The sequence below is a fragment of the Archocentrus centrarchus genome, chromosome 13 (assembly GCF_007364275.1).
Source record: "Archocentrus centrarchus isolate MPI-CPG fArcCen1 chromosome 13, fArcCen1, whole genome shotgun sequence".
Taxonomy (NCBI): Eukaryota; Metazoa; Chordata; class Actinopteri; order Cichliformes; family Cichlidae; genus Archocentrus; species Archocentrus centrarchus.
Window position 1 is genome coordinate 13451867 of NC_044358.1, and position 119149 is coordinate 13571015.

At 44.5% G+C, this 119149-nt stretch overlaps 3 protein-coding genes across 11 annotated transcripts; 2 read left to right on the forward strand and 1 right to left on the reverse strand.

Moving 5' to 3' along the window:
• Positions 1 to 41348: 41348 nt before the first annotated feature.
• On the reverse strand, positions 41349 to 103981 carry ppp1r14ab (protein phosphatase 1, regulatory (inhibitor) subunit 14Ab). Of its 4 annotated transcripts, none has more exons than XM_030743438.1 (5): positions 103869 to 103981; positions 103230 to 103712; positions 77065 to 77145; positions 48424 to 48456; positions 41349 to 42044 (listed from the first exon to the last, which is right to left on the reverse strand). In XM_030743438.1, the coding sequence occupies exons 2-5, from the start codon at positions 103434 to 103436 to the stop codon at positions 41907 to 41909; spliced, it is 459 nt and encodes a 152-aa protein (XP_030599298.1). In that variant the 5' UTR covers positions 103437 to 103712; positions 103869 to 103981; the 3' UTR covers positions 41349 to 41906. The 4 variants fall into 4 exon arrangements, with proteins under 4 accessions (XP_030599298.1, XP_030599300.1, XP_030599301.1 ...); XM_030743440.1 differs by having other exon boundaries at positions 77030 to 77145; XM_030743441.1 differs by lacking the exon at positions 77065 to 77145.
• Positions 90183 to 98166, forward strand: LOC115789875 (sterile alpha motif domain-containing protein 3-like). Of its 6 annotated transcripts, none has more exons than XM_030743431.1 (6): positions 90186 to 90373; positions 91666 to 91767; positions 94462 to 95509; positions 95725 to 95877; positions 96604 to 96705; positions 97126 to 98166. In XM_030743431.1, exons 3-6 carry the CDS (start codon positions 94472 to 94474, stop codon positions 97432 to 97434), a joined length of 1602 nt encoding a protein of 533 aa, XP_030599291.1. In that variant the 5' UTR covers positions 90186 to 90373; positions 91666 to 91767; positions 94462 to 94471; the 3' UTR covers positions 97435 to 98166. The 6 variants fall into 6 exon arrangements, with proteins under 6 accessions (XP_030599297.1, XP_030599291.1, XP_030599293.1 ...); XM_030743433.1 differs by having other exon boundaries at positions 96839 to 98162; XM_030743434.1 differs by having other exon boundaries at positions 96834 to 98161.
• A 3566-nt stretch (positions 103982 to 107547) lies between the features above and the next one.
• Positions 107548 to 117743, forward strand: spint2 (serine peptidase inhibitor, Kunitz type, 2). The gene is made up of 10 exons (XM_030745158.1): positions 107548 to 108080; positions 112152 to 112322; positions 113905 to 114024; positions 114429 to 114452; positions 114546 to 114707; positions 114853 to 114912; positions 115064 to 115228; positions 115308 to 115352; positions 115813 to 115921; positions 116034 to 117743. Exons 1-10 carry the CDS (start codon positions 107654 to 107656, stop codon positions 116125 to 116127), a joined length of 1377 nt encoding a protein of 458 aa, XP_030601018.1. The 5' UTR covers positions 107548 to 107653; the 3' UTR covers positions 116128 to 117743.
• Positions 117744 to 119149: the final 1406 nt, after the last annotated feature.

Below are 119149 nucleotides of genomic sequence, written 5' to 3' on the forward strand. Positions count from 1 at the left end.
AGACAGAAACTCTGAGTAGGGACCAGGTGGACGATAGATAATAACAAATAAAACAGCTTTTTGATTTTCCCAATTAGGATGGACAAGACTAAGAGTCAGGCTTTCAAAAGAATGAAAACTTTGTCTGGGTCTTTGATTAATTAATAAGCTGGAATTGAAGATTGCAGCTAATCCTCCTCCTCGACCTGTGCTTCGAGCATTCTGACAGTTACTGTGACTCGGGGGTGTTGATTCATTTAAACTAACATATTCATCCTGCTGTAACCAGGTTTCTGTAAGGCAGAATAAATCAATACGTTGATCAATTATTAAATCATTTACTAATAGGGACTTGGAAGAGAGAGACCTAATGTTTAACAATCCACATTTAATTGTTTTATTTTTTGGTGCAGTTGATGAAGCTGTATTATTTATTGTTTTTGAATTTTTATGCTTAAATAGCTTTTTGCTGATTTTAGCTTTGGTGTTTGGTGGTCTGGGAGCAGGCACCGACTCTATGGGGATGGGGTTTTGGGGGGATGGCAGGAGGAGAGAAGCTGCAGAGAGGCGTGTAAGACTGCAACTCTGCTTCCTGGTCTCAACCCTGGGTAGTCAGTTTTTAGGAGGGTTAATAAATTTGGCCAGATTTCTAGAAATGAGAGCTGCTCCATCCAAAGTGGGATGGATGCCGTCTCTCCTAACAAGACCAGGTTTTCCCCAGAAACTTTGCCAGTTATCTATGAAGCCCACGTCATTTTTTGGACACCACTCAGACAGCCAGCGATTCAAGGAGAACATGCGGCTAAACATGTCGCTCCTGGTCTGATTGGGGAGGGGCCCAGAGAAAACTACAGAGTCCGACATCGTTTTTGCAAAGTTACACACCGAGTCAATATTAATTTTAGTGACCTCCGATTGGCGTAACCGGGTGTCATTACTGCCGACGTGAATAACGATCTTACCAAATCTACGATTAGCCTTAGCCAGCAGTTTCAAATTTCCATGAATGTCGCCTGCTCTGGCCCCTGGAAGACATTTGACTATGGTCGCCGGTGTCTCTAGCTTCACGTTTCTCAAAACAGAGTCACCAATAACCAGAGTTTGTTCCTCGGCGGGTGTGTCGCCGAGTGGAGAAAAACGGTTAGAGACGTGAACAGGTTGGTGGTGTACCCGGGGCTTCTGCTTAGGACTACGCTTCCTCCTCACCGTCATCCAGCTGGCCTGTTTTCCCTGCTGCTCGGGATCTGCTGGGGGGGAGCTAACGGCGGCTAAGCTACCATGGTCCACACCCGCTACAGGGGCCTGGCTAGATGTAGGATTTTCCAGGGTGCGGAGCCGAGTCTCCAGTTCAGAAAGCCTGGCCTCCAGAGCTACAAACAGACTACATTTATTACAAGTACCGTTACTGCTAAAGGAGGCCGAGGAGTAACTAAACATGTGACACCCAGAGCAGGAAAGTGCAGGAGAGACAGGAGAAGAAGCCATGCTGGTAGTGAGTCGGCTAAGGGCTAAGCTACTAGCTGAGCTAAGCTAGCGAATTTCTAAAAACAAATAAAGTGAGTAATGTGAATACAGGTGATTCAGCAAAGAGTATGCTATTTAAAGTAGGTGAAGATTACACTAAAATATGTTATTATTCAGATAAATCGAGTTATACAGATATAACAGCTAACAGACAGCAAAACACTGTGCTCCGAAACAGGAACAGGAACAGGAAGTGATACAATACCGCAGTGAGAGCCAACAAAGTTATTTGTATTCGGTGCTGAACAGATTTAAAGCTAATCAACAGGAAGTTTGAATGTCTCGATGCAAGCTCAATCGTCCAGGTAAATAAATTCCAGAAAGTGTTTTCATTGGGAGAAATGTTTCATCATTCATCCAAGTTACGTCTTTTGGCCATGGAAGTGATTGGAACACCTGAATTCAATGATGCAGATGGTGAGTGAATACTTCTGGCAGTATAGTTTGTGTGTGAAAAGGGAACCATCCAGTTTTCCCGAAGATTATACGAGCATACTAGTAAATCTGCGTGATAACAGAAACCAGCAACATTGATTAACAAAGGGCCATAGCCTTAGTTTCATGACCTTTAATATGAAAATTGTTGTCAAAACTGATCAATGGCTATGAGTGCTATTTATAGTTGGGGAATGGCTGCAATCACAGCATCGTAAGATGCTGAAACATGTACCCTTAGCCTCCCTTTGGTTCAGAGATGGTCGTTCGCTTTTCAAACACAAACTATACTGCCAAAAGTATTCACTCACCATCTGCATCATTGAATTCAGGTATTCAGTCACTTTCACAGCCACAGGTGTATAATCCAAGCACCTAGGCATGCAGACTGCTTCTACAAACATTAGTCATATTTATCCTGGCCCCTCCCCTCCTCCCACTCAGTTTAACATCACATTATGCACACATAGGTTCTCGGGGGAGGGGGGCTCGTGCTGCAGTGAGTAGGGCCATCACCTCGGCTCTGCTCGCTGTGCTGCGTGATGTCCCACTCCTCCTTTTTTAATTGCATTATACAGCTCACAACACATCATAGTACATATAGGGCCTTGGGGGGCAGGTGTGTCACACAGTGGTCAGTGGGTGGCACTGCTGAGGTGGCCCCACTTGTCTGTTCACTGCTGCCTGCACCTCAATTTTATTTACATTTTAGACATTGAGGGCCTTGGGGGGACAGTGTGGATGGGCGCTGTTATTCAGTGCTCATATTACATCTGTCCCTCCAATATTAAAAGCACTGTAGTTTTCACACAGCCATACACATTCTTCTCAGTAGATTAGATTAGATTAGATTAGATTCAACTTTATTGTCATTACACATGTACAATACAAGGCAACGAAATGTAGTTTAGCATCTAACCAGTAGTGCAATAAGCAGTAGTTAAACAGTAATAGAATATAATGAATATGCTTGTGAGTATATTAATGTGAATATATTAGAGGTATTATAGACATACAGTTAAAATATAAAGGTGCTATACATATGTATGAAAGAATTTATCAATTTAAATCTCAATATGAGATGGATGTTTTTATGTCCGCATTTCAATACAAAATGTGCTACATGAGTAAAACTATGAGAATATGCAATATACAATTATACAGTGATGTACCATGTAACAAGTGATGTAAATAAATGTGGTACAGTCAATGTCCAGGATGTAAGTGAATGTTAATGGTGGACAGAGTTCAGTAAGGAGACAGCTCTGGGGAAAAAGCTGTTCTTCAGTCTGGTCGTCCTGGTCCGTAGGCTTCTAAAGCGCCTGCCAGAGGGCAGAGTGACAAAAAGTCTATGAGCAGGGTGATAGGGGTCTTTAAGAATACTGCGAGCACGCCGCAGACAACGCTTCGTCTGGATGTCCTCAACTGATGGAAGTGAAGTCCCTGTGATCTTCTGGGCCGTTTTCACTACTCGCTGTAGAGTCTTGCGGTCTGCGACAGTGCAGTTTCCATACCAGACTGTAATACAGCTGGTCAGGATACTTTCTATTGCACAGCGATAAAAGTTCACAAGGATGGTCGAAGACAAGTGTTGTCTCCTTAGTGTCCTCAAGAAAAAGAGGCGCTGGTGAGCCTTCTTGACCAGGCTAGAAGTGTTTGTGGTCCAGGAGAGGTCATCTGTTATGTGTATTCCCAGGAACTTGAAACTGGCGACACGTTCAACAGCCATCCCCATGATGTAGATGGGGTCATGTTTGTCACTTTTTATCTTCCTGAAATCTACAATAAGTTCCTTTGTCTTACTGGTATTAAGGAGCAGGTTATTGTTAGCACACCACATGGCCAGATGCTCCACTTCCTCCCTGTAGGATGTCTCATCGTTGTTGCTGATGAGGCCGATCACTGTGATGTCATCAGCAAACTTGATCATGGAGTTAGATTCATGAACAGTTTTGCAGTCGTGAGTGAAGAGGGAGTAGAGAAATGGACTCAATACACAGCCCTGTGGTACACCTGTGTTAAGTGAGATGATGGTAGAATGGGTGTGGCCTGACCTAACATGCTGAGGCCTGTTGGTCAGAAAGTCCTTAATCCAAAGGCAGAGGGAGGGGTTAATGTCCAGATCTCCAAGTTTTGTGACTAACTTGGCAGGGATTATGGTATTAAATGCTGAGCTGAAATCAACAAACAGCATTCGTGCATATGTATTATTGTTGTCCAAGTGTGAGAGCGCGGAATGTAGCGCAATGGAGACTGCATCCTCGGTACTCCTATTGCTTCGGTAAGCAAACTGATGAGAGTCCAGTGTGGATGGGAGGCAGTCCTTCAGTCGTACCAGGACGAGTCGCTCAAAGCACTTCATGATGATGGGTGTGAGTGCTATGGGACGATAATCATTTAGACACATTGGGTTGGAATGTTTCGGCACTGGTATGATCGTTGTGGATTTGAAGCATGTTGGTACAGCTGACTGGGTGAGGGACAGGTTGAAGATGTCTGTAAAAACTTCAGTGAGCTGCTCCGCACATGCTCTCAGTACACGCCCAGGAATGCCATCAGGGCCAGCAGCCTTGCGTGTGTTGATCCGGTTCAGTGCAGCATAGACGTCTGTAGAGGTGAGTGTGAAGGGCTGGACATCTGCAGAAGGTCTGATGTTGATAGCTGCCTCCCTGTTGTCTTTGTCAAAGCGAGCATAGAAGTCATTTAGCTTGTTCAGGAAGGAGACGTCTGCAGTAACCAGAGTGGAATTGCTGGGCTTATACTCACAGATGGCCTGAATGCCCTGCCACATGCGTCGGGGGTCAGAGTTGGAAAAATGATCTTCCACTTTAAGCTTATAACAGAGCTTGGCCTTTTTGATGCCCCTCCTTAGTTTTGCCCTGGATATACTATAGGCCTGTGCATCACCTGATTTAAAGGCGATGTCACGATCCTTCAGCAGAAGACGTACTTCCTTGTTCATCCACGGTTTCTGGTTTGGGTATGTGATGATCTGTTTCTGTGAAGTGACACTGTCAATGTTGGTCCTGATATAGTCCAGCACAGTGGAGGTGTATGTATTAATATCTATATGAGAGCCACAAGTAGCCTGCGAAGCAAACATACTCCAGTCAGTGTGATGAAACCTGTCCTGAAGTACAGAGTCTGTCTCCGTTGGCCAGACCTTGATAGTTGTTACTGTTGGCTTCACCCGTTTGATTAACGGAGAGTACTTTGGAATGAGAAACAAAGAAAGATGATCTGACTTTCCCAGGTGGGGGAGGGGGGTCACAGTGTAGGCTCCAGAAATATTTGTATAAACATGATCCAAGGTTTTGTTTCCTCTTGTATTGCAGGAAACATGCTGGTAAAATACCAGAGGTGGGAAGTAACGAAGTACAAATACTTCGTTACTGTACTTAAGTAGATTTTTCAGGTATCTGTACTTTACTTAAGTATTTATTTTTCTGACTACTTTTTACTTTTACTCCCTACATTTTTACACAAGTATCTGTACTTTCTACTTCTTACATTTTCAAACAGACTCGTTACTTTTTAACGTCAGAGAGAAGTTTGCATTTCCGGTCAGTGCGCCTTCAAACATCAAACGATCTGAGCCTAAACGGAGGAATAATAACATATAAGAGACAATCGTACTGCGTATCCTCCATCACCGGGGCTTATCTCGTACGAAGGGATTAAATACGCAAACCCATATAATTAATGTATCATTTATAGCGCTATAATCGGGCCGGACCAAGTCCGTAAGTTGCGCTGCGGCACATAAACAGCTTAGCTAGCGCTACTGAAGAGGAGCGAGCATGAAGGGAGTAACGTGTGGCAGGTAAATGCAACGTTTCTAAATGCTCAACAAATATCAGCAAACACACAAAGTGTGTGCAGTTTGTCACACAGTGTGTCTGCTAGCTAAAAGAAGAGCTGCTGCATTTCAGGGAGAGCAAAGAGAGAGAAGTTCACTCAGAGATGGAGAAAGAGGACAGGAGAGGAAAAAGAGAGGTTAGATTTAAAGGTAAGGACTGGAAAATAAACTGAAGTATGCTGACTTTGTGTAATTCAAATATTGTATGAAAATACTGCAGTTTAGTGTTTAATAAATAGGTTAGTTTGTTGTACTGTATTTACAGTAAAGCTCTGTGTTGGTGCACAGAGGCTGTGTTCATGGTCAGAGTTACAGGTTACATCAGTGCAGCAGAGATGAGTTTGAATCAAAGCTGCTGATGCTGAGATTCATTCACTGAATCCAACATTTCTGCAGCCTGTATGCTGTCAGTGTAGAGGATGGAGATCAGCTCAGTTAGCTGTGAAATACTGGGTTACATCTTTGTGAGTTCACTTCATCCACACAGAGCAGTAAACCTCAGAGCAGCAGCAGCAGGTCAGCTGATCACAGCCTGCACACCAACATCATTTACTGCAGCTACAATAGAAAGCTGTGATTCTTCTCCCCATGCAGAGCCACTACAGCTGATCTTAGGGTTCCTCCACCTTCTGAATCCCACTGTAACCCCTGAGTATCCTCATGTTGGTGTTTAGGTGGAGGCACAGTCACCCTCTACTATGGAGGACACAGAGAACAGAGCTGTGTTTAAATTCACTTTCACAGTTTGTGTCCTACAGAACAGATTCAAGCTGAGAGCATTCATTAGGATTAAAATTTAGATTGGAATAACGTTTGTGTTCTCATGTAATATTATTTTATGTTATTACAATAATATATAATGAGGTTCGGTTTGTTTTACACAAAAATAGCAGGTAGAAACATCCTCCAAAGAACTACTTTTACTTTCTTACTTTGAGTACATTTCAGAGCCTGTACTTTTTTACTTTTACTTAAGTAGAGAAGTTGAACAAGTACTTCGACTTTTACTAAAGTATTTTTTAACATAAGTACTTGTACTTCTACTTAAGTACAGAATGTCAGTACTTTTGCCACCTCTGCTCAGTACATACACTCACACCACCCCCCCAACACGCTGAGTGGGAGGAGGAGGCGGGCGGGCCTTCTCACACCCCAGTTCCATGCACCCCGCCTGGGATGGGGACTGGCTCATTGTTCGGGGCTGGGTTGGCTGCTTCCCTGGGTTGCCGCTGGCTTGGTGCTGGTACCCGCTCTCCCACATTAGGTGTTCATGTATGTTACATGTGCGTATGCATGAGTGTGTGACTGGTGCATGCGAATGTGCGTGCGTGTGTATGTGCGTGTGTGTACATGAGGGAACGACTGGTACGTGTGTGTGTGTGTATGTGCGTGTGAGTGTGAGTGTGTATGCATGAGTGTGTGACTGGTGCATGCGAATGTGCGTGCGTGTGTATGTGCGTGTGTGTACATGAGGGAATGACTGGTACGTGTGTGTGTGTGTGTACGTGCGTGCTTGTGAGAGTGTGTGTGTGTGGACAGCTGGGCCTGGGTTGGTGGCTTGCCAAGCCTTGGCACCTGTGGGACACGGAGGGTGGGAGTTACCCCTCCCTACCGCTCCACGCTGCTCCCCACTGGTCGTCACTGCCGCCCCTGGGGTGTGGGTGCCCGTGGGTCCCGGGATGTGTGGCCGGATGTCTCGGCATGGTTTTTGGCCTGCTCCCTTGGCGGCCGTGACCTGGGGGTGGCTTGGGCCTCTTTGGCGCGTGGGGGGGCTCTGCCGGGTGTCGGGCTGCTCTCGGGCGCTTGGGGCCTCGGGGGCCGCATGCCTGGCTCGTGCTGGGGGTGCCGGCCTGCCGGGGGGGGGTGGGCTGCCCGTCGTCTCTGGCTCTCTGGACTCTAGCCCCTGGATTGTGGGGGTTCCGTCTGTAGCCTCCCTCCTTCCTCTTCTGGGGAGTGTGCGCGGTTGCCATCGGGACGTGTGGCCCCAAGTCTTCTGAGCTCCTGTGCTGTGGATGGCCTGGGTCCCCTGGGTCCTTCCCTATCTGCCTCTGGATCGCGGGGGGCATGGTTGCAGTTTCTCGCCCTCATTATCGAATACATTGCATGACAAAGGCGCATACACACACATTACTACAAACAATAAACTTGTGTGTGTGTGTGTGTGTGTGTGTGTGTGTGTATATGTAGGTGCATATGGGTGTGTGTATGGATGTGTGTGTGTGTGTGTGTGTGTGTGTGTGTGTGAGTATATCAACCCCTTTTATTTTTTTATTTTTTTTCTATCTCCTTTCTTCCTTTTCTCTCCCGCCCCCCCCCCCCCTTTTCTCCCCCCCACCTCTTGTTCTTGCCCCTTCCTTGTTGCCTGTCAGACTTGGCATGAATAACTAAATAAAAAGATAAATAAATAAAAATAAAATTGCAAACATTAACAAGAAGAGCCTATAGGAAACATATAGAGCTGTTCTTGTCAAAGCAAATATGTTTGGTACATCAGTGCATTCGGATCATCATTCCGATTGTGAAAGATGCCAGACATGACAGGCTATAAAAAAAAAAAAAAAAAAAAAAAATTAGTGAAAGAATGGGTTGCTCTCAGGAGCTCAGTGAATTCCAGTGTGGTACCGTGATAGGATGATACCTGTGCAACAAGTCCAGTCACTACTAAATATTCAACAGTCAGCTGTTAGTGGGATTATAACAAAGTGGAAGCGATTGGGAAAGACAGCAACTCAGACATGAAGTGGTAGGCCATATAAAATCACAGAGTGAGGTCAGTGGATGCTGAGGGCCATAGTGCACAGAGGTCACCAACTTTCTGCAGAGTCAGTCATTATAAACGTCCAAACTTCATGTGGCCTTCAGATCAGCTCAAGAACAGTAAGTAGAGCGCTTCATGGAATGGGTTTCCATGGCAGCTGCATCCAAGCCTTCCATCACCAAGCTCAATGCAAAGCGTTGGATGCAGTGGTGTAAAACATGCCGCCACTGGACTCTAGAGCAGTGGAGACGTGTTCTCTGGAGGGATGAATCACACTTCTCCATCTGCCAATCTGATGGATGAGTCTGGGTTCGGTGGTTGCCAGGGGAATGGTACCTGTCTGACTGCATTGTGCCAAGTGTAAAGTTTGGTGGAGGGGGGGTTATGGTGTGGGGATGTTTTTCAGGGTTTGGGCTCGGCCCCTTAGTTCCAGTGAAAGGAATTCTTAATGCTTCAGCATACCAAGACATTTGGGACAGTTTCATGCTCCCAACTTTGTGGGAACAGTTTGGGGATGGCCCCTTCCTGCTCCAACATAGTTTCATGCTCCCAACATTGTGGGAACAGTTTGGGGATGGCCCCTTCCTGCTCCAACATGACTGCACACCAGTGCACAAAGCAGCTCCATAAAGACATGGATGAGCCAGTTTGGTGTGAAAGAACTTGACTGGCCTGCACAGAGTCCTGACCTTAGCCTGATAGAACACCTTTGGGATGAATTAGAGCGGAGACTGTGAGCCAGGCCTTCTCTCCAACATCAGTGTCTGACCTCACAGATGTGCTTCTGGAAGAATGGTCAAATATTCCCTTTTTTTCTCTCTCTCTCTTCAGCTCTCAGTGGAGACGTCACACTTTTCTTCTCTCCCCAACCCTTCCTTTCTGCCCTGCTTTGCTGCTTTGCTGCTTTAGAGCCTCTCTTCACACAACTTCCGAACTGGAATTTATAATTATGGATCTGGTCAGCTGGTCTCTCAACACCGTTGTTTTGGTCAAATTTTCACCATGAGGAGATTGGGGGAAGGAGAACCCTATTCCCTCTTATTAATTGACATTCCCACTGGCTACGTTATGGATTCCTGTGTGGTGTGGAAGATGACGTGCCTAGCCGTATTGTCAATGGAGGGCACACACATTTGGCTTATTGACACTGGGATTTCTCCAAATTGTTGATGATGATGATGATACTTTATTGATCCCACAATGGGGAAATTACAGTTAACAGAACACCCATCCAAGAAGACAAACAAACAAACATGGGGAGATAGGTGAACTGTGGCCATGCTGCCCCCCTTCTGGAGGCGCTGCCATTAAAAAGACAGAAACAATAGTGAAAACATATCTGGATGAGTGAGGAAAAAAATCATCTCATACTTTGGATACATATGCACATACACAGTATAAGGTTACAAAAACCTCTGTGATAGAGCAGAAATATATAGCATGGGAGCACTAGGGTGGGGAGGGATGAAAATGGGAACCAGTGGAGGCGAAGAGGGGGGCTGGGTTACTGTGGGGCTGACTCAAACTCCCTCCTCAGCTAACAGTTCTAATAAGATGTAGAGTTCATCGGCAGCTAGGTCAGGGACATCAGTCCAACACAGGTCAGAAGAAGACAGGACAGCGGGGGTGTAGAGCATCTGTTTACAAAACATCCCGGAGACAATTTGATAAGCGGCAGTCCAAGGCCGCCAGGGAGCCAAATTTCTGATTAAATGACTTGTTTTGGGTACAGACTGTACTGATTAATTTGTTGACAGCCTTTAGTCTTACTGGCACCTCTCTATGGTGAAAAAAATCCAATTCATCCAAATCTTCTTGGTTCATTCCTTCGCTGTGCAGAAACAGATACATGCATCTCCAAGATCTTACCCCTCAGAATCAGCTTCAGATATACTGAGTCTGAGTTGAGTCTGTACCTTCCTGCATTCCCGTCATAAGCAGTCTTACCAAGGCCAGACAGCTGCCTAGACTTCCTGAATTGCAACGACAGTTCTGGCTTGTTGTTGCAATTCAGGAAATCTTTTGGTGTCCTGTCTCTCATGTTACAGTGGCTTGCAAAAGTATTTATACCCCTTGAACTTTTCCATATTTTGTCACATTGCAACCACAAACATAAATATATTTCACTGGAATTTAATGTGAAAGACCAACACAAAGTGGTATACAACTGTGAAGTGGAAAGAAAATTATACATGATTCAAAACATTTTTTACAAATAAAAAACTGAAAAGTGCGGTGTGCAAAAGTATTCAGCCCCCCTGAGTCAATACTTTGTGGAACCACCTTTTGCTGCAATTACAGCTGCTGTCTTTTAGGGTATGTCTCCACCAGGGTTATAATAGTTTTGGATTTTACATTATAGTTTAGTTTTAGTTAGTTTTTACTTTTTTTTCTCAGTTAAGTTAGTTTTAATTAGTTTTCAGAGTGATTCCTCAGTGACAACAATACTTATGAGGTCTTGAGACGTGATCCCACAAGCAACTACAAGAAAAAAGTTGTTTGCTGCCTGCAACAACTTGAAAAGGAAAAAGCCATTGACCGCCCCACTTACTACCGCCTGTACCCTGGAGAAGCCACTCCATGCATTTATGGACTCCCAAAGATCCACAAAGAAGGAGTCCCACTTCGACCCATTATCAGCAGTATAAACTCGGTCACCTACAACATTTCCAAACACCTCGCCACCATCTTATCACCGCTTGTTGGCATCACACCCCACCACATTGAAAACTCTACAGATTTTACTAACAAGGTCCAGAATCTTGTACTGGATCCAGATGAAACCATGGTGTCCTTTGATGTGGTTTCACTTTTCACTTGCATACCTACAACTGAGGCAGTGGAGACCGTCAGAAGACGACTACAGGAAGACGATTCCTTACTGAACAGAACCAGCTTCACCCCAGATCAGATTTGTGCACTTTTAGATCTCTGCCTTACCACAACATATTTTAAATACAATGATGGATTCTACAGACAGAAGCATGGATGTGCCATGGGCTCCCCAGTGTCTCCCATTGTAGCCAACCTTTACATGGAGGAAGTGGAAAGTAAAGCTCTTGGTTCTTTCAAAGGGAAGGCACCTAGCCACTGGTACAGATATGTAGATGACACCTGGGTCAAAATCAAAACCCAAGAAGTAGAAGCCTTCACTCGTCACATTAACTCAGTGGATAAATACATACGTTTTACCAGGGAGGACACCAGAGATAACAAGTTACCATTCCTGGACTGTGCGGTGCTTATCGAGGAAGATGGAAGCCTCAACATTCAAGTTTACCGGAAGCCCACACACACAGACCAGTATCTCCTCTTTGACTCCCACCACCCTCTGGAACACAAACTTGGGGTGATCAGGACCCTACAACACCGTGCGGAAAGTGTTCCCTCTAAGGCAGAAGGGAAGCATAAGGAACACACACACATTAAGAAAGCCCTCAAAACATGCGGTTACCCCAACTGGGCCTTCATCAAATCAGCTAAGATGCACAGGAATGAAGGCCAAACACAAACTACAGAGAATAGGAAGGACAAGAGGAACAACATTGTCATCCCATATGTGTCGGGCTTGTCAGAGAAACTCAGAAGAATTTTCTCCAAGCATGACATCTCAGTATACTTCAAACCAAGTCACACCCTAAGACAAAAACTGGTTCATCCCAAGGACAAACCCGCCAAACACAAGATCAGCGATGTAGTGTATGCTGTTCAGTGCAGTGAAGAGTGCTCGGACCTCTACATTGGTGAAACCAAACAGCCTCTTCACAAACGAATGGCACAACATAGAAGAGCCACCTCGACAGGACAAGATTCAGCAGTACATCTGCATCTGAAGGAAAAAGGGCACTCTTTTGAGGATGCCAATGTCCACATTTTGGACATGGAAAACAGATGGTTTGAAAGAGGAGTGAAAGAAGCCATCTATGTCCACTGTGAACAACCATCATTGAACAGAGGAGGTGGATTACGTCACCAACTTTCCCCCGCTTACAGTGCTGTCCTGAGCTCCCTTCCCAGATGTCTCAACCCCCATTCACACCTTTGTTCCAGTGACCTCAATAGGCCACAGGAAACAATGGAGCGGAGTCCTAAATTGGTTTCAACTGAAACCACTGATTAAATATGACCCACGCCCCCTTCACACCTGGGCACATGTGTTCAAGCACATGATCAATAGAGGGTCATAACCACCTCCAGGGGACTACGCCCACAGGGGTTTAAATACCTGGGTCTCTCCACCATTTGGTTGAGAACTGAAGAAGCCTTTCGGATGAGAGGTGAAACGTCTTCAAGAAACAAAAAGAAGTCCAGTCGCCTTTTTCAAGCTCCAGAGACTACTATGACCTGGATAACTGAGAATCTACACAGACATAGTTTTCAGAGTGGTTTTTCTCATTTTTATTAGTTTTTATTTTTGGTTTCATGCGTAGTTTTAGTTAGTTTCAGTTAGTTTCAGTATTAGTTTTAGTATTTTCATACCTACTGAAGAAGCTCTGAGGGACTGCTTTAGCTCCACTGTGTGGGAAGAGCTTTGTGCCCCTCATGGGGAGGACATCGACAGCATCACGGACAGTTTTAATTAGTTATCGTTTTTCCTTTCAGTTAACGACAATGTTTTTTCAATTTCAGTTTTCGTTACTTCGTTCGTTCTCGTTAACTATAGTAACCCTGGTCTCCACCAGCTTTGCACATCTAGTGACTGAAATTTTTGCCCATTCTTCTTTGCAAAACAACTCAAGCTCAGTCAGATTAGATGGAGAGTGTTTGTGAACAGCAGTTTTCAGATCTTGCCACAAATTCTCGATTGGGTTTAGGTCTGGACTTTGACTGGGCCTTTCTAACACATGAATATGTTTTGTTTTAAACCATTCCATTGTAGCCCTGGCTTTATGTTTAGGGTCGTTGTCCTGCTGGAAGCTCCACCCCAGTCTCAAGTCTTTTGCAGACTCCAATAGGTTTTCCTCCAAGGTTGCCCTGTATTTGGCTCCATCATCTTCCTATCAACTCTGACCAACTTCCCTGTCCCTGCTGAAGAGAAGCAGCCCCAGAGCATGATGCTGCCACCACATTTGACAGTGGGGATGGTGTGTTCAGAGTGATGTGCAGTGTTAATTCTCCACCACACATAGCGTTTTGCATTTTGGCAAAAAGTTCAATTTTGGTCTCATCTGACCAAAGCACGTTGTTCCACATGTTTGCTGTGTCCCCAACATGGCTTCTGGCAAACTGCAAACGGGACTTTTTATGGTTTTCTTTTAACAATAGCTTTCTTTCAGTGCACGACTAATAGTTGTCCTGTGGACAGATTCCCCCACCTGAGCTGTGGATCTCTGCATTTCGTCCAGAGTCACCATGGGCCTCTTGGCTGCATCTCTGATCAGTGCTCTCTGTAGCAGTCCCTCAGACCCAAGAAAACACGGAGAGCTTTGACGGGTGCAGTGGATTCACATTTACTTCATTCAAAACCAAAATACTGCTGGAGTGCACCAAATACACTAAAAACTAAAAGAAAACATAAAATACATTTGCTTAGGTGCCTTTGATTGACTCAGAACATGAATACATTACATGAAGTGCCAACTTTGTGAACTAATACAGCTCGCTCCGCTGTCCAAGGGCTGCAAGGTGATCATGTTAAAGTTTGTGCTGTGCTGCTACGAGTCCTCCTTGACCTGCTTTCTGACAAATGTGCGCTACCAATTCCGATTCACAAAGATGAAGGGCATCTTCCTCTTCCTCTCATCTGCGGGATATTCCTGCCCAGAGTACAGGAAATGCGCCAAAAATCTCCTTTTTGGTTTTAATGAAGGCACAGCTCATTACCAACTAGGCTGCAGCACCCTCTATTGTACATAACTGGTAACAACATAGGTTCAACTTATAAAAACAGAAAGGACATTTACACTGTCCTTGTTTGGCCTGTAAGTTTAGGTGGACGGCCTTGTCTTGGTAGGTTTACATTTTCGCCATACTCTTTCCATTTCCGGATAATGGATTGAACAGCGGGGCAGCACGATGGCGCAGTGGTTAGCACTGCTGCCTCACAGATAGAATACCATCTGGAAGGCCTGGGTTTGATTCCACCTTGGTCCCTCTCTCTGTGTGGAGTTTGCATGTTCTCCCCGTGCTTGTGTGGGTTTCCTCCGGGTACTCCGGTTTCCTCCCACATTCCAAAGACATGCACTTACTGGGGTTAGGTTCATTGGCTACTCTAAATTGCCCATAGGTGTGAAAGTGAGTGTGAAAGGTTGTTCGTCTTTCTGTGTTGGCCCTGTGACAGGCTGGCGACCTGTTCAGGGTGTACCCTGCCTCTCGCCCTATGACAGCTGGGATAGGCTCCAGCCCCCCCGCGACCCTGAACAGGATTAGCAGAAGCAAATGGATGGATTGAACAGTGCTCCTTGAGATGTTCAAAGCTTGGGAAATCTTTCTATAGCCTAAGCCTGCTTTAAACTTCTTTACAACCTTATTCCTGACCTGTTTGGTGTGTTCTTTGGACTTCATGATGCTGTTTACTCCCCAATATTCTCTTAACCAACCTCTGAGGCCATCATGGAGCAGCTGTATTTGTACTGAGATTAGATTACACACAGGTGGACTCTTTTTAGTCATTAGCAGCCATCAGGCAACTTCTTTTTGTTTTTTTTCAGGCAACTTCTGAATGCAATTGGTTGCACTCAGAGAAAAGGGGGCTGAATACTTTTGCACACCGCACTTTTCAGTTTTTTATTTGTAAAAAATGTTTTGAATCATGTATAATTTTCTTTCCACTTCACAATTGTATACCACTTTGTGTTGGTCTTTCACATTAAATTCCAGTGAAATATATTTATGTTTGTGGTTGTAATGTGGCAAAATATGGAAAAGTTCAAGGGGTATAAATACTTTTGCAAGCCACTGTATATTCATTCATGTGTGTGTGCCTCCCTGTTTTAAGTCTGCATTTCTTTTTCCACATTCAACTACTTCCTGTTTTACTTTGGTGGGGTTTTGTCCTTGTACTTTGTAGCTAGTTTGACTTCCTTTGTCTCATTAGTCCTGATTTGTTCCCACTTTGTTTCCCACTTTGTTCCCACCTGTTTCCGCTTCCCTCATAACCATGTGTATTTATTGTCTGCCATTCCCTTTTGTAACCCAGGTTACAAATATTGCAATAATGCAATAGAAAAATTGTCACACTAAATGACATTAAATATTAAGTTTTCATTATATAATTCATGTTGCCAATAACATGTAAAAGAAGGCTGAAACATTAACATTAAGTTCACCAAAAAAAAGTGAATTGTGGGAATGCCCCTTTAACGTGCCCTTCCCCCCTTTTCCCCTGAATGTAAATAGTGTTGGAAAAAAACAATCAGCAATGCCAGAGAGGTGATGTAGCTGTGTGCATCAAGAACATTTTCTCTGGAAACACGGAGGTTTTCTGATCCAAAGGGAAACCAGCAACTGTTGAGACTCTGGGAACAATAACCAGAGAGGTTTTGGCCAGGTTTTTTTGTGTGTGCTTCTGTTGTCAGGAAGAACTTTCTGGGTGTCAGACGAGGCCTGGATTTCTCTCTCCCTCTTCTTCACGTGGTGGCTGCAGACGACCCGCACACACACACAGGATATTACATGGTGAGCCTGACCCATGAGACTCGAGCTTAAAGACACTACAGCAACCGGATCAACAGAATACGGTTTGATATTGGTATAGAGAGACAATTTTGTGTGCTCCTGTTTGCTGCTTTATGGCAGCAGGATTCTGGATTTTTCCCTTCTCTGAATTGAATCAAACTATTGAACTGAACTGAATCAAACTGAATCGAACTATTTAACTGAACTGAATCAAACTGAATCTGAGTTATTATATTGAACATTGTTATATTTCATGCTGTTATTGTTGTGTTAAAGTGGATTTTCTTTATATTCAATAAGGATTCTAAGTGTGACCTATTTGACAGTAGTTGTGAATGTTTTTGTTTTATTAAAAGTGCTGGTTTTCCATTTAAGGGTTTCTGGTTCTGGTCTCTTCACTGTGCTTTGCTCCACAGCTCCTGCGAACCTAGAACTGGTCCAGTAGCTCATACATCTGTCTTATAGTGACACAAGTGCTACATATAAAGTGGCGAGCCAGCCAGGAGTGGTTCAGCGAGTACAGTGCTTAGAGATCAGAGATCTTCAAAGTAAAACATAGAAGTCCTGCAGCAACGCAATGTGAAAATTCCCAATACAGTGATAGTCAGTGGGTTGTCTGGTACAGAAGCAGACGAAGAACTGTTTGATTTCCTCAAGCAGTATGGTTCAGTACAAAGAATAATACCAGTAGACACCCCAGGTACAGATCGAGGTAAGCAGGTCATCGTGGAATATGTATATGGCACAGCTGTTCAGTCATTATCATCTTTGTTGCCACACAAGGCGTTATCTAAGACTTAGACAGACACCTTGTATCTTATTGAAGCCTTACTTGCTGTATACACACCAGTAGTCAGCAGAGGTGGGAAGTAACGAAGTACAAATACTTCGTTACTGTACTTAAGTAGATTTTTCAGGTATCTGTACTTTACTTAAGTATTTATTTTTCTGACTACTTTTTACTTTTACTCCCTACATTTTTACACAAGTATCGGTACTTTCTACTTCTTACATTTTCAAAACAGACTCGTTACTTTTTAACACGTCAGGGAGAAGTTTGCATTTCCGGTCAGTTCGCAGTCAAACATCAAACGATCTGAGCCTAAACGGAGGAATAATAACACATTAGAGACAATCGTACTGCGTATCCTCCATCATCGGGGCTTATCTCGTACAAAGGGATTAAATACGCAAACCCATATAATTAATGTATCATTTATAGTGCTATAATCGGGCCGGACCGAGTCCGTAAGTTGCGCTGCGGGACATAAACAGCTTAGCTAGCGCTACTGAAGAGGAGCGAGCACGAAGGGAGTAACGTGTGGCAGATAAATGCAACGTTTCTAAATGCTCAATAAATATCAGCAAACACACAAAGTGTGTGCAGTTTGTCACACAGTGTGTCTGCTAGCTAAAAGAAGAGCTGCTGTATTTCAGGGAGAGCAAAGAGAGAGAAGTTCACTCAGAGATGGAGAAAGAGGACAGGAGAGGAAGAAGAGAGGCTAGATTTAAAGGTAAGGACTGGAAAATAAACTGAAGTATGCTGACTTTGTGTAATTCAAAGATTCTATGAAAATACTGCAGTTTAGGTTAGCTTGTTGTACTGTATTTACAGTAAAGCTCTGTGTTGGACTGGAGCGCAGTGTTTGTGTTCATGGTCAGAGTTACAGGTTACATCAGTGCAGCAGAGATGAGTTTGAATCAAAGCTGCTGATGCTGAGATTCATTCACTGAATCCAACATGTATTCAGCCTGTATGCTGTCAGTGTAGGGGATGGAGATCAGCTCAGATAGCTGTGAAATACTGGGTTACATCTTTGTGAGTTCAGTTCATCCTCACAGAGCAGTAAACCTCAGAGCAGCAGCAGCAGGTCAGCTGATCACAGCCTGCACACAACATCATTTACTGCAGCTACAATAGAAAGTTGTGATTCTTCTCTCCATGCAGAGCCACTACAGCTGATCTTAGGGTTCCTCCACCTTCTGAATCCCACTGTAACCCCTGAGTATCCTCATGTTGGTGTTTAGGTGGAGGCACAGTCACCCTCTACTATGGAGGACACAGAGAATAGAGCTGTGTTTAAATTCCCTTTCACAGTTTGTGTCCTACATAACAGATTCAAGCTGAGTGCATTCATTAGGATTAAAATTTAGATTGGAATAACGTTTGTATTCTCATGTAATATTATTTTATATTATTACAATAATATATAATGAGGTTCGGTTAGTTTTACACAAAAATAGCAGGTAGAAACATCCTCCAAAGAACTACTTTTACTTTCTTACTTTGAGTACATTTCAGAGCCTGTACTTTTTTACTTTTACTTAAGTAGAGAAGTTGAACCAGTACTTCGACTTTTACTAAAGTATTTTTTAACATAAGTACTTGTACTTCTACTTAAGTACAGAATGTCAGTACTTTTGCCACCTCTGGTAGTCAGTAAGACAGCGACACAGACTTACCTTGCAGAGCTAAGAGACATAGCCAGACAGACTGGCAACAATTTTGCCGCTGTTTTAAGAAAAGAACTCACTTCCATCAGTAAAGCTGTTGACTCTGACAACACAGACACCCAAGCAGAGCACATGGAACCAGACCTACCCGAGACTCCAGACTCACATGTTCCAGTGGCTGCTGTGCAAGTAAGTTCTCAACCTTGTAGTGCTCCAGAACAGCAGATTCAGCCACCGGGGTGGAGTTGGTCCTCACCACCAGTGCCTAGTGAGAAAAGGACACCTGTTCTAGGCTTTACTGATGTCAGTCCACCTGAACTACAGAAAGTAATAGTGGAGCATATAGTGCGGACAGAAGATGCTGCTACACAGATGATACACAACTCCCCAAGACTCAGGCCTTTTTCTGGGGGTTCCCCTCATCCCAGCAATGAAGTAGATTACGAGACTTGGCGGTCTAATGTTGAACTTCTTTTAGAAGATACCAGGGGGCAACAGACCTTCAGAAGTCACAGAGACTTCTGGAAAGTCTGTTGCCCCCTGCTATTGACATAGTGAAACACCTGACATTTGAATCACCTCCCAGTGTCTATTTAGAAATCCTCGACTGTGCCTATGGTACAGTTGAGAATGGTGATGACCTCTTTGCAAAGTACCTCAATACCATGCAAAACCATGGTGAGGAGCCCTCAACCTAGCTCCAGCGATTACAGGTGATGCTGAATACCACCTTCAGGAGGGGAGGTGTAGGTGCAGGAGACCTTGACAGACAACTTCTCAAGCAATATATAAGAGGATGTTGGGACAGTCATTTAATATCTGAACTACAGATGGAGCAAAAGGAGCAAAATCCACCCACCTTTGCAGAACTACTTCTGCTGCTTCGCACTGCAGAAGATAAGCGTGCTTCCAAAGCATCCCGCATGAAACAGCACTTCAATGTTCCAAGGCTAAGAGTGCTTTCACACTCTCAGGGCATTGCTCCATGTAGCCTGGAAACATACCCTCCATCACCATCAGTAGACCACTCTACACCTGAAATCCAGCAAATAAAGAAGCAGATTGCTGATCTGCAGTCTCAGCTCACACGGTTCACCCAGAAAAGCAGTGAAAGAGCTGAAAAGACACAACCTCTCAAGCTAAAAGCTCCCAACTCAACAACAGTCAAACCCCACTTGACAGCTCAGGGTTCCATAAGATCCAAGCTCCTGACCAAGTCACAAACAGCTCAAGAAACCGACCTAAAACCTGGTATTGCTTTAGGTGTGGTGAAGATCAAACCACAATGTGAAAGTGAACCAAACCCCTCTTTAGTGGCTTTAAAAAGGAGGCAACTGAAGGAAAGACAGCTAGCATGGGACGTAAGGAAAGGGACCACAAAATGTGACACTTTAAACTAGAAGCAGTTTCCATTGAGGGACAAATGGAGACTAAAGCACAAGTAAAATGTCGCAAAAAAGGACAATACTCATCTATTGTGCACTCTAAGAGCAACAGACATTTGGTAACTTTGCCAAAGGGATTAGTTGGCACAAAATGTACTGTTAGGTTCGGACCACCGTTAAATAAAGAAAGACACAGAAACCCGTAGTTGATCTTTTAACCTGCAGGGAGAGTCTCAGTCAGCCAACACGCGTGTGTGTGTATGTCTGAGGGAGAGTCTGAACCTTCTTCCTGCTTGGCTCTTTTATTTTAGCATCATGTGAGTTTACACAAAGCTCAGGTAACAACATCACTCACTTCACATGATGAAATCACCTTCACATGATGAAATCACATATGTTTACACAAAGCTCATGTAACAACATCACTCACGTCACATGATGTAATCATGTATGTGTATGTGGGTGTGTGTGTGTGTGTGTGTGTGTGTGTGTGTGTGTGTGTGTGTGTGTGTGTGTGTGTGTGTGTGTGTCCTCAGGAAACAGGCATTACCTGCTTTCCATGTGCATGTTTATGATAAACACATTGTGATACATAGAAAAACAGTTAAGCGTTTATCTATTCTAACATTTCCTCCCTGTTTATCATGAACATAGCACATACTACCCTGAATGAGGTTGAGGCGAAAAACCTGTCGTGCGGCTGTCTATCCTTCTTTTGACCCAAAGTCACTCTCTATTCTTCCAAGACAGGAAAATTCCTCAACGGCCCCGCCGCTCACGGCAGCCACTGCTAGTCAGTCTCACTCGGGGAAACACCTACTTACATTTGCAAAAATTAAACATAGTTTGAAAACCAGTTTACATCCACCCCCACCACTTGGTCTCCCATTTTCAATGGGGGTTTCATATTTGGTCTTCTGTTTCACCCTCCTGTCCACCCTGCACAAGGGTACACTGATAGAAACTGCTGCATGCTCCTTGCGGGGCGGCCAGCAAGTCCAAAACCACTCTGTTCTGCATTACCATTGCACGCAAGGCGCTCAACTCTTGTGTTGCAGTCACGATGGTCATCAGTGCGCCCAGGGTGCAGATCCAATTCCACGTGGTCATTGCATGTGAACGAGCCATCCCTATTTAGTGGGGGATTCAGATGTTTTCTTCACGGGTTTGAGACGAAGGTGGCCTAGGGCTCACCCCCCCCTTTGCACACCCGACTTCCATCCCCTACTCAGCGTTGGTTGGCTCAATCCTTTTGCAATGGCTGAGGTGTATCCACGTGGATCTATCTGCTATTTTGACTGCAGTTGGTGTAGTCAGTAGTACTTTGTAGGGTCCGTCCCACCGGGGTTGGTTCCAGCACTTCTTCTTGATCACTCTGACCAGGACCTAGTCTCCCACAGCCACCGGATGTTCCTGTTGAGAAGCAGAAAAGCCTTCCTGGCCGTTTATTTGTGGCAACAACCTTTTTGCTTTGGAACAACTTTCTCATCCAATCACTCAAGTCTGTCTCTTCCTCTGCTTGTTGTTCTTCTGTGCACACCAGGAGTCTAAAAGGTTGGCCGAACAATGCCTCATAGGGGGTTATCCCTGTGTCGTTGGGGGTCACATGCATGTATGTTTTTACTAAGTCTATGTATTCTACCCAGGGCCTTCCCGTTTCTGCCATACATTTCCTTAGTCTGTTTTTACTTATAGGTCTTACTCACCATCCCCCCCCTGTTGATACATGTGTTAAACCATGTGTCAATATGGCTGCTGTTTTGAATAGTGACCTAGGAAGTACAGGTTTTCCTTTTATGTGGTACTTTAAGTGGAAGTGAGTGGAAAAGCACCAGTTCTCTGGAGGCCTCAACAGCGAGTGCTGCTGCACATACTGCTTGCACTTAGGCATTTGGAGTAATAAGCAATTGGCCTCAATTTATCTCCAAAAGACTGTAACAGAGCTGAGGTCATAAACCCATCCTTGCAATCTACAGTCTGGACAAAATCTTTTTTTGTAAATTTAAAGAGGCAGCACTAGGTCTGTTACCAGTGCTTCTTTTACTTTTTTGAAAGCTTCTCCAGCCTCTCTTGTCCATTGTATGACATCTGTCATTGCCATGGGGTTGTTGTATGTGTGCTAGGCTGCGTGTGTGTGTTAGGCGCTATACGTCAGTAATGAGTGTGAGTTGTGTGTGTGTGTTTGTAGGTGATATCTCACTTCCCTTCTCTGCTGATCAGGCAACTCGCCCTCATCTGACTTGTCTGGAGTCCTCCTCTCCGATCAGTGTGACACAGTCAGGTTAGTCCATGTTCCCGTCACCATTCATGGGCATTCATTTCGCCAATGACCCGTCAGGCCGCAGTTGTCATCTGTCATCTCGGACAGCACATCCGAGAGAAGTCACCCCGCTCTTTCCTTGCCCTCGTCCACGTCCTCTCCCATGGGCAACACTTTGCCCAGTGGCGACTGCTGAATACAGAGTCAATGTTGCTTTCCTCTATCAGCATCTTGTCTTCTTTTCTTCTTCTTCTGAGTAACCATCTCCTGCACATGTTGCACATGACACTCACTTCAGCGTGACGACTGTCACACTTCAGGTCTCTGCTCTGAGCAGCCGATCTCGTCCGTCCCCACACGGGGGAGAGCAGCGTTGAGGGTTCTTCTGGGGTGGAGCTGTCTGCTTGTCTGCAGGTTGTAGTGCGGCAGCGGCTCACTAAAAAGGTGTAGGTGGTGGGTCCCGTATTTGGCCACGATGATTCTGGTGCGGATGATGTGTGATTGGAGGGCAGGAGTCCAGATCTGGGTCAGAGATTTTCAGCTCTTATAAATTTGCCTGCAAAAAGGGCATAGAAAGATGAGGTATCACAAGTAACAACAAATGGAGGTGGCCCCAAAACCGCCACTCTATTAATTAGGGCATCAGCTGTTCTGCTGCTCTAAAGTCCGCTAAGATCTCGCTCTCCGCCAAGTTCTTTCACTATTAATTTTCTACTCCTGAGTTCCCCTCTCCATTTTTTCCTAGTGAGACGTCTCTCACAGGTTCTTTTTTTAAATCAAACTTTTTCCCATCCATCCATCCATCCATCCATCCAACCATTCGCTTCCGCACATCCTGTTAAGGGTCGCGGGGGGGGCTGGAGTCTATCCCAGCTGTCATAGGGCGAGAGGCAGGGTACACCCTGAACAGGTCGCCAGCCTGTTGCAGGGCCAACACGGAGTGACAGACAACCTTTCACACTCACGCACTCAGTCACACCTATGGGCAATTTAGATTAGCCAATTAACCTAACCCCAGTAAGTGCATGTCTTTGGAATGTGGGAGGAAACCGGAGTACCCGGAGGAAACCCACGCAAGCACGGGGAGAACATGCAAACTCCACACAGAGAGAGGGAGAGGCCTGGGCCAAGGTGGAATTGAACCCAGGCCTTCCAGATGGTATTCTAACTGTGAGGCAGCAGTGCTAACCACTGCACCACCGTGCTGCCCAAACTTTTTCCCATTTTAAATTATTTGGAATCTTTCTCACTCAATATGTGTTATGGCCGTGCCTCTAAGGCAGGGTCCTTGAATCCAGGCAGCTGTCCAGCAAAGGGTGAAAATTCGAGTTCCTCCGTAATTTGCAAATGCAGGAGGACTGAAGCATTTTTTTCCTTCAGCTTGGCCAGAGACTCGTCACTTCTTTGTGGAAGAACTCACTGGATCCTACCAACAATCACCAAAATTGTCATGGAAATTTATCAAATGAGAGAGACAAGATTCCTGTCGCCCCATCCTTCCTGCTGTTTAACTCCCCCTCCTCCTCAACCTGTGAACCACCAACTGCCCCCTGTAGCTGCGGGGGAGGTGGTTGAGCTGGAAAAGGTGGTTGAGGTGGGGGTTGCTTGGTTCTGCACTTTCAGGAATGCCGCTGTGGGCTTTAAACACTGCTTCCAGGCGACCTTGGTACTCGTACACATCTTCGCCCTCTTTTTGTCTGCATTGGTTAATTTTGTCATAATTTAGGGGTGGCACTAGGGTCTGTTTTGTTCTCCAAATTACCCCTTCCATCCCTTGCTGTAAGATTTCTGAATTATGCCTTAAAATGTTGCCGCCCTCATCTCTTCCTGTGAAGGTGTCCCTTACTCTTCCCCACTCATGTTTGAAATGGTTGCGGAACACACCAAACATTTCATCCCCATTCAGGTTAAACGAGGTTTGTAATCCCCTTACATCTGTCGCCCATTGTTCTATGTCAATTTTGTGTGGGGTTAAGCCTCTAACGGCCTCTTGCATTTCAGTTTCAGTCCAGTTTCAGTTGTCTCTGGAGCTTGAAAAAGGCGACTGGACTTCTTTTTGTTTCTTGAAGACGTTTCACCTCTCATCCGAAAGGCTTCTTCAGTTCTCAACCAAATGGTGGAGAGACCCAGGTATTTAAACCCCTGTGGGCGTAGTCCCCTGGAGGTGGTTATGACCCTCTATTGATCATGTGCGTGAACACATGTGCCCAGGTGTGAAGAGGGCATGGGTCATATTTAATCAGTGGTTTCAGTTGAAACCAATTTAGGACTCCGCTCCATTGTTTCCTGTGGCCTATTGAGGTCACTGGAACAAAGGTGTGAATGGGGGTTGAGACGTCTGGGAAGGGAGCTCAGGACAGCACTGTAAGCGGGGGAAAGTTGGTGACGTAATCCACCTCCTCTGTTCAATGATGGTTGTTCACAGTGGACATAGATGGCTTCTTTCACTCCTCTTTCAAACCATCTGTTTTCCCTGTCCAAAATGTGAACATTGGCATCCTCAAAAGAGTGCCCTTTTTCCTTCAGATGCAGATGTACTGCTGAATCTTGTCCTGTCGAGGTGGCTCTTCTATGTTGTGCCATTCGTTTGTGAAGTGGCTGTTTGGTTTCACCAATGTAGAGGTCCGAGCACTCTTCACTGCACTGAACAGCATACACTACATCGCTGATCTTGTGTTTGGCGGGTTTGTCCTTGGGATGAACCAGTTTTTGTCTTAGGGTGTGACTTGGTTTGAAGTATACTGAGATGTCATGCTTGGAGAAAATTCTTCTGAGTTTCTCTGACAAGCCCGACACATATGGGATGACAATGTTGTTCCTCTTGTCCTTCCTATTCTCTGTAGTTTGTGTTTGGCCTTCATTCCTGTGCATCTTAGCTGATTTGATGAAGGCCCAGTTGGGGTAACCGCATGTTTTGAGGGCTTTCTTAATGTGTGTGTGTTCCTTATGCTTCCCTTCTGCCTTAGAGGGAACACTTTCCGCACGGTGTTGTAGGGTCCTGATCACCCCAAGTTTGTGTTCCAGAGGGTGGTGGGAGTCAAAGAGGAGATACTGGTCTGTGTGTGTGGGCTTCCGGTAAACTTCAATGTTGAGGCTTCCATCTTCCTCGATAAGCACCGCACAGTCCAGGAATGGTAACTTGTTATCTCTGGTGTCCTCCCTGGTAAAACGTATGTATTTATCCACTGAGTTGATGTGACGAGTGAAGGCTTCTACTTCATGGGTTTTGATTTTGACCCAGGTGTCATCTACATATCTGTACCAGTGGCTAGGTGCCATCCCTTTGAAAGAACCAAGAGCTTTACTTTCCACTTCCTCCATGTAAAGGTTGGCTACAATGGGAGACACTGGGGAGCCCATGGCACATCCATGCTTCTGTCTGTAGAATCCATCATTGTATTTAAAATATGTTGTGGTAAGGCAGAGATCTAAAAGTGCACAAATCTGATCTGGGGTGAGGCTGGTTCTGTTCAGTAAGGAATCGTCTTCCTGTAGTCGTCTTCTGACGGTCTCCACTGCCTCAGTTGTGGGTATGCAAGTGAAAAGTGAAACCACATCAAAGGACACCATGGTTTCATCTGGATCCAGTACAAGATTCTGGACCTTGTTAGTAAAATCTGTAGAGTTTTCAATGTGGTGGGGTGTGATGCCAACAAGCGGTGATAAGATGGTGGCGAGGTGTTTGGAAATGTTGTAGGTGACCGAGTTTATACTGCTGATGATGGGTCGAAGTGGGACTCCTTCTTTGTGGATCTTTGGGAGTCCATAAATGCATGGAGTGGCTTCTCCAGGGTACAGGCGGTAGTAAGTGGGGCGGTCAATGGCTTTTTCCTTTTCAAGTTGTTGCAGGCAGCAAACAACTTTTTTCTTGTAGTTGCTTGTGGGATCACGTCTCAAGACCTCATAAGTATTGTTGTCACTGAGGAGTGTAGTAATTTTGTTGTGGTAATCCGATGAATTCAGCACAACCGTGCACCTCCCCTTGTCGGCTGGCAGTATGGTGATGTTTTGATCCTTGCTTAGGGCTGTGATGGCCTTCTTCTCCTGAATGGTGAGGTTGGATGGAGGAAGTCTTGCACTGGAGAGAGTGGCTGAAACTTTCATCCTGATCTGTTCTGCTACAGGATGAGAAAGTTTGTTATTTCTTATAGCGGTTTCTGTTGCTGTGATGAGGTCTACTATAGGAAGCTGTTGTGGGGCTATGGCAAAGTTGAGTCCTTTGGCTAGCACATTTTCTTCTGGTTTGGTGAGGACCCTGTCTGATAGGTTCTTCACCCACTTTCCTTGGTTTCCATTGCTTATTGTGTCGTCCTGTTTGTTAACAGATGAATGGTATGCCTTGGTTTGCAGAGTTTGAAATTTACGTAGTTGTCTTTCCTTGCCTTTGATGTGTTGTGCGAGCTGGGCTTTGTCCACAAATGTAGAAACTTCTTCTGCGATGGTGTGAGGTAAGAGTGATGAGAGTTTCTGCTGAGTCTGGTGGATTTTGTTCTGGAGTGCATCTATGGTGAAATGGACCTGTCTTATCCTTTCACTCAAAAGGTGGTTCTGTGCTCTCCATAGAATTTGGTCAGCTCTATGTCCTTTTACTGTGGACCCAAGGTGCAAACTCTTGGGAACCAGTCTGGACTGTCTGCATCTCAAGTTGAAACGAAGGTGGTTCCTGTAGTCCGCTAGCTTTCTTGAGTCCCTTTCATACTCCCGCACCAATTGAAGGGTGTTCCTCCCAAAGTGCAAGGCAATATGTCTGTGTAGATTCTCAGTCATCCAGGTCATAGTAGTCTCTGGAGCTTGAAAAAGGCGACTGGACTTCTTTTTGTTTCTTGAAGACGTTTCACCTCTCATCCGAAAGGCTTCTTCAGTTCTCAACCAAATGGTGGAGAGACCCAGGTATTTAAACCCCTGTGGGCGTAGTCCCCTGGAGGTGGTTATGACCCTCTATTGATCATGTGCGTGAACACATGTGCCCAGGTGTGAAGAGGGCATGGGTCATATTTAATCAGTGGTTTCAGTTGAAACCAATTTCAGTTTCAGTTGTTTTACGCCGTTAGCTCCTCCCCCCTCTAAACATGGCGCGGTTTGTTTTACGCCGTTAGCTCCTCCCCCCTCTAAACATGGCGCAGCTTCGGGTGCCTCAGGGTCAGGCCCTCTACGGTCTTGCTGGGATCTACATACAATGTGAGTTTCCTCATCTGCCTTTATTACAGCTGCATGCACGTGTGTGGGTGGTTTTGCTGCTGTGGCTTTTGCCTTCCACTGTTCCTGTCTGCGTTTAGCTTGTAACAGCCACAACTTAGCACACTGCAGTTCCAACTGCACCTTTTTGCAAAATGCTGTTTTTTGTTGCAGCTGTTACTAAGTTTTCACATTCTGTCACTACCAACTTTCCCGTAAACCCATATTTTTTCTTCCATGTCTTTATATATTGAGTTGACCCTTGTTTATGCCATTCCATAAATTTTACATCGCCCTCTAATATGGCGGCCTCGCATTTCGAGAGGACTTACCCATTGTTCCCTATGTACAATCAGCCTTTGCTTTGTCTCGTACAGACCACGTGTCTTTATTGAGACCTAAACCCAAATCCGCCCTTCACTGTGTACTCCACAGACCATGAAGTTGAAAACCGTTAGATTTTCTTCATGCTGCTGCTTCCACTTCAATGGCAGCTTTCACGCTCTCAGTCACTCACTTTCACACACACATACGCGTATTTATGGCGCCTATTTTAAATCTTTGTTTACGGTGAGAACAGCAAAATTCCAAATTAAGGCCAAATTAAAATTTCTCCGTTGGGCGGGAGTTACCAATTTACTTTCTCCTTTCGGCGAGAACACCTACGGTACCGTTTTATACTTTATTTGCTTTTCCCTGAAAAGCTAACTTTCCCTGAAAGTTACTTCGGCCGGTGCCCCTCGTGAACCCTGTTCTGAGGGCGCTTTTCCCTGAAAAGCGAACTTTCCCTGAAAATTACAACGGCCGGTTACCTCACGAACCCGGTTCGGAGGACGTATACTACAGTTTTCCCTGAAAAGCCAACTTTCCCTTAAAGTTATAATGGCAATCGGACCCCGTCCGACTCAGTAGTGTACGATTTGTTTGTGCTTTTCCCTGAAAAGCTCCGGCCGGTTACCTCACGAACCCGGTTCGGAGGACGTAGACTACAGTTTTCCCTGAAAAGCCAACTTTCCCTTAAAGTTATAATGGCAATCGGACCCGGTCCGACTCAGTAGTCCACGTTTTGTCCTACCTGGTTTCTGTCGTCTTCACTTGGTGGATCGGGTCTCGAGGAAAGCGTTCCCAGCGACCGCGGAGAAACTTGTAAAGCCGGGCCTGGTATCGAAGTTTACGATCCAGGTATTCTATTCAGCACCCCTAAGGCAGCTGGCTGTCCGGACAGGCTGCCGGCGTCCCTCCGTAGTCGTTGGAAAAACCTCCTCACTGCCCGCCCGGCTCTGGAAGGACCAAAAAATGTTAGGTTCGGACCACCGTTAAATAAAGAAAGACACAGAAACCCGTAGTTGATCTTTTAACCTGCAGGGAGAGTCTCAGTCAGCCAACACGCATGTGTGTGTATGTCTGAGGGAGAGTCTGAACCTTCTTCCTGCTTGGCTCTTTTATTTTAGCATCATGTGAGTTTACACAAAGCTCAGGTAACAACATCACTCACGTCACATGATGTAATCATGTATGTGTATGTGGGTGTGTGTGTGTGTGTGTGTGTGTGTGTGTGTGTGTGTGTCCTCAGGAAACAGGCGTTACCTGCTTTCCATGTGCATGTTTATGATAAACACATTGTGATACATAGAAAAACAGTTAAGCGTTTATCTATTCTAACATGTACAGTATGGGCGATCATAGGAGATCAAGAATCTAGCTGTTTATTGGACACAGGTTCTCAAGTCACAACTGTTCCTAAATCGTTCTACCAGGAGAACTTGTCCAAAGTACCAATTCATCCCTTAAATGACTTGCTAGAAGTAGAGGGAGCAAATGGTCAGAATGTGCCTTACTTTGGGTACGTTGAAACAATGCAATTCAATTCAATTCAATTTTATTTATATAGCACCAAATCACAACAAACAGTCGCTTCAAGGCGCTTTGTATTGCGGGTAAAGACCCTACAATAATACAGAGAAAACCCAACAGTCAAAACAACCCCCTATGAGCAAGCACTTGGTGGCAGTGGGAAGTAAAAACTCCCTTTTAACAGGAAGAAACCTCTAGCAGAACCAGGCTCAGGGAGGGGCAGTCATCTGCCACGACTGGTTGGGCTGAAGGGAGAGAAAAGACATGCTGTGGAAGAGAGCCAGAGATTAATAACAATTAATGATTAAATGCAGAGTGGAGTATAAACAAAGTAAATAACGTGAATGAAAAGAAACAGTGCATTATGGGAACCCCCCCCCCCAGCAGCCTAGGCCTATAGCAGCATAACTAAGGGGTGGTTCAGGGTCACCTGATCCAGCCCTAACTATAAACTTGATCAAAAAGGAAAGTTTTAAGCCTAATCTTAAAAATAGAGAGGGTGTCCGTCTCCCAAATCCAAGCTGGAAGCTGGTTCCACAGAAGAGGGGCCTGAAAGCTGAAGGCTCTGCCTCCCATTCTACTCTTAAATATCCTAGGAACCACAAGTAAGCCAGCAGTCTGAGAGCAAAGTGCTCTATTTGGGTGATATGGGACTATGAGGTCTTTGAGATAAGATGGGGCCTGATTATTCAAGACCTTGTAGGTGAGGAGAAGCATTTCAAATTCTATTCTAGATTTAACAGGGAACCAATGAAGAGAAGCCAATATGAGAGAAATCTGCTCTCTGTTTCTAGTCCCTGTCAGTACTCTAGCTGCAGCATTTTGGATCAGCTGAAGGCTTTTCAGGGAGCTTTTAGGACAGCCTGATAATAATAAATTACAATAGTCCATCCTAGAAGTAATAAATGCATGAATTAGCTTTTCAGCATCACTCTGAGAAAGGATGTTTCTAATTTTAGAAATATTGCGCAAATGCAAAAAAGTGGTCCTACATATTTATTTAATATGTACATTGAAGGACATATCCTGGTCAAAAATGACTCCAAGATTTCTCACAGTGTTACTGGAGGTCAAAGTAATGCCATCCAGAGTAAGTATCTGGTTTGACACCATGTTTCTAAGATTTGTGGGGCAGAGCACAAGAATTTCAGTTTGATCTGAATTTAGAAGCAGGAAATTAGAGGTCATCCAGGCCTTAATGTCTTTAAGACATTCCTGCAGTTTAACTAATTGGTGTGCGTCATCTGGCTTCATTGATAGGTAAAGCTGAGTATCATCTGCATAACAATGATAATTGATGCAGTGCTTTCTAATAATACTGCCTAAGGGAAGCATGTATAATGTAAATAGAATTGGTTCTAGCACAACAATCAGGTTTCCTAAGCGCTTATTGGGTGCAGACATTGACATGCCAACCCTAGCCCTGATCGTACCTGATGTACGTCCCGGTTTTTCATCACCATTGATTGGCACCAATGCCTTAAATGTCGTTTATGAACAGTACACAGACATTGCATCCCAAACCCATCATTTACTTCCCTATGGCTACAAAGTGGTTTTGAAGTCCTTGGAAGCCAGTAAAAAGCATCAGGCTGACTGTTGGCTGGCAGAAGCGAAACTGCATAGCACAGACCCTCAAACCACTGAGGCTGGTCAGACAACAGTTCTGGAGGGGTTCTGGAAGTTGCAGAATCCGAAATGTTGGGAAATGGGTGATGGCTGAATCTCCAAGGTCAACCTCCCTACCCTGCAGCTTACTAGTCACTGACGGGCTAGCAACCGTACCATCCAAGCTGCCATGCTGCCTATCAGTGGTCCTCAAAAATGAGCCAGACCATGCTATTACTCTTTCACCAAAGACTGTGATAGCAGAAATACATGTTATTCAGAGTGTTCGGTCTATTGACCAAGACAAAGTCCTTTCTGCCAAGCCTCACCACAAATCAAAGTTGAACTTTGACTTTGGAAACTCTCCCATACCCAGTGAGTGGAAGGAGAGAATAACTGACAAATTGAATTCCATGCCGGAGGTGTTTTCACACCACGATCTTGACTTTGGCTGCACAGATAAAATAAAACATCACATAAATCTTTGTGATGAGACACCTTTTAAACACAGAGCAAGGCCAATACACCCTCAAGATATAGAGGCTGTACGTAACCACCTACAGCAACTTCTTGATGCAGAGGTCATCAGAGAATCTGAATCACCCTTCTCTTCTCCAATTGTGGTGGTCAAGAAAAAGAATGGTGATGTCAGAGTCTGGATAGACTACCGAAAGCTGAACCTCCAAACGGTAAAGGACTCTTATGCCCTGCCTAACTTGGAGGAATCTTTTTCAGCACTGACTGGGTCCAAATGGTTCTCTGTTTTGGACCTCAAATCTGGTTTTTACCAGATAGAAATGGAAGAATTAGACAAGCGCAAAACTGCATTTGTCTGTCCCCTAGGATTCTTTGAATTTAACAGGATGCCTCAAGGGATCACAAATGCTGAAAAGCCCTTTCCAGAGGCTCATTGAGTGTTGCATGGGGGAGCTGAACTTGAAACAAGCATTGGTTTTTCTGAATGATCTCACTGTCTTCTCCTCAACATTAGAGGAGCATGAAGAAAGACTACTCCTTCAGTCACCCAACTGAAGGAGTATGGCCTGAAACTGTCTCCAGAAAAATGCAAGTTTTTCCAGAGCTCAGTAAACTATTTAATAATAATAATAATAATAATAATAATAATAATAATAATAATAATAATAATACATTTTATTTATAGGCGCCTTTCAGGGCACTCAAGGTCGCCTTACAGGTAAAAAACAATCAAAAATGAAAAATAAAAACAACAAAAGAGAAGGCACAATTACAATTACACAATAAACAAAAATTGAAGAAAAGCAAAACAATAATTAAGACCAGGATAAAATCCAAGAACCCACCGAGTCATAGGCCGAAAGCTTGTTTGAACAGATGGTTTTTTAGACGAGATTTAAAAAGAGATAAGCTGTTTATGACCTTTAATGGTTGCGGTAGAGCATTCCAGAGATGGGGTGCTATATGACAAAAGGCTCTAGACCCCATAGTTGCTAAACGGACAGAAGGTATAGTGAGGAGCAGTGACAAATAAGAACGAAGTGGGCGTGAGGGAGTATAGTAATGGATTAGAGCAGCAATGTAGGGGGGAGCAAGGTTATGAAGAGATTTGAAGGTGAGAAGAAGAATCTTGTATTTGATACGGTAGTCTATTGGAAGCCAATGTAGGTCCTGAAGGATGGGAGTAATGTGTTGAGTAGAGGAGGTTTGGGTAATGATACGTGCAGCAGAGTTTTGAACCATCTGGAGTTTACGGAGATGTTTGAGTGGTAAACCAGCGAGAAGTGAATTGCATTAATCCAGTCGAGAAGTGACAAGGGCGTGGACAAGAGTTGCAGTACTAGTAGATGTAAGAGAAGGACGGAGACGATTAATGTTACGTAAGTGAAAATAAGCAGACCGAGTGAGGTTTTTGACATGAGCCTCAAAAGAAAGAGTGCTATCGAGGATGACACCCAGACTCTTAACTTGGGAGGAGATGGGGACAGTGAAATTATCAATGGTGAGTGTGAAGTGATTGGATTTTGCAAGGGTGGATTTGGCACCAATCAGCAGGATTTCTGTTTTATCATTATTCAGTTTGAGAAGATTGTCAGAAAACCACGATTTTATTTCAGAAAGACAGTCAGAAAGGGAAGGCGGGGGTAGAAGAGCATTTGGTTTAGAAGAGACATAGAGCTGGGTGTCATCGGCATAACAATGGAAATGGATGCCATGTTTCCTAAAAATATGTCCTAAGGGTAATAAGTAAATAACAAAGAGAAGAGGACCAAGGACAGAGCCCTGAGGAACACCGGAGGAGACTGGGGTGATGAATGACTTGGCAGTTTTGAGCTGTACATATTGGGTGCGACCAGAAAGGTATGACTGAAACCAAAGAAAAGGAATACCTGTAAAACCTAGTGAAGCTAATCTGTGGAGGAGGATTGGATGGGAAATGGTGTCGAAAGCCACACTAAGGTCGAGAAGAATGAGTATGGTTAGGAGACCAGAGTCAGCTGCCATTAAAAGGTCATTTGTGATTTTAACCAATGCAGACTCGGTGCTGTGTAGAGGACGAAAACCAGACTGAAATTCCTCGAAAAGATTATTATTAGAGAGGTAATTGTAAACCTGGTTGGCTACAATTCGTTTGAGAATTTTAGCAAGGAATGGAAGATTAGAAATGGGCCGAAAATTATTCAAATTACTGGGATCAGCCCCTTGCTTCTTTAACGATGGAGAAATAACAGCTGTTTTAAATGGCGAAGGAACTTGACCAGAAGTAAGAGAGAGATGCATGATATTTGTTATAAGTGGGGACAGAGGTGATAAGCAAATTTTGACCAGGTAGGTTGGCAGGGGATCTAATTGGCAGGTGGAAGCTTTGGATTTCTGAATAATGGCAGATATTTCACTAGTGGATGGAAGCAAAAAACTAGAAAAAGTAATGGTAGGTGAATTACAAGAGACTATTTGGGATGAAGCAGGTGCAGAAAGGCTCTGAGAGGCTAATTGCTTGTGGATCTGTACAATTTTAGAGTTGAAGAAGTTCATAAAATTATTGCAATATTCAGTAGTATACATACGACATGATAGCAGATGAGGAGGTTTAAGGATAGAATTTAAAGTAGAGAACAGTATTTTAGGATTTGCTTCAGCAGATGTAAAGAGATTGGCATAATACTCGGCCTTGGTTGTGGACAGAGCATTCTTATAGGCCTGGATATGGTCGGCATACATATCTTTATGAACCTTAAGTCCAGTCTTCCTAAAGAGGCGCTCTAGACGGCGACCCTTAGCTTTTAGGAGCCGAAGATCTGGAGTATACCAGGGTGCAGAATGAGAAAAATATACAGTTCGAGTTTTAACAGGAGCAATATCATCCAAGATGTTTTGAAGTCCACTATTATAATGAGTAACCAGGTCATCCAGAGTAGATAAATCCTCTTTACTAGGAAGACTATGAAGTCTGTCAAGCAAGGTGAGATGATCGATATTTTTTAAATTTCTAAAGGAAATAGACCGAGGTGAATTAACATTTGTTACTGGCAAGTTGATGCTAAAGGATACCAGTTTATGGTCAGATATGGTGAGATCGGATAGAGTGCAGTTGAAGGGAGTTATTCCGGAACAGCAGACCAAGTCCAATATGTGACCTTTAACATGTGTAGGAGAGTCAACACATTGTTGCAAACCAAAACTGTCCAAGCAGGATATAAGGTCCCTGGTGTGTGGATCAGCAGCATTATCAATATGAACATTGAAGTCACCCAGCAAGATAAAATGTGGTGACATAGTCGATAACGAAGACAAACATGCAGAGAGTTCATTTATAAAATCTGGGTTTCTTTTAGGTGGACGATACAAAACTGCTAAAACTGTGTGCAAGGCTCCTTTTATCTGTATGGCGATACATTCAAAGGAGGCAAAATGAGGTACAGGGATAGATGTAACTTTCCATTTTTCCTGGTAAAATATCACAAGACCGCCACCACGACCGGTGTCACGTGACCGAGACATGTAAACAAACCCAGGTGGCGTAGCTTCATTTAACTGGGAAAAGTCATTATTCTGCTGCCATGTCTCGGTCAGACACATAAAGTCGAACGTACTGTCATGGATGTACTCAGACAGTAGAAGACCCTTGTTGGTGAGAGAGCGAATATTCAGGAGGCTGAGGGTGATGGTGCTTATCATCGGGACAGTATTAGCTGAACTAGCTAGTCGAATCAGGGCACTGCGGTCCGTAATCCGTCCGGGTTTCTTTGAAGGTCGCGGGAGGACCGACCATAAGGCTCGGATCGGCTTGGTGTCATCGATGCAGTATTTGCGACGAGAGCCTCGGTGAGTATACCTTCTACGGGAATGCCAGATAATTTCCGGGTGGAGATACAGTGCTGATGGAAGCGGCGTCGCAAGCCGGGGCCGGAGTTGTAGGAGTTCATCAATCGAGTATTGGATTTCCAGTGCCACTGGTTTCTAAAACAGGGAAAGAATAATCCAGAAAAGTACGATCCAAAAAGACGACTTGTTGGGCCACATTATCGTGGGTTTGGCGATCAGAACACAAGATCAAAAACATAGAAAACATACAAACATAAAACGATTGCAGCCAGGATAGCGGCAGCCAAAAACGCGCCAGCGTTCACCCTGGAAGTCCACATTATCTCTGAAGAAGGCATTGAGACAGATCCTGAAAAGATTACAGCATTAAAAACCTGGCCAAAACCAAATAATCTGAAGGAGCTGAGAGCATTCTTGGGCTTCTGTGGTTATTACTGCAGATTCATCAAGGACTATTCAAAGATCATGAAACCTCTCAATGAACTCCCTGCAGGTTACCCACCCTCACGAAAACACCCTGGTACCCATGCAGCAGTTGGGAAATATCACGATCCTAACAACTCTTTTGGGAATAGATGGACTGTGGCTTGCCAAGTAGCATTTGATACCATTATTAAAAAGTTAACTACTGCTCCTGTTCTAGGGTTTGCTGACCCTAAACTGCTCTATGTTCTGCACACAGACGCTAGCGTTTCAGGTCTTGGTGCCGCTCTTTACCAGGAGAAACAGGGCCAGAAGCGGGTTATAGCTTACGCAAGCTGGGGTTTGTCTAGATGTGAGACAAGGTACCCTACCCAAAAGTTGGAATTTCTTGCCCTTCAACGGGCAGTAACCAAAAAAATTCCAAGACTACCTTTATGGCAGTCCATTCTTGGTTGTTACTGATAGCAACCCGCTAATATATATTCTCACCTCTGCCAAGCTTGATGCTACAAGCTACAGATGGTTAGCAGCTCTGTCAACATTCAATTTCCAGTTGCAATACAGAGCAGGAACGCAAAACCAGGATGCAGATGGGCTGTCCAAGTGACCCCATGAAACCCAACCTGATGACATGCTGACAAAGAAAGAGCTAGAGAGAATACAGCAGTTCACAAAGAGACATCTTAGTGAAAGTGCAGTCAAAGCCATATGTGAGAAGCATCTAGTCCATCATCTCTCAGATGCTAGGCCTGGAGAGCCAGTGTCTAGCATCTCTGGTCTTATCACTCGCTCACCATCCAAAAGCTATTCCAGGAAGCTTTCAGAATGAAGAGCAGCTTGGTGGCTTGCCTGTCATCCCTCACTTTACAGCATCTGAATTGAGGAGTAAACAACAGGATGACGTGTGCATCCGAACAGTACTCAAACAGATGGATTCGGGGAGGGACCTCCACCATCCCTCAGAACAGAAGCCCCTGAGCTGGGTCTTCTATTGAGAGAGTGGAATCGACTTATAGTCAGAGATGGTGTACTGTACCGAAAGAGACAAGAGGGTGCATCAACACAATATCAATTAGTGTTGCCTGAAGAGTTGAAACCCTTAGTCTTAAAGAGTCTACATGATGACATGGGACACATGGGTGTAGAGCGAACCTTAGACCTAGTTCACAAATGGTTTTATTGGCCTAAAATGTCCATTGAAGTGGAGAGCAAAATCAAAACTTGCGACCACTGCATATGGCACAAGGTGTCACCAGAAAAAGCTGCCCCACTTCTGAACATCATAGCTACACGCCCCCTTGAGCTTATATGCATGGACTTTCTCACCTTCGAGCCAGACTCAAGTAACACCAGATATTCTGGTCATCACAGACCACTTTACAAAATATGCAGTGGCCATACCCACCCCAAACCAGAAGGCAAGGACCATTGCCAAGTGTTTGTGGGAACACTTTGTTGTCCATTATGGCATTCCATAAAGACTCCATAGTGATCAAGGCCCAGACTTTGAGTCACATATGATAAAGGAACATTGTGAGCTGGCTGGTGTTCAAAAGATACGTACTACACCATACCATCAAAAGGGGAATCCTGTTGAGCGTTTCAACAGAACCCTGTTGAATATGTTAGGTACTCTTGATAACAAGGAAAAAAGCCATTGGTGGAAATATGTCAAGCCTTTAGTACATGCTTATAATTGTACTAAGAATGAGGTCACTGGCTTCACCCCCTATGAACTTATGTTCAGGCGGCAACCAAGATTGCCAGTGGATTCGGCCTTCGGCCTACCAGTCACTCATCAGTCTGAATCACACTCACAATATGTTCGCAGTCTGAAATCCCACCTCGAAGAGAGCTACAGAATAGCAACAGAAATGGCGAGCAAAACAGCAGATCGCAACAAAGCAAGATTTGACAAACTGGTTGTCGAATCCACTTTGGAAGTAGGTGACAGAGTTTTGGTTAGAAATGTTCGGCTCAGAGGCAAGAACAAGCTGGCTGACAAGTGGGAGACAGACGTGTATATCGTAGTGAGACAGTCAGGTGACATTCCAGTCTATGTAGTGAGGCCTGAGACCAAAGATGGCCCATTAAGAACTCATCACTGTGATTTGTTGCTACCCTGTGGATTCCTTTCTGCTACCTCAGCTGAAATTAAGAACCCTGTCAGGGAGAAACCCAGATGACCAAAGACTCGTCAGTACTCAAGACCTGACAATTCAGATCACTCAGAGGACCGAGAATCTGATTCAGAAGATGGCTACCCCTACCTCTATGGTTACAGGGATATAATGGTGGAAACTGCAGACCCCCATCATACTCCTGTGATTGATCCATCATTTATGGTTGGCAGTGTATCTGAACCACCTCATGTGCCTGTAGTTGAACATGGTCCTTCAGATGTAGTCAGAGTTCCTCCTTGCACCACTCCAGGAGAAACAGCTGTGACTAACCTACCCAACGTGAGCTTAGAGGATAGCAACTTGCACAAACTGAGTTCTTTGGAAGGAAATCCACCAGAAACCAATCCAGTCGAAAACAACACACTTGGAACAGACTCTGAAGAGAGGATTTTCCCGAACCAAAATGCTGAAACACACAGCCAATCTGAAGAAGATCAAGCTGACACTCCTCCAGACACAAACCATGATGAAACTGGACAAACTGATCATATTGGAGACTGTGACAATGACTACGTAGCCCCTTAACTGGCAAGGGCCCGGTGACGGGCCGTTTGTAGTCCCTTTTATATGGCAGGCTAGACCCTCCCATTTTTATTGACACGTCATTCGGCCAATCATGTAACTGGCTGCACCAAATCACCTGACAAAGCTACGTGACGCCCTCTGAGTATTATTGGCTCTGGGAAACCCATTTCTTAACATGATTGGCCGAATGAGGTGTCAGTCAAAATGGGCGGGTCTAGCCTGCCATATAAATGCACTTCATTCGGCCCGCGGACCAGACGCAGCCGATTAATAGGCTATGAAATGGGTTGTTCAGAGCCAATAATAACCAGAGGGCGTTATGTAGTTGTTTCAGGTGATTTTATTTGCTGCCAGTTAAGGGGTTAAGGAGATCTACCAGACGCAGAGTACGTACACAGAGACTGACTTACCCCGAGCTGGGGAACACATTGGTCACAGTAGTCCAATCATTATTCCACAGTTTAAGTACAATGATCACAGACTCTTTGAATGAGCCTACACAATCAAGAGTGTTGACAGTGTAATTATGTCATGCACAACGACATGCATGGGAAAAGGAGGGGAGGTAACCCAGGTTACAAATACTGCAATAATGCAATAGAAAAATTGTCACATTAAATATTAAGTTTTAATTATATAATTCACATTGCAAATAACTTGTAAAAGAAGGTTGTGTGTGCTCTCTCTCTCCCTGAGCACATGTTCCTGTCTAACCATAACATCTTTATACTACCACTTATCTATATGTAAACTGGTTGCTGTGAGTTGGCCTTCGTCATTTTGGTCTTGTCCAAGCTGGTTTTTCATGACCCAGATTCTTCTCATCAGCGGTGGAGTCATAAAGCACATCTTCTTCCTGATGTTTTAATTTGTCATACAGAGAAATCTTGTCCAGATTAATTACAGAACATGGCAACATTGGTGATGTTTTAATTGTACGTACTATGGCGAACCTCCAAGATAAGATGAACTGAGACAGAGAAGTTAGTCAGCACTTTCTGTCTGTTGCTCTCTGTCTAATGTATTATTTAATTGTTTATTATTCAGTTGATCCACTGTTTATTAATTAACTTACTGGAGTTTACTTTTAAACATTTGTCCTTTTATGAATTGAGTAAAAAAAAATCCCTAACAAAATACAGGACTTAAATACACAAGAGGGCTGATGAGGGGAGTGGAAAAAGCCGGGAACACAAGTGAACCAAATAACACTAATGACAAGGGGGAGGCAAACAGAACATCACACACTGGGACAAGAAGACTATCAAAATAAAACAGGAAGTCAGACAAGGAAACAAAGATGTGGACTAGACACACTAGAACTAGAAATCAAAACATAACCAAAACCCACAACCAGAAGTAACCCAGAAAAGATAAATAAAATACAAAACAAAGCATAAACAAAAAACACTGGGTCATAAGGACCCAGGACCATAACACCATTCATGCCAAAGCGACCAACACAATCACACTGGCTGACTTGCAACAAATGCTGGCTGAAGAATGGGATGTCATCTCACAGCAGCAGTGTGACCAAGCTTGTGACCAGCATGAGGAGGAAGTGGCAGGCTATTGTGGCTGTGGATGGTTCTTTAACATGCTACTGAGGCCCCTATTTGTTAAACGAATAAACTTCTAAATTGCCAATGTTTCTTCAGACTTCAGTCATCCAAGCCAATAAACGACACCAAACAAGAGTCAGTAGCAGAATGGGCTGTTTCGCATTAGTAGAGAAGATCTGGCAAGTTTTTCATGGGTGCAACCCATATACTCAATGATCTGAAACACTGACTGAAGTGATGTGTTTCTATTGGGTCAATGAAGCCTATAGAAACACATCACCCACAAAAAGCAGAGACAGGATCCTGAGACCACTCAAACGATACTCTCTGCCCCATGGCTGTACTTAGAAATTCTGTCCATAAAATCCATCAACAAAACCAGTGATGAAAGGCAGCCCTTGCAAAGTCAGTCACCGGCAATAAATTGCACTGCTTAGTTCACATTGCCGGTAAAACAAACCAGCCTATCACTGCAGCCTGATATCTAATAGTCATGAAGCACAACCAAGGACGCCCCAAAAGACATAACCAGGGATACAGTCAAATGTTTTTTCCAAGTCGACTGGTTGGGTAAACTCCCACACAGAAACTCCAACTTCCATTTTATTTATATAGCACCAAATCACAACAAACAGTGGCTTCAAGGCTCTTAATATTGTAAGATAAAAACCCTACAATTATTATAGAGAAAACCAAAAAGTCAAAATGACCCCCACTTGGCGACAGTGGGAAGGAAAAACTCCCTTTTTACAGGAAGAAACCTCCAGCAGAACCAGGCTCAGGGACGGGCAGTCATCTGCTGAGAGGAGAGAGACAGAACAAAAGACACACTGTGGAAGAGAGCCAGAGGAGCCACAGTATCCAGTTCCTTACACTGTGAGACTGCAGCACTATTAACAAGATAATCAACCTTTGTTTGAGTAACTAGATAGATAGATATCACCTTTCCACTCAAGTTGAGTTCTTTTATTGTATGCCTTTAAACACCTTTTTAACATTCACACTGATGGATGCTCAGGATTCAACATCTTTCCCAATAATATTTCAGCATGTAGTGCTGGGGATCAATCCACTGGTGCTCCAACTGATAGAAGACCCAGTCTACCATCTGATCCACAGCCACCCACACTAAGCCCAAGTACTGTATACTGTTTTGTGCATTTCCCAGAATCTTCACATCAGAGGTGGAGAATGCAAAATTAGTATAGAGAAACAGCTGACATGACAATGGAAGGCTAGCATCATGACAGTCTTTCAGTGTTTTTCATCTCAAATATAGCTACACACCCATACTACAACCTTCAACCACAGAAGAAGTCCCACAGATGAATCATCTCAAATGCAAAGATTTATTTTCAATCATGTAAAAAACAGCACAAACTGAAGAATAGAGATGTACAAAAACAGGAGATGGGAAGCAGAGCTGAGAGGTATAAAGATTTTTTTTTTTTTTGGCCACAGTGGCTTTATTTGCAGTAGAGGAGAGACAGGAAATTAGGGAAGGATAGTGGGGAGAACACGCAGGCAAACTGGCAACAGGCCAGGACTTGAACCTGCACCACTCGCACCACCCACACCACAATGCGGCATATGTATGTGGTCTTGGTTTTAACCACTAAGACACCTGAGTCATATCATCTACCAAAAATCCTGTGGAGTTTGACCTGCGAATGAATAAAGCCTTACCATGAAGAGTGATCAAACACTGAACTGATCAATACTTTAACACACTGACCTGAAAGTCTCAGTGACTGAATTCAGGAAAGAAAATGCTTGCTGGTGTTTCTGACTGAAGAGGAGTGAAGATCTGACAGGCTCTGTTGAGGCAGGTGACACTGTACAGGGGTGTTTGTTTTATCTGACAGCGCTTTGGGACATGAAGGTGGAGTTAAAATGAGTTTGTTTTCCAATCCGGCTCTTCCTGGTCTGGCTGTAAATGTTGTGTTTGTGGGGTCATGTGGTGGGCATCTGATGCCAGGGTTAGTCTGGGTGTGCTTGCTGTCTCAGTGCAGCACCTCCCTGTCAGCTGATCCAGAACGGGTGGGGTAGATGTGGAGCTGGGGGAGGTCGATGCCGTCATTGTGCAGATCCTCCTGCTTCTGTAAGCCATGAAGCTTCAGCAGCAGCTCACTGATAAACACCTGACAAGAAAACACACACAGGATTAACATGAAAGTGAGCCATACTGGCTGCATGGCTCATTACATCCCAAAAACACAGATAACTCATGGGCATGACAACTTTTTCTCTAATTAGACCAGGGCCCCATTTGTTTGGAACACTACACGCATTGTTTCAGAGATAAAGTAGTTTCAAAAAATACTCTGACTTTTCTAACTACAGTCAGCTTCAGGCTTCCTGTTGTTGCAACGAGGAAAAGAAGACTAGTAAACCTTTTGGGATTAGTGCAGGATTTCTGTATTAAAAATGTGGTTTGAATACCAGACAAACTGTCTACAGAAGAAAAACAGGACTGCCCCTACTTTCACTGCAGATTACAGTGTCACCTGCAAGCATCATAGTCCACAGACACTCCTGCCTGACCTCACCTGTCAGCCTGTCCGTCACTGCTGAAAAAGGAAGGAGTTCAGAGCAGATCCCTGATGTGATCCCTCCCCCACTTGGAACCCACCTGTCACTCCTACCACACACCTCTCTACTGTCTCTCTGTCCTCATACATGTCCTGCACCACCCTGACATCCTTCTCTGCCACTCCTGACTTCTTCATGCAGTCCCACAGTTCCTCTCTCAGCAGCCTATCATCCGGTTTCTCTGGATCCACAAAGTCACAGTGAAGCTCCTTCTGACCTTCTCCAACTTCTCCATCAACATTCTCAAAGCAAACATCTCAGGTGTGGTGTAACCTCGCTTCAAAAACTCTTTCCCAGATCTTCATGGTGTGGCTCATCAGCATTACCCCTCTGTACAGCTTTGTACATCAGCCTTGTTCTTGAAAATCAGTGCCAGTACACTTCTTCTCCATTCCTCAGGCGTCCTCTCACTGTCCAAGACTGTGTTAAACAATCTGGTTAAAAAGTCCACTGCCTTCTATCCTAGTCATCTCCATAATTCTACAGGTATGTCGTCTGGACCAACTACCTTTCCACTCTTCATCCTATTCATAGCTGTCCTCACTTCCTCCACTGTCTGCCTGACCTATTGAAGCTGTGATTTGTTGTGTCAGTTTATGCAGGTTTGTGTTAATAAGTGATCTTTAGTCCCTGAAGGGAGAGCCAGGCTGTTTCATTGTTAATGCATAAACTCCACTATCTAATTGTGTTTACCTAACTCCAACTGCTCCACATTTCCTGTTCTGCTCTTCATTCTGCTTCCAGAATGAATTTACCCTCCTCACTGACCTGATCCTGGTCCTGAATGCAGCTCTTCAGTTCATCCTGTCTTTAAGGTCACTTTTCACTAAAGCAGCTGTCTAGCTGTTTGTTATACTGTAACTCATGTATCTAATATAATTACACTAGTTAGCAAGGTTAGTTAGTGTTCTACCCTCATAATTTACACTGGGTGTTTTTACTGTCACCGAGCACTCCAAGAACTTTTTACACTGCAAACTGCATCAATACAGACACATTTTCCAACACCCATGTACACACCCACACCCAGATGGATGTATCAGGTGGTATTTGGGCTTCAGTATCTTCCCCAAGAACACTTCAGCATACTGATGCAGGAGCTGGGATCAAACCACCAGCCGTCTGAATAGTAGACAACCCGCTCTACATCCTAAGCTGCCATAAACACCAAAGTTTTTTGGGGCCAGAGGTGAGAACTGGGTAGCCAGTGAGGAGTGTAATGTTTCTGGTTATTTTTCACATTTTTGTTTTGTTTTTCATAGATTTTTGGTTTCTTAGGCTCATGGCCCTGATCAGTGTCATCACCACACAAAAGAAAATGGCAACGATTCAGTTCAATTAAATTTTATTACATAGCACCAAATCCCAACAGTAGCCGCAAGGAGCTTTATATAGTAAGGTAAAGACCCTACAATAATAGAGAGAAAACCCCAAAATGAACACCACCAATTAGATGACCCCAATGAGCAAGCACCTATGAGCAAGCAATTTTATGCTTAAATTGTTTGGCATCTAGGGCAGCACGGTGGCACAGTGGTTAGCACTGCTGCCTCACAGTTAGAATACCATCTGGAAGGCCTGGGTTCGATTCCACCTTGGCCAGGCCTCTCCCTCTCTCTGTGTGGAGTTTGCATGTTCTCCCCGTGCTTGCGTGGGTTTCCTCCGGGTACTCCGGTTTCCTCCCACATTCCAAAAGATATGCACTTACTGGGGTTAGGTTAATTGGCTAATCTAAATTGCCCATAGGTGTGACTGAGTGCGTGAATGTGAGTGTGAAAGGTTGTCTGTCACTCCGTGTTGGCCCTGCAACAGGCTGGCGACCTGTTCAGGGTGTACCCTGCCTCTCGCCCTATGACAGCTGGGATAGGCTCCAGCCCCCCCGCGACCCTTAACAGGATGTGTGGAAGCGAATGGATGAATGGATGGATGTTTGGCGTCTATGAAGAAACGTAAGACAGTGAGTGAATGCAGAAGATTTCAGACATGGTGGGCAAATAATTATTTTTTTACAGAAGTGAAAGAGAAGTGTGTCTGCTTGATTTGTACCAAGACTATGGCAGTGATGAAAGAGTATAATTTACGCCGATACTATGAAACCAAACATCAGACCTATGCATCCTACACTGGTGCTGAATGAGAACACAAAGTTAAGCAAATGGCAGCTAGCCTGCTAGCTCAGCAACAGTATTTTTTTGCTAATAAGGCACAAGAAAATGCCACAGTGGCTAGTTACGAGATAGCTCAACTCATTGCACAACATGGGAAACCTTTCTCAGATGGAGACTTCATAAAACAGTGCCTTATTAAAGTTGCAGGAATAATGTGGCCGGAAAAACTGCAGTAATTCAGCAGTGTGTGCGGCGAATAGAAGACTTGTCTGCTGACTTAAAACATCAAATGTCAGATAAAGCTTGTGCTTTTGATTTTTACTCGATAGCATGTGATGAGTGCACAGATGCCACAGACACCGCACAGCTGTTAATTTTTTTGCTGGGAGTTGATGATAATTTTTGCATCTCGGAGGAGCTGCTTGATCTTAGAAGTCTAAAGGGCACAACGACGGGTAAGGACATTTCTGAAGAACGAGGGCTGTACCACAGAGAATTTCAAGCGTTCCTATCAGACATTGATGCTGAATACGGAGACCTACTGTACCATTGTGATGTGCGCTGGCTAAGTCGCAGCTCTGTGCTGCAGCAGTTTTATGCCCTGAGGTCAGAAATTGACCAGTTTTTGAAAGAAAAGGACCGCCCGCTTCATGAGCTGAGTGACCCTTTATGGTTGGCCGACCTTGCAGTTTTAGTTGATCTTACTGATCATCTTAACTCACTTAACAAGAGCCTACAAGGCAAAGACCAGCTTGTACCACAACTTTATATGCAGATGAAGGCATTCTGCGTGAAACTCTGTCTCTTTGAGGCACAGTTACGCAACGTTAATTTTGCGCACTTCCCCACACTGTCCGAAATCAAGAGTGCTTTTCCAAAGGCCAATCTTTCTCTTAAGAAAGGGAAATATTTGTCATCACATCTCTCATGACAGAATTCAGTCAGTGCTTCCAAGATTTCTTTAATATTGAAAAACAAATCAAACTGTTCTCGACTCCCTTCCTGGTGGATGCAGAGGAAGTGGAAGAGAGTCTGCAATTAGAACTCATTGATTTGCAGTGTGATGATTCTCTGAGAAATCAACACCAGCTTTTGTCCCTACCTGACTTCTATCAGAGTGTGGAAAAGGACAAGTTTCCTCTGATGTGACACCATGTAAAAAGAATGATGAGTCTGTTTGGCTCCACATACAGGGGTTGGACAATGAAACTGAAACACCTGTCATTTTAGTGTGGGAGGTTTCATGGCTAAATTGGACCAGCCTGGTGGCCAATCTTCCTTAATTGCACATTGCACCAGTAAGAGCAGAGTGTGAAGGTCCAATTAGCAGGGTAAGAGCACAGTTTTGCTCAAAATATTGGAATGCACACAACATTATGGGTGACATACCAGAGTTCAAAAGAGGACAAATTGTTGGTGCACGTCTTGCTGGCACATCTGTGACCAAGACAGCAAGTCTTTGTGATGTATCAAGAGCCACGGTATCCAGGGTAATGTCAGCACACCACCAAGAAGGACGAACCACATCCAACAGGATTAACTGTGGATGCAAGAGGAAGCTGTCTGAAAGGGATGTTCGGGTGCTAACCCGGATTGTATCCAAAAAACATAAAACCACGGCTGCCCAAATCATGGCAGAATTAAATGTGCACCTCAACTCTCCTGTTTCCACCAAAACTGTCTGTCGGGAGCTCCACAGGGTCAATATACACGGCCGGGCTGCTATAGCCAAACCTTTGGTCACTCGTGCCAATGCCAAACGTCGGTTTCAATGGTGCAAGGAGCGCAAATCTTGGGCTGTAGACAATGTGAAACATGTATTGTTCTCTGATGAGTCCACCTTTACTGTTTGCCCCACATCCGGGAGAGTTACGGTGTGGAGAAGCCCCAAAGAAGCGTACCACCCAGACTGTTGCATGCCCAGAGTGAAGCATGGGGGTGGATCAGTTATGGTTTGGGCTGCCATATCATGGCATTCCCTTTGCCCAATACTTGTGCTAGATGGGCGCGTCACTGCCAAGGACTACCGAACCATCCTGGAGGACCATGTGCATCCAATGGTTCAAACATTGTATCCTGAAGGCGGTGCCATGTATCGGGATGACAATGCACCAATACACACAGCAAGACTGGTGAAAGATTGGTTTGATGAACATGAAAGTGAAGTTGAACATCTCCCATGGCCTGCACAGTCACCAGATCTAAATATTATTGAGCCACTTTGGGGTGTTTTGGAGGAGCGAGTCAGGAAACGTTTTCCTCCACCAGTATCACGTCGTGACCTGGCCACTATCCTGCAAGAAGAATGGCTTAAAATCCCTCTGACCACTGTGCAGGACTTGTATGTGTCATTCCCAAGATGAATTGACGCTGTATTGGCAGCAAAAGGAGGCCCTACACCATACTAATAAATTATTGTGGTCTAAAACCAGGTGTTTCAGTTTCATTGTCCAACCCCTTTACATATGTGAGCAAACATTTTCATTATTAACTCTGAACAAAAGCAGACTGAGAACCAAAATGACTGACAGCCATCTCTGTGATGTCCTCCGCATCTCAACCACCAAACTTACTCCTGATCTGCCAGCCATCCTTCAGTCCAAAGCACAGCATCACTGCTCCCACTGAGTGCAGCACTGTTCCCATTTTAGGTAAGGTAAAAATACACATTATTATGTAATCATGTGTAAATAAGTAATTAATTTATAAATTCAGTGAATTTAAGTTGATAACATTTTGCAACAAACATAAATCTGTTAACAAGCCCAAATACATATTTGCATAACAAGCTCACATATACCCTTCCTCTTTCCCCCTTATATTTCCCCATTTTTATACAGGGGTGTGAAGAGGGAATCATGATCCCGAGTAAGAAGCAATGTGAGGCTGCCAACAGTGAAAAGACCTGTAAAGCAGCAGAATAAATGAAAAATTGAAAAAGCATTAATGAAAAACTGTGATCCACGCAATGTTAATGATTATTCACATATGTTTGGTTTAATAACGTGATATATAAAATTTGTCCTGAACTAAGCGGCCCGGCCTTTTGTATATTTTTCCATGTGTGGCTCTCTGTCCAAAAAGTTTGGACACCCCTGTAATAGCTGCACTAAGCTAGCGAATCTGTAAAGACACACTAAGTAAAAAAATTATAAATAGAGGTCCAATAGAAGTCCGCAGAAATCCAATAACAGAACACCACTTAGGTTCAGATTAGGCAGGCCATTCCTCCCAATCATGCCCTTCCAGGTCTCACTGTTGTTGCCCACATGAGCTTTGAAGTGGAACAACGGATAGAGCACCCTTGAGCACCCTACCCACCAACTCCAAGAAGGCTGGGTACTCAGAACTGTGAATCAGCGCATAAGTACAGACAACAGTCAGGACCCATTCCCTGGACCGAAGACATAACGAAGAACCCTCGTGTCCATTGGTGAAAACTCCCACATACAGGCAGTAAGCTGAGGGGATACTTGATTGTTGTTCCAAAGGGGTCAATTTGTGTCTCCTCCCCTCAGGGTTGTAAAATTAGTTCCCTACCAATATCAAATAATGTCCGTGATGTCCCTACCAATGACAAGGTATGATTATCTAGGGACTGTAAGGCGATGCCCCTACCAATATTTGCTCCACGGTTGAAATTAGCGCTGCAACGGAACCCCATTTGACTCGAGCCCCTACAAATGGTAATACCAAATCTATGCCCTTGCCTCCCATAAACAAACTGGGGTGCTTTTGCTTTCACTATACACTATATAACCACTACTTTAAAAAAAATGTAAAATAAAGATTAAAAATTGAAATAGATGAAAGCTCTTACCTGTGTGTTGGAAACACAGGAGCGAAGGATGTCCTGAAAACACAAAACAGCAGCACATTAGTCACACTGAGATCACAACTGTGTTTACCTGGTAATCTGTAGTTGCTTGTATTTTATGGAAGACCAGTAGCATTGCGCTCATCAAGCTAAGCATGTAATGAATTTAATCATTAAAAAGTATTATAAAATTTGTTTTCGTCAAAACTGTGGCTCCGAGGGAAGGATAAACCATGAAGAGCACACATGACTTAAATGCAGAATAAATTTATAAAAAAACAGAAGTTACATATGTTATCAGTTCATCAGTAATATGCACCGTGTGTGGATGGGTGTGTTAATCAAAAAATAAAGCAAACAAAGTTCACACAAATTCAAATGAAAGAGCCATACCCTCAGCTGAACAATCAACCCAGGTGACAAACATTACTCTAAAGCCACGCCCCTAATCCAAGTAGCCACCAAACCTGGAAGTGGGTGTCACAATAGTAAATTTATTTGCAAATTACATTTTCATTTCTTCTGTTTATTTAACCCTTTAACAATCCTGGAATTATTTTTTGCAAATTATTTTGGGCCCGGATACGAGCCCTAGTATTGTTAAAGGTTTAATTAAATAAATTTTATTAATGTAATTAATCATCTGAAATTTTAATGGACAATAAAAAGAGGAATTAAAAATATTTCTAAATGAACTATCAATCCATTAAATCATTCAAAAGGGAAAACATTAAATACTCAATTAAAAACCTCATATTAAAAAGGAAAAAAAAAAAAAATTCAAATTGAGTACCTGCAACCAACCTAAGCAAAGACACCCAGACCTCCCTCTACCCTACAGCCTCCTCCAGCTCATCTGGGGGGAACACTGAGGTGTTCCCAATTAAGCTGAGAAACATAATCTCTCCAGTGTGTCCTGGGTCTGAGACCAGCAAAGTGGAAATCCTACATGATTTGGCTACATGTAGAAATTCTACCCATATAAGTTACCCAGGGCCAGATAACCTTTATTCTTGGAGAACTTCCCACAGGATGCTCTGAGGGAAGCAATTAAATGTCTTCAAGTCCACAGAGCACATGTAGAGTGTTTGGGCAAACTCCCATGCACATTTGAATATCCTCAAAGATAAAGAGCTGGTCCAGTGTTCAGGATGAAAACCACGTTGTTCCTTCTGGGTCCAAGGTTCAACTAATGGATGGACTCTCCTCTCATGCACCCTGGCTTAGAGGCTAAGGAGCGTGATCCCTCTGAAACCGGAGCACACTACTATCAGTTACCATCTGGTTTGGAGTTAATGCTATGCACCAACTACCTTGCGACCACAGTTCCAAACATGGAACATAGTCCACATGGACAGCCTGTGCTTGTCTCTATAATGTAGGTGGAGCTGTTACCTGCAGTCTGTAGCAGTGTCCAAATTCAGGGGCTGCAAACTTCGAAGGCTGCCATGACTGGTAAAGAGGAGTGAGTTATATGAAGCTTCAAATATAATCATGATATGTGTTTGCTTTCATTATTCTCACATTTATTTGCCTGAGAAACTTTGCCTTAGAGGACAACATAAAAAAATAGTTGCTTAACAATACAGAAGTACATGTTTGGTGCCAGCAAAGTACAATGTGTTCTTGGTGGGTATGTATTTATCAATCACAGATGTTCGAGGTTCTGGTGATGGTCAGTCACAGGAGCGGAGGAAACCAAACAAGTGATAAGGAGAAACTCTAAGGCCATTCGAAGTAGTGGCTGCTGGGATCCTTCTTCTCGCACACTTTTTGCATTGCATATGATGTAACAGAACTGATAAGCTCCGAGTATATGAGATCTGGACTGCTTAGATAGGAATCAGACTAAGTGCCCTGATTCGATCTGTAATCTGAGTGGAGTGGCTAATTAAATTTAATAATTGACTCCTTATTCTATTGTGTTGTGTAATTCCTGTCCGATAAACAAAGACGCTGAAACCTGGAAGGAATAAGCTGGAAGCAGGTTTCTTCACCGGGAAGCCCGTAGTGAGTGGCTGTTAATCGCACGGTCTACTTCACATTTTTGAAAGAAATAGAGAACATCTTTATTTTATCTCATTGGTTTTACTTTCATGGGAGAAAAATTAGATTTCATTGTGTGTGATGTACAGTGGCTTGCAAAAGTATTCATACCCCTTGAACTTTTCCATATTTTGTCACATTGCAACCACAAACATAAATATATTTCACTGGAATTTAATGTGAAAGACCAACACAAAGTGGTATACAATTGTGAAGTGGAATGAAAATTATACATGATTCAAAACATTTTTTACAAATAAAAAACTGAAAAGTGCGGTGTGCAAAAGTATTCAGCCCCCCTGAGTCAATACTTTGTGGAACCACCTTTTGCTGCAATTACAGCTGCTGTCTTTTAGGGTTTGTCTCCACCAGCTTTGCACATCTAGTGACTGAAATTTTTGCCCATTCTTCTTTGCAAAACAACTCAAGCTCAGTCAGATTAGATGGAGAGCGTTTGTGAACAGCAGTTTTCAGATCTTGCCACAAATTCTCGATTGGGTTTAGGTCTGGACTTTGACTGGGCCTTTCTAACACATGAATATGTTTTGTTTTAAACCATTCCATTGTAGCCCTGGCTTTATGTTTAGGGTAGTTGTCCTGCTGGCAGGTGAACCTCTGCCCCAGTCTCAAGTCTTTTCCAAGATTGTCCTGTATTTGGCTCCATCCATCTTCCCATCAACTCTGACCAACTTCCCTGTCCCTGCTGAGGAGAAGCAGCCCCAGAGCATGATGCTGCCACCACCATATTTGACAGAGGGGATGGTGTGTTCAGGGTGATGTGCAGTGTTAATTCACCACCACACATAGCGTTTGGCATTTTGGCAAAAAGTTCAATTTTGGTCTCATCTGACCAAAGCACGTTGTTACACATGTTTGCTGTGTCTCCAACATGGCTTCTGGCAAACTGCAAACGGGACTTTTTATGGTTTTCTTTTAACAATAGCTTTCTTTCAGTGCACGACTAATAGTTGTCCTGTGGACAGATTCCCCCAACTGAGCTGTGGATCTCTGCATTTCATCCAGAGTCACCATGGGCCTCTTGGCTGCATCTCTGATCAGTGCTCTCCTTGTTGGGCCTGTAAGTTTAGGTGGACGGCCTTGTCTTGGTAGGTTTACAGTTTCACCATACTCTTTCCATTTCCAGATAATGGATTGAACGGTGCTCCGTGAGATATTCAAAGCTTGGGAAATCTTTTTATAGCCTAAGCCTGCTTTAAACTTCTCCACAACCTTATTCCTGACCTGTCTGGTGTGTTCTTTGGACTTCATGATGCTGTTTACTCCCCAATATTCTCGTAACCAACCTCTGAGGCTGTCACAGAGCAGCTGTATTTGTACTGAGATTAGATTACACACAGGTGGACCTTTTTAGTCATTAGCAGTCATCAGGCAACTTCTGAATGCAATTGGTTGCACTCAGAGCACTTTTCAGTTTTTTATTTGTAAAAAATGTATAATTTTCTTTCCACTTCACAATTGTATACCCTTTTGTGTTGGTCTTTCACATTAAATTCCAGTGAAATATATTTATGTTTGTGGATGGTGCCCTCTGGCAAGCCCTCTGCCTTCTGTCTCTAAGAACTGTGGTTGTTTTGGGCTTTCGCCCTAAAATAGCTGTTGTCCCTTTAAGACTGTCAGTAAATGGCAAGTAACAGGAAGTGATGTAGCCAGAAGTGGTAGAAGCCAGGAAAACCAGCAAGAAGGCTGCAGTAATTCATGCGTTCACCATCTCATGCAATCCTGCTGTTCTAGAAGAAGAAGAAGAAGAAACATCCTTTATTGTCCCACAGAGGGGAAATTTTGGGTGTAACAGCAGCCGCAGTTATTATAAATATAAATATAATAATTTACACTAATGAGAATATATATATATATATATATATATATATATATATATATATATATATATATATATATATATATATATATATATCCATCCATCCATCCATCCATCCATCCATCCATCCATCCATTCGCGTCCGCTTATCCTGGTCAGGGTCGCGGGGGGGCTGGAGCCTATCCCAGCTGTCATAGGGCGAGAGGCAGGGTACACCCTGAACAGGTCGCCAGCCTGTCACAGGGCCAACACAGAGAGACGAACAACCTTTCACACTCACATTTCACACCTATGGGCAATTTAGAATAGCCAATTAACCTAACCCCAGTAAGTGCATGTCTTTGGAATGTGGGAGGAAACCGGAGTACCCGGAGGAAACCCACGCAAGCACGGGGAGAACATGCAAACTCCACACAGAGAGAGGGAGAGGCCTGGGCCAAGGTGGAATCGAACCCAGGCCTTCCAGATGGTATTCTATCTGTGAGGCAACAGCGCTAACCACTGCGCCACCGTAAATATATATATATATATATTTATATTTATATATATATATATTAGGGGTGGGACTCGATTAAAAAAATTAATCGAATTAATTACAAGCTTTGTAATTAATTAATCGAAATTAATCGCATTTCAATATTTGACATGAGAAATATTAATTTAAGTTTAGTTGATGAATAAATCAATATACATAAGCTTAAACTTCAAAATTTTGTTCATTTTCCCACCAGTCTACTACACAGACCAATGAAGGGTGGAAGTGCTCCTGTGATAAGCAAACTCCTGAAATTAAAGTTAAGCATCATAACTGGATAATTTTATTCAACCTTAATGTGTCACTTGTTATAGTTGGAAATTAATCATTCTCTCAGCTGTATTCCTTGATGTTGAAATGTGTTATGCTTGTTTTAACAGCTTATTTTGAATTAAAGACTTAAAATTAAACCACAAAAAGGAGAAAAAGTTCGTTCTCCGTTTAACAGCTGTTTTTACACAGCTGTGCTTCGCACTCACAGTTGCTAGGCGACATGAGCTACGCAGAGGTGATGGCAGCTGATATGAAGGCTAGCCGCTCACTTCCGGCCTTTGTGGTGTTCGTGGGCCGCGAAACGCACAATGTCCAAATTAGGGGCCGGGTCCTTCGCAGGATGCGGCCCCTAATTTGGACATTGTGCGTCGATATAATCTGTATGCCTGGAACTCGTGCACTGAGAAACGTTCCACGGTGCAAAGTGCGATTAAAATGCGTTAAAATTTTTAACGCGTTAATTTCCCCATAATTAATTAATCGAAATTAACGCGTTAAAGTCCCACCCCTAATATATATATATACAAAATCAACAAACAAGATTAACCTTAATACTACTAATAATAACACTATATACAATGTACATGATGTGCCTGTGTGTTGAACCTTAACAGGCCGGACTATTTACAGCATATTATATATTATCCTACATTGTGTAGGTTATTGTGGTTTTTGTTGGGAGCAGTGATGGTTATAAAGTCTTACAGCTGCTGGGAGGAAAAATCTTCTAGACCTCATAAAGGCATTCCCTGTAAGTTGGATGTTTAACTGGAAGTATATATTTGGTATTGTTGCAGTTTGGGACATTTTTTTTCCAAATATACTAATTTGTATTGTATATGAAGATTATGTTTGTTGTAAATACATTAGTTGATGGAAGGTCATATATGGCATATATATGGCAGACACTTTATGTTAAACACCTCTTTTTAGACATGCGTGCATTTGAAGTACTAAACTCCCCGTGTATTTACTATTCTGTGTATTGTATTTCAGTTTCACACCGTTCACATTATAAAGACGCTCAAGTTCGACAGGGTGTCCTGGATTTATTGTGTGGAGGTGTTTAGCTTGCTGGATAGCCGAATGGAGATTTCTGCGAGGCCAGTACAGTGGTTGTTTTCCTGCTGGTTTGGTTGCTTGTTACACTTGTTACACTGAACGTCAACTCTCTATTTGTTTATGATCACCAAACACTCCTAAATATACATCAATCATGTGTATGTTGGGACTGTTTCAGTCAAGACGGGCAGAGGACCTTCTACCTTCCACCTCCTTTGGGTATACCGGCTTAAGTCCAGCGTTTTCCGGCTCTATCTGCACGCAGAAGGCGCAGACATCGTGGGAAATGCAGCGGCAGGATGATAAAACTTAAAAACCAGTTTGGCGTGCTCTCCTTGGCGCTTTCTCTGGATGTACTGGACCGGCGTCTCTTCGTTTTATTTCGTGGTGCTTCCTGGATCCGATTGCCTCCTCTCTGCTTCCTGTCTGCGGCCTCTCTCTCAGGCCCAACAGTTGGCTAATGCTCCAGCTCCTGTCAGGATGGCGCTGGTAAATGCTAGATTGCTAGCCAACAAAACGTTTATCCTGAAGGATTTCTTTACATCCCGCAGACTGGACTTTCTCTGTGTTACTGAGACATGGATGACTGTTGGTGAGTCTAGTGCTTTCTATGAACTTTTGCTACCCAACTGCACTTACTTTAATTCTCCGAGGACATCAGGACATGGTGGAGGCACAGTATAAGTGTAAACAGGTCAATCTGACAACGTCTTATTCTAGCTTTGAAATGAACTTATTTGAGCTTTGCTCTGCCTCCCCAGTGTTGTGCACTGTCGTATACAGACCACCCAAGTATAACAAAGATTTTATTGGTGACTTTGCTGACTTCTTGGCTGGAATAATGCCAAACTATGATAAGATTTTAATAGTTGGTGATTTTAATATTCATGTATGCTGTCCCTTGAAGCCGTTGGCCAATGATTTCCTACATCTTATTGACTCTTTTAATTTTGCACAGTCTGTGTCTAGTCCAACACAAGAACATGGGCACACTCACGACCTTGTTTTAACATATGGTTTTACTGTTTCTAATTTGGAGGCTTGTGATGCTGTTTTTTCTGACCATATGCCCGTTGTTTTTGAAATGCCTTTCTTTTGTCATATTGTGAAATCTTGCACTGCTACACAGCGCTGTCGTGTTTTTAATTCCTCCACTGCGGCTCAGTTCTCCGCAGCCTTTAACGCTGATCAGCCCTTCTAAGTCTCTCAGCTCTAATTCAGATGTCGAGGAATTTACCTCTCAGTTCAACTCAACCTGCCAGACTGTCTTAGATACCTTGGCTCCACTGAAAACTAGATTTTCCAAATCTTGATCTGAGCCTTGGATGAATGACGCTACACGCGCTGCCAGGTGCGATTGCAGGAGAGCTGAGCGAAAGTGGAAGAAGGACAAGTTACAGGTGTCCTTCCAGTTGTTACGTGACAGCTGGCGTTTTTATCAGAAAACTGTGAAAGCCGCTAAATCTAAGTACTTTTCTGATATTATTTCTTTTAACTGTCACAATCCCTGTGTTCTTTTTAAAATTGTAAATTCTGCTCTAAATGCACCACAATCGGATTGCCTGGAGAGCTCCACTGAATTGTGTGAGAATTTCATGAGCTTTTTTATTAATAAGGTTGCTAGCATCAGGGCCCTCATTAGTTCTCCTTCTTATGACCCCTCTATCTCTGTGACATGCCCGGCTGTTTTTGACCAGTTTGAGCCTGTCATTTTGGCATCTCTGAGAGATATCATTGGTCATTTAAAGCCTGCTGGTTCTCTAAATTACCCCATTCCACCTTGTCTTTTTAAGGAGGTCCTTTCCACCTTGGCACCATTTGTACTTAATATTATTAATGGGAGCTTAGCGAATGGTACAGTGCTTTCCAGCTTTAAGAAGGCAGTGGTGTCCCCACTTATTAAAAAATCTGGTTTAGACTCCTCTAAACTTTTCAGCTTTAGACCGATCTCCAAACTTCCTTTTTTTTCTAAAATTTTAGAAAAAGTTGTCTACTGCCAGCTAAGCTCATTTTTAAATAATCATGAGACCCTGGAGGTGTTCCAGTCTGGTTTTAACAGTACTGAGTCAGCACTGTTGCAGGTTTTTAATGACATTCTTTTATCCACTGACTCTGGTCACTGTGTTGCTTTGGTCCTGTTGGATCTAACAGCAGCCTTTGACACAGTGGACCATCACATCCTCCTGTCTCGTCTGGAAAACTGGGTGGGCATTGTCATGGTCCTGGGCCGGTGGCCCAGCATTTTGAGTTTCTTTTGTGTAGCTTTATTTTGTTGTACTTTTCAGGTTATGTTTCTTAGTGTTTCTTATAGTTTATAGTTATATTGTTGTTTGAGTATGCTGTTTAGTTTCACTTGTTGTTTTGTCGTGTATGTTCCCTTTGTCAAGTTTTCAGTGTTAGGTCTGAGTCTGTTATGTTTAGTCAGTTCCTGTTTTATTTTGACAGTCTCGTGTTCCCTATGCTTTGCGTTCATTTGGTTCACCTGTCGTCCCATGTTGTTTCCACTTGCCCTAATCACCTTGTGTGTATTTAAGCCCTTAGTTTTCCTTTGTTTGTTGTTGCGTCGTCATCATTGTTCCCCCCGTAGTTTCCCCTTAGCTGTGTGCTTTCGCTTAGAGTTTTGTTTTCCTTTTCTCCCAGGCTTCCAGTTGATTTTTGGCCTTGGTTGAGATTTTGTATTGTGTATTATTCGAGTCTGGAAATAAAGCAGTTTTTAGTTAAGTTGTGGTCGAGTCCTGCATTTGGGTCCACCCCTCCCAGCTCACAGCCCCCACCGTGACAGGCATTAAGGGTGTTGTTTTAGATTGGTTCAGGTCCTACCTTTCAGAGAGAAGCTTTTATGTCCATATTGGAGCTGCTGAATCTTGTGCAATGCCCCTTACATGTGGGGTGCCTCAAGACTCTATACTTGGCCCTCTTCTTTTCTCTGTGTACCTACTTCCAATGGGATTAATTTTTTGGAGACATGACATTGCATTCCATTTTTATGCTGATGATTGTCAAATTTATGTGCCACTGAAGCAGCAAAATACATATTCTGCAAACCATCTTTTAGAGTGCATTGGAAATATTAAGTCATGGCTGTCCACAAATGTTTTGCACCTGAATGATAAAAAGACTGAGGTCATGTTGTTTGGGCCTAGTGACACCTCCAAAATTAATGTTGATCTGGGTCCTATGAGTCAACATCTGACACTGACCACAACAAATCTGGGTGTAAAACTGGACAGTAATCTTAAACTTGATGCTCAAATTAAGTCAGTAGTCAAGTCCAGCTTTTATCAATTAAGACAACTGGCCAAGGTAAAGCGATTTCTTTCACGGCACCACTTTGAGATTTTAATCCATACTTTTATCATTGCTCGCTTAGACTATTGCAATGCACTTTATGTTGGGCTGAACTAGACACTACTCCCAGTTCATTTTAGGATTGATTTTATTTGTTTTTAAATGTCTTCATGGCCTTGCCCCACCATATCTGTCTGACCTTCTCCACCTATACGTCCCTGCACGCTCCCTCAGGTCAGCTGATCTGTCACTGTTGGTTATCCCAAAGACAAAGAGGAAGATGAGAGGTGACCGTGCTTTTTCAATCGCTGCCCCAAAACTGTGGAATGATCTCCCTCTGCATATCAGGCAGGCTGACTCACTCTCTGCTTTTAAATGCTCTCTTAAAACACATTTCTTCTCTTTGGCTTTTAACTCAGTCTGAGATGTTGGTTCTCATTGTTTATTGTTTTAATTGTGGTTTTAGCTTTTATGTGTTTTAAACCTGTTTGCTCTTAATGTGTACAGCACTTTGGCCAATGGTATTGATTTTAAAGTGCTTTATAAATAGAGTTGAGTTGTAATGTGACAAAATATGGAAAAGTTCAAGGGGTATGAATACTTTTGCAAGCCACTGTATGTAAGGCTGAGAGAACACCACGGCCATGGGCTGAGTCCCTTTGACAGTACAAATATAAATATATATTATTTTATTAATATATCTATTTTATATATTTATGATCAGTGGAGGAATGTAACTCATTTTCAGTCTGAAATACAAAAATTCAAGGTACCTCTATTTATTTCCATTTCATATCACCTTATTCCTCTAAGACTGTCTCAGAGACAAGACATTTTCCACCCACTGCGCTTGTCACGGTGCATTGGAGCAGACCATGTGGCGTGTGTGGAGGTGAGAGAGGGCACAAATGCAGGACTCAGAGGCAGGCGTGAATAAGAAAATGAGACTTTATTATGGCTGAAAAAAGGCAAACAAACAAGGCAGGTTACAGAACTAAGGAATATGGGGAACACAGGAATAAGACACAGCCACAATGTCAACAAGACTGACAAGAGACAAGAGGAAGACAGAGACAATATATACACAGAGGGTAATCAGGGAACAGGCAGCTGAATGTAATCCCGTTTAGTAAAACTAAACAGAGCACAAGAGACAAAGATTTCTTTGTTTTTCCTCCAAGATGGCGCCATGGTAGGCAGCCTGTTTCTGCAGCTACCAGTTTATTTCCTTCTCTTGTGTGTTTTTCTTATGTTAAGTTTTTCTTTCGGACTTTTTGTGTTATGATTATATCGGATATCAAACCCGCCATGGACCTGCAAAGTTTTGTTAGAGTAGTGGCATTCCTTCTACTCTTTTTGGGACTTTTCACCACTCCATCTGTAGAACCTGTGAGCCACTCTATTAATTATAGCTGGGATCAGCTGTTAGCTCTGTGCAACAGGAGGGTACTCCCGGAGGAGCGACCCGAGATTCCGAAGGAATTACGGCGTTGGAGGAGGGGATGCAGAGCACACCAGACTTCGTTGTAATTTTGGATGGCTTTCAACTGGTGAGAGTGGACCAGAGCATGAGAGAGAGTGGTAAGACAAGAGATGGGGGACTGGAAATGTATGTTAATGAAAGATGGTGTAACTCAGGACACATCACTGTGAAGGAGGAGCACTGTACCAAAGACATTGACCTGTTTGCGGTTAGCGTTCGGCCATACCACCTGGCCCGGGAGTATTCACGTTATTGTGTTAGTTGTTTACGTCCTGCTCTCGGCTGATGCTACGGCAGCCTGTGAGGACATTCACACCACCGTCTCTCAGTTACAGATGGCACATCCGCAGTCTCTGATTATCATCTCTGGGGACTTCAACCATGCCTCACTTTCTTCCACTCTCCCTAACTTCAGCCAATATGCTGACTGCGACACAAGGGACAATAAAACTCTAGACCTGCTGTTTGCCAACACAAAGGAGGCTTACAGCTCATCACCCCTCCCCTGGCTTGGCCACTCAGACCACAACCTGGTCATTCTCCACCCCACCTACACCCTCATTAGCCTCTTTTCCACCAACAGGGTTCTGGAGCCGGTGCCTTTATTTGAACCGTTAGGCGGGTTCATCTCCGGCCCCACAAACTAGCTGGTCTCGAACCAAGAACGAAAGCAGCAGAAGGGCGTGACTCTGCCATCACAACATCAAGTTTTCTACCATATTACATGTGTATTACAGGAGAAAAGCGAAGCGATTTTCAGGGCTGTGAATTAGGTTGGGCTCTAAGGCTGAACTTGCTGCTTTGTATCAGTTCATATCACAGATAAAAGGGCACAAAGTGCGTACTTGTCGTCTTGCTCTAATCGCTGTCTGTGTTTCTCTCTGTGCTGCACACAGATGCTGCAGTAGTTTGGTTTGGACTGTAAAATGTGTTTGCAGCACAAGACAGGGGAGCGTGTTCTCCCACGTTTGCGCTCTTCAGCTTCCGTGTTCAGACGAGGACCCGCCCACACTCATACGTAAAGGTGCGGTTCGCAAGCGCTGTGGAAACGCGGGCCCGTTCCTAAGCTTTTTTCGCTGTTCTTTTGGGAACAGCACGGGCACCGTCACCGGCACTGGAACCCCGGCAGTGGAAAAGGGGTATTATAATAAGACTGTGGTCTGAGGACTGCAGTGAGGCCCTGAGAGACTGTTTTGAATGTAGAGACTGGCAGGAACTCTGCAGGCCTCACACCGAGGACATCGACACCCTCACCCACTGCATCACAGATTTCATGAACTTCTATGTGGAGAACACTGAGCCAACCAAGAAGGTACGGTGCTTCTCCAACAATAAACCATTGGTGACCTCAGAGCTGAAGGCCCTGCTGAAGGAGAAGAAGAGGGCCTTCAGATCTGGAGACAAAATGGAACTGAGGAGAGTCCAAAAGGTGTCATGGCTAGGAGCTGGTGGACTTAAAACAGGCAGAATTCCAAGGTTAGAATTAACAGTGTTTATTTACAATGTGCTGGTGACAAGGGATTTGCAATAGTCAACAAACAGGGAAGTCATCTTCTCTCAGGAAAACCATTCTGACACTCTCTCATGATAGCATTTAGATCCAGAACTCATCTTCATGAATTCCCTCTGAAACGTTCGCCACTCCTTTTCCAGGAACCTGGGTACAAAGATGAGAGTATGTTAGATAAGCAGGTTGGTGAGCTAAGCAACAGGAAAAAGTCAAGAGAGCCGGCAGCACTAACTGTTTAACAGTAACAATCTAGTGAAGACTAACCGCCACCAGGCAGCTTAAATAGGAGACTAGATGGGGCGCCCGAGTGGCTTAGTGGTGAAATCGGCAACCACATACATATGCCGCGTTGCAGTGCGGGCAGCACGGGTTTGAGTCCCAGCCTGTCACCAATTTGCCTGCGTGTCTTCCCCTGTATCTTTCCCCCATTTCCTGTCTCCCTCCACTGCTCATAAAAGCCAAAAGCCAGTTGGCAAAAAAAAAAAAAAAAAAAAAGGAGACTAGATGAGGCCAGGAACAGGTGTGTCTCATCACTCCCAGGTGAGTCGGATGATGAGACCTGGACCTAGATCCGCCCATCAAACATGAGGCCACTGACGACACACGAGAGGAGAGAAAGACCCACAGGTAGGAGCACCCAGGAGGACAGAGGGACCATAACAAAAGGATGTTGAATACAAGATCTGGAGAGGCAAAGAAAGCTTCAGGAGGAAGATGGAGGAACAGCTCCAACAAAACAATGTCCGAGAATTCTGGAGAAACATGAATAAAATCTCTGGCCACTTCGAGGACAATGGAGGAGCCACAATAGCCGCGTTTCCATACAGGTCGACTCGGCTCGCCGTGATTTGATGGCATTTTCATTAGGACCAGGTACACTTTGCCGGTCCTTTTTCTGTATTCACTCACCCGAGGTTCTGAGCGATCCGAGACGATATGAAAATGTGACGCGGAGGACAGCATGCCACTGATTGGCCAGGGAGTGTCGTCACTAGCTGAGTCATGAGAGCGACTCCTACACCAGAATCAAGTGTTGCCAGCAAGAAACTGGAGGCACGCAAAGCACTGGTTGAATGCCCAGACCGACAGTTTGCAGCGGTAGTTTTGCAACATGAGAGCCATCTGAAACACACACACATTCCGCCTGCTCTGTGTCATATCACGTATGACAAACAGACTCTTTTTAATATCAGAATACAGCACTCTGGCTGTATTCTGACACCTTTTTCTCCCGACCCGGCTTGGCCCCAGGAGATACTGCGTTTCCAGTGGGCCAGCTCAAACAAAGGACGGCGCGGAGCACCCAGGTCACGGACAAGGCCCCGAGGGAAAAGAGCCGGCGTAAGAGAGAGGCTGAGGCGCAGAGCGCACCAAACGCCACTGCCGAGCATCCTGTTGGCTAATGTCCAGTCACTGGATAACAAGCTGGACGAACTCAGGGCCAGGATACAGTTTCAGAGGGACATAAGGGACTGCAACATCATCTGTCTCACGGAGACATGGCTGACCCCCCTCATACCGGACCACGCCGTACAGCCGTCGGAGTTCTTCAGTGTTCATCGCACGGACAGAACGAGTGAGTCTGGAAAATCAAGAGGAGGAGGTGTGTGCCTAATGATTAATAACAACTGGTGTGACAGTAGGAATGTTGTCCCTCTGAAACAATCATGTTCACCTAACCTGGAGCTCCTAACCCTGAAATGCCGCCCCCACTACCTGCCCCGCGAGTTTACTTCGGTCATCTTCAGCGCCGTCTATATTCCAGCTCAGGCGGACACAAACACTGCACTATCCGAGCTACATGAGGCTATTTCCACCTATCAGGCTAACCAGCGTGATGCGGCTCTCATCGTAGCCGGGGACTTTAACAGTGCAAACTTGAAAAAGCTGATACCGGAATTGATTCAACACATCGACTGCCCCACCAGAGGAGAGAGGACCCTAGACCACTGCTACTCTGCATTCAAAGAGGGCTACAAAGCAAAGCCTCTTCCGCCTTTTGGGAAGTCTGACCACACCGCTGTCCTTCTCATGCCGAAATACAAACAACGGCTCAGGCAGAAACCCCCTGCTGTGAGAGAAGTGACACGGTGGTCTGATCAAACAGAGGCCGCTCTGCAGGGTGCGTTGGATTCAACCGACTGGGACATGTTTCGCAGCAGCGCGGGCGGAGACATCGAGGAGTTTAGGGAAACTGTTGTGGGATTTATTGGGAAAGTTGTTGATGACACTTCACTTAGGAGGACCATCAGGACTTTTCCCAACCAGAAGCCGTGGGTGGATAAATCTGTCCGCGACGCCCTGAGGTCCCGCACCGTTGCCTACAACTCCGGCCTCGCCTCTGGGAACATGGAGGACTACAAGGTTGCATCATACAACGTCCGCAGAGCGGTGAAAGAGGCAAAACATCGCTACGGCCGCAGACTGGAACAGCAACTACAACAGTCTGACCCCAGGGGACTGTGGCAGGGACTACGCACCATCACGGACTACAAAGCACCACACACACCCCCGGTGAGTGCCGACGCTTCTCTGGCTGATGAACTCAACATGTTCTTTGCGCGCTTTGAGTCGGGAAGCCGACAGCCCGCTGCGCTCCCGGCCGGAGGGGCGGAGACACTCACTGTGACGGAGCGCGACGTGAGGAGGGCGTTTAGACGTGTAAACACCAGGAAAGCGGCTGGACCAGACGGTATTAGTGGACGTGTCCTTAAGACCTGCGCTGACCAGCTGGCACCTGTGTTTACACTGATATTCAAGCTCTCACTGAAACTGTGTGTGATTCCCACCTGCTTTAAAAAGTCCATCATAGTCCCTGTCCCAAAGAAACCACACCCCAGCAGCCCCAATGACTTCAGGCCCATAGCACTCACCTCTGTGGTGATGAAGTGTTTTGAGAGACTCATCAAGACATTCATCACCTCCTCACTGCCCACCACCCTCGACCCACTACAGTTTGCATACCAGCCAGACAGATCCACAGATGACGCCATATCCTTCCTCCTCCACAAGACCCTTTCACACATAGACACTGGTAAGGGGAACTATGTGAGAGTGCTGTTTGTAGATTACAGCTCAGCATTCAACACCATAGTTCCCTCCAGGCTGGTCTCTAAGCTGCTGGACCTGGGCCTGGGCCCATCCCTGTGCAGGTGGGTTCACAGCTTCCTGACCAGCAGACCACAGGTGGTACGAGTGGGTCACCTCACCTCATCCTCCCTCACCCTCAACACTGGATCCCCCCAAGGCTGTGTGCTCAGCCCTCTGCTGTACTCACTGTACACCCATGACTGCGAGGCCACGTCAGAGTCCAACGTCATCATCAAGTTTGCTGACGACACTGCTGTTGTGGGACTAATCTCTCACAATGAGGAGACAGCCTACAGGAGAGAGGTCTCCCGCCTGGAGAACTGGTGCCAGGAGAACCACCTCCTGCTCAACGTCAGCAAAACGAAGGAACTGATCGTGGACTTCAGCAGGAAGCAGCAGAGGGACTACCATCCACTTGTCATCAGTGGTGCTGAGGTGGAAAGAGTGGACACTTTCAAATACCTGGGAGTGACCATCTCACAGGACCTGTCCTGGACTCATCACATAAACATCACTGTGAAGAAGGCCAGACAGCGTCTCTACCTCCTCAGGTGGCTGAGAGACTTCAAGCTCCCACTCAAGGTGCTCAGGAACTTTTACACCTGCACCATCGAGAGCATCATGCGTGGGAGCATCACCACCTGGATGGGAAACTGCACCAAGCAGGACTTCATGGCCCTAAAAAGGGTGGTTCGTTCAGCTGAACGGACCATCAGAACCACCCTCCCCAACCTGCAGGACATTTACACCAAGCAGTGCAGGCTGAGGGCCATGAAGATCCTAAAACAGCCCAGCCACCCCGGACACTCTCTCTTCTCCCTGCTCCCATCAGGCCGGCGTTACCGCTGCCTGAGGACTAAGACTGAAAGGTTGAAGAAGAGTTTTTACCCACAAGCCATCCGTCTGCTCAACTCTGAGCCCTAACTGGACCATTATTGCACAATGTAAATATTATAATTTATAAAAGTGTGTATAGTGTATAGTATATAGAGTATAGTGTATAGTAGGGTTTAATATTTTTCCCGAAAATGACATGAATCAAATCCCGGGAAATGACGAGCCATTTCCCGGGAATCCCGGGAAAAAGTTTATTTATTTTTTTATTTTAATTAGGCCTTCTGTAGCCTGTGTCGGCCTTAACCTATTGTGATATTGTAGAGGTAGCTTTCCAGCTATGTCCTGTTATGCCCAGTAGGGGGTAACGTTGGCTTGATTAACGCAATAAAACCTACATCTCGAGATTGGAGTGCTCGAGATATGCGGTGTTGTATCGTTCCTCAACACTCCCTTAACAAATATAATTCGAATATTCCTCCATTGTACATGGAATTATACCAAGCTATTTTACAACTGCTGGTGCAAAACAATACGGTTCATCTCCACAGCATTGATAATGGCTCAGCCACGCTGTCGTGGCGACATCTGTTGCACTATATCTCCACCAGTGGAACGCTGTAATAGTCATTGAAAAGTTAACTACCGTACTACACTATAATATGGCATAACACAGGGCCTTGAGTAATGCACTACGACTTGGTCATTGCCATTCTGGCAACAGCAAATTTATAACACCGTGTCTGAGGGTTAAAGTAGGTTCGCTGTGAATCGTCTATTGAAAAACTGGCCAATCCTTATAGCCTAAAAAATATACATTTTACTCAACTCCATTTTAAAAGCGAAATATGTTAAAGCAATCTATTTCATGATAATTTCTTCACACATTAGGCCCGTATCCTAATTCATGATTGTTAGTAAGCGGCTGCAAACGAGGAAAAGAAACACTTGAAGTTAAACAGATATTTCTTTATTGTTCAGGGCAGGCATATTTTATAGGCTATATAATGCAATATAACAATATATAATAATATAAAATTATATAATACAAAATACCTTAGGGTAAACACATTGCCTACGATTTCAACAAATTAAAGAGGAAAAAAGCACAACTGTGTAATACCTCTATTAAAACGCTTGAGATGAAGGCTGAAGCCTTAAACGGAGGCTGAACGTGCCTGAAATGAAGAGTAATGCTTTTCGCATTAAACGAACCCTTCTCTCAATATTTCCTTAAATTTAACATTCTGAAGCTTTCTTTTCTTTCTGAAAGTCAAATCGACGCGCGCGACTTTTTTCCCGGTTTCCCGTCTAACGTTTCCCGGGAAACGGGAAATGGTTCTGATCGCATTTCCCGGGAATCCCGGATCCCGGGATTAAACCCTAGTGTATAGTGTGAATTACTTTTTTTTATTTTTATTCTTCTTATTTATATGTGTGTGTATATATGGTTGCAGGTACAAAATACATTTCACTGTGCATTGTACTGTGTATAACTGTGCATGTGACAAATAAACACTATCTTAATCTTAATCTTAATCTTAATCTTAAATGCGACCGTTTGTCAGAAAAATTCAAATGGGTTCTGAAAGCTGAGAAACTGTACTTCACAACCAATATAGGGTATTACTATGGTTTTATTACGGTAATTGTTGCCGTAAGTCTGCTAACGGCGGCACTTTTGAAGTACACTGAGCCGATTATGACATGTTTTGAGGTATAAGTTTATACTTAACAATGATAACCTTCATCCATTAAAACGTACGATGATTTGCATGATGATGATATTAAACTGGCATTAGCTGTTAGCTTGCCTCTGTCTCATCTATTGTTGTGTTGTGTTTTGAGCCGCATGTGAGTTACGTCATGAAACTACTGCCCGCGCTGATACACTCCTGATCAAAATCTTAAGACCAGTTAAAAAATTGCAAGAATTTGCAATTTTTGAATTGGTCTTAATTTTCAACTTTTTTGACATTTCGCTTTCCCCTCCAATTAAGAGGAGTTAGCGAAATGTCAAAAAAGTAACTTAAAGGGCCAAATTGTTATGTTTTTGACATCAAATCACTGACCAGAAGTAGGGGGCGTGGCCGGATGCGGCCCGCGGATCGCGAGTTTGAGACCCCTGCTCTATATGGTTTACCTCATGTATATAAGTTGTCCATTTTGTCTATTTTTATATATTTTAATATTATTATTATTATTATTATTACTTCCGGCGCCGCGCGAGCAGGCAGCCAGTTTCAGCAGCTCCGCACTAATTCCGTGTTTTTTCTCATTTTGTTTAGTATTAGATGTGTTTTTGTGTTTCTGTATCTTCTGCTCTTTTTCCTCATGATGGAGCAGACTTTTTTCTGGAAAACTTTGTTTTTATTTACCCTTTTTATGGTGTTTATGTTTGGAGACTGCGAGAGTGGCCACGCTCCTATTGTTTACTCTCGGGACCAGCTGATCTCCATCGGGCGCTCCGCTGTGCCTACTCCTGCTGAACGACTCGATATTCCCCGCGAACTGAGAAGGAAGAGACGCGGGAGACGTGCGGGCATAGGTCGTCGTTGCCAGGGGAGAAGGTACAGGCCCGTCATCCCGTCCATCATCATGGGAAACGTGAGATCTCTTCCCAACAAAGTGGACGAGCTGGCGGCGCTAACGCGACATCAAAGGAGCTACCGGGAGAGCAGCCTCATGTGCCTGACGGAGACGTGGCTAACCGAGCTAACCCCGGACTCACACATAAACATGGACGGCTTTCATTTGATCCGTGCCGACAGAACCAAGGAGAGTGGTAAGAAGAGGGGCGGGGGTCTGGCTGTGTTTGTAAACGACAGATGGTGCAACTCCAGACATCTAACCATCAAAGAGACGCTCTGCAGTAAGGACATTGAACTGCTCGCTGTTGGTATGAGACCGCACTATCTTCCTCGGGAGTTTTCACATGTTATTGTGATAACTGTGTATGTGCCGCCCTCTGCTAACGCTGCTGCAGCCTGCGATGTCCTCCATGCTACTACCAGCAGACTCCAAACACAGCACCCACAGGCCCTCTTTCTGATCTCAGGGGACTTTAACCACGTCTCCCTGTCCTCCACTCTCCCCACCTTCACCCAGTATGTCACCTGCCACACCAGGAATACCAACACACTGGATCTACTGTATGCCAACATCAAGGAGGCATACAGCTCATCACCTCTGCCTCCCCTGGGGGGCTCAGATCACAACCTGGTTCATCTCCAGCCTGTGTACAAACCCTTGGTACACAGAGAACCAGTTGTGACACACACAGTGAAGAAATGGTCTGAGGAGACTGAAGAAGCTCTGAGAGACTGCTTTAGCTCCACTGTGTGGGAAGAGCTTTGTGCCCCTCATGGGGAGGACATCGACAGCATCACGGACTGCATCACTGATTACATCAATTTCTGCGTGGAAAACACTGTGCCCACCAGGAGGGTACGGTGTTTTTCAAACAACAAACCCTGGATCAACTCCGAAATAAAGGCTCTCCTGAAGGAGAAGAAGAGAGCCTTTAGATCAGGAAATAAGGAGGAGCTGAGAGCCGTGCAGAAGGATCTGAGAAGGAAAATCAGGGATGGAAAAAACATCTACAGGAAGAAGATGGAGGACCAGCTACAGCAGAGCAACATCAGTGGGGTTTGGAGGAGTTTGAACTCAATTTCAGGCCACAAACCAAGCCCTAGGGTTGTGGGAGACTTAGAGTGGGTGAACAACCTGAACCAGTTCTTTAACAGGTTTGACCAGCCACCCACCCCTCCCCCAGCCCAGTCCCCCCTGCTGTCAGCCCCACCATCTTTAATGACTGCCAACCTTTCTTCTTCTTGGGACCTCACACCTCTCAGCTCTCAGCCATCACCCACCCCCTTCACTTCTGAGGACTCCATCTCACAACCCCCATCCCCCACCTCCATCTTGTCCCTCTCAACTCATCATGTGAGGAAGGAGCTACGTAAGATCAAGGTGCGAAAGGCTGCTGGTCCAGACGGCATCAGCTCCAGGCTCCTGAGGTGCTGCGCAGATCAGCTGTGTGGCATCATGGGATACATGTTCAACCTGAGCTTGAAGCTGGGGAAAGTACCACAACTGTGGAAGACCTCCTGTGTGGTACCGGTACCAAAGACCAAACATCCAAAGGATCTTAGCAGCTACAGGCCGGTAGCCCTGACATCGCATCTAATGAAGACCCTCGAGAGGCTGGTCCTCAACCATCTACGCCTCATGGTGTCGTCTTCGTTGGACCCGCTGCAGTTCGCCTACCGGCCTGGCATCGGGGTGGATGACGCCATCATCTACCTCCTGCACCGAGCTCTGACCCACCTGGAGAAGCCTGGAAGCACTGTGAGGATCATGTTCTTTGATTTCTCCAGTGCTTTTAACACCATCCAGCCAGGACTTCTGAGAGACAAGCTGGAACTGTCAGGAGTGGACCACCACATCTCCGAGTGGATACTGGACTACCTCACTGACCGCCCACAGTACGTGAGGACACAGGGCTGTGTCTCTGACAGGCTGGTCTGCAATACGGGGGCCCCACAGGGAACTGTGCTGGCACCGTTCCTCTTCACCCTCTACACTGCAGACTTCTCCATCAACTCCCCACGCTGCCATCTGCAGAAGTTCTCTGACGACTCTGCCATAGTTGGCCTCATCACAGGTGAGGATGACTCAGAGTACAGACAGTGGACTCAGGACTTTGTGGACTGGTGCCAGCGGAACCACCTCCTGATCAACGCCGCTAAAACCAAGGAGCTGGTGGTGGATTTCCGCAGGCGCAGACCCACCACACGGACACCGGTGAACATCCAGGGAGTGGACATTGAGATAGTGGACTCTTATAAGTACCTGGGTGTTCACCTAAACAATAAACTGGACTGGACTCATAACACTGATGCGCTCTACAGGAAGGGTCAGAGCAGACTCTACCTGCTGAGAAGGCTGAGGTCTTTTGGAGTGCAGGGGACACTCCTGAAGACCTTCTATGACTCTGTGGTGGCATCAGCCATCTTCTATGCAGCAGTATGTTGGAGCAGCAGCTTGTCTACAGCTGAGAGGAAGAGGATAGACAAGCTCATCAGGAAAGCCAGCTCTGTCCTAGGATGTCCTCTCGACTCAGTGCAGGTGGTGGGAGACAGAAGGACTCTGACCAAAATAACATCACTGATGGACAAGGTCTCCCATCCCATGCATGAAACTGTTGCTGAGCTGGAGAGCTCCTTCAGTGACAGACTGCTGCATCCTAAATGCACAAAGGAGCGTTACCGCAGATCCTTCCTCCCAGCAGCTGTAAGACTTTATAACCATCACTGCTCCCAACAAAAACCACAATAGCCTACACAATGTAGGATAATATATAATATACTGTAAATAGTCCGGCACATCATGCACATTGTATATAGTGTTATTATTATTAGTAGTATTAAGGTTAATATTGTTTGTTGATTTTATATATATTCTTTTCTTAATAGTGTGAATTATTATATCTTTATTTATATTTATAATAACTGCGGCTGCTGTTACACCCAAATTTCCCCTCTGTGGGACAATAAAGGCTGTTTCTTCTTCTTCTTCTTCTATTGAGCCAGAGAAGAAGTGCAGAGTAAGAATTTCATTGTTCAGTGTAACTGACTGTTTACTGTGTACATGACAATAAAACGCGCTTCAATCTCTTGAATCTTAAACATCCAGGGAAAGGACATGGAGACAGTGGTCTCTTACAAGTACCTGGGTGTTCACCTTAACAACTACAAGCACAGATGTGCTGTATAAGAAGGGCCAGAGTCAACTTCACCTGCTGAGGAGACTGAGGTCCTTCGGTGTCTGCAGGACTCTGTTAAAGACTTTTAATGACTCAGTGGTAGCATCTGTCCTTTTTCTATGCAGTGGTCTGCTGGGGGGGTGGATGCACCAAAAGGGATCGACAAACTGGTGCGGAGGTAGAGTCTGTGCTGGGATGTCCTCTGTAAGCAAAGAACCCCCATCACCCTCTGCATGAGACCATGGGTGAGCTGAGCAGCTCCTTCTGTCAGAGACTGCAACATCCTCACTGCAGGAAGGAGCGCTTTCGCAGGTCATTCATCCCAACAGCAGTTAGACTGTATGACACATCCTGATGCCATGAATCACTTGGAAATTTTACTCTATTGCCATCACTTATGCACACAGTGTACCTTTACATATAGTACATATATACACATAGGCGTAGGAACTGGGGGCGACGGGGGGGACATCCCCCCCCCCCCCAATATTGGAGACAGGTGCATTTGTCCCACTTGATTTTGTGCCCCCCGCTTCCCAAACGGCTCGGAGTGTTTGGGAGGTGGGAGACAGCGGCAGGAGTCAGAAACTCTTGAATGAGGTAAAACGGTCTGTCGGGAATGTTGCCATGATTATGGCTTGTTTATAACATCTTGTTGTCAGTTTATTTTCATATATAGAAACCAAATCTTTTTGGTTCAGTCATCTTAATTCTGGGATGGTCACTCGTCCAATATTTAACTACTAACTTTGTCTAGAAGTTAGCTAAACTAGCCAAAATGTTTTGTTATCTCATTTCAGCACAATGCCACCACTAACGAAAAGGCTGAAACCGCAGCAGGATTCACTTTGTTTTTTTAAAAGAGTAACATCAGTGTGAGTAACAGTCACACAACACAAGGGCAACACCTGATCATAATTTATCAACATGAATGAGATTATATTAGATATGTGTAAAAATATCTTATCACATGAATGGTAGTACATAGAGTAATGACTCAGTTGAAGCAATGAAAGGTGGAGAGGCTGAAGAAGCTCAGACGAGGTCTTAAATTAGTTTAGTGAAATATGTATTAGCCTCTTATTACTTTTTAAATATAAAACTAAACAATTTTATCATGAGAAGAACTGGCTCAGGGAAGAGATAGGAGAGCCAGGTGGAGCTTCAGAGTGTGAGGTCAGCTTTAAAAACCATATTCATTATAACAGATCCAGAAAGAACAGGTGAGGACTGATGTCATTGGTTTTTTTTCAATAATGTTTTCATTATTTCCACAGCACTTATAAGAGTATGGGTTAGGTTATGTTTAGGTTGCCAGGTGCAGTACAACACCTCACTAGAGTTGTGAAGTGCTTCTCCATAGTGACCAATAAGTGGATTTTTTTCTCGTTAGTATAAAATGAGCCACCTTTAGGCTCAGGAGCAGCAATGCAGGGGCAGCACAAAGGAGACAGGAAAAGGAGAGGGTGGTACAGGGCTCGAGGTGAGGTCTTAAAATAAATGAGTGAAAACTTTTACTGTAAGGGTTAGGTGATGCTGTAAACAGAGTTGACAGTGTATGAGCTATATAATGTATACATATTAGGCCTGGGCAATAAATCAATAACAATATGTATTGCGATAGACACATGATCAATATAGCATTGTTTTATGCTTTGCTCAGAGCATTTACAGATCGGTCAGGTTTCCGATATGTGTCCTCCCCAATAGTAAACTCATTCCTACGTTCCTGCATATACATTTTATTTATTACACTCTCACCCATATAATGCATACTGTGTATGATTTATCCTTTACCGGCTATGTATAATGTATATAGTGTTTTGATGTATATGTATATGTGTATTGATATATATTTTATGTATATAATGTTTTCTATTCTATTTTATTTCCTTTGTTTTAGTCATCCTTCTTCTCTGTACTTGATCTGCTGTAATGCGCAAATTTCCCCGTCGTGGGATCATTAAAGATTTATCATATCTTAAAACAGGAAACTACTGAACACAGAGACAGAAACGCAGACTTTACACAGGAAGACAGACAAACGGAGGGAGAAACTAAAGTAAGAATCAGAGACTGAAAACATAACTGAATATACTTAAATGGAAAAGGAACCCTCTGGGTGAGGGTCCAGACAAAGAGCGGTTCAGAAGACCCTTATGAGGGAAAAAACAAGGGAACAGTTTACCCTGCCCGGGATAGGGTTACCGGGGCCCCACCCTGGAGCCAGGCCTGGGGAGGGAGCTCGAGGGAGAGCGTCTGGTGGCCAGGCATTAGCCCGTGGTGCTTGGCCGGGCGCAGCCCGAAGAGGTTACATGGGCCCGCCCTCCTGCAGGCCCACCACCCGCAGGAGGTGTCGTAGGGGTCGGGTGCAATGTGTGTCGGGCGGTGGCCGAGGGCGGAGGCCCTGGCGGACCGATCCCCGGCTATCGAAACTGGCTGTTGGGACATGGAATGTCACCTCTCTGGTGGGGAAGGAGCCTGAGCTAGTGCGTGAGGTTGAGAGATACCAGCTAGACATAGTTGGGCTCACCTCAACGCATGGCCTGGGCTCTGGAACCAGTCTCCTGGAGAAGGGCTGGACTCTGTTCCAGTCTGGAGTTGCCCTCGGTGAGAGGCGGCGAGCTGGGGTGGGTATTCTTGTATCCCCCCGGCTTGCTGCCTGTACGTCGGAGTTTTCACCGGTGGACGAGAGGGTAGTTTCCCTGCGCCTTCGGGCTGGGGAACGGGTCCTGACTGTTGTTTGCGCTTATGCGCCGAATGACAGTTCAGGGTACCCACCCTTTTTGGAGTTGCTGGGTGGGGTGCTGGAGAGTGCTCCATCTGGTGACTCCATAGTCTTGCTGGGAGACTTCAACGCTCACGTGGGCAATGACAGTGAGACCTGGAGGGGCGTGATTGGGAGGAACGGCCTGCCCGATCTGAACCCGAATGGTGTTTTGTTATTGGACTTCTGTGCAAACCACAGTTTGTCCATAACGAACACCATGTTCGAACATAAGGATGTCCATAAGTGCACATGGCACCAGGACACCCTAGGTCGCAGGTCGATGATCGATTTTGTAATCGTATCATCAGATCTGCGGCCGTATGTTCTGGACACTCGGGTGAAGAGAGGAGCTGAGCTGTCAACTGATCACCACCTGGTGGTGAGTTGGATCAGGTGGCGGGGGAAGATGCTGGACAGACCTGGCACACCTAAACGTATTGTGAGGGTGCGCTGGGAACGCCTGGCAGAAGCCCCAGTCCGGGAGATCTTCAACTCCCACCTCCGGCAGAACTTCGACAGCATTCCGAGGGAGGCTGAGGACATTGAGTCCGAATGGACCATGTTCCGCACCTCCATTGTTGAGGCTGCTGCTCAGAGCTGTGGCTGCAAGGTGGTTGGTGCCTGTCGTGGTGGTAACCCCCGAACCAGATGGTGGTCACCGGAGGTGAAGGGAGCCATCAAGCTGAAGAAAGAGTCCTATCGGGCTTGGTTAGCCTGTGGGACTCCGGACGCAGCTGACAGGTATCGACAGGCCAAGCGGAATGCAGCTCGGGTAGTGGCCAAAGCAAAAACTCGGGTGTGGGAGGAGTTCGGTGAGGCTATGGAAAAAGACTTTCGGACGGCATCGAAGCGATTCTGGCAAACCGTCAGGCGACTCAGGAGGGGAAAGCAGTGCTTCACTCACACTGTTTATAGTGCGGGGGGGGTGCTGCTGACTTCAACTGAGGCTATAGTCAGACGGTGGAAGGAATACTTCGAGGACCTTCTGAATCCCACTGACACGCCTTCTGTAGTGGAAGCAGAGTCTGGGGATGAGGGGGATGACTTGACCATCACTGGGGGTGAGGTCACTGAGGTAGTTAAACAACTCCTTGGTGGCAGAGCCCCTGGGGTGGACGAGATTCGCCCTGAGTTCCTGAAGGCTCTGGATGTTGTAGGGCTGTCTTGGTTGACACGCCTCTGCAACATCGCGTGGAGATCTGGGGCAGTGCCATTGGATTGGCAGACCGGGGTGGTGGTCCCCATCTTTAAGAAGGGAGACCGGAGGGTGTGCTCCAACTTTCGGGGGATCACACTCCTCAGCCTCCCCGGTAAGGTCTATGCCAGGGTGCTGGAAAGGAGGGTGCGTCCGTTAGTCGAACCTCGGATTCAGGAGGAACAATGCGGTTTTCGTCCTGGTCGTGGAACGCTGGACCAGCTCTTTATCCTCTCAAGGATATTCGAGTGTGCGTGGGAGTTTGCCCAACCAGTCTACATGTGCTTTGTGGACTTGGAGAAGGCATTCGACCGTGTTCCTCGGGGTGTTCTTTGGGAGGTTCTGCGGGAGTATGGGGTGTCTGGCCCATTGTTGCGGGCCATTCAGTCCTTGTACAACCACAGTGAGAGCTTGGTCCGTATAGCCGGTAATAAGTCGGATTTGTTTCCTGTGGGTGTTGGACTCCGTCAGGGCTGCCCTTTGTCACCGATTCTGTTCATAATTTTTATGGACAGAATTTCTAGGCGTAGCCAGGTGGCGGAAGGCTTCTTCCTTGGTGGCCTCAGAGTCACATCTCTGCTTTTTGCAGATGATGCGGTTCTGTTGGCTTCATCACGGGGGGGCCTCCAGCTCGCAGTGGAACGGTTCGCAGCCGAGTGTGAAGCGGCTGGCATGAGAATCAGCACCTCTAAGTCTGAGGCCATGGTCCTCAGCCGGAAAAGGGTGGAGTGCCATCTCCGGCTCAGGAACGAGTTCTTGCCTCAAGTGGAGGAGTTTAAGTATCTCGGGGTCTTGTTCACGAGTGATGGGAGAAGGGAACGGGAGATCGACAGGCGGATCGGGGCTGCTTCTGCAGTGATGCGGACGCTGCACCGGTCCGTCGTGGTGAAGAGGGAGCTTAGCGTAAAAGCGAGGCTCTCGATTTACCGGTCGATCTACGTTCCTACCCTCACCTATGGTCACGAGCTTTGGGTAGTGACCGAAAGAATAAGATCGCGAATACAAGCGGCAGAAATGAGTTTCCTTCGAAGGGTGGCTGGCCTCTCCCTTAGAGATAAGGTGAGGAGTGCGGCCATCCGGGAGGGGCTCAGAGTAGAGCCGCTGCTCCTCCACATCGAAAGGAGCCAGTTGAGGTGGCTCGGGCATCTGATTAGGATGCCTCCTGGCCGCCTCCTGGGTGAGGTGTTCCGGGCATGTCCCACCGGGAGGAGGCCCCGTGGTAGACCCAGGACACGCTGGAGAGATTGTGTATCTCGGCTGGCCTGGGAACGCCTTGGGGTCCCTCCGGATGAGCTGGAGGAGGTGGCTGGGGAGAGGGAAGCTTGGGCTTCTCTGCTTAGGCTTCTGCCCCCGCGACCCGGCCCCGGATAAGCGGAAGAAAATGGATGGATGGATGGATGGATGGAAAAGGAACAAAAACCAAAACCAGGGATCACAAATGAAAACAGTTACTTTTCAAAAGTCCATTAAACTCAAAACACCAGGCTTCAGACCGAAGACCATGATGGTGCTTGTCTGAAAGATTCAGTTAATTATGTTTAGGGCAATATCATCCCACAGTGATAGCAAAAATAAAATAAAAAGATGTTTCAGATAAAATGGACTAAATATTCTTTTACTGTGTGAGAAAATCATAATTTTCTTAAGCTGGAAAAGATAAACAGGCTGGTGTTTTTGGGTAGGAGAGAGATCACATACACATGTGACTTCATTATAAAATATGATGTAATGTTGCCAATAAACTTACTCCAAAATATATGAAGTGTATGAAACATCCAATGTAATGTTATTTGTGTCAATAATATTGATAAAAACAAATACAAAAACCCACCAAGTGTTTCCCATAAAGGAAAAAACACTGACAGCAGTTTGTTTATTTTTCAGGAACATTTTGGTGCATTTTGGAATGTACAACTTTATACTTAAAGGAGCTGAGTACTTTCTCCACTGAAACACCACAGTCCCACTTTGATGACAACATTATTTTAACTAAAAATATTCTGGATAAATCAAAGCCTTATCAAAGCTGTCCATGGTTCCCTTTATTTTCCCTTCCTTCCCTAACAGATCCCGTCCTGTCCGGCAGGATAAAGCTCAGTGATTCAGGCTGAGCAGGGAGGTCCTGGCAGTCTGCTGGAGCTCCTCAGCAGGCACAGAGATATGGACGGAGGGTCTTTGTCCAGCAGCAGCAGCAGCAAGGACTCACTGCTCAGCTAAATAAATAAAACTTTTCATTTTATAAAATGCAACATGCTTTGTTTTCCTCAGCTGATCTGAATTCTCTTTGTCACCACGTTGGTTATTGTAATTGCCTACATGCCTGTTATATTTAGTGTTGGAAATGCCTCTGCAAAAACAGGACACAAATATTTGTTGTTTGCTGTTTGTACGGGACATTAAAAGTGATATTCAACTGAGTGGAAACCAGGATATATCATTAGTATTAATTACCCATAAAATTATGTGAAATTCTGAAACATTAAAGTCAGTTTTCCTACTGCTGAGGTTTTGAAGGAAAGCATGCAGGACCTGAGCCACATTTAGAAGCCACTCGAATTATGTTATATATTATGTGATGTAATTTAGCTGAAACGTAGCTGAATTTAATGTTTTAAGATTCTTTATCATTTTAACATTTGTAGCGCTGGATATTTAAGTCAGAAAAATTCAGTACTTACTTTTAAAAGTTTATTCCTTTTCCAAAAAATATCAAACCCAATGATGCGCAAAGAATCATGGGATAGTGTTGAACGCGCGAAGGATCCACCTGAAGAATCCTTCAAATCCCAAGAAACAGACACATTTGTCAGCCACATTTGGAGAAGCCTTCAAATTTGGACGGCCTGCATTGCCTCGCTGTGACATAATCGGCCTTCAAATGTGGCCTTCAAAGGATGCAGCCCCTGAAGTTGGACACACCTTGTGTTTGCCTGACATGTAGGTGGAGCTTTAACCTGAAGCTTGTGCATCCTCTCCTCATCAGTCTTCAGGTCCAGCAGCTCATCAATGTTCACCTCCTCAGGCATGTCCTCCTCCTGAGGAACACACACAGAGAAATAGAGTTCACTTTCACGAATTATTGTGAAAGAGCTTCCATTTTGTGTGCACTTCCTGTCTGAAACTGCTGTTTCTGAGATGACCAGTAGGAGTAGCTGTCTTTAAAGCTCTCATATTAATTATTACTTTGTGAACACCTTTATGTCCCAGAATGAGTCTTTAAAGTTTCTGAGCAGTCCACGCTGTGTTTGTTCTGCCTGTATGAACACACCTGGTTTTTATTCTTACCTGTTTCAGTGTCTACAGCTTTACCACCTCAGATAGTGAGGTTTGTTTTCAGCTTCCCTCTGTGATACTCTGGGTTCCTCTTCAGAGGAACAGGTTAGTCAGTTTTACAGGAGTACCTTCTATAAGGGCAAATAAACGTGCTGCAATTGTGCTGTCACTGCACCAATAATGGTGCATCTTATGACAAACTGGTTTGCACCTGAATTTGACCATATAATTAGTGCCTAAAACTAATCAAACAGCGACAGAAAGTCAAAAATTGGAAAATTGTGTTCTAAACAAGGAATCAAACTCTTGACTTCTGGTTGTTTTTGTTTTGTTTTTTGTCTTCCTCATGTTACACGTTGGCTCTAAGGTGTAAACCTGTCCTGCAACATGGCGAGAAAGAGCCAGGCATTCGTTTGTGATGAGCCAAGACTGAGAATGTAACTCATTCTTGTTCCAGGGATGTAAATTTGTGTCACTTTGTCAAAGTCACCATCATGGCTCATTTACACAGGAGGTGTCTTTTAGGGTGGAGCGTGAAGCCAGGTTATTGCTTCACTGAGATGAGTCTGTCACTCCCAGCCCGTCAGGGACACTGTTGTAAAGAAGCATGTTTTAACCCAAACCATCATCTTTACCCAACCTGAATGGGGCAGGTTTTAGTGCTGAAACCTGACCTGTAGGACTGGAAACAAAACAAAACACAAAGATCCAAACAGGAAGTGAACAGGAGGTAAAGTCTTTTATCCTTTGAAGCCTCCTTAGGTTATGAGCCACCACTATTCCCTACCCAAGAAAGTAAGATTCTGGTTCCTTCTGTTCAACATCATCTGCGGCAATGCCACTAAATCTGGAAACAGACTAAAGTGGCTTTGCATAGGACCACAGACCAAAACCACTGGATAGTGGACCACCATAGAATTCCAGCTCCAGTACAAAAGGTACATCTGACTATTTGAGATAAGATAAGATAAAAAAACTTTAATAATCCCACGACGGGGAAATTTGTGCATTACAGCAGCTCAATACAGAGAAAAAATGAAAAGGATGAGTAAGAACAAATAACTAAACTAAAAACTAAAATTCAATAGAATAAAATAAAATAGAATAAAATAGCAAAAAACTATACACATATACATAAGCACTATATACATAAATATATATATCAGTGTCAATACCCACATTTACATATACACACATATACACACACACGTCAAAACACTATATAAAGATATCAAAATATTATATACATTTGTAGCCGGTAAGGTAAGGTACACAGCATACACGGTATGCATTATATGGGTGAGTGTAATAAATAAAATGTATCTGACTGTATGGATAAAGTGATGGCAGTGGAGGTAAAGTGTCCAAGTGACTCAAGACATTATGATGTGTTATACAGTCTAACTACTGTTGGGATGAATGACCTGCGAAAGCGCTCCTTCCTGCAGCGAGGATGTTTCAGTCTCTGACTGAAGGAGCTGCTCAGCTCACCCACGGTCTCATGCAGAGGGTGATGGGGGTTGTCCATGATGGATGTCAGCTTTGCTAACATCCTCCTCTCACCCACCACCATCACAGGCTCCAGAGGACATCCCAACACAGAGCTAGACCTCCGCACCAGTTTGTCGATCCTGCTCCTGTCCCTTTCGGTGCATCCACCCCCCCAGCAGGCCACTGCGTAGAAAAGGGCAGATGCTACCACTGTGTCATAAAAGGTCTTTAACAGAGTCCTGCAGACACCAAAGGACCTCAGTCTCCTCAGCAGGTGTAGTCGACTCTGGCCCTTCTTATACAGGACGTCTGTGTTTGTACTCCAGTCCAGCTTGTTATTGAGATGAACACCCAGGTACTTGTAGGAGACCACTGTCTCAATGTCCTTTCCCTGGATGTTCACCAGTGCTGTAGGGGGTGGCTTCCTCCTGAAGTCTATGATCATCTCCTTCGTCTTGCTGGCGTTGATTTGGAGTGCGTTGTTCTCACACCAGCCGACAAAGTCACTGATGACACCCCTGTATTCCTGGTCGTTCCCATCTGATACGCATCCGATGATGGCCGTATCATCTGAGAACTTCTGTAGGTGCCAATGGTCTGAATTGTACCTGAAATCTGAGGTGTACAGACTGAACAGGAAGGGTGAGAGGACAGTGCCCTGTGGCGCCCCCGTGCTGCAGACTACTACATCAGACACACAGTCATGGCACCTCACATACTGTGGTCTGTTGGTGAGTTAGTCGATGATCCATGCCGTCAGCTGCCTGTCCACTCCGGCTCCCTCCATCTTCCCTCTCAACAGTGCAGGCTGGATGGTGTTGAAAGCACTGGAGAAGTCAAAGAACATGACCCTCACAGTGTTCCCTGCCTGCTCTATGTGAGAGAGGGATCTGTGCAGCAGGTAGATGACGGCATCGTCCACCCCGATGCCAGGCTGGTAGGCGAACTGCAGGGGGTCCAGCGCTGAGCTCACCAGTGGGCGGAGGTGATGAAGGATGAGCCTCTCCATGGTCTTCATCAGGTGAGAAGTCAAGGCCACAGGTCTGTAGTGGTTGGACTCCCTGGGCTGTGCGATCTTTGGCACTGGAACTATGCAGGAAGTCTTCCACAGTTCAGGGACCCTCTCCAGATTCAGGCTCAGGTTGAAGATGTGCAAGACCACCTGACAGAGCTGGTCTGCACAGTCCCTGAGCAGTCTGGGGCTGATTCCATCTGGACCCGCTGCCTTCCTGATCTTCGTCTTCCTGAGCTGACTTCTCACCTGATCAGATGTGAGGTGGATGTGAGGCTGGGTTGGGGTGGGTGATGGGGCTGGCTCCGCTGTGGGTGAGGGTGAGGAGAGTGCAGGCAATGATAGCATTGCACCAGGAGAGAGGGGGGTCAGCATAGAGAAGGGGGCAGATGGGAGCTGAGGGGTGGGGGAGGTGGTCAACGACCCAGAGTCAAATCTATTGAAAAACAGATTCAAGTTGTTAGCCCACCCCCGGTCAGCAGACACTGTGGCTCCTCCATTGTCCTCAAAGTGGCCAGAGATTTTTTTCATGTTTCTCCAGACTTCTCGGACTTTGTTATGTTGGAGCTGTTCCTCCATCTTCCTCCTGAAGCTCTCTTTGCCTCTCCGGATCTTGTATTTTACATCCTTTTGCACTCTCCTCAGTTCCTCCTTGTCTCCAGATCTGAAGGCCCTCTTCTTCTCGTTCAGCAGGGCCTTCAGCTCTGGGGTCACCCACGGTTTATTGTTGGAGAAGCACCGTACCTTCTTGGTTGGCACAGTGTTCTCCACACAGAAGTTCATGTAGTCTGTGATGCAGTGGGTGAGGGCGTCGATGTCCTCACCGTGAGGCCTGCAGAGTTCCTGCCAGTCTCTACATTCAAAACAGTCTCTCAGGGCCTCACTGCAGTCCTCAGACCACAGTCTTATTGTCTTCTTGGTGGGGGGTTTCCTCTTCACAATGGGGGTGTAGGTGGGGTGAAGAATGACCAGGTTGTGGTCTGAGTGGCCAAGCGGGGGTAGAGGTGATGAGCTGTAAGCCTCCTTTGTGTTAGCAAACAGCAGGTCTAGAGTTTTATTGTCCCTTGTGTGGCAGTCAACATATTGGGTGAAGTTAGGGAGAGTGGAAGAAGGTGAGGCATGGTTGAAGTCCCCAGAGATGATAATCAGGGACTGCGGATGTGCCGTCTGTAACTGAGAGACGGTGGTGTGGATGTCCTCACAGGCTGCTGTAGCGTCGGCCGACGGCGGGATGTAAACAGTTAACACAATAACATGTGAAAACTCCCGGGCCAGGTGGTATGGCCGAACGCTAACCGCTAACAGTTCAATGTCTTTGGTACAGCGCTGCTCCTTCACAGTGATGTGTCCTGGGTTACACCATCTCTCATTAACGTACATCGCCAGTCCCCCACCTCTCCTCTTACCACTCTCCCTCATGCTCCGGTCCGCTCTCACCAGTTGAAAGCCCTCCAATGTTACTACGGAGTCCGGTGTGTGGTCCGTGAGCCAAGTCTCCGTGAACAGCAGGAGGCTGCTCTGCTGGTACTCCCACTGCAGTCTGGTTAGCGCCGCCAGCTCTTCCATCTTGTTGGGTAAAGATCTTACGTTACCCATGAGAATAGATGGAATGCTCGGTTTGTACCGTCTCCTCCTCTCCCGGTACTTCGCTCCAGCTCTGCATCCCCTCCTCCGACGCCGTAATTCCTTCGGAATCTCGGGTCGCTCCTCCGGGAGTACGCTCCTGTTGCACAGGGCTAACAGCTGATCCCGGCTGTAAACAATAGAGTGGCTCACCGGTTCTCCAGATGAAGTGATGAAAAGTCCCAAAAAGAGTATAAGGAATGCCACTACTCTAATGAAACTTCGCAGGTCCATGACGGGTTTGATATCTAATATAACTACTAAACTAAGAGTCTGAAAGAAAAACTAAAAACACAAGAAAAACACACAAGAAAGGGAAGTAACCTGGAGCTGCAGTAACAGGCTGCCTACCGTGGCGCCATCTTGGAAAAAAAAAAAAAAAAAAAAATACAGAAAGTTATCAGTCCATCTACAGTTTACCTAAAATTTCCCACCATGAAAATTCACCCTATGTTTCACAAAGCAAACCTATTTTGTCCAGTGCTCTCTGTCCAGCAGCTGATCTACCTCCCCGGGTTATAGATAGAGAACAAATAGATAGATGTCTGCCGACAGGGTAGAAGGCTGCAATTCTTAGTAGATGGGGAGGGGTACGGTCTTGAGGAGAGATCATGGTTCCTTGGTCCTTGATTCTTAATTTGTTTCTCATCACTAATTTTACAGAAAGCACCAAGACAAACCTGGAAGGCTGCCTGGAGGTGTCCATTGAAGGAGAGGTGCTGTGATGGTGTAGCAGTTTGAGGGCTTGTGTTTGTATTTAACCTCTTTGGTATTTAGTCACTGGTGGAGAGGTAAAGATGGCATCAGAATCAGAAATACTTTATTGATCCCAGAGGGAAATTTCAGTTTTTACAGCTGCAACCATTGGATCTGCCTGTGGGCAGAGACCCTTGTCTGTTTTGCCCTTTCCACACCTGTACACAATCAACTCATCGTGTGCTGGGTATTTAAAGACTCAAGGTTGCCTCATTTCCTCATCAGATTGTCCTCATTACAATTGTGAAACTAGGGCCAACCGTGTCACCTGTGATCAATATTTTTGCTTGCCAGCTAACCCTGAGTCTCATGCATCAGGGAATTATCTGCCTCACTGGAATTCCCAGATCTCCAGAAAACCTCCAGCCACACTTGCTTCAGCTTGGAAACCTATAAAGGAAAGTGTCTGGAGCTTGAAAATTCACATCTCATCCAAAAGGCTTCTTAAGTTCTCAAACCAAAATGTGAAGAGACCCAGGTATTTAAACCCCAGTGGGCGTAGTCCCCTGGAGGTGGTTGTGACCCTATATTGTTCATGTGAATAATCATATGCGCCAAGTTGTGAAAGAAGGCATGGGTCATTACAATCAGTGGTTTTGGGTGAAACCAATGTGTGACTTCACCCCATTCTATCAAGTGACCTATTGAGGTCACCTGAAGAAAAGTGAGTGGCATTGTAAACGGGGGATAGTTGGTGTCGTAGTCCACCTCCTCTGTTCAGTGATGGTTGTTCATAGTGGACATAGATGCTTCTTTTACTCCTCTTTCAAACCATCTTCCCAGTCCAAAATGTGAACATTGGCTGGCTTTGAAGGCTTTCTTTATGTGTGTGTTCCTTTTGTTTCCCTTTTGCCTTAGAAGGGAAGACTTTCTGCCCGGTGTTGCAGGGTCCTGATCACCCCAAGTTTGTGTTCCAGTGGGTGGTGGGAGTCAAAGAATAGGTACTGGTCTTTGTGTGTGGACTTCTGGTAAACTTCAGTGTTGAGGCTTCCATCTTCCTCAGTAAGCACCGCACAGTCCAGGAACAGTAACCTATTATCCCTGGTGTCCTCCCTGGTAAAACTTATGTATTTAGCCACTGAATTGATGTGGCAAGTGAAGGCTTCTATTTCTTGCCATCCCTTTGAAGGAGCCAACCTACCGCCATGTAAAGCAGGGGTGGCCAACTCCAGGCCTCGAAAGTCAGTGTCCTGCAGGTTTTAGATGTGTCCCTGATCCAACACACCTGAATCAAATGGCTGAATTACCTCCTCAGTATGCAGTCAAGTTCTCCAGAGTCCTGCTAATGACTTCTAAAATTGACTCAGGTGTGTTGAAGCAGAGACACATCTAAAACCTGCAGGACAGGACTGGAGTTGGCCACCCCTGATGTAAAGGTTGGCTGCAATGTGGGTCACTGGGGAGCCCACGGCACATCCATGCTTCTGTCTGTAGAAACCATCGTTGTATTTAAAGTATGTTGTGTCATGATCCTGGGCCATTGGCCCAGTGCACCTTATGTTCTTTGAGTTGTGTTTAGTTATGAATTAGGATTTTAGTTTGCCTTTATTTTCTGTTAGTTCCTGATGCCCTCATGTTGTCTTTTCCGTAGTCTGAGTTCAGGTGTTTTAATTGTCCATGTCCTCCTGTTTGCTCAGTGTTTTGTTTCTTATGTCTTTGTCCTCTGTCCCATGTTTTGTTACTCTTCCCAGTGTTTCCTGAGTGCTGTGTTTAGGTTTCTATTTTGGTCATGTTTAGGTTCCCTCTGTGTCAAGTCTGTGTGTACCTTGTTTGGTTACTTCCTGTTTTATTTTGATGAGCCTTTGTCCTGTGTGCCTTATGTTTGGTTTTACTTCCTGTGTCTTGTCACCTGACTTTCCCCAGGTGTTTCCACTCCCCTCATTATCCCTTATTCAGGGGCCGCATTCTTCGAAGGACCCGTCCTACGCAGACCGGGTCCTTCGCAGCCCACGAAGACCGCAAAGGCCGGAAGTGAGCGGCTGTGAAATTGGACGGTCTAGCCTTCATATCAGCATCACCTGCCCCCACCTCTGCATAACTCATGTCGCCTAGCAACCATGACAGGGCAAAGCACAGCTGTGGAAAAGCAGCTGATTAAATGGAGAACAAACTTTTGCTCCTTTTTGTGGTTTACTTTTAAATCTTTAATTCAAAATAAGGTGTTAAAACAAGCATAACACATTTCAACAATACAGCTGAGTGAATGATTAATTTCCGACTATATTAAGTGACAGTTAATGTTGAATAAAACTATCCAGTTATGATGCTTAACTTTAATTTCAGGTAAACCGATTTGCTGAGGAACAAATGAAACACTGAAATAAACCAAACATCAGCCGTTAGAGATCATCTGAGTGAGTTATAACTGCTTAACTTCCACTCAGCGGTGAAAGCCAGCGGGGGTTTGAAAAGGATGTGCCGGCAGTCGGACACTATCCGGCTAAAGTGAGCCTTGATAGCCCGGTCAGCTGACAGCTAGCGAGGCGAGCTGCTGGTAGAGCAGCGGCAACAGACAGCTCCGAAAACAGCCGAGCACTTTTTGCAATTAGGCGATATCTTCAAAAAACGAGCTGATATTTGAGGTTTACACATTTACATTCTCGCCTGAAAACATCTTAAAAATTTATTGTGTCACAGAAACAGTTATTTTTCAAACTTTTTGGCCGCTATCTTCCACCATTTTTGTGTTTGAGTTTTGAGATGTGCAATGAATCATGGGATATGGTAGGCCACGAAGGATACACCGGACCCATCCTTCAAATTCGACAAAAGAAGGACGCATTCGTCGACCGCATTTGGAGGAGTCTTCGAATTTGGACAGCCTTCGTTGCCTCGTTGTGACATAATCGGCCTACAAATGCAGCCTTCGAAGGATGCGGCCCCTGAATTTGGACAGAAGAAGAAGAAGAAGAAACAGCCTTTATTGTCCCACAGAGGGGAAATTTGGGTGTAACAGCAGCCGCAGTTATTATAAATATAAATAAAAATATAATAATTTACACTATTAAGAAAAGAATATATATATATATATAAAATCAACAAACAATATTAACCTTAATACTACTAATAATAACACTATATACAATGTACATGATGTGCCTGTGTGTTGAACCTTAACAGGCCGGACTATTTACAGTATATTATATATTATCCTACATTGTGTAGGTTATTGTGGTTTTTGTTGGGAGCAGTGATGGTTATAAAGTCTTACAGCTGCTGGGAGGAAGGATCTGCGGTAACGCTCCTTTGTGCATTTAGGATGCAGCAGTCTGTCACTGAAGGAGCTCTCCAGCTCGGCAACAGTTTCATGCATGGGGTGGGAGACCTTGTCCATCAGTGATGTTATTTTGGTCAGAGTCCTTCTGTCTCCCACCACCTGCACTGAGTCGAGAGGACATCCTAGGACAGAGCTGGCTTTCCTGATGAGCTTGTCTATCCTCTTCCTCTCAGCTGTAGACAAGCTGCTGCTCCAACATACTGCTGCATAGAAGATGGCTGATGCCACCACAGAGTCATAGAAGGTCTTCAGGAGTGTCCCCTGCACTCCAAAAGACCTCAGCCTTCTCAGCAGGTAGAGTCTGCTCTGACCCTTCCTGTAGAGCGCATCAGTGTTATGAGTCCAGTCCAGTTTATTGTTTAGGTGAACACCCAGGTACTTATAAGAGTCCACTATCTCACTGTCCACTCCCTGGATGTTCACCGGTGTCCGTGTGGTGGGTCTGCGCCTGCGGAAATCCACCACCAGCTCCTTGGGTTTAGCGGCGTTGATCAGGAGGTGGTTCCGCTGGCACCAGTCCACAAAGTCCTGAGTCCACTGTCTGTACTCTGAGTCATCCTCACCTGTGATGAGGCCAACTATGGCAGAGTCGTCAGAGAACTTCTGCAGATGGCAGCGTGGGGAGTTGATGGAGAAGTCTGCAGTGTAGAGGGTGAAGAGGAACGGTGCCAGCACAGTTCCCTGTGGGGCCCCCGTACTGCAGACCAGCCTGTCAGAGACACAGCCCTGTGTCCTCACGTACTGTGGGCGGTCAGTGAGGTAGTCCAGTATCCACTCGGAGATGTGGTGGTCCACTCCTGACAGTTCCAGCTTGTCTCTCAGAAGTCCTGGCTGGATGGTGTTAAAAGCACTGGAGAAATCAAAGAACATGATCCTCACAGTGCTTCCAGGCTTCTCCAGGTGGGTCAGAGCTCGGTGCAGGAGGTAGATGATGGCGTCATCCACCCCGATGCCAGGCCGGTAGGCGAACTGCAGCGGGTCCAACGAAGACGACACCATGAGGCGTAGATGGTTGAGGACCAGCCTCTCGAGGGTCTTCATTAGATGCGATGTCAGGGCTACCGGCCTGTAGCTGCTAAGATCCTTTGGATGTTTGGTCTTTGGTACCGGTACCACACAGGAGGTCTTCCACAGTTGTGGTACTTTCCCCAGCTTCAAGCTCAGGTTGAACATGTATCCCATGATGCCACACAGCTGATCTGTGCAGCACCTCAGGAGCCTGGAGCTGATGCCGTCTGGACCAGCAGCCTTTCGCACCTTGATTTTACGTAGCTCCTTCCTCACATGATGAGTTGAGAGGGACAAGATGGAGGTGGGGGATGGGGGTTGTGAGATGGAGTCCACAGAAGTGAAGGGGGTGGGTGATGGCTGAGAGCTGAGAGGTGTGAGGTCCCAAGAAGAAGAAAGGTTGGCAGTCATTAAAGATGGTGGGGCTGACAGCAGGGGGGACTGGGCTGGGGGAGGGGTGGGTGGCTGGTCAAACCTGTTAAAGAACTGGTTCAGGTTGTTCACCCACTCTAAGTCTCCCACAACACTAGGGCTTGGTTTGTGGCCTGAAATTGAGTTCAAACTCCTCCAAACCCCACTGATGTTGCTCTGCTGTAGCTGGTCCTCCATCTTCTTCCTGTAGATGTTTTTTCCATCCCTGATTTTCAGCTACTGTCTGTGTTTCCCCATGGTCCTTGTTGTGTTGTAAGTTCATTCACCCCACTGTGTGCCTTTTATGTTCATTAGTGATGAGAAAATGAAGTTTTTGTGAAGCACTGAACCACTTGAACCAATTGAATCGGAAATAGGTTCATTACGCGAAGCTTCAATTATAGCACCCTCTCCTGGAAAAGTGCAATGTTTTCATCTACACACCTGCATGCACACGCTCACACACCTCAATGATCTGAAGCATCTTTTCATTGTTTGAGGCGCAAATATGCCCAAATATCATGATATCAGGTTCTATTTACAAATAAAGATGGAGGAATGTGTGTATTGTGTTATTGAACAGAGTGCTGGGAAAACATGGCATTAACTGGGTGTGCTTGTGTAACTACTGCTTTTGCATTAATATTTATGTGACAGCATCCGTCATCACGTTGAAAGGACGAGCCAGCAAAGGCTGTCTTTAATTCATAACTCAGCAGTAACTGTTGGCCATAACAACGCTAAAACTGTGCAAGTATGAACCTGGCTGACTATCTCACTCTCGCTCCTTCACTCGTAACCAGCAAATCACCTGAACCAGTCAGCTGATTCATTCCGAGAACGAAGCAGTTCCTGTGTCATACATCATATGTCACATGATGTTTTTCGCTCTGAAACAAGCTTCGAAGCAGTGGTTCTATGGAGTTGTAAGCCCAGGGTTTGAAGCACGTATCGAAGCTTCAGTTTCAAACTCTCATCACTAATGTTCATGTTTATGCTTTATGTTCACATTTAGAGCTCATGTTTATGGTTACGACTAAGTTCCTGTTATGCTCCAAGTTTGTTATATTTATGCCACATTTTGCTATTAAACAGTTAAGTTAAAATTAAGCTCCTCACTTTGAGTCCTGCATTGGGGTCATCCATCTTGTTGGCCACAGCTACAAACCTGACATGTTTTTTTAAGGCAGAGGTCTAACAATGTGATCTGGGGTAAAGCTGGTTCTGTTTTGTAAGGAGTCGTCTTCCTGTAGTTTTCTGGCAGTCTCCACTGCCTCAGATATGTGTATGCAAGTGAAAAGTGAAACCACATCAAAGGACACCATGGTTTCATCTGGATTCAGTGCAAGATTACGGACCTTGTTGGTAAAATCTGTGGAGTTTTCAATATGATGGGGTGTGTTGCCTACAAGCAGAGATAACCAGCTCCCAGCTTGGATTCGGGAAACAGACACCCTCTCTATTTTTAAGATTAGGCTTAAAACTTTCCTTTATGATCAAGCTTATAGTTAGGGCTGGATCAGGTGACCCTGAACCACCCCTTAGTTACACTAAGGTTAATTGTGGAGTTCCACAAGGTTCTGTGCTAGGACCAATTCTATTTACATTATACATGCTTCCCTTAGGCAGTATTATTAGAAAGCATTACATCAATTTTCATTGTTATGCAGATGATACTCAGCTTTATCTATCAATGAAGCCAGATGACGCACATCAATTAGTTAAACTGCAGGAATGTCTTAAAGACATTAAGGCCTGGATGACCTCTAATTTCCTGCTTCTAAATTCAGATCAAACTGAAGTTCTTGTGCTCGGCCCCACAAATCTTAGAAACATGGTGTCAAACCAGATACTCTGGATGGCATTACTTTGGCCTCCAGTAACACTGTGAGAAATCTAGGAGTCATTTTTGACCAGGATATGTCCTTCAATGTACATATTAAACAAATATGTAGGACTGCTTTTTTGCATTTGCGCAATATTTCTAAAATTAGAAACATCCTTTCTCAGAGTGATGCTGAAAAGCTAATTCATGCATTTATTACTTCTAGGCTGGACTATTGTAATTCAGGCTGTCCTAAAAGCTCCCTGAAAAGCCTTCAGCTGATCCAAAATGCTGCAGCTGGAGTACTGACAGGGACTAGAAAGAGAGAGCAGATTTCTCCCATATTGGGTTCTCTTCATTGGCTCCCTGTTAAATCTAGAATACAATTTAAAATCCTTCTCCTCACCTACAAGGTCTTGAATAATCAGGCACCATCTTATCTCAAAGACCTCATAGTCCCATATCACCCAAATAGAGCACTTCACTCTCAGACTGCTGGCTTACTTGTGGTTCCTAGGATACTTAAGAGTAGAATGGGAGGCAGAGCCTTCAGCTTTCAGGCCCCTCTTCTGTGGAACCAGCTTCCAGCTTGGATTCAGGAGACAGACACCCTCTCTATTTTTAAGATTAGGCTTAAAACTTTCCTTTATGATCAAGCTTATAGTTAGGGCTGGATCAGGTGACCCTGAACCCACCCTTAGTTATGCTGCTATAGGCCTAGGCTGCTGGGGGGTTCCCATGATGCACTGTTTCTTCTCATTCACCTTATTTATTTTGTTTATACTCCACTCTGCATTTAATCATTAATTGTTATTAATCTCTGGCTCTCTTCCACAGCATGTCTTTTTTTCTCTCCCCTCAGCCCAACCGGTCTCAGCAGATGACCCCCCCCCTCCCTGAGCCTGGTTCTGATGGAGGTTTCTTCCTGTTAAAAGGGAGTTTTTCCTTCCCACTGTCACCAAGTGCTGCTCATAGGGGGTCGTTTTGACTGTTGGGTTTTCTCTGTATTATTGTAGGGTCTTTACCCACAATACAAAGAGCCTTGAGGCGACTGTTTGTTGTGATTTGGGTCTATATAAATAAAACTGCATTGAATTGAATTGAACTGTAAAGAAAATGGTTCACCCACTTCTGGAAGCTTTTCTGCCACTCCCCAGAGCACTTCTCAGGGCTAAATTTTCCTCTGTCTTAATCACCATTTCTGTACAGTACGATCAAGTCCTCAAACCACTGCCTCCACACTGTAATAAATGATTCTGTGGTCATGTAGGTTTTAATTGATGAATTTAGTAAAATATATTCAATATTAATGTGTTTTTGATTTTCTTGTAATTATTTAAGTAAAATTAAAATAAAAATGTCTTGAATAAAACTGACGTATTCTGGGTTAATCAAATATAAGCTTTCTGTTTGTGTAATTCTAAACAGAGAGAAAATTGAATAAATCCAACTTAATGGAATTGGTCAATTTTTAATTGAAAAGCACTTCCTGTTAACCGCGCTTTTTGAATTTGGCAGACATAGCCACAAAACATGCAGACGGGGAGTTACCCTCTACCTCTTTACTCATCTATCTGGTTGACTACGGTAAGGAAACTTATTTTGTTTGTACTGGGCTGGTGAGGACAATGCATAGGTATGGTGTATGCTGCATTATAATACAACATGAGCAGTCACAGAGAGAGAGAGACTCAGCAGCAGAAAGCTGGCTTCTGTTAGCTAAGCCATGTTAATATAGGCTAGTACTGTGGTAGCGTTTCGAACCGTTTGTATTGCTGACAAAAGCACAAGCTTTTATTTTGAAAGATATTGGTTAGTATTTCCGCTATCGTGTTGCCCATGTTCCGTTTATGTTAGTGATATGTCCTCGGTATGTACTTATTAAATCCTGCCGATAAGCATGTTGGGGTTTGTGTTACGATTAGACACCTTTCCATAACGGGAAATTATCAGGGCTAAGTATAGTGAGCATCTATGTTCCAAACTCTACTTGCTGCACTTCCGTTAGCTTTACTTCCTCTTTGTGTTGGACCATTTACCACGCAGGTAACGTTATCACTTCTCTCTGTTCTTTCGCGGTTTTGTCATAAATGTTAAGTTACCTTGAAAACGCATTAAGTCAGTGTATCAACAGTTACGTTTTAGAGCTTCAGTTTTATTAAGGTTTACTGTTTATTAATCTCCCACCAGCCGCGAGAAGTTGTATCAGGGAGGCGAGCTAACACGACGGTTGCGTCAATTTTCTCATTTAAACGCGAAACAGTACAATACAATTCTTCTGAAAACATTTGAGGAGTAATGCGGTACCATATCTTTATTCGTTTTGTGTCCAGCACAGCCAGGTTTGATAGTTTAAAAGTTTCGCGAACTTCAGCCAGGCAGGGAGGGGGGGGGGGGGGTGAAATAATATAAAAGATAAAAGTAGGTTAATGCGCAAGCCTGATGTGATGCCTGCTATAAAAACCTCCCTATTAAAATAAATTTGTTCTACCTTTGCATAAAACTCAGTAAAAATTTAGCCAGTCACTTATCATATTATAGTAATCACATGTTCAAGTGTACAACGATTAGGCTTTACAATTCATTAATAGTATGAAATATTTAAAATGGCTTAAATAATGAAGTCAAATTAACAAGTTTTGTTTTGGGAGAAACTCTCAAATCTAGAATGTAGGCTATAATTGTGTAAAAATTTAACGTCTTGCTAGGCTGGATGTCGTCAGTGCACATATAACAAACGGATGGAAATATTAATATACCAACCAGCCCTACAATACAGCCTATGCATGTGATTGATACAGGGATGGTTTTTATCTGCAATTAAGCAGAAAGGCACATTTTGTCATTAACATTACTGTGTTTCTCTTACATGTCCCCAGATGAGATGGCAGTGTAAAACCTGCGGATTCAGAGCAACGACAAGGGGTGATCTTCTGACCCATTACAGGCTACAGCACAGGACATTTGAAACTGGAAATTCGGTACCTTGTCTTGTTCATGATTGTCCGTGCTCCTTTAACACTTTGAGTGCCCTACGCACGCATCTTTCAAGATACCATCCAGAAGATGAAGCTAGAAGGCCAGAAGTAGTCCTCTGTTTCTCATGTTTAATCTGCTCATCTAAACATCCCACTAAAAAAGAATATTTCCTACACCTTGGCAATCATCTGAGGTGTCATGAAACCGTAGAGTGTGTTTTTGCTGGATGCACATTTAAGACAAATATATATGTCACATTTTTTTCGCACAAAAGCAGAAAGCACAGATCTCATTCACTTGAAGACTTAAAGCCAGATGTCATTGGTGAACACCAGACTTTACCACATGAAGCTGATCATGTAGGTGACAGTGATTATGAGGATACCTGTATAAATCCTCCAGTGGATATATCGAATGAAATACAACAAAGAATTGGCTTACTTCTCTTGAAGTTGGAAAGTGTGCACAACGTTTCTGGTAAATGTATTGATGATTTGGTGGAGGAGCTTCATTTTATATACACAGCATCTGCTCCAGTAATTTATCAGCTAGTTGAAACAAGTTTGAAAAAGAACAATTGTGCCGCGGAAGAAGACATTGTCACTGAATTGGCAGAGGAGCTCTGTAAGTCACATCCTACAAGCAAAGCATTGGGAGTAGATGGGCCCTTTGGTTCTGTTTATAAAAGAAGAAAATATTTCAAGGAACAGTTTGAATTTATCGAACCAGTGGAGTACGTTCTTGATTCGCAGGAGAATCTCAGCTTCCAATACGTGCCCCTTCTTCAGACCTTGCAGCATATATTGACTAATAAGGATATTTCACATGAAGTTTTAAAAAAAAGACCAAGCTCATCCACTCATTATGAATCATTTCAAGATGGGGAATATTTCAAACAAAACCCATTTTTTGCTGTAGAGGAACCAAGAATAGCATTAATTCTCTACATTGACGATTTCGAGGTTTGCAACCCATTGGGAACATCACGTAAAAAACACAAGATCACAGCTGTTTATTGGGTCTTAGCAAATATACCACCTGGACTGCGCTCTACACTTTGTGCAATAAACTTGGCCATTCTCTGCAAGGCTGTTGATGCTAAAAGATTTGGCTATGATATTGTGTTAGAGCCTCTTTTGAAAGATTTGTCTGTCTTGGAACAAGAAGGAGTTTTTGTTGCCAGTGCTGGAAAGAATATTAAAGGGACAGTATATTGTGTGGCAGCAGACAATCTTGGTGCGCATTCTCTTGGTGGACTTATTGAAAGCTTTACAGGTCCTTACGTTTGCAGGTTCTGCTTAGGACATCGTTCTGAATACTCTCAAAAGGAGGTACGCTGTGGAGAATTTCCACCTCGAACAGAGGAAGCCCATATTTTGCATCTCAGAACTGTAGAAGAAGATCTGACCTTGCCACATTGCTATGGGGTCAAGAAAGCTTGCCCACTGACAAAGAAGCTGAGGTACTTCAGTTTTGTTCGAGGTTACCCTCCTGACATACTCCACGACCTTTTTGAAGGCATTGTGCCTTCAGAATTAGCACACTGTCTTAATACTTTCAATAAGAACAAATACTTTACATTGTCTGAACTTAATAACTTAATCAAGCAGTTTCCTTTTAAGTTTACAGATGATCTTGACCGCCCTCAGTCCATCCCAGTTAATTTTGCTAGTCGTGGTACTGTAGGAGGAAATGCTCACGAAAACTGGGCACTGATAAGGTCACTGCCACTAATCATTGGCTCAAGGATACCCATTGATGATCCAGCGTGGCAAATTCTTATGACCCTTAAGGACATTGTAGAATTCTCAGTGGCCCCTCTACACTCCCCTGAAAGTGTTGCTTATCTTGACCAGAAAATATCTGAGCATCGTCACAGATTGCAAGAACTTTTCCCTCAGCTGAACTTGACACCCAAACACCATTTTTTGGAGCACTACCCAGCTCTCATAAAAGCCTTTGGTCCTCTAGTTGGATTATGGACTATGCGCTTTGAGGCCAAACATAGGTTCTTTAAACGTGTTGTGAGGTTCTCAAGCAATTTCAAGAATGTCTTGCTGTCTCTTTCAACAAAACATCAGCTGTCAGTGGCTTTCAGTTGGCAAAGAAATATGCCAAAGCCTCCTCTGATGATCAGTAAAGTGTCATCTTTGCCTTTGGAAGTACTGCATGTTGAAATCCAGGAGACCATTAAGAAAGTGTTTCCTCAGCTGTTAAGTGTGCAGTTGTCTAACACTGTGACATACCATGGAACAAGGTACTCAGCTGGGATGATCTTGCCATATGGTTCTACAGGGGGGCTCCCAGACTTTGTCGAGATCTTACAGATGTTGACCTTGGAAAACGGCCTTTATTTCATTGTGAAGAAACTGAATGCTTGGTACCAGGAGCATCTTAGATCTTTTCTGTTGGAAAGCTGTCGGGACGTGATTCTTGTTCATCAGCACAGCCTTCCAGATGTCTATCCACTTACAGCTTACAGTCTTGCAGGAAAGCGCATGGTTACACTGAAACGTTACATCTGTTGCACGTTTTAAATTACATTTCCATCACAAACTTTACAGTGTCGGCTGTCCACCAATCACTCGTTCTCAGAGGGTTAAGCTAACTTTGGTGCATAATGGAGGTATAAGCTTTTTGTGTCAGGATTTTTTAATTTTCTTTTTTTTTTCTTTTCCTTTGTTTTGTGTCACTAGGCCACGTGACATGGATCCATCAATGCTCCGGGTGATCTTTGGACACAGGATTGAGAAACTGACTCTTCTGTCTGGAATACCGGATACTGTTGAGGAGCTGAATTTGGCCGTCAAGCAGACATTAGACATCAACGATGACTTCAGCCTGCAGTATTTAGATCCAGATTTTGATGACTTTTTTACTCTCCACTCCACTGCTCAAATTAAACACAAAGCCACAATTAAGGTTGTGACAATCGAACCAGTAATTCTCAATTTGTATCCAGTACCACACAATGAAAGCTGCAACGCAAGTGTGACCTCAGAGCAATCCTTTACTCCAGCCTCCACAAGTTCCACTGCACAGGACTCCCCTGACTCATGTGATTCTTGTGCAAGCACAATCATCCTGTCACCAAACAGAAGCCCACAAAGGAAGCCATGGCCAGCTGAATTCATCATTCCACACTTCTCTGTTGAAACTGAAGTTGTTCTTGAAAGAGCCAATGAAGTTTACAAAAAAGATGGCACACTGCTGACCTATCCAAACATCAAGTCAGACATACTTGAAAAGCTAGCTCAGTCCATTTATACATATACTGCCTATCCATCATCCCTGCAAGTTCTATCTGTTGCTGAAGCACTTATTAAGGCCCACCCATGTCTGAAGGATCCGGGGAGCTCTTCAGGTCTCAGTGGATGGCAGACTAGCATTAAATACAAAATGGCTAACTACAGAACAAAGCTAAGAGGCTATGGTATGCCAGATGTTACATGCAATTCTCTGAAACATAAATGCCCTGATGACAGAAAGTCTGCTAAAAATGTTAAAAAGGCAAGAAGAGCTGAGGTCAATTACCTCCCACCCTACCCAGCAGGTGAAGATGAGCACAGCTTGGAACAAGCAAGGGAAGACCTAGTCACTGAGTCAAAGAAGAAGAACAACGAAAAGATAGTCACTGATAAAATGAGCAAAACATTTGCCCTCAGACGACATGAAGTCATCAATCAATGTCCAAGTGTTCAAACCATGAAGGACCGCTGGCCTGCCCTGTTTAATTGTTCTCAAGTGAGTTTTCTTTTGTAATTACTGTTAACAGATAAGAAATTAAAATGTGACAATGATTTAGTAAGGGAGTTATAAAGAATTTTGTCTAATTTACTTGATCAAGTTCTTGATGTCAAAGTAGCAACAAGTGTTGGATGTGCCTCCCAAAGCTCTTGTATGAGTTGTCTGAGAAGTGATGTAATACCACTGTCTGTCTTGTTGCCTTTTTGTTTCAGATCAGTGCTGAATTTCAGAGAATAACCACTGTGCAACTGGAACCCAAATTTATGTCTGGGTTGGACCTTCACACTCCCAAGCTACTGAAGCTGTTTCATGCTAAAGGTGGAGCACTTGGACAAAGACTGAAGATCATAATGGAACCACTGGAGGTACAATACTTTTCAAAATTAAAAGTCGCTTTGTTCCGTAGGATTTCCAGGCAACATTTTTTTTGTACACTCAAGGTGGCAAAATCTAATAAAATTTTTAAAGTACATGTCTAGATAATATTTTATCATGATGATTATAATTCTTTATTTATCTATTTGTGAGTTTTGTGGTTATGAAGTTAACCGCTCTATACAGTGATTGGGATTTTAGGTGCTGTCAGTATATATTTGACTTTAGGCTCCATTTCAAGATAGCAGTTATCATTTTATCACCATGTGTTCGATATTATTGTAAAGTTTTTTTATGTAGTACCTTTCACAGACACCACACATTACAAAGCTAAAAGGACCACACAAACTCTTCAAAATAAGGTGCTGTGGAATGAAGTTTGTTTTTTAGCAGTGTAATATCAGAACTAACAGAATTATGACACTGCACTGACTCCATTTATAAGAACAGGAAACACACACATACACAAAAATACTGCCATGAACTCAAGGATTCACTAAATGTATATTTAACTCTATAGTGAAGCAGGCAAGTAAAATACTATCAGAATTTAAAAACATGATGACCAAAATCACAAAAATAGGATCTAGGTTGTACAAAACCAGAATTGTCCCCTAAGTGTTATGTGTTGACATTTACAAATTAATAGAACATCTACAGTGATTTTTTTGTTTTGTTTTTATGATTGGCTTATCAGTTGTTGCATTCCTCTCCAGAACTCCACGTGCCCTACGGTTGAGACGGCCAGAGAGGTTGTCCTTCGGTGCCTTATAGAATACCTTGGAGAGCATGGGGAACATCTCATCAAAGAGTTCAGTGTAGGTGAACTTAATTGGCATTAACCTAATTCAAGGATTGTAATTCCTTGATTAGAGGCTGTCAAGTACATTGGTATGGGATGTGTAACCAAAACTGTTTTCGTACTCTTTAATTTTTGCCCTACCAGAACAGCTTCAGTCTGTTGAATCAATTCTAAGGAGCACTGAAGTTGTTGGCTGCTGGTGGATCAACTCCTTCTGGTTTTCATGAGTGATCAGTGAACAGTGAATAAGGGCCCTAAATAAACATGAACTTAAAATTTTGCTTTAATTTGTCATTCACCCTTACATTGACATGGGTGACATAGAGCTCTTTATTAAAAATCTTTGTGATGTGTTGTGCAGTTTTTTTTTTAAGTGATATGCTACTTTAAAAATAAAGTTTTATGCTATGGCACTGATTACATTTTCATGTTGCAGGACACCGAGAACTTGGAGGAACTTGGACAGCTTGTAGTGGCAATAACTGTGATCACAAAGGACATAGCCTCCACAAGCGACAGCCCAAAGGAAATTGGAGTTGTCATTGAGGGCATGGAAGTCATCAGAGGACTTGGAGATATTGCCAGGGCTTGCTGTCTCCTCTTGGGCTTGACCTATGCACTGAATCTCGACTATCCCAAGCAGTTGAAGTACACCTTTGAGGTATTCCAAAAACTTTTCTTGGAACTGGATGCATCAAAGCTGTCAAAGAAAGTACAGTCCCTCAAGAGCAAACTTCTGGCTTGAACTGAGACTACGGTCGCACACTTTTGTGCCACACAAGGTTCAGCTTTAACAAAGCTTGAGAATTGAATGTTTGAAGGTGCCAAATGGTGTGAAATTTCTGTTGTGGTCAGTTCAAGGTAAAATGTTTATGTACAAATTGTTCTTTTACATGTTTTCTTTTGGGGCAAGTGCACTTTTCAAGGATTTGTGCTTTTTCTTTGAGATCATAACTGATATAATTTAATGGCTCACTGTGCTGAGGAAGCAAGCATAGGATTTTTCTTTTCGACAAGACAATTATTTCAGTTTATACAATGACCATAAATGGTCTCCTCTCTTATTTGTCACAAGCATTTAATTTATTTGTAAATTTATGTCAGTAGGACAGTGTAGCCATGCCCTAACGTTTCTTAGTTCTTCTCGACAGGTCCTCTGGCAACTGTACTCATTTTTGTTTTCACAAAAATAGTGTTCAAGGTCAGCATTTGTAAAAGTTTGCAATGAAATGCTATAATTTTTATAATTAAAAGTGTTACGTTTGGCAAGAATTTAATGTGTGTACTGTTAATTGAGTTTTATTTACTCTGTACTTCGTGGTACCCATTGTAATCTCACCTTAAAATGTGGGTCATGAGATAAACACAATATATCTAAGTAAGAATTATATTTAGATTTAATTAAATCCACTAAGTAAATTCAAGTAAATTCACTGATTAAGATATATCATTATTACTCAATTACATGGTACTTGTATGTAGAATTTAATTATGTTTTATTAGTACTTTTTACTAATTTAGACATTTCTCTTTTTGATATCTACTCAATATTTTTGTTTAGGTTTTAATTAATTCCTTTATGTATTTTAATTAAATCTACTCATATTAAATGGTTAACTCCAAAGGGTCTCATTTAATTAAAATTTACTCAATTACAAACAAGATTATATTTAATTAATAATATTGCGTGCAATCTGTTGCCTCAATTTTATTGAGTAAATATGGTATATCTTTTTTACAGTGCATTTGAGCCATCACTGACTCTGTCTCTCGTGTTCCACAGCTTTCACCACTTTAGATTTGCTCATTCACCTTAATATAAATAAACTCCCACCTGAATCTGCTTTCTGGGTCCATGCTAACCCTCAGTATAGCACTCAGGACCACCTCCAAGGGTACAACCCAACTAAGGGGTTAAATACCTGAGATTCTGCACCAGTTTTTGGAACTGAAGACACCAGTGAGTCTCATGCTAACATACAAAACTGCGTGATGTGACATGTTGCTGTTAAATGAAGCGAGCTGTTGCTGGCCCCACCCCCCAGCACAGCTCATATGTTTTAGGTGAATGTGCGACATAATGACACTGTTAAAACGTGAACCTGATCGTGAAATGGTGACATCACAACCTCACACCTTAAAGCTTAGAGCTGTTTTATTTAAAAAGACTCTTCCTCAGTACTGACACAGGCTGAAGACTTCTTTTATCTAACTCAGAGTGCAGGTCACAGAAACATGAAGTGTTTCCACAGGAAGTTAAACCAGATGTTTCACCTTGTCCAAAACAAGAAACAGAAAAATCACAGTGCAGCCACCTACTGTTCAAAAACTAAGTACAATTCTGGCCTGCAGCCTTCAGACACAGCCGGACGAAGATCTGAAAACAAGTTTAAAGAAAACCATCAACCAATCACAGCGAAGCTTTTAACCCAGCATCTGTTTGATGTTCAAAGGCCACAAAGACCTTTCTTTACACTTTAAATGGCACAACACACACACACACACACACACACACACAAGTGTGTTTTGCTATCTTTGTGGGGAATTTCCATTGACTTCCGTTCATTTCTACAGCCTAAACCTTACCTTTACCCTTTTCCTAACCCTAACCATCACATACCTAACCCTAACCCTAACCTAAACTCAATTCATACCTTAGCCCTAACTCTGACCCCTGACCCAAAAACAGGGTTTCCCCTTGTGGGGACAAGGTTCCAGTCCCCACAAGGAGCAATTGGTCCCCACAACGTAGTATATGTCAGGAAAATTGTCCCCACAAGGTATTATAAACACACGCACACACACACACACACACACACACACACACACACACACACACACACACTACATTTGCCTACCTAGTGGAAGAATCCCTTTCGTATCAGGAAAGCAGCTTTTAATAATCCAGTTTTCAGTCACAGTTTAGACCAGGGCTCTTCAACTCCAGGTCTCCAGGCCAACTCCTGCAGGTTTTAGATGTGTCCCTGATCCAACACACCTGAATCAAATGGCTGAATCACCTCCTCAGTATGCAGTCAAGTTCTCCAGAGTCCTGGTAATGATTTCTATATTTGACTCAGGTGTGTTGAAGCAGAGACACATCTAAAACCTCCAGGACACCGGCCCTCGAGGCCTGGAGTTGAAGAGCCCTGGTTTAGACTTTCTGATGATTGAAACAATATGATGGGGATAAAATGATTGTCATTTTACTCCAGAGTCTGGATTCTTCCACTAACAAACTGCAGCATTTTCTGTTTTTATTTTCATTTGAATCACAAGTTTATGGAAATCTTTTACGGTGGCCCAGAGGTGTCAGGTCAAATACAAAAGCCACAACGGAAATAGAAAACCACAACGGAAGTGACGCAACCTGCAACATAAGTAACAGTGCCTGTTGAATTAAACAACGTGAAGAGAAGCTTTGGTTGCTGACAGACAATAGACTCGAGAGACGCAACAGCTAGAGCACGTGTCAGATTCAAGGTCCGCGCCGGGCCACATCCACATCGCGATATAATTTAATACGTCCGCAAGATGATTTCATATCACTATTATTAATGGCCAGCGGGTAAATTGCGTTCCCACCGTATACTGCAAATGTCACAATGCACTGAACAGCTGCTGCGTAGGCCAAGACCTGTGCACTAACTCATTTTCCGTTGCCAATGACACAATGATCAGTTATCAGCTGATAAAAACAACAATCATCACGTTTTACAGTGACATTTAAGCTAACCTGACCCCCCCCAAAAAAAAGGCCAAATGAAAAGTGGAGAATGGATCTTTCGAAACAGGCAAGGCAAAGGACCTGATCGCTAACATCGGAGGTAAACCGTGTGTTTCTTTTCCTCGCCTGCTATGTTCGGGGAAAGGATACGGGAGAAGATGCAGAGGGAGACCTGCACAGGTGAGCTGACGGTGCATCACTGCGTCACACACCAGGAAGCGCGCAGCAAAGTCCTGAAGACAGAACGTGTCATAAGCACCGCAACACAGACAGTGAACTTTATAAGAGGCAAAGATCCTTCCTGTAACAACTGCTGTCAATCAAAGTTAAGGCCCTCGCCTTGTGGGCGTGATCGACTTAAAACTGACCAATCATGTGAGGTCTTGTGAATCCTTCGGGACGTGACTTTTGACCTAAATATAATTCCATACCTACACTGCCAACCACAGTAGGTACCATATGAACACAGGAAATGATTCTACAGTGGAGACCTGGTCTCATAAGACTGTGTTTGGTCAGTGGGAGTAGAAAAGCTCCTATAAATCACAGCATGGACACCTTTGGACTGTGGAAGAAACCCAGAGAGAAACTATGCACAGGGAGGACCGTAATAAATGCTACACCATCCCACATGACTGCCAGGGAAAGCATTAACACTCCTCCCCCCCTTTACATCTGACTCTTATACATTAGTGTATGTGTTTCTAGATGGGTCACTGACAGGAAATGGGATCTGATTATCTATTTATCACTGAACGTGTGTGTGTGTGTGTGTGTGTGTGTGTGTGTGTGTGTGTGTGTGTGTGTGTGTGTGTGTGTGTGTGTGTGTGTTCATGGACAGACTGCAGACAGCTTCATTAAACATAAACTAAGCTCTGTGCAGCCCCCAGCTGATGCCCCAAAGATGATGGGAGCTGAGAGGAGGAGTCAAGAAGGAACAAAAGAAGAGGCTGATGTGACGAAGCTAAGAACAGCTGACAGTTACTGATGTGTGTGTTGTGTTGTGTTGTGTTGTGTGGCAGAGGGGAGGGGCTCTCAGGAGGTCATTCAGTTTGGAGACTAAACCCAAACAGGAAGAAGAGAGTACTGATTACAGGAACTCATCAGTTTCCAATGTGTCTCATAAACTGAAGGATCAGCTCTCACCTGTCTGACCTGATCTGAATCATGTATTTACAAAACCAGATGTTTTTAAACTATACGAGAGAATTTATGCAAATATCTCAAAGACGCTGGTAACTCTGCATGTGAGGGTCAGTCAACTGAACAGCTGGTACCAGAAAGTAATAATTAACATCATCAGTGTAGGTCACAAGTTCAATGTCGGGCTAATCAGCTGCAACTTATGCTTCACCACCAAGAACAGGTCTAATTCCTAGTTTTCCCAACAGAGAGAAATCTCTGGGTATCAAATGAGCTGCTGCTTAAGACAACGCTCTTCTGATTGGCTGCCCCTCACAAACAGCAGGATAAAAAAGCAAGTGGGTGGAGCCTCCTTGTGGCATCATCCAGCTCTAAGATTAGAAAAACTCTGTGATCAACTGCTTAAAGCAGTCTGAGCTTTTGGTTTTACAACAGTGCGTGACTCTGTTCAGTGTTCTCATCATTACAGCGATCAGATACTGAAGACTGCACACACACACACACACACACACACACACACACACACACACACACTGCGAGTCTGTGTGTGTGTGTGTGTCTAGCCTGCAGCAGTGGCTGTGCTGTCAGCTCCTGTTTGAGTTCATCCTCCTCGGTATGGATCTGCAGCTGAATCACCACCAACCTCCCAGAAACAACACACTCGGTTTCCTCTCACACAGGAACGTCTCGGAGAACAGAAACGGCTCTGTGTGTAAATCTGTCTGAACCATTAACTTTTCATCACCATCATCAGCATCACCACAGTGCAGTGTGTGTCTCAGAGGTCTGGACATGTTTTAATGAGTGAAGGCATCAGAAGCAGAACACTTAAATACAAACCGACAGGAGAACTAAACAGAGACCTGCTGCAGATCAGTGATAAATGCTACAAATACTACTACAAGTACTATTGTAGCACTCTGAGAAAACCACCAGAGTACTGCAGCTTTATTACTGGAACCAACACTGAGTTCAGATCAGCACTCACAGTCTGAATGTGAAAGAAACACTGTTCCCTGTCATCCTCCCATCACTGTGACTCACTGACCAGTGTCCATCACACACAGTAACAGAGTACTTTTACTCGAGTACTGAGGTACAGCTTTGATAGCGGCCTAACACCATTATACTGTGATCCCCATGTGGAACTGGCAGGTTCAAGAGCTGAACTCAAACACATCCAGTGATGGCTGTTAGTTTCCCTTTATGATCAGGTGATCAGTAACTTTTCAGTATTTGTTATTGATTGTCTCTAAAGAGAAACTGATGATCTGGAGTAGAGGAACTATTACACTTCTAAACTCTAAGGTACTTCACTATTCCTCTGTTTGTACTTTGATCTCAGGGGGAAACTCTGATTTAGCCACTGGCCCGCAGAGGGGCCCAAGCCTCATGTTGGACACCACTGAAAGAAGCTTAGGGCCTGAATCATGCTTCTGCGTCGGGTCTTTGTGGGGCCGCATACGTAAATCCCCTCTGAACCCTGCGCCGTAACCTAACCTGACGCGCACCTCATCCTCGCCTGCAAATACCTGATGCACAAAGCTGAGAGATCCTTCAGACTGGGTCCCAGTAAGACCAGCATCTAATCAATAAATCAGCCAATCACTTCAGATTCTAAGGAAATACTATTATATGCGGTATTCAGCAGTATTTCCTGCAGTATTCACCTGGCCCCGGTACAGCTGGTCCAGCCCGCAGTCGATCCAGCGCTCCACGTCCAGCCTCCTCTGCAGCTCCCTCCGGTTGTACTTGACGGTGACCCGAGCCTGGCGCCTCTGCAGGCTCTGACCCGGGTCCCGCCCGCCGCCGGCGCGGCTCGGTGACTGATTCCCGCACACCCTGTTAACCCGCCGCCCCACCCGGTTCGCCGCCATCGGAGCCGAACAGACCCGGACCGGAGAGCCCAATAAAATGAAAATGAAGTAAATAAAAACCCAAAGATGATTTAAGAAGTTTCAGAAACCGGAAAAAAATACGATTTTAGATCAAAAATTAAACAAAAACAAAAACGAATCAGCCTGACTGAGCGGGGGGAAACCAGCAGAGTAGAAACTGGAGAGACAGTAGAGAAATTATGAAGACCGGGAGGGTCCGCGCAGACCACAGCACCGGGGCGAGGCGGGGACCACCGCCACTGCTGCCTTCACGTGCTGTGGGAGATCAGAGAACGGGATCAAACCGACGGAGGACCAAACGTGAGTCTCCCTGAACGATTATCACACAGTACGGTGATGTTTCTCCAGCGAGTTAAGCTTAAACATGAATTGAAAGTTTTAAAGTTTAAAAAGCCGAAGAAAATGTAATACCTTCAAATCCGTTTTTTATTCCAAACTTCGGCTGCTCGTTCTCATGCTGAGCATGTGCAGAGTAGGAAGATGAGGGTTACAATCAGATCGCCCTACAGGGCTGTGAGTTACTGTCTAAGTGTATTAGTGTCTGCGTAGGCTCTTCCTCTCTTTAAATCACACTCCTCTGCAGCTCCCAGACTGAAGCACCTGTAGTCCCGTGATAAACGAGGGGACGGTGAATGCAGCACAGGACAACTGCAGGGTCCTAGTGCCGCTGGGGTCACAGGTCACAGCTGGATAACCTACTGGACAGTAGTGATGGGCAGATGAAGCCTCATGAAGCTTTGAAGCTTTTCGTCCAATCGGTTCAAAAAAGGTTCATTTCTTCATGTGCCCCACCCCACCCCCACCTCCACCCCCCGCGGTCAAAACCGTTATTGCATTTCAGCTCTTTGTGACGGTAACAAGTCTGTCAGTGTGATTTAAGTTAGTGTTTAAATAAAGCCAATGGGACCAGAGATGGTTATGTTAAAACTGTTGCAGTGTTTCCAAAGATGGGACAGTGACTGTGTTTATGAATGTTAGGGTGATGGTGACTTTATTTTTATTACAATATAATATTTTTCCACTATGCTTGGACTCAGTTGGTTTCACTTTTTGGAAATAACCCCCCTGGCTTTTGAGAAGATCCTTTCACATGGTACTGAGGAGGCAGGGCTGCACAGGTATCCCACAGCACATCTGTACAGGCTTTGATATACGCACCTCTGCTTGGATGATACCCATAGATAAGGTGCTGCTGTTCTACCCCAGCTGCAGACAGTTCACCTTGGCATAAAAAAAAGGCATGTGAATATTATAGTAGTGACACATTTGATTAACTACAGGCATATTCTGTGTAATAGCTTAGTGGAGCGATCAGCTCAGAGTGTTGCCATACAGGGAAACCTTCATGTTTAGCAGCTCCACTGAAACCAGCTCCTCTGTGTCACAGCAAACTGGTGAAACTCCAACACAAACACATACACATCTTGCAGGGATCCATTGAAGCTTTCATAAGTCACGGCAACACTCAAATCACTACCCGAGCCAGCGAGGCTTCAAACGTCACCAGTGACGTCACTCCCACTTAATGAAGCAAGCCTAGATAAGCGCTTCATAAAAAGACTTCCTGGATTTCTCGATACTCGCTCCGAAGCCTCGGCACAGCAGTCCCATCACTACTGGACAAAGAACAGTTTCCTGATTGGTTCATTCTGGGTATATTCAAACAACAAAGAGTCCAAAAACAATCTTGACTCGTCTTTTCCTGGCCACAGCCAGGTCAAGGAAAGGTGTGTAGGAGAACAGGTAAGGACTTAGGAAAAGAGTAGTGCACGGCCATGTTGAAGCTACAATGTCCAGAAGATGGACTACAAAATGAAACATCTAACTTCACCACAATGTGTTCTCACCCTGATGATTGATGAATCAAATAAGAGAGAACATAAAATGACCCCTTCATTACAAAGGCTGTAATTCTAAAGAAAAGTGAACAAACTCGGTGTGTTAGAGCCCCACAATAATGCTGGATTCACAGAGCCCGAGCAGAACTCACCTGTTTTCCTCAGCGGTGCAAACAGACTGAGGAAATGTCGTTTTCCTCCACAGACTGAGAGGCAGGGGGTGCCCCCCACCCTCAGGGCCAGCCAGTGTACCCCAACAGCACCAGCCAGCACTGACCTTGAAACCCCGGGCCCAATGGGGCCCCGTGATCCCCAACAGCGCACAGGACCCCACCACCCATTCGCCCACACCACCCAGGGAGAACAGGTCGACCATACAGCCCCCATCTGAACATTTGGGTCCCCCCAGGATCTAAAGGAATAGAAAACCTAATTAACTCATCTTGGGGACCCTGATGTGATCAGTTGTTCTCTGCAAGGGAAAAAAGTGCTGAGCGGGATCCTGAAGCTGCAACACAGTTAATAATACAAAACACGCAGCAGTTTCAATAATGGCAGTAATGATAATGTCAATTATACACTTAGATATAACCTATAACAATAATATGCTTCAATAGGAACATTAACATTGTACATTATTGTATTTGCTGACAGGCGAAAATTAGGATTCACAGTTATATTTAATGAGTTAAAGAATGGAGACCATGTTTCAATAAAGTGTGTCATTCTGTTTTCTAAGGAGGCAGATACTCTTTCCATTGATATGTGCTCAATCAGGAGATTTAACCAGTGATTAATGTTAAGCAATTATTTATCATTCCAATTAACAAGTATTATTTCCTTGGTGATGGCTTTAGCTGCTGGTTAAAGATCAACTGAAGTTAAGTCACTGAGCAAGCACAAGTGAGGAGATAATAGGATGGAAGAAAGCTTTTATGTGACTTCACCTGCCTGCAGCCACACCTGCTCACACTTGATTGAAGTCAGACTGCAAACAGGAAGCTTCAGTTAGCATAGATCAGTGGGCGGAACTCTGAAGCTGGATTCATGTGTCAGCGAGCCGTGTGGAGCTTAAAGTCAGCGTTTTCTGTGTTGCTGTCAGAGTGATGCAGACTCTGCTGGGAACATGTTTCTATGAGCGACTCCTTCCTGAAACCTCTGAATGAGACTGAAGTTACAGCAGCTCAGACTGAACATGTGGATTCATGTGTGATGCAGGATTTCCAAATCTCCATCAGGCTGTGGGACAGGAAACTTTCATGTGTTTAAAATCTCAGAGTCAGCTTAGAAATGAGCAGCAGCATTGAGAGCAACTCAGACACAGAATCCATCAGATCTTTGTTTCTGAGCCAGAAACCAGCAGATTAGCCCATTTCTGCAGCATTCATCCCTCAGATTGAGTGTTAGAGTTTTGTGCACTTTATAGACTTTATCACCATTTTATCATCATCAACGTCTCTGACAGGGATCATTTCGTATGGAAGGAAAGTCACATAACGCATGAAACGCCCCTTTTTCCGAGCCTGGAGCAGAAAGTTGATAATCACTGTGACGAGACCGTTATTTCAGAGCCGGCTAACACAGAGAAACACCAGTCTGAGCATCCTCCTCCTCCTGAGGCATTTCAGGAGATCAGACCTCCTTGAGCATGAAGAGCCGACTGATTATTGCTCAGTGAGGATGGAGGAGAAGAGGAGGTGCAGATTAGAGACATGAGGAAACGCTTTGATTTTGTCCTGTTGGTTTATTGATCCATCAGCAGCACAACATTATCCTCATCAATAATCTGACCTTCATCATCGTTCATTGTTTCTGCTTCATATTTTTTCAGATCTGTTTGAAATGATGAAGCTGAAAGTATGATGAAATTCAGCAGAACCAATAATCTGAGTGTGTGTCTGTGTGGTAAATGGACTGGTTCTGGCTCTTTTAGCACTTTTCTACTACTTATACATCACCCCTCATTCATCTATTCACACACATTCATACAAGCACTTCTTTTTACACTTAAGTGCTTCTATCGAACATTCACACACATTCACACTGACGGCTGCATCGGAGAGCAGCCTGGAGAAGCCAGGAATCGAACCTTCTGATTAGTAGGTGATCTCCTCCACCTCCTGAGCTACAACCACCCCAGTGAGTGTGTGCTTCTGTGTGTCTGTGTGAGCATTCGCGTGTGTATGTGACGTCGGGATGTGGGAGTGGCCACAGTGTCCGCACCTGTCGCAGGTAAATTTAACTGCGACAGCAGAGCCTCCAACACGGAAGTGAGTGCTTCGCACGGACTCATTGCGACCTGTTCGGCTGATTATCGGAGGTTTTGATTGATCACCGCTAATTTCTGGTAGCGCGGCCATGATCATACTGAAGCTGCTCGCGCTTGGACTCCTGCTGGCTTCCGGTCTGGCTCTGGACTGTGACTGGGACGCCTCGGTGGATCCGGACCAGGGCCTGGTCCTCGACTATCAGGCCCGCGGTGCGCGGAAGCTGGGCGGCGTCCTGGAGGGGTCGGATCCGGACAGCTGCCGGGCGGCGTGCTGCGCGGACCCAGCCTGTGACCTGGCTGTGGTCGGGTTCCCGGCGGACGGACCGTCGCTGTGCCAGCTGGTGGACTGCGGAGACGACCAGGACGCATGCGCACTGCGCCCCACTGACCAGTTCAAAGTTTACCGCAAGAATGTGATGAAAAAGGCCGACAGAGAGGCGCAGGGGGGCGGCCAGGAGGAGCACATCGTGCCGCTGATGGACCGCTGGGAGCCGCGGACCAACGAGTCCGACAACAGTAAGAAGCTGTGATTATTGATTATTAATGTTAATATTAAACTCATAGCTGTGATCAGGCTGATGGTTCAGGCTGAGTTTGAGGATAATTGAACCAGTGTTACCTGCAGACGGCTGGATCATTGATCTGGCTGCTGATTTATCACTCAGAGCCTGCGGGATCAAAATCTGATCAGTTTGAGATCACTTGATTATTGGTCATTGATTTCTTAATCTGATTGATAATTTCGTATTCGTGCTGTCGTCTGAGGAATTTCAAAATAAAAGATGACTCACGTCAGCCAACAAAAGGAGTCAGTGAGTATGATGACGTTTGTTCCTGACTCAGGAAGAGTCAGAACATGTCTTCTGTTAGTTGATTGAAATATAATATCAGTGTCCGGTCAATAATTAATTCTAAACAGTGATCGATGGTTCTGCCTGTTTTAGTCTTTCAGCCCTGAGTGGTGTCTCCTCACAGGCTATGTTCAGCACCTGAGGTCATTACTGATCACCAGAATATTAATACAGAGTGTGCCTCTGAGTATTGATACCCTGATACAGCCTTACCCATGACCCTTGGCTGCTGCAGGCAGGGCCGGGTCACTGCAGGCGAAGAGTTTAATGTCATTGTTTGTAACATAGTGGACTGCACCACGCTCAGGAATGCTGCTCGTCCTGCTCTGGTGCATTGTTACCTGCACAGGTGAACTTTAGTCCCAAACAGTCAGGGTGACTAAGCTTTGTTTCATTAGGTACCACCTCAGACAGATTCGCACTGACCTTCAACCACAACCAACCAAAACAGGAAGTGCCAAACCTGCAGTTCCTGTAACATCCACCAGAGGGACCACAGTGAGTCAGTCCCCATAGACTCCCGTGTTAAAACTTTACATTAGAAATAATTTTAATTGTTTAATTGTGGCCCTCACTGTGGCTCCCCCCATCATTATAAACAACAATTCTAAACTGTGGCGGCCTCCTCTCAGTCTCTGCTCCACAATGTTCTTCAGCTGCTAGTCCTCGATCCCAAAGATCCCAAAGTCTGGTTCAGCTGAGGAACCAGATGACTCTCCAGAACTAAACAGGACTACCATCACCAGTCACAGTCCAACATGGAGGAGAAGGAGGGAACGATACGGGCACCAAAAGAGACGCGACAGCTAGCTGGGAGAGAAATGGGAGACATGAAGGGGCGGAGCCAAGTAGTTGGCAGCTACTTAACCTTAGAGCGAGGACACTGTCCGTTAATTTAAAAATAATGATAAAAACTGATAACACAAGCGAAGTCTGTGTGTGGGGAAGCGCTGTCACAAAAATATGACCTTTGACCTTTTCAAATGCAACGTGATGGACACAGCAGCTCATGTAGATAGCTTGAGGAAACTCAGGGTGAGGTTTGGATTTCATTTTCAGCTACTCAGTGTCAGCAGCTGATCTCTGCTGGTACCACTGATTGATAAAATTGATCAGTTCTGTATCAGGACTGAGAGTAGATGAAGGCTGGCACTCCTCACTGAGTTTGTGCGTGGATTTCTTTCTGAGACATCCTCATACCACTGTGACCTCTCACATATATGATAATTCAGTTTTATTTATATAGTGCCAAATCACAGCAAACCATCACCTCAAGGTGCTTTCTATTGTAAGGTAAAGACCCTACAATAATTACAGAGAAAACCCAACAGTCAAAACGACCCCCTATGAACAGCACTTGGTGACAGTGGGAAGGAAAAACTCCCTTTTAACAGGAAGAAACCTCCAGCAGAACCAGGCTCAGGGAGGGGGGGTCATCTGCTGAGACCGGTTGGGCTGATGGGAGAGAAAAAAAGACATGCTGTGGAAGAGAGCCAGAGATTAATAACAATTAATGATTAAATGCAGAGTGGAGTATAAACAAAGTAAATAAGGTGAATGAGAAGAAACAGTGCATTATGAACAGAGCGAAGTGCTCTATTTGGGTGATATGGGACTATGAGGTCTTTAAGATAAGATGGGGCCTGATTATTCAAGACCTTGTAGGTGAGGAGAAGGATTTTAAATTCTATTCTAGATTTAACAGGGAGCCAATGAAGAGAAGCCAATATGGGAGAAATCTGCTCTCTCTTTCTAGTCCCTGTCAGTACTCTAGCTGCAGCATTTTGGATCAGCTGAAGGCTTTTCAGGGAGCTTTTAGGACAGCCTGAATTACAATAATCCAGCCTAGAAGTAATAAATGCATGAATTAACTTTTCAGCATCACTCTGAGAAAGGATGTTTCTAATTTTAGAAATATTGCGCAAATGCAAAAAAGCGGTCCTTCATATTTGTTTAATATGTACATTGAAGGACATATCCTGGTCAAAAATGACTCCTAGATTTCTCACAGTGTTACTGGAGGCCAAAGTAATGCCATCCAGAGTAAGTATCTGGTTTGACACCATGTTTCTAAGATTTGTGGGGCCGAGCACAAGAATTTCAGAGGTGGTGAGTTTAGTGAATGTCTGATCCAGTGTCTGCTATTTATCTCCACGAAAGGCTGACATCATGTCCTACCTGGAATCCACCTGTTTAGGCATTCCAGTTTAAGCTCTTTGTTCCTGAGAGGTTGGACCTGTCAGGCTGGTTCCCCTGAGAGGAGGAAGAGGAGCCTCACCTGTTTGTTTGAAAGTGTTTAAACACCTGAGATTTCCATAAAGGTGCCAGGTGCAGGTGTTTTATTTCATCTACTGTCCTTGTTTATTTGACTGACACACCCATAATGCACCTTGTTTTCTAGATTAACTCAACAGTGTTACCTGATACCTCAGCACTCCACCCTTTCATACAAGTAAAGTACTGTGCAAAAATCTTGAGCTTCCCCTCCTATCTTTATATTTTGCTGGGAACATGAGCCACAAACCCTGATAGAGTTCAGATGTGGATCCATCGCTCCCTCAGACCTGCTGATGTTCAGTCCATTTCTTGTGTAATGTGGCATACCTGAGTCTTTCCTCCCTGCTTCCTGACAGCTGTCGTTCCACTGAGAACATTTCTGATGAGGCTTCAGTGAATAGTAGATTGATCAGATTAAATTTCCTTTTTTTTTTTTTCTTTTTCTTAAGGACACTGCACACAGGCTAAGATCTGCCAGGTTTTCAGCTAACAGTTCTTTAAGAATCACCCTGTTGGTGCTAAACTCTCATTTTCTGCTGTCAGACTGCGTTCTCTTTGGCATTTTCCACAGATTCAGACAAAGAAATCGGAACAAATGATGCTGCTGGTAGCAAAGAGCCTAAAGATACAGTTTAAACTGGTTCTTTGCTCCGTTGTCTGTGATGTGTAGACACAACACTGGTTCATCCCTGAGTTTGGAGCCTTTTTATTTCTGAATGAGTTGCAGGTCAGAGGTCAGGTATGAGGATTGGACTGAAAATGCATGAAAAAGCAGCCGATGTACAAAGAACTTTAAAGGAGCTTCAGGAAGCTGGCTCCATGGTAGATCAAAACATTTGCACAACAGTGTGGTCACTTCTGGCTCCATAAACTGGAATGGTGAAAGTGTGACATCACAGCCAGATTGAAACCTTTAGTATGAAAAGAGCTGATTTTAACATGTGAGCCTCATGATGGTGATGCCCCCGCTGAGGGGAAGCCGTCAGAAACAGCTGTGCATGTTGAGCACTTTAACTTCCCCAGAGGAATACCGTGCTGTTGCTGGATTTAAGAAATTCAAATGATGAAAAGTGTGAAACGGTCACCGAATGCAGAAGAGGAACAGCTTTAAAAATGGGTTACATCCAGCTGCAGACAGCCTGAGAACACAAACATCTGTTAATCTGTGATTTCCTCTGACTTTGAGCTTCGTGTTTGTTACACGCTGATCCTAACCCCAACCCCAGACTCATGCTGGAAAACTGGTTTTAGAGTCAGTGTGAAGCAGCACGTTTCTACAGTTGGTTCATTTTCGGTCAAAGCTGCAGGTGATCCAGCAACAGCAGGTCCCTCTGTTATTATGTCTCAGCTCACAGGCGGTTTGAATTCAGCCACTCAGAGCAGCTCTAGCAGGTTACTGATCACTGCAGAAAGTGATCAGCTGTTTCCTGTTTGAATCGTCTCTCTGCCGTCTCCTCAGTTCACTGCCGCCTGCCGATGAAAGTGGGCTCGTGTCGCGCCGCCTTCCCCCGCTTCTTTTACAACGTGACGAACCAGAGCTGCAGCAGCTTCATCTACGGCGGCTGTGAGGCCAACGGAAACAACTTTGAGTCTCAGGAGGACTGTGAGGCGACCTGCGCGGGAGTCACAGGTAAACTTCCTGTTTCACTCGCTGACAACCGCACGTGTGCGGGAAAACAAGGTTGAAAATCAGAAAGAGAAGACCTCTGCGGGGTTAAAGTTCATAGCAGAGGCCAGATGAAGGCGAGGGGCTGTAGTAAACATCAGCCGTGTAGGACCTCGAACACACCGAAGTCACACCTAATTTAATCCTGGGTTTAGTTATATCTTGACACCATTTTACAAAATAAAAGCGAATCCAAAATTTCCTCCTATTAAACATTTTTATCCACCGTGTTTCTGAACACAACTGAACACAACTCAGCGACCAGAGCGGATCTGATGGAATCTTCAAGTCATTTTTCCTTGTTAGGTACTCATTGTTCAGATTATTTCTACACCACCTGAAGGTTCCATGAGGCCTGAGTTATACTTGTGCGTCAGGTCTTTGTGGGCCTGCGTACGTAACCGTAAATCCGTATGAACCTTGCACAGTAATCATAATCCTCGCGGGCTGCTTCGACCCGACGTACATTTGTCTCGAGATGCATGTCAGTTTGGGCCGAGCTTAGGGTGGAGGTTACCGCGGGTCCACAAAGACTCAAACTCGGGCCTGAGGCTCATCAACTCGTTTGTAATCACAGTAAATGAAAGCTGGTGTTGAATCACCATGACAACACCAGGGAGTTTTAGCTTAGCCTCATGTCACATGACAACTGTGTCCGTCAGCCAATCAGAGCACAGAGGCTGTAAGCACAGGTAGGGAGGTACGCGATCCACCATTGTGGTTCGCTGCAACATGTGACTCGGGTCACATCAGCTGATCCTTACAAAAGCGACTCATGGACTCGAACCCCCGGCTGCCAGTAGGCCGGAGGAGCTCCTGAGGGAGGAGGTGGGAGGAGTCGAGTGAAGCGACTCTCAGACTTTTTACAGACAAAGTTTTATTAACACACACTCACACACCAAACAAACATGGGTGTCCTTCAGCAGCTTATTTCACACAAAGGCAGACTGCAGCAAAACAATAAAAAAAAACAAAACATTCAAATCTGATCCAAAGAACATGAAATGGGGCTGTCTAATACCTGGATTTATTGAAAGTCACTCAGTGTTCTTATCTGAGTGATGTAAGGCTTTAACCTGAAACCAGAACCTGTTTCCTGCTGGAGCAGCTTTTCCAGGTAAACCTGTGAACACCTGGTTTACTGCCTCCTGCTGGACAATCAGTGGAAGGAGTCCCTCCGATCATCAGGTGCCCTTTTGAAGGATAGGTCTGTGCTCATCTGCGCAAGCACTGCCCCCTTCGTTCAGACTCCTCCTGCTTTAATCAGCTGATGTGTTTATAAAGATGTCACTGTAAAACCATGTCAACCAGTCAACCAACCCTTGATTGGCTGACTGGTTGGATGTGAAAGTCAAGCTTTCTTTGCACAGCTGCTGCTGTCAAAGGTCACCTAGATACACCTGTGGCACACACCTGGTCTTCATAAAGTAACATTTATTGTCCCTGAGGGGAAATTTGTATAAGAGTCACAACCACAGGTGTGTGTGTGTGTGTGTGTGTGTGTGTGTGTGTGTGTGTGTGTGTCTGTGTGTCTGTGTGTTTCCAGGCTCAGTTCTTCCTGAGTCCACTCCTGCTCCCCCTCCTGTCAAAGCTCCTCGAATGGCTCCTGCTGCTCCAGCTGAAACTGATCCAGAATCTGCAGAGTCCATCCCCCTTCAGAAGTCTGGTAACGCCACACTGACTCACCAACCAATCACTGAACTATAACACTGATCAGTTATCACAGCTGTCACCACTGCATTACCCAGATACTGCCCAGATACTGCCAGCAGTACTACTGAAGTTACCTTTTGAAAAGTACTTTTTCTTAGAGGAAGTCAGTGGACAAACAGGTTATTACACACTGATAGTTCTGCAGTTTTAAGGGTACTGCAGTATTGCTGAGTACTGCAGCATAACTCTGATGGTACTGCAGTTTTGAGTGCTGACTTCAGATCAGAGAATAAAATGTTTTTCTCACCATTTTATGTAAAAAAATTTAAAAACACAGGTAGGCGGGTAGATGTGGGAAGTAAACATGAGGTAAGAAAACAGGAAGTGACTCACTGGCTTTCTTTGTTCCTCCTGCAGAGATGACTGCTGACGAGTACGCTGGTATGTTTTTATCTTTTTACTGTTTCACAAACATCAGACTGGTGTCTGACTTATGACTTAACTTGGATCACCTGTGTGGTGTTGCCCAATCAGAGCACTGCGAGGCGGAGCCTAAGATGGGTCCCTGCAGAGCATCACTGAAGCACTGGTACTACAACAAGAGGACAGGAAGCTGCGAGATGTTCACGTATGGAGGCTGCAGAGGAAACAAGAACAACTACCTGAACAAGGACAGCTGCATGCAGACCTGTACAGGTGAGTCGTGCGTGTACTTTTACAGGTACAAGATTCACCAGTGTGTACTCTTCACCTCAGGGCACCCGCACAGGTGCGAGCTCCTCACCTGTCTGTCGCCCACAGTTGAAGAGTCGGTCACTGACGTGTGTTTCTTATCCTGCAGTGTCCGTCCTGCCATCCTCAAAGAAACATGATGATGACAAAGACTCCTCAGATGACACAGGTGAGAAATTAAATGTACCTTCCTCCTTATTGCAGCAGGTCACCTGAGTGTGGGTGGTGCTAGAGCACACATCACTGGGTTATTATGGGTACTGCTGCTAGCACAACACAGGTGTATTGTTGATAATTCAGGCAACACCTGTGTCTCTCAGGTTCCTGTACAGCGAAACCTGACCCCGGGCCCTGCCGAGCTGCCTTCCCGATGTTCTACTATGACCCATACTCCGCCTCCTGTCAATCCTTCATGTACGGCGGTTGCCGTGGCAATGAGAACCGGTATAGCACCGAGGACGAATGCATGAGACGCTGCAGTGAAGGTAAAGAGGCCAAACACTGCTCACATTCATCCTAAAGTGTGGTGACCTCAGTGTGGTGACCTCTCACATTGTCTTTCAGGTTGGTTTGACACTCATGGGAAAACTCGTAACCGCTGGACCGCAGGTGAGTTTTTACCTGACAGGTCAAGTATGGGGGATGTTCAGGACTGAGCTGTTTCTAACCATCTCATTGTGGGTTGCTTTCCTAAAATCCAGCTGCTGGGGGCATGTTTGGAGCTCCTTACGTTTGAGTTTAAAATAAACAATGATAATCACGAACCTTTGCAGTGATGACTGGTGACTGTGAGCTGCTCCAGGAAGTCTAATTTAACTGATGAATCTGCTGCATGTTTGCTGACACGCCTCTGCTGAGGTACAAAACCTGCAGTTCCTCTAATGTCCAGCAGAGGGTCCCCCAGTGAGTCAGTCCCCATAGACTCCCATATGAAAAGTTTACAGCAGACATAAAGATAGGTCTGCAGAGATAATTCACTCCTGAACATCACCCACATTCTGGTTCCCTTCAGGTCTTTTCACAATAAAATCTGAGTTTAAAAAAATCTTCATCTTGTCATCTCTTCCAGCCTTCTTCCTCTTCGTCACTCTGGCTGCCATCTCTGCCCTGCTGCTGACCACGCTCGTCGTCATCACACTGAGACGTCACCGCCTCTTCCGCCGTCTGTCCTCCAACAGGTAACATAAACCTGCCCCCCTTGGGGCTGCAGACTCGTTGGTGGGGGGAGTGGGGGGAGTTGCAGCAGCAGTTTCAGTAACACCGATTTTCTTCCTGCTTCCTGTCTCTCAGCGATAAGGAGGAGCTGCTTCCAGACCTGGATGAGCAGTCATCCCTGGACTCCCTTCCCCTCCCCGAGAGCCCCAAACCAGATCAGAAGGCTTGAGGGGTGGGGCTAAAGGCTGAATGTGGGGCAGGGTTTGTTTTGATGCCATTTAAAGGTTCCAGCTAAATAAAATGTCTCCTTTCCTTGCTGCACAATTGCACAATCAGTTACTAAGCAATCAATCACTATATTGATATCTACTGATCAGTAACTTTCTGACATTTACATTAAAGGAGCAGTCCACATTATTTGATCAGTTACACATTAGTGAGAAACTTGAAGTTTTAGTCTGGTTAAAGTTTTAGTTTGTGTTTCTTCTTCCACTGAGGAACAGGCAGATTTTTCTTTTTCATTTTATTAATAGCTTGGTGTGTGTTTGGAAGATACAGAATCACAGCTCTGAGGGCCAAATCCACTCGGCTGTTATCTGAGTTAAAAACTGAGACATGAAATTCCCATTCAGTGGAAACTCTGTGCTCGAAAAGAGAGGATCGGATGAGTATCTGATTCAGTTGAAGTGATCTGTGACATTTGCACCAATGCGCAGAGGTTTGGGGTCACTTTGTTTTTAATTTAACATGAAATTGATCAGAAATGTTGTAAAAGACAATAATGAATGAAATCACTGATCAGAAATCATTGTTGTTTAATAAAACATCTGCACAGAGGCCAGTTTTCAGCAGCCATCACTCCTGTGTTCCAGTAAACACAATATTTACTGATCGTGCTCACAGCTGGAAACTGTTTAAAGAATCAGTACCTTTGATTAGTTGAGTTTGTGGACCATCAGTTTGACTGGAGTCTCAGAATGGCCAAAAATCACCAGAACTCAGAGCTGTTGAAGGACATTATCTGTTAAAGTTTAGACTACATGCTCAGGTGTGTACTGCTCCCCTCAGAGAGCAGCTCATACAGGTATCACCAACTGAAGTGGAGGAGCCGAGTCTGTTTCTCAGACTGCATGCTCTCCCAGTTCTTCCTGTTGTAGATGGATTTAACTTGAGCTGTTCTGTGAAGGGAGCAGTACATACCAGTGTCGCTTCTCTGTGAATTATCCTTAATCTCAGAATACAAACACACTGAAGACTTTCAGGAAAACATTTTTTGGACATTTTAAGATTCCAGTTGAACCCACAGAAGCTGACGGTCCGCATGTTACACCAATCAGATTCATTGGTTGAGCAGTTTCTGTGGGTCAGCACATGTTAGTCAGATAAAAGAAGGTGGGCTCTTAAGTACAGGTGACTGATGGTCAGTCTAAGTTGCTGCTGTTTGACCTGCAGCTTCTCGTGATTCATATCTGTAACTAAACTGTGTGTTGTTGTGAATCAGCACATTGATGATGATGATTTTAGCCTGCAATGACTTCTTATATTGATCTATCATTGGTTACAGGTGTTTTAATGAGTGTTCAGCCTCAGTGCAGCTTCTCGAATTACCTCGACTCTGGAGGAGGACTTTACCTCTCACTCTAAATAAATTCATCAGGACCTGAAATTAACCCAAACATGAATGAAAACAAAGTGCCCATGATGCACCTGGGGACTTGTCTCCCCCTGCTGGTGAGACTGCACTGAGACTGTTTAGTTGATTATTAATTCTGTTTAATCTTTATTAGCTTCAAACTTTGTGGGATTTAAGAAAAATCAAATTAAACTTTTAGTTTACTCTAAAAATGACTTCCAGATTTTGTTTTGATCCTCGAGTCTGATTGTCTGTGTGATGAGAGCTGTTCCAGAAAGCAGGTTCAACAAACCAATCACAGTTGGTTCAGTCAGCTCTGAGTCCGCCCTGTGAATGCCATCATCGCCAGAGCTCCCGATACCAGGGGCCTATTCCAGGAAGCAGGTTCAGCTACAACTCTGGGTTTGTTAATCCTAAAATGAAGGAAACTCTGGTTTCCAGTTCCAAAAAGAGAGCTAACTTCAACTCTGAGTCAGTTACCGAGGTAACAGACTCTGTGACCCTAACCTGGCAGGTTTTATCCAACAAACTGTCTCTCTGACTCCGCCCCTCCTGCTGCACCCGAACCACCTGTCTGACACTCCCATTCATTTCCTCCTTCATAAAGACGCTGCAAAGTGATCAGAGCAGCGAATTCAATTGCAGACGTTTATGTTTCTACAAGCACTGAAATCCCAGTTAGACGTTAGTTTATTTTTGTAAGATGAAGCTTTTACCGTCGTTCACTCGTCAACAGGCTGTAAGGACGGAGACAGCCATGATGATTTGAGTGAAGATGAGGCTGAAACAATTGTAAGAGTTCAAAAATGAACTAAATGGATTTAAAGTGATTTAAATCAACATTTTGAAAGTTATGTCTGTAATTCAGAGTATGTATCTCGACATATTTTCCATTGAAAATCACCTAAATCAGTGATCATAGGCTCTATAACGGATCAGCTGTGTCCGAGTCCACCTGACTTCTCCATTTTAAAAAAATGAATGAAGTGAGGTTGTTTTTCCATCAATAGATTAACATTTTTACTGAATAATTATTTAAACAATTAAATGGTCATAAACTGAACTGTCATAAACTGCAGCAAAAACATATTTTATTAAGAAAAAAACTGACCTGAGGTCAGCTCCCCTCGGGGTCGGTCAGTAAACTCAGTCTGAGCTGTTTCTCCACATTTTTTTATCTTCACTTTGTCTCCTGCAGTTTGTCCGTCAGGCTGCAGCTGAATAATCCTATAAATTAAATGTAAAATTAGAATTCAGCTTCACCTGATAAAGATTCGAGTTGTGTAAATGATGACAGCAGATATTATAAAGGAAATGATATATTTTATTATATATATATATATATATATATATATATATATATATATATATATATATATATATATATATATATATATATATATATATATATTTTATTCTGTCTATGATGATGACAGAGTGGGTCAGGCTGATTGAAGTGACTCGTCATGCTCCACGCTGACACGTGCGATCCTCCGCTCTTTATTTACCCGTTGCCATGGTGAATCCTGGTGCTGGCCTTACACGCGCTAACTCAGGATGAACATACTCAGAGTCGACTGAACTCCGATCAGCTGTTCTGTAACGGGAAACTCAGAGT

What these genes read in the sequence shown, in the direction of transcription:
- LOC115789875 (XM_030743431.1), top strand. Translation starts at nt 94,472, where the DNA reads ATGGATCCATCAATGCTCCGGGTGATCTTTGGACACAGGATTGAGAAA. An exon ending in CCCTGTTTAATTGTTCTCAA is followed by an intron (nt 95,510 to 95,724) that starts GTGAGTTTTCTT and finishes TTTTTGTTTCAG; the next exon opens with ATCAGTGCTGAATTTCAGAG. An exon ending in ATCTCATCAAAGAGTTCAGT is followed by an intron (nt 96,706 to 97,125) that starts GTAGGTGAACTT and finishes TTCATGTTGCAG; the next exon opens with GACACCGAGAACTTGGAGGA.
- ppp1r14ab (XM_030743438.1), bottom strand. Translation starts at nt 103,436, where the DNA reads ATGGCGGCGAACCGGGTGGGGCGGCGGGTTAACAGGGTGTGCGGGAAT. An exon ending in ACCAGCTGTACCGGGGCCAG is followed by an intron (nt 77,146 to 103,229) that starts GTGAATACTGCA and finishes TGTGTTCCTCAG; the next exon opens with GAGGAGGACATGCCTGAGGA. An exon ending in AGAGGATGCACAAGCTTCAG is followed by an intron (nt 48,457 to 77,064) that starts GTTAAAGCTCCA and finishes TTGTGTTTTCAG; the next exon opens with GACATCCTTCGCTCCTGTGT.
- spint2 (XM_030745158.1), top strand. Translation starts at nt 107,654, where the DNA reads ATGATCATACTGAAGCTGCTCGCGCTTGGACTCCTGCTGGCTTCCGGT. An exon ending in CATCCCCCTTCAGAAGTCTG is followed by an intron (nt 114,025 to 114,428) that starts GTAACGCCACAC and finishes TTCCTCCTGCAG; the next exon opens with AGATGACTGCTGACGAGTAC. An exon ending in CATGAGACGCTGCAGTGAAG is followed by an intron (nt 115,229 to 115,307) that starts GTAAAGAGGCCA and finishes ATTGTCTTTCAG; the next exon opens with GTTGGTTTGACACTCATGGG.